This window comes from Salvelinus sp. IW2-2015, linkage group LG4q.1:29 (assembly GCF_002910315.2).
Source record: "Salvelinus sp. IW2-2015 linkage group LG4q.1:29, ASM291031v2, whole genome shotgun sequence".
Lineage (NCBI taxonomy): Eukaryota > Metazoa > Chordata > Actinopteri > Salmoniformes > Salmonidae > Salvelinus > Salvelinus sp. IW2-2015.
The window spans coordinates 14,351,747-14,495,925 of NC_036842.1; the positions used below are offsets into that span (position 1 = coordinate 14,351,747).

Sequence of the window (144,179 nt, forward strand, 5' to 3'; positions counted from 1 at the left end):
GTCTACACGGACAAGATTTCTGGCCCTCGGTTAGATTCTTTATTCCTATCCTGGTTTGGGGGGAAACGATATCCAGTTTGTCTCCTCGTGATATGGTAGTAATAGTCTCTGACAAATCAATCTGTACATTCGTGGCTCTCCCTCCAAGTTCCGTTTTGGACGATCACTCATCTGTTAGTCACTATATATTTTACCTCTTCGGAACTCATTTCGACAAACATAATGTTAACTTTCACTGCTCATGCGAATGACACACAGCTTACAAATGTCAATGAAAACACTCTCTTCAGTGGTTGCATATGATTCGAGTGTAGTCTGGCCCAGGAGTGTGAAGGTGAACGGAAAAGGCTCTGGAGCAACGAACCGCCCGTGCTGTCTCTAACCTGGGCCGGCTTCCCCTCTCTGTTCCAACTGAGGATTCCTCATGCCTCCCTTAACCCTTTACAAGAGGGGCTGAGGTCACTGCTGCGTCTTTCATGCCCGATCACCTAGGAAGGGTACGCACGGATCACTTGAGCTGGATGCAACCATTCGGTAATAAGCACCAACGTTATCACAGTGATCCTTCCCTGTCTTGGGGTTGAGTTCGGCCTCCACCCCTTGCGGTTATGTGCCGTTGGCGAGATCTTTGTAAGAGGACCTCATGATACTTCTTGCTGCTGTGAACCCATCTCTGGCGACAGAACAGATTGTAAACAAGCTATTCCGTGATGTAAAGTAATCCCTCTAGTGGCTTGTACGGGGCTGTGACTTTGGCCAAAGTGCTAATCACCACTGCAAGCTACTAATATATATCCTGTCTCTTATTGTTTTGAACTTCAGACTCAGGACAGCTGAGCTTTGGAGGAATACGCAGATTTAAAGAGGAGTCCGTAATTTGATTTCTAATGATCATGATCTTTTCCTCAAAGAAGTTCATGAATTTATTACTGCTGAAGTGAAAGCCATCGTCACTTGGGGAATGCTGCTTTTTAGTTAGCTTTGCGACAGTATCAAAAATACATTTCGGATTGTTCTTATTTTCCTCAATTAAGTTGGAAAAATAGGATGATCGAGCAGCATTGAGGGCTCTTCGATACTGCACGGTACTGTCTTTCCAAGCTAGTCGGAAGACTTCCAGTTTGGTGTGGCGCCATTTCCGTTCCAATTTTCTGGAAGCTTGCTTCAGAGCTCGGGTATTTTCTGTATACCAGGGAGCTAGTTTCTTATGACAAATGTTTTTCGTTTTTAGGGGTGCAACTGCATCTAGGGTATTGTGCAAGGTTAAATTGAGTTCCTCAGTTAGGTGGTTAACTGATTTTTGTCCTCTGACGTCCTTGGGTAGGCAGAGGGAGTCTGGAAGGGAATCAAGGAATCTTTGTGTTGTCTGAGAATTTATAGCACGACTTTTGATGCTCCTTGGGTGGGGTCTGAGCAGATTATTTGTTGCGATTGCAAACGTAATAAAATGGTGGTCCGATAGTCCAGGATTATGAGGAAAAACATTAAGATCTACAACATTTATTCCATGGGACAAAACTAGGTCCAGTGTATGACTGTGACAGTGAGTAGGTCCAGAGACATGTTGGACAAAACCCACTGAGTCGATGATGGCTCCGAAAGCCTTTTGGAGTGGGTCTGTTGACTTTTCCATGTGAATATTTCCATGTGAATATTAAAATCACAAAAAATTTGAATAGGTTAGAAAGGTCCGATGGGAACTCGGTGAGGAACGCTGTATATGGCCCAGGAGGCCTGCTATAAAAAGTGATTGAGTAGGCTGCATAGATTAAATGACTAGAAGCTCAAAAGACGAAAACGTCATATTTTTTTTGTTGTAAATTAATATTTGCTATCGTAAATGTTAGCAACACCTCGCCTTTGCGGGATGCACGGGGGATATGGTCACTAGTGTAACCAGGAGGTGAGGCCTCATTTAACACAGTAAATTCATCAGGCTTAAGCCATGTTTCAGTCAGGCCAATCACATCAAGATTATGATCAGTGATTAGTTCATTGACTATAACTGCCTTTGAAGTGAGGGATCTAACATTAAGTAGCCCTATTTTGAGATGTGAGGTATCACGATCTCTTTCATTAATGGCAGGAATGGAGGAGGTCTTTATCCTAGTGAGATTGCTAAGGCGAACACCATGTTTAGTTTTGCCCAACCTAGGTCGAGGCACAGACACGGTCTCAATGGGGATAGCTAAGCTGACTACACTGACTGTGCTAGTGGCAGACTCCGCTAAGCTGGCAGGCTGGCTAACAGCCTGCTGCCTGGCCTGCACCCTATTTCATTGTGGAGCTAGATGAGTTAGAGCCCTGTCTATGTTGGTAGATAAGATGAGAGCACCCCTCCAGCTAGGATGGAGTCCGTCACTCCTCAGCAGGACAGGCTTGGTCCTGTTTGTGGGTGAGTCCCAGAAAGAGGGCCAATTATCTACAAATTCTATCTTTTGGGAGTGGCAGAAAACAGTTTTCAACCAGCGATTGAGTTGTGATACTCTGCTGTAGAGCTCATCACTCCCCCTAACTGGGAGGGGGCCAGAGACAATTACTCGATGCCGACACATCTTTCTAGCTGATTTACACGCTGAAGCTATGTTGCGCTTGGTGACCTCTGACTGTTTCATCCTAACATCGTTGGTGCCGATGTGGATAACAATATCTCTATACTCTCTACACTCGCCAGTTTTAGCTTTAGCCAGCACCATCTTCAGATTAGCCTTGACGTTGGTAGCCCTGCCCCCTGGTAAACAGTGTATGATCGCTGGATGATTCATTTTAAGTCTAATACTGCGGGTAATGGAGTCGCCAATGACTAGGGTTTTCAATTTGTCAGAGCTAATGGTCGGAAGCTTCGGCGTCTCAGACCCCGTAACGGGAGGAGTAGAGACAAGAGAAGGCTCGGTCTCAGACTCCGACTCGCTGCTTAATGGGGAAAACCGGTTGAAAGTTTCTGACGGCTGAATGAGCGACACCGGTTGAGCATTCCTACAGCATTTCCCTCCAGAAGCCATGAGGAAGTTGTCCGGCTACGGAGACTGTGCAAGGGGATTTATACTACTATCTGTACTTACTGGTGGCACAGACGCTGTTTCATCCTTTCCTACACTGAAATTACCCTTGCCTAACGATTGCGTCTGAAGCTGGGCTTGCAGCACAGCTATCCTCGCCATAAGGCGATCGTTCTCCTGTATATTATGAGTACAGCGACTGCAATTAGAAGGCATCATGTTAATGTTACTACTTAGCTTCGGATGGTGGAGGTCCTCACGAACCATGTCCAGATAAAGCGTCCGGAGTGAAAAAGTTGAATGAAAAAAAAAAGGTTGTGAGGGAAAAACTAAAAATATAAACGGTAATTAAAAAGTAAAAACCGTAAAGTTGTCAGGTAGCAAAGTAAGGTTGGCAACAAAACGCACAGCAACAGGTAAACAAGTCTGCAAGTTGTGACCGGAAATGAGTTGTTGTGCACAGAGTCCTCCCACTCCTCTTTCTATTCTGGTTAGAGCCAGTTTGCGCTGTTCTGTGAAGGGAGTAGTACACAGCGTTGCACGAGATTTTCAGTTACTTGGCGATTTCTCGCATGGAATAGCCTTCACTTCTCAGAACAAGAATAGACAGACGAGTTTCAGAAGAAAATAATTTGTTTCTGGCCATTTTGAGCCTGTAATCAAACCCACAAATGCTGACGCTCCAGATACTCAACTGGTCTAAAGAAAGTCAGTTTTATTGCTTCATTAATCAGGACAACAGCTTTCAGCTGTGCTAACATAATTGCCATTGGGTTTTCTAATGATCAATTACCCTTTTAAAATTATCAACTTGGATTAGCTAACACAACATGCCAWTGGAACACAGGAGTGATGGTTGCTGATAATGGGCCTCTGTACGCCTATGTAGATATTCCATATAAAATCTGCCGTTTCCAGCTACAATAGTCATTTACAACATTAACAATGTCTACACTGTATTTCTGATCAATTTGATGTTATTTTAATGAGCAAAAAATTAGCTTTTCTTTCAAAAACAAGGACATTTCTAAGTGACCCCAAACCTTTGAACGGTAGTGTGCATACCTAGATACATACATACAGACAGACAGACTCCGACATTGCTCGTCCTAATATTTCTTAATTCCATTCTTTTACTTTTTCAATTTGTGTGTATTGTTAGATTTTACTGCACTGTTGGAGCTAGGAACACTAGCATTTCGCTACACCTGCAATAACATCTGCTAAATATGTGTGTGCGACCAATAAGGTTTTACTTTGATTTGACTTGTCTCTCCCTCTGCCAGGTGATTTTTCTGTGCCCTGGACCCCGGTAGTGCTGTGGTCCCTGGCTGCCACTCAGTTCTTCCATGCCACAGGCCATCTGCCTACGTTCCCATCCATCCAGTGGGCTGCTGCTTTTGTGGGCTTCCCTGGTGGGCACACGGGCACCATACTCCCCGCTTCACTGGTCACCCTCAACACCTTCTCCTCACACATCCTCTTTGCAGGTACTCACTTGTTTACTGTGTTGTACAGTAAGAATTCTAATGTGTTTAGATTGATTGACATCGTGGTTAATGTGGCTATAATCATATCCCTCCTGACATTATTTCAGTCTATGCGTAATACTGTACCACATTTCAATACTGACAACCACTTAAGTTAATTGATGGCTATACAGTGTACCTGAATATTGATCATGAATATGATGCTCAGTTTATGCTGATGTGTCTGTATGTTTGTGAATACAGTGGCTTGTCCGCTGCTTCTCTTCTGGCCGCTGGTGTGTGAGGTGCGAGGGGGACGAGGAGGAAGAGGAGGGGGTGGGGAGGAAGGAGAGGACAATGCTATCATGGAGATGAGACTAAGGGAGAGTCCCCAGCAGTTCAGCTCTGCCCTTCTACAGCTCGCAACACGCTACCTCTTCATTAACGGGGCACAGGTAAGCACTATTAGAATAATATCATGCATATTTGAATTTTATTTAAATAACAAAAATATTGCTCTTGATTAATCAGAATGACGCAAAATGCCACAACCGTATGCAGTTGTTTTCTGGGTGCTATTCTCCGGGAGTTTCTGGCTATCAGTAGCCTAGGCTAACAGCAACAGTGAAAGAGAAGTCTGACATTTGCCATTGTAGAACTGATTCTGTTCTGGTGAGATTTTTTGCATTGATCTGTGTCAGGTCTCTGTTGGTGCGTGCCTGTAGGCTAATCATTGTTTGAAATGGGGAAAATAGCATATCGTTGTCAGGGCTGACCGGAGGGATACATGCTGTAATAGTATAAAATGTATTTTCATGTAAAACATAACCCATAGTCCATGAGAGAGACAATGATATTAAAATAATCACTTTGTGTGTCCTCAGTAATGTAGGCTACATTTACAGCTGTAAACAGTGTACTGTCAGCCATGTGACGTCTGAAGCAGCAGTAGCCCAATGGACCGTACATAAACACTACATTTTTAAAGTTTGTTTTTTATTAAATTAAGAATTTCAAACGTCATGAAAATATGCTTGTGTGTAACAAGGTAACTTGGACCATTTCAGTTAGACAACATTTGAAAATAGACCTACATTTATCAAAATGAATACTCTCACAAGTGTTTGAATAATAACGTAGAATTACCATGCCCATCCCTAACACATTTTTCTGCCATTGACTCAGGACCTCCTCTCCCCTCTTTCAGGTCTTTGCATCAGTCTGTGCAGCTGCTATCCTCAGGAGACATTTAATGGTGTGGAAGGTTTTTGCACCCAAGTAAGTATCTTTCCCAACTCACAGTAACCACAGTATTGGCTTTGTGTCATTCCTTCCTACTCTGTGTTACTGGGTTTGTCTAAGTCCCTGATCATGCTCTCAAAATGTGTCATCTGTCTTCTCTAGCATGCTGTTAAGCATTATGTCTTCTCTAGCATGCTATTAAGCATTATGTCTTCTCTAACATGTTTCCTATATATTTGCAGGTTGATGTTTGAGGCCTCAGGGTTCCTGGTGAGCAGTGTGTTTGTGCTGGTGGGGGTGACCCTGGTGATGAGGGTGGACGTGGCAGTGGGGCGCTGGTTTAAGAGACTACTCCCTGACACGTCCGAGTAGAGCTGCTATTGCACTGTTGCAATTGACCAGGGCCCACTGTAAGGCACCCTACACTGTACATCCCTCTCTGGTTCTGGGGGGGTGCAAGGATGGACAGAGGGGGGGTTTTGGGGTGACCCAGGGGAATTCGCCATAAGGGCAGCCGTAAGTATCTAGAGGGACTGAGGTGTTTGGGTGACTTGTCCTCTCAAACTCAACTTCAGTGTAGGCTGTATGATGTCAACAAAGGTGCTCTCTCCTCTTGCTCTGTCAATGCAGGCGGACCACAATGGAACTGAATGGTTGGAACTTTTCACGTCCATCCTCAATACGACAAACTCTAAACCCATTGAAGAACATCTGTAATACTCCACTTTATTCTCCTTGGTCATGTATGGGACAGATCCAAGCCTTCACAGCATTACTCTCCATTGTATTGCCTATCGGGTGGCCAGTTAATGAGGCTGTTTACAGAGTGGATGGGAAAGGGGCCTATGGGACCCACAATGCTCTCTGGCTCATGCTCAGTTATGTATGACAGGTCAACAGGAAATGGGTGGATAGTGTGCAAAAAGCAATGAAATTAATCCATCCCAGCAAAGTGCATTATGTCTGTCATCTCAAGTGTCTGCTGAAGGAAATGATCAATTCTTCTCTTGTTTTTATCGTTTTTATATTTAAAAATGGTGGTTTCTTACTGCCAACACTGACGATTATATTACAATATTTTACAGCATCAGCAATAACTGTCTTAATTCATCTCGAATAACAGTATGATTTATAACAATGTTTTCTAATCCCAAATATACAGGTCAGTAGTCTTATGTGAGCCAATAAAGCACATTTTCCCTTGGACAGGATAGCTTTAATGAATGCCTTGTGTGATGTGACTTGTTGGATGGAAAAAAAGAAAAAGTAGAAATTGAGGACATAAGCATTGACTGTTTTTATTTATTTCTCTGTGGTAGGTACAGTGTGCTGTAGGTCACTGGACAAGGACATGTTACATTTCTCAGCTCTAGTCTGCAATGCATGAAACTGAAGGGATGTCATTTGAGCTCAGGTTGAATTTGCCCCAATGCAATAGAGCTCCCTTGCTCAAGTGAATGATTGATGTCTACTTCTCTTGGCAGAAGGTAGTGGGTACTATATTTATGCCAATCTGAGTCATGCCTTGTTATAAGTGTTGGTGAGTTGATAGGTTCAGTTGCCATAGATTTCTTTCGTTACAAATACTTTTGTTAATATTACTTTTGTTTAATATAACCAATGAACTAAATTGATCTTATTGTGAAACTCAAATTAAATAGTTTGTACATTTATGAAAGTGTTTGTCCCGCTTTAAATTGTTTAGCTTATACTGTGTTCATAAATCCTTCATAAGCACTGCATGTGTTACAAAGCATCCATAACAGTATGTCATGCTTTATAAAGGGTTCATAAATGTGACATGTTTTGCTGAAGGATTGCATACGCTCTAAAATAAGGTCACATTAAACCTAATCTCATTCCCAGACACTATCGGCCAAATGTGTGGAAGGTCTGGTGTACCAACGCATCACACTTGGCCTTCGTTAGTTAGGTTTCAAATCAAATAAATAGTGGAAATGGCCAGGGTTTAGCCATAATTATGATGACTTACTTTACTCAGTAAGGTCACTCCTGTAGAATTCTAAGGTCACTCCCACTAAGGCCAACTCTGAATGGTTGATATCCCAGGCTTATATTTCTTGTGCAATAACCTGGGGACGACGTTACACCAAGAAACACCTTGATGAAAGCCCTCAACCTAAAGAAACACTTACCTTGATGAAAGCCCTCAACCTAAAGAAACACTGACCTTGATGAAAGCCCCCAACCTAAAGAAACACTGACCTTGATGAAAACCCCCAACCTAAAGAAACACTTACCTTGATGAACCCCCAAACTAAAGAAACACTGACCTTGATGAAAAGCCCCCCAACCTAAAGAAACACTGACCTTGATGAAAGCCCCAACCTAAAGAAACACTTACCTTGATGAAAGCCCCAACCTAAAGAAACACTGACCTTGATGAAAAACCCCCAACCTAAAGAAACACTTACCTTAGAACCCCCAACTAAGAAACACTGACCTTGATGAAAGCCCCCAACCTAAAGAACACTACCTTGATGAAAGCCCCCAACCTAAAGAACACTTACCTTGATGAAAGCCCCCAACCTAAAGAAACACTGACCTTGATGAAAGCCCCCAACCTAAAGAAACACTTACCTTGATGAAAGCCCCCAACCTAAAAAAACACTTACCTTGATGAAAGCCCCCAACCTAAAGAAACACTACCTTGATGAAAGCCCCCAACCTGAAGAAACACTTACCTTGATGAAAGCCCCCAACCTAAAGAAACACTTACCTTGATGAAAGCCCCCAACCTAAAGAAACACTTACCTTGATGAAAGCCCCCAACCTAAAGAAACACTGACCTTGATGAAAGCCCCAAACTAAAGAAACACTGACCTTGATGAAAGCCCCCAACCTAAAGAAACCCTTACCTTGATGAAAGCCCCCAACCTAAAGAAACACTTACCTTGATGAAAGCCCTCAACCTAAAGAAACCCTACCTTGATGAAAGCCCCAACCTAAAGAAACACTTACCTTGATGAAAGCCCCCAACCTAAAGAAACACTTACCTTGATGAAAGCCCTCAACCTAAAGAAACACTTACCTTGATGAACCCCCAACCTAAAGAAACACTAACTTGATGAAAGCCCTCAACCTAAAGAAACACTTACCTTGATGAAAGCCCCAACCTAAAGAAACACTTACCTTGATGAAAGCCCCAACCTAAAGAAACACTTACCTTGATGAAAGCCCCCAACCTAAAGAAACACTGACCTTGATGAAAGCCCCCAACCTAAAGAAACACTTACCTTGGATGAAAGCCCCCAACCTAAAGAAACACTTACCTTGATGAAAGCCCCCAACCTAAAGAAACACTTACCTTGATGAAAGCCCCCAACCTAAAGAAATTGAAAGTGGCTTTCTTCTGGAACCAAGTTACATGTTTCTCAGTACACAAACACGCACACAAAAACAAGCCATATCGTGGGGTGCTGGGCCCAATCAGGTCTTTGACACATTCATCCACTTCCCCACTGAAAGATCAGCTACAGAATGTTGTCACCATTGTAACAGGCTGTAATCAAGCCCTGGTCTCCAGCATGGGAACAGAAGAGGAATACCTGGTGCAGTAGTCTCAGGTTGGACTACTCCAAGTCATCTTGGTTCTGACACACACAAACCCATTTAAATACCTCTCACACCCTACAATAACCTGTGGATCACGAGAGAACCTTCATAAATCAGCAGAACGTTAATAACCTATTTATTGACTCTTTGTGTAGTGTCCTGTACTACTTAGTCATGACGCAGTACTTAATTTAAAGACATACCCTTTTGGCCATTTATAACACATACATTAATGCCTTGTATCATATGATGCTGTTCTGACTATAAAGTCAGACACCTTTGGTCATAACACATACAAAAAGGTTTAATGATGTACACACATGTATTTACATTTAGGAAATCATAGATAAAAGCTAAAACAAATAAAGACATGTTTAAACCATACATTTCCTTTAATTTGTATTTTTTCGTAAACAATACAAATAAATAAATACATTAAGTTTCAAAAAGTCAAGCAATGCAATAACATTGAATATTACACAGAGCTGTGAATAGTGTAGCTTTACCCTGAGCTGGCGGACAAATGGATCTTGCTTCTCTGCCTGCTGGAGGTACTGCATGTTGGTTCCAACCTTAAAAGTAACAACAAAGAAAGCTAGCAGGTCTGTTAGGAAATGCCTTTTGTCACACCCTCTGGATAAGTGCATTTCTGTGGTGTGCCAGAAACTCTAAATGGGGAGATGAGAAACTCCATTCGATTCATATTATTATATTCCTCTTTCCTTTACAAATCTCATGACATGTCTATGAGACGTGGCCTTATCTAAGGGGAATTTTATTTAGCTGAGCCTGCAAGCTAGCTTAATTTCGGCTAGCTTGCAATTGCTGTCAAGTCACCGAAATTATTAGAAATAACAATTGAGGTAAGTACAGTATGTAATCTAACTCAAACTAATTTAAATTACAATAAATAAATAAATTTCGCTGTCCTGTGGCACCACAAGTGGGCATTTAATTTTTGAACTCACATGATCAGCAACACTAAAAAAGTACTTCTGGGTCACGGAATTTCAGAAATGTTCTAAATAAAAGTCCCCAACAAATAGTAGAAAACTGTCAATAACCTGTATTTATGATATATGAAAATAATTGTCTAAACATGAACAATAATTCACGTGTTCATATTTAAGGGACATTTGCATTAAATGTGGGTTTAAAAAACATTTTCCAAGATCACATTAATGCCCCCAATTCGAATCACTGTGTATGGAATACATATTGGCTTATAGCCGGTAGCTGTGCATGGGTAAAATCACTGGAGAAGACAAGCCAGTAAAAAAGCCATGTAACAACCTATGCTGTGATATTTGCGTTGTTTGCTCTATAACCCATTCGTTCATACGCCACGTTATATACAATAAGGCTGTGACAGCATAAAGACAACAGTCACACCGTGGTGGAATAAATTAAACTACATCACAAAACCGGAGAGAAGCATCTGTCTGGTGAAGAGCAAGAACTATACTGGGTGCTTTAGTAAAAGTATTGTAGGGAATACTCAGTAAGGTGTGTAGAATGTATATATGGTGTAATGTCATGGGGCTCTGAATAATACGGAGTGTTGCTGAATATGGAATACATAATCATCACGTGGCTTACTGAGCTACAGAAAACCGCTAACCAAACAACAGCATGTTCACTGAATTAAAGGGATAGTACACTCGAAAATGTAAGTTTCCTTAGATTTTTCCCAGACTTCAAAAGTCATCCAATTCTGTGGTCTAGGCATTGTTAGCAAGCAGCATACCACCCTGCATCCCACTGCTAGCTTGCCTCCCAATCTGGCCCTCATACTGTACCATCACGGCCATCTAATCATCCCCGGCTTCCAATTGGCTCATTCCTCTCCCCTGTAACTATTCTCCAGGTCATTGCTTTGTAAATGAGAATGTGTTCTCAGTCAACTTCCCTGGCAAAATAAGGGTTAAAATCCAATGTTGTTTTTCTACAAAAAAAGTCTGAAAAAAGGTGAAAAATGGAAACAGATTTCAAAAGGCCCTACCGATGTTTTTTGCTGTGCATGACTGCACTTTAGAGTGTGCATTTTTGGGGAGGTTGAGGTCAGGTCCAATATTGTCTGTGCACCCAAAAGGGAAAGAGGTCAGGCCATCCTAGAAATGTTTGAGTAATATAATATAAACAATTTAGAAGCTTTAATCGAAAGGGACTTACAGTCATGTGTGAATATATTTTTAAGTATGGGTGTTCCTGGGACTCAAACCCACTATCCTAGCGTTGCAATGCTCTACCAAGATGCTTGACAGGGTTATAAATGCTTTGTGAAGCCTCAATTTAATATGATTTATAAGGCCTTTAAAGCACAGGTTTATGTCACATTTGACATGGGTGGTTATGCCACATTTATGAACCCTTTACAAAGCATGACATATGGTTAAAGATGATTTGTAACACATGTATGTAGTGTTTATGAAGGCTTTATGATGCCTTTATGAGCTGCACTTCATTTAAAGCAGCACCGAAGTTGGTCTGTCAGTCACACTAGTCATTGCTAGTCACAGTCATTACAGCAGAACAGCTCTGCTCAAGGAAGTTAGGCTTGAAATGTGTTGCTAATTGAGACATGAAACAATGTCCAATTTTTAAAAAACAGAACAAAGGGATGCTGAAAAAACAGTTTTTCCAAATTTTTGGCACTCCCACCTGAAGAGAGGAGTCCATGTGCAGCCCATTTCCATTGCTTGGTTCAGGCTGTGAGGTAGGAGTTGATACATTCTGTCGATTCAAGGTTACATCAGCAGTTTCCATGGCTCTGTGAGAGGTTGGGAATCCCCTGCTGACTGCCTGACGAATTTCTGGGAATTGTAGCTATTGACCCCTAGTCAGAGTGACACTTGCCATAGGGCCAAGCAGCCTTATCTCTGATTTTTGCAGAGTGAACTTGGGGCTTCCACAACTCCCTGGCTCTCCTTTACCACCCAGTAGAAGATTAACATCATAATCATGTACAAATATGCAGTGCCACTACCATAGCCTTTCCTTGAACACAAGGTTAATTATTAAAGATTACATGACTAACACTGTCAGAGTATAAAGGAATAGCTGTGCGAAATAAGTGTGCAATATAGTCTCGTACTGCTTATTTTAGAAGCTAGGATTGTTTTCGTACGACATTGCTTTCTTGTGAAAAGAGGTGTACATAGCGTGTCATTGTTGGTCTGTTATCTGTCAGGGATCCCTGTGGAATGACTTCCCAAAAACCAAGTATTCTTGGAACTGTTACAGTGAATTTCTGCTTGGCTTCTGGCCAAAAACAAGAGATACCATTACACATACAACCCTCTTAGTACTGGCTAGTTGTTTGTTGACTGGACAACTACATAACTCTGTAGTGACAGTGGCATCGGCAGGCCAGCTCCAACTTTACGGTTGACATGAGGCGAGCATGGGGTAAATTACTCACCTACGGATGACCGCCACAGTCTATTAGGATTTGACTGCTGCGAGGGGTTGTTAGTTGTTAAGGTACTAAACATTCATGGCCTATGAAACAGGAGAACATGAGAACAGTCATTGGCACCGTCATCCTCCATTTGGCATCGTCATCAGGTCTCTGTAGCTCCAGCCGTTGGTAATTACATGTCTCTGTCACAGCAGAACAAAGTACTGATTGACAATCCCCTTGCCGCCACTGGAGGACTGCCATCTATTGTGCCATGCCTTACTTACCTGCAGATTCTATATCTTTCATGCCAGTACATTATCAAGGGCTCTCTTTCCCGGAATAGGCTTACCCAACAAAGATCCCAGCATAGATCTGGCAGGCGTTGAATAGAGTTATGTGAAACTGGTAAGAATTGACATAATGTGGTGTTTATGTGACATGACACTTTAAAGAGACTTCACAGTGATTAGATAATCATTCCTAATAACCGATCTGAACAAGTTTTACGAGATACAAGTTTGAACAAGCAAGTTTATAACTAAACTGATGGGTTTAGTTATGTGTCAGATAACAAAATGGGAAAACGGCAGTGCCAGTCCTATGTTCTGCAGCTTATTTCGTTACGAGCTACTGGTCCATTTTGTGTGCAGAGATATTCTAAACAACGTAAGAGATTTAATGATAAGTACTTTGTATTGAGAAGCCATATTGTGTACCCTTTTGATAAAACACAGTGTAAAAAGAGTTGTTCTAATCACTGGGTTTGGAAGGAGAAGGCTGCCTCTGGCTTGATCCATCATAGAGACTGGGTGGCATATAATAGCAAAACGAGCTGGAAGGGAGACACATTTAGCTCAACGCAGGATCAAAGTAAACACTAAGCCTTCGTCTCTCTTCATGCCTCATCAGTCTTCAAAAGCGTTTCAGCCTAGACCTGACACGGGGTTAGTAAGACAACCACTGGAATGTACATTTTATGCTACAGTGTATTTGAGAAGGTTCCACACAATTCATATCTGGGAGACAGACAGGTAAGGGCAGACAAACACATCATAGAGGTAGCCTGCCTCAGACGTGTCTGTCCCCTCTGTCACACAGTAAAACACATACATAAAAGAAAGAGTACTGACTTACAGTAACAGCCCCCCTCCTACATACACACAAACAGCCACAAACCAACACACGTTGACACAAGCCACACACCCACGCACAGGACTGAGGCCATCCTATATTATCAGTTCTCATATGTTCCTTATCTCCCCATCAATGGTGAAAATGATTTACAGACATTATTGCCTGGAGGCGTAACTGCAGTGAAAGTATTCTTAAACTCAGAAGAAAGCGCTGGCAGAGCCTCTATTTAGTTTTCTTTAAAAAGGTGAGAGGTCAAGGGGCGTACTGAGCTGAAGCATGGTTTACGGGAAATGGGTGCGTGACTTGAGGACAGTGAAAGTGAAAGGAGTTCTACGGTGAGGATATAAAGCTGTGCCTGAACCACAGTAGTCCATTGATCTGCAGATCCTTGTCTAACGCATTAAGACAGAGCACAACTGAGACAGGATGTCTTTACGGGTGGCTGCACTTCTTCTGTTGGCATCAGTCCTCTGGAGCCATGTAGCAGGTGAGATCCTCTTATTTTCTACTGCAGAGTTGCTGTTATTACTACTTTTGCTGCAAGTTGGCGTCATAGTAACTACTCTAATAACGTCTTAGTAACATGATGCTGTGCCTTGATCACTAGTCGTTATCATCATCTGTGGAACTGTAAACACGCTCTTCATCTTCTCAAGAGAATATTGACATTTAATTTGAGTAGAACGGTATATGCACACAGAAGGGATACACAGAGGGTATAATCTAACCTGCTGTGTGTTTGTGTGTGTGTCCCTTCAGCAAGCACAGATCAGGCTTTGGACTGCTGCTTGACAACGACCGATACCAAGCTTCCCCACAGAGTGGTGAAGTCATACAGTATCCAGACAGTCAGTGGAGGATGTCGGATAGCTGCCACTGTGTAAGCAACATTATACCTTCTACAGACTGAATTGAACCCATCACCCTAACCACAAGTGAATGTTTTCTGCCTGTGTGTGACTACATTGATGCAATGTGTCTGATCTGCCATTTACTTCTGACAACAGGTTTGTCACGAAGAAGAATCATAGACTGTGTGCTCCTCCTGCCACCAAGAACAACTGGGTGGCCAAACTCATCAAGCAACTGAAGAGGAAATCGCATAAGGGAAAGGCCAGAAAAGGCAAGAATGGTGAGCTTCTATGTAAAACTATGATGCAATTCAATAAACAATTCTATTAATGACACAAATAGTCAGTCATGGTGCTCATCTATATTCTTCCTTTAACAGTGAGGTTTCCCAACCTGTCTCTGTATTAACCTGTTACTCTATGTGCTTTATTTCTCATCAGGCAAGAGAAGACACTGAAAGGCTGTGGGTGATCCTTAAACCTCGGAGCTCCAGTATACGTCCTTTGAGAAGATTCAATATTTCAAATATTTTGTGAATGGGACTGAAAGTTAGTTCTCATTTTAAGGTGGATGGCACTGTGATACCGTTGAATTATTTTTGACCAACACTGTGTCATGTGTCGTGTATTGCAGAACATTATTGTCAAAATGTTGCTCACAGTTACTATAAGCTTGATTTTATATTGTATAACTCATTTTATGTAAATAAATAACTGTTTATTTTTTTAAGAAACATTGCATTTTTCATCTTGGTATCAATGATTTAATGATTTCATTCAGTCAAATCCTCTGTCTTATATTATTGGGAGAAGGTTACATTTCCAAGTTATCAGATCAAATCAAATGTTATTGGTCACATACACATGGTTAGCAGATGTTATTGCGAGTGTAGAGAAATGCTTGTGCTTCTAGTTCCAACAGTGCAGCAATATATAACATGTAATCTAACAATTCCACAACAACTACCTCATACACACAAAAGTAAAGGAATGGAATAAGAATATGTACATATAAATATATGGATGAGCATTGACAGAGGGGCATAGGCAAGATGCAATAGATGGTATAAAATACAGTATGTACATATGAGATGAGTAATGCAGATATGTAAACATTATTAAAGTAGCATTATTAAAGTGACTAGTGATACATTTATTAAAATGGCCAATGATTTCAAGTCTGTATTTAGGCAGCAGACTCTCTGTGTTTATGATGGCTGTATAAGTCTGATGGCCTTGAGATAGAAGCTGTTTTTCAGTCTCTCGGTCCCAGCTTTGATACACCTGTACTGACCTCGCCTTCTGGATGATAGTGGGGTGAACAGGCAGTGGCTCGGGTGGTTGTTGTCCTTGATTATCTTTTTGGCCTTCCTGTGACATTGGTTGCTGTAGGTGTCCTGGAGGGCAGGTAGTTTGCCCCCGGTGATGCGTTGTGCAGACCGCACCACCCTCTGGAAAACCTGTGGGCGGTGCAGTTGCCATACCAGGCGGTGATGCAGCCCGACAGGATGCTCTCAATTGTGCATCTGTAAAAGTTTGTGAGGGTTTTAGGTGACAAAACTAATTTCTTCAGCCTCCTGAGGTTGAAGAGGCGTTGTTGCGCCTTCTTCACCACACTGTCTGTGTGGACCATTTCAGTTTGTCTGTGATGTGTACGCTGAGGAACCTAAAACTTTCCACCTTCTCCACTGCTGTCCCGTCAATGTGGATAGGGGGGTGGTCCCTCTGTTGTTTCCTGAAGTCCACGATCATCTCCTTTGTTTTGTTGACGTTGAGTGAGAGGTTGTTTTGCTGACACCACACTCCGGGTGCCCTCATCTCCTCCCTGTAGGCTGTCTCGTCGTTGTTGGTAATCAAGCCTACTACTGTTGTGTTGTCTGCAAACTTGATAATTGAGTTGGAGGCACATGAAGCGGGCGGATCCGCGAGCGGAGCGGGGTCTACGTCCTGCACCGGAGCCGCCACCGAGGCTAGATGCCCACCCGGACCCTCCCCTATAGAGTCAGGTTTTGTGGCCGGAGTCCGCACCTTTGGGGCGGGGTACTGTCACGCCCTGACCTTAGAGATCCTTTATTCTCTATTTTGGTTAGGTCGGGGTGTGACAGGGTGGGCATTCTAGTTTCTTTATTTCTAGGTTGGCTTGGTATGGTTCCCAATCAGAGACTATCGTTGGCTATCGTCTATCGTTGTCTCTGATTGGGGATCATATTTAGGCAGCCTTTTCCCACCTGTTTGTTGTGGGATCTTGTTTGTGTATAGTTGCCTTGAGCTGCATAGCTTCACGTTCGTTTTGTTCTTTATTGTTTTTTTGCCGGTTCGCGTAATAAAGATGATGAACCCAAACCATGCTGCATTTTGGTCTGATTCTTACAACAACGTTCGTGACAATTGGGACATCAGCTTCATGTCTCCCTGTAACTCACCATCTAATGGCTCATGAGAATGTGACATCTGTATATTCATGGAAGCCCCATGTAGGTGAAGTTTCGTCAGGCTACTCCTCTAAATCCCAGTTTCACACCCAGACCTGTCAGACTAATGTGGGAACATACTAACTCCCTCAGATTGACAGTTGAAGTTGAAACAACCAGTCTGTTCTGTCAGGGATGTGACAGAGCCTGGGCTGTATTCATATTACTATCAAGTTTCAATCCACTATCCATATATAATGTGTTTCTAGTATTTCTAACCAATGCTGTATGAAAAATACCTCAAATGGGATGTGCCACTGAAAGTCATTTATACAGACATTAGATGAGGGCAGTTCATTACAGCGGCAGATTGTCTCCATTTTTTGATACAGGGTCAATTTGGCTGATTTGAGCAGAATCAACAGTCATGAAGAGGTGATGGTCAAAGTGCGTCATCTTCTGGTGATTTATGAAGATGAGGTGAGGCAGAGCATGTTTTGTAAATTAGATTCATTTCCCCTTTTGCTCCACAGGAAATATGTACCTGCTGTGTGGATGGCTACAGGGTAATGGAATAGAATTACAAAGTCATTTTGCTGCATACAAACAATATTTAGTGCTGGGGATACTTTGAATATGACCTTAGAGATTCACATGAATCATTTTCGGTGGATTTGATTGATATCAAAAGCTATCTAATGCTAATGTTATATTACAGAAAGAGTAGCACACATACATAGGATCCCACACACCAGACAGATCCTGATTTCTTTTGGATATGATATTTTCCCAGCTGGCGGGTAATCCTCTGAGTCGGTCTCTTCTGTCCCTGGACTGAGACTGATTTCTCTCTCCACTGGGGCTACTGCTAAGATAAGGAACTTGGACAACACACACACACACACACACACACACACACACACACACACACACACACACACACACAACACACAGCTATTTGCAACAACACACACACACACAACAAACAACACAACACACACACACACATACACACACACTAACACACACACACACACACACACACACACACACGTCCCAGATGTCCCAGATGTCCCAGATGTCCCAGAATCCTCCATTGCCTGCAGCCCTGAACGCACCGATTACAGTCATACACTCTATGATATGAGAGAACATTCAGCTTTCTCAACACGGTAAATTGGTTTCTCAGCAAGGGTGAGGATGTTACTGTAGCTTTCTTCACCAACATTGAGGATATCTGGGGAATGCTTTTCATTCATTATAAAATCTAAACAAAGTTTTTACATCTAAGCACTTTTTGGTTTAGCCTTCATCAATTTGGCAGCAGTGGAACAGGAAAGGGCTTGTGTACGAAAATAAAGTTCCCATCTGTCTCTTGCTGCTCTATTTTCTTTCCCTTCAATTTATTCCCTTTCATAGTCACTTTGTGTCAGTCTCATGCACTGCACCCTGTTTCTGGTCCTCCCAGTGTTCAATCCCACTAGTAACTGTTACACTCTGCAATCACACACCCATTCAGCAGCCTCTTACTCTGCCTCTCTGCCTCTCACACAGGAATGATGTTCTTCTCTCTCTCCCCATCTCTCTCTCTGTCTGTCTCTGTCTCTGTCTCTCTATCGCTCTCTCTGCCTCTTTCTGTCTACCTCTCACTTTCTGTGCTCCCCTCAGCAGTACACTCACGTGGGCACTTCACAGAGCTGCTCCCGCCCTTCTCAACCCCTTGCCACTTTGAGGATGAGAGAGAGAGCGAGAGACGAGGGGCTGTGATAATATCTCTTTTCTTTCTTTCAGTTCCCCCGGAGCAGAGCTCTCACAGTGCACTGAAAGAGGATGGGAGGGTGTGTGTGTGTGTCTGTGTGTTTGGGATGGGGCAGTGGTACTGATTTGGCTGAAGGAACACAGGCTAATGGATGGAGCCAGTGGGCTACTCCTTACACTCCTCTAACCTCCAACCTCTGTTCACTAATGCACCATCTACCCAAATCGTGCAGGGTAATCACTGGGTCTGCCTGGGAGAAACTATGGGAGGCTTTTTATCAGTGTGTTGCAAGAGCAGACTTTGTTGGAGAAGCTACGGTATACTATTTTCTTGCATGAATATTGAGCCTGTTTTTGTATTTATACTTGAGATATAATGTATCAAGGATTATCTATTATATTGACAAGATACTGGACTGTCTGCTCTAACAATGGTAGTACATTTCCTCAAAGGCTGAAGGCAGGCTGGAGGAGGGGGGAACAGGCGGGAATATTCTAGCCAATGAGAGGGAAGATACACGTGAACAACAGGCACTACGATATAAAATATTTTTTCTCAAAGTTGCCAGGAAGCCACGTGCGTCCACTTATATCAGTACATTCATAGCAACCAAAACATTACTAAACGTCTATTTCACTTAGCAAATTACCAGTTAAATTTTATGTTGACCAAATTCGACACTCTCATTGACCTCCATACAAAACATGTCCACTTGGTCTCCTTCAGTCTTTATTCTCACACGGACAGATTTTGGGGGGCAGAGTCAGCCCTCTCGCTTTGCCTCTTCCTCTCTAGCTGTATTGGAAGAATATCATAAGAGAGTTCTGAACTCTGACCTAATGGCTGTTTAAAGTATGAAACTAGGTACCACAGTTGTTGTGGGCAACTATAGACCTTCTCATCCTTTCAGGACTTGCCTGTCATGACTAGAGGTATTAGCTAACCTGGAGTCGATGTTTTCACTGGTCCATCACATCCTGGTCCGGCTGTGGACTTCCCAAGGTGTTCTCAAAACCATTCAGTTTAGTTCTGTATGGGATGTGTTAGAGCAGTGGTTCCCAAACTTGTTATAGTCCCGTACCCCTTCAAATATTCAACCTCCAGCCGTGTACCCCCTCTAGCACCAGGGTCAGCGCACTCTCATTATTATCTGACCGTGCTGGTCATCTATGAACGTTTGAACATCTTGGCCATGTTCTGTTATAATCTCCACCTGGCACAGCCAGAAGAGGACTGGCCAACCATCAGAGCCTGGTTCCTCTCTAGGTTTCTTCCTAGGTTCTGGCCTTTCTAGGGAGTTTTTTCTAGCCACCGTGCTTCTACATCTGCATTGCTTGCTGTTTGGGGTTTTACACATACAGACCGTTAATGGAATTCCCACTAGAGAGTAACGGTTAATGTGATTGGATGTTCATTATTTGACTAGGCTACCTGTATTTGACATTGTGTTGTTATTTCGCTGAACACTAGATGGTTTAATTTTATTTATGGCAGTGAAACGAGGCTACTCAGGCGAGAAAAAAACCTCACCCAAATGTACAGCCACGTTGGAAAATATAAAATGGACTGTTTGAAAATGTGTTAGAGGACATGGAAGCAAGCCTTCAAACCAATTCTGTATCTTGTTCCATCTTACATTTTTATCTGCAGTTGTTAACATCATTGGACACTGGGAGGGGAGTGGATAACTTCTGCATTGATAAAGTGAAACAGGATGAGGATGCTGAGTAAATAATCTCCATAACTAACCATCATTATTGATGAGAGCAAAGGACAGGCATTTTCTACGTTTGTCTGTGCAAGGCAGGAGGAAAGCAAAGGAAGAACCAAACTAAATCAGCAAATAGGCCTCTTTTCCAGATGTGGATCTTTGTGGAGGGCTCCTTTGCTTACCTTCCAATTGCACCTGTCACGCCCTGACCTTAGATATCTCTGTTTTCTTTATATTTTGGTTAGGTCAGGCGTGACTAGGGTGGGTACGCTAGTTTTTGTATTGTCTAGGGTTTTTGTAGGTCTAGGTGATTTGTATGTCTATGGTGGCCTGATATGGTTCCAATCAGAGGCAGCTGTTTATCGTTGTCTCTGATTGGGGATCATATTTAGGTAGCCATTTCCCTTTGGTGTTTGTGGGATCTTGTCTATGTGTAGTTGCCTGTCAGCACTCGTTTGTATAGCTTCACGTTTCGTTTTGTTATTTTGTTAGTTAGTTCAGTGTTCATTCTTTTAATAAATAAGAATGTACGCATACCACGCTGCGCCTTGGTCCGATCCTTATAATGAACGTGACAGAAGATCCCACCATAAAAAGACCAAGCAGCGTGTTCAAGAGGAGTGGACATCCTGAGCCCGGGAGAAAGATGACTGGAGGACATCCTAGACCTGGGAGGAAGGAATGGCAGGGGACAAGACCCTGCCATGGAAGCAGGTGGAGATAGCGCAGGAGGAACAGCGACCATACGAGGGGACACCGCTAGCACGGAAACCCGAGAGGCAGCTCACCCCCCCAAATAATTTGGGGGGCACACGGGGAGATTGACAGAGTCAGGGGTTAGACCTGAGCCAACTCCCCGTGCTTACCGTGGGGAGCGTGTGACTGGTCAGACACCGTGTTACGCAGTGATGCGCACGGTGTCTCCAGTTCGCATTCATAGCCCGGTGCGCTCTATTCCAGCTCCTCGCATTTGCCGGGCTAGAATGGGCATCCAGCCAGGAAGGATGGTGCCGGCTCAGCCCTCCTGGTCTCTAGTACACCTCCTTGGACCAGGGTATCCTGCGCCGGCTCTGCGTAATGTGTCTCCGGTGCGTCTGCACAGCCCAGTGCGTCCTATGCTAGCGCCCCGCACTTGCCGGGCTCAAGTGAGCATCCAGCCAGGACGCATTGTGCCAGCTCTATGCTCCAGATCTCCTGTGCGCCTCCTCAGTCCAGTACGTCCTATGCCTCCTCTCCGCACTCGCCCTGAGGTGCGTGTCCCCAGCCCAGTACCACCAGTGCCGGCACCACGCATCAGACCTCCAGTGCGCCTCCACAGTCCAGTACGTCCTGTTCCTGCTCCTCGCACTCGCCCTGAGGTGCGTGTCCCCAGCCCGGTACCACCAGTACCGGTCCAACGCATCAGGCCTCCAGTGCACCTCCACAGTCCAGAGCTTCCGGCGACAGTTCCCAGTCCAGAGCTTCCGGCGATGTTTCACAGTCCGGAAACGCCAACGACGGGTCCGGAATGATGACATAAAGAGCCGTTGTTTTGAAACACCGTGCCATGTTTAACGGTGAGAATCGCAGAATGGTGAACTTACTAAATGACTTAAGAGTTTGACTGTGTGATATTAGGTGGCTTCTTGTGTAAATATTTTCCGTCTGGATTTTAATGATTTGTATGTCATCATTAAATGACAACAACGGGCCACAGTCCGGAACCTCCAACAACGGGCCACAGTCCGGAACCTCCAATGACGGGCCACAGTCCGGAACCTCCAACAACGGTCCACAGTCCGGAACCTCCACCGACGGTCCACGGTCCGGAACCTCCACCGACGGTCCCCGGTCCGGGGTCTCCGGCGACAGTCCCCGGTCCGGGGGCCTCCGGCGATGATCCACGGTCCGTTTCTACAAAGGCGGAGGGATCAGCGTAAAGAGGGGGGACTGCGTCCAGAACCGGAGCCGCCACTGAGGGTAGATGCCCACCCGGACCTTCCCCTATAGGTTCAGGTTTGCGGCCGGGAGTCCGCACCTTTGGGGGTGCTGTGACACCCTGACCGTAGATATCTCTGTTTTCTTTATATTTTGGTTAGGTCGGGGCGTGACAGGGTGGGTACGCTAGTTTTTGTATTGTCTAGGGTTTTTTGTATGTCTAGGGTTTTTGTAGGTCTAGGTGATTTGTATGTCTATGGTGGCCTGATATGGTTCCAATCAGAGGCAGCTGTTTATCGTTGTCTCTGATTGGGGATCATATTTAGGTAGCCATTTCCCTTTGCTGTTTGTGGGATCTTGTCTATGTGTAGTTGCCTGTCAGCACTCGTTTGTATAGCTTCACGTTTCGTTTTGTTAGTTTGTTCAGTGTTCATTCTTTTAATAAATAAGAATGTACGCATACCACGCTGCATCTTGGTCCGATCCTTATAACGAACGTGACAGCACCTCTCTTCACCAACTGGCATTCTAACAGTTATCTGCTTTTAAGCAGATGAGATTAAAGTCTCTATTGTAAATATACAGAAGTCCTATCCCTTCTATAATAAGCTTAAAGTGCATCACACTACAGTCAAGGGTTGCGCGGCTGTCGATTGCAGAAAGCTCCGTGTCTTATTGTTGCATACTAAATGTCCAAGTCCGGGAGTGGATACTCAGGGAGTCCCTTATTCTCCAGTAATCCCCTTAAGTGCTCCTAAGAAGCCATGTAAGAGGAATGTGCATGGCTGATCATAGCCCTGGAGGTCTTCAGGGGACCATAATGATAATGAAGCCTGTTCAGGATCACCACTCTTGACGGATTGGATCATGAAATCCTGCCTGATTCCCAGAGGCTGTCTATCACGGCTCTGTTATGTTACTGCAGCTACTGGCAACACAGAGGAAGGATGTTTTCAGGACTACAGGGTGAAAGCCTCTTCACCGGCTACCACTCACTTCCTGGAGCGAGCAGAATCGATAGTGTTGGAAAATTTATAATGGAGAGAAAAAAAGAGGGACAGTGTTTTTGCTGAGTGTGTTTTGTGTTTTTGCAGTGTGTTTTGGTCCACCTATCTTCTTTTGAAGTGTGTGCACAGTCTACAGTCTGAATTGTTGTTTAGTCCAGTGAGATAGCATATTGGAATTTTACAGCGTTAACTGACCTTACTTGGGGGGTCTAGGAATAAAACGCTGAAGCAGAAACTACCTACTTTGCTGGAAAAAATTTAGCCTTTAAAAGCTGTTGAGCAACTGATGAGCTTAATATCATCAGATTATCAAGAGTTTGAGGAAAGAGCTAAATGTTTTTCAGGAAAAACTGAAGATAGTTTGCATATGATCTTTTGGTGTAAACCAGTGAAACCAAAGCAAATCAAAGACATACAGTAAAAATCTTATTAAAATCAAATCAAATGTTATTTGTCACATGCGCCGAATACAACAGGTGTAGACCTGACAGTGAAATGCTTACTTACAAGCCCTTACCCAACAATACTGTTTTAATCAAAATAAAAAAATAGCATCAAAATAAAATATATATAAAAAACAAAACAAAAAATAGGAAAAAAAAAAAATATATCAAATAACAATAGCGAGGCTATATATTGTACAGGGGGTACCGGTACAGAGTCAATGTGCGGGGGCACCGGTTAGTCGAGGTAATTGAGGTAATATGTACATGTAGGTAGAGTTATTAAAGTGACTATGCATAGGTAATAACAGAGAGTAGCAGCAGCATAGAAGAGGGGGGGGGGGCAATGCAAATAGTCTGGGTAGTCATTTGATTAGCTGTTTAGAAGCCTCTTGGACCTAGACTTGGCGTTCCGGTACCATTTGCTATGCGGTAGCAGAGAGAACAGTCTAATACTACGGTGGCTGGAGTCTTTGAACATTTTTAGGGCCTACCTCTAACACCACCTGGTATAGAGGTCCTGGATGGCAGGAAGCTTGGCCCCAGTGATGTACTGGGCCGTACGTACTACCCTCTGTAGTGCCTTGCGGTCGGAGGCCGAGCAGTTGCCATACCAGGCAGTGATGCAACCCGTCAGGATGCTCTTGATGGTGCAGCTGTAGAACCTTTTGAGGATTTGAGAACCCATGCCAAATATTTTCAGTCTCCTGAGGGGGAATAGGTTTTGCCGTACCCTCTTCACGACTGTCTTGGTGTGCTTGGACCATGTTAGTTTGTTGGTGATGTGGACGCCAAGGAACTTGAAGCTCTCAACCTGCTCCACTACAGCCCCGTCGATGAGAATGGGGGTGTTCTCTGTCCTCCTTTTCTTGTAGTCCACAATCATCTCCTTTGTCTTGATCACGTTGAGGGAGAGGTTGTTGTCTTTGCACCATACGGACAGGTCTCTGACCTCCTCCCCGTAGGCAGTCTCGTTGTTGTCGGTGATCAGGCCTACCACTGTTGTGTCATCTGCAAACTTAATGATGGTGTTGGAGTCGTGCCTGGCCGTGCAGTCATGAGTGAACAGGGAGTACAGGAGGAGACTGAGCACGCACCCCTGAGGGGCCCCCGTGTTGATGATCAGCGCGGCGTATGTGTTGTTACCTACCCTTACCATCTGGGGGTGGCCCATCAGGAAGTCCAGGATCCAGTTGCAGAGGGAGGTGTTTAGTCCCAAGATCCTTAGCGAAGTGATGAGCTTTGAATGAACTATGGTGTTGAACGCTGAGCTGTAGTCAATTAATAGCATTCTCACATACTGAAGGTGTTCCTTTTGTCCAGCTGTGAAAGGGAAGTGTGGAGTGCAATAGAGATTACATAATCTGTGGATCTGTTGGGGCGGTATGCAAATTGGAGTGGGTCTAGGGTTTCTTGGAAAATGGTGTTGTGAGCCATGACCAACCTTTCAAAGCACTTCATGGCTACAGACGTGAGTGCTACTGGTCGGCAGTAATTTAGGCAGGTTACCTTAGGGTTCTTGGGCACAGGGACTATGGTGGTCTGCTTGAAACATGTTGGTATTACAGGGAGAGGTTGAGAATGTCAGTGAAGACACTTGCCAGTTGGTCAGCGCATGCCCGGAGTACACGTCCTGGTAATTCGTCTGGCCCTGCGGCCTTGTGAATGTTGACCTGTTTGAAGGTCTTACTCACATCGGCTGCAGAGAACGTGATGACACAGTCGTCCAGAACAGCTGATGCTCTCATGCATGTTTCAGTGTTACTTGCCTCAAAGCGAGCATAGAAGTAGTTTAGTTTGTCTGGTATGCTCGTGTCACTGGGAAGCTCTCGGCTGTGCTTCCCTTTGTAGTCTGTAATAGTTTGCAAGCCCTGCCACATCCAACGAGCGTCAGAGTCGGTGTAGTACGATTCGATCTTAGTCCTGTATTGACGCTTTGCCTGTTTGATGGTTCGTCTGAGGGCATAGCAGGATATCTTATAAGCTTCCGGGTTAGAGTCCTGCTCTACCCTTTAGCTCAGTGCGGATGTTGCCTGTAATCCATGGCTTCTGGTTGGGGTATGTACGTACAGTCACTGTGGGGACGACGTCATCGATGCACTTATTGATGAAGCCAGTGACTGATGTGATGTACTCCTCAATGCCATCGGAAGAATCCCCGAACATATTCCAGTCTGTCCTAGGAAAACAGTCCTGTAGCTTAGCATCTGCTTCATCTAACCACTTTTTTATTGACTGAGTCACTGGTGCTTCCTGCTTTAATTTTTGCTTGTAAGCAGGAGGATAGAATTATGGTCAGATTTGCCAAATGGAGGGTGAGGGAGAGCTTTGTACGCGTCTCTGTGTGTGGAGTAACGGTAGTCTAGAGTTTTTTCCCCTCTGGTTGCACATTTAACATGCTGGTAGAAATGAGGTAAAAATGGATTTACATTTCCCTGCATTAAAGTCCCTGGCCACTAGGAGCGTTGCCTCTGAAAGAGCGTTTTCCTGTTTGCTTATGGCGGAATACAGCTTATTGAGTGCGGTCTTAGTGCCAGCATCGGTCTGTGGTGGTATGTAGACAGCTGCAAAAAATACAGATGAAAACTCTCTAGGTGGATAGTATGGTCTACAGCTTATCATGAGATACTCTACCTCAGGTGAGCAAAACCTCGAGACTTCCTTAGATATGGTGCACCAGCTGTTGTTTACAAATATACATAGACCGCCACCCCTTGTCTTACCAGAGTCTGCTGTTCTATCCTGGCGATACAGTGTATAACCCGTCAGCTGTATGTTATTCATGTCGTAATTCAGCCATACTCGGTGAAACATAAGATACTACAGTTTTTAATGTCCTGTTGGTAGGTTATACGTGCTTTTAGTTCGTCCAATTTATTATCCAGTGATTGTACGTTGGCCAATAGAACCGATGGCAAAGGCAGATTAACCACTGGTCGGCGGATCCTCACAAGGCGCCCTGATTTCCTTCCACGATAACTCTTCCGTGTCTTTCTCCTGCAAATGACAGGGATGAGGGCCTGTTCGGGTGTCTGGAGTAAATCCCTCTCGTCCGACTCATTAAAGAAAAATTCTTAGTCCAATTCAAGGTGAGTCATCGCTGTTCTGATGTCCAGAAGCTCTTTTCGGTCATATGAGATGGTAGCAGCAATATTATGTACAATATAAGTTACAAACAATGCGAAAGAACTAACAAAATAACCCGGTTGAGCCAATAAAACAGCAGCCATCCTCTCCAGCGTCATTACATCACAGTGCACCATCAAAACTGCAACAGATGTTCACTTATCAAGTAAATAGAAATGTGCTTGTGGACACAAACAAGCCAGCATATGTTGGTCTCAGAATTGGAGCGATAACCATTTAAAACTAAATGGAAGGAGTTTGGTACTGTAAACTCCATGTTAAACTGTGGTGAAGGGGCAATCTATCTTTATCAGCTTTTCTCTGCAGCCACACTCAGCACGACACCAGCTGGGGCAAAAAATAACATAGAGAGAAAAAAGGACCAAATAAGTCTGAGACCAGTCAGTATTGCCTGTACCTGTAATTTGTCCAAATGTTTCTCTCACAGCCAATTACTACTTTGTAATTCACAATGTGAACGAGAACGACTCAATGTGTTTATGTACTTCCTAATTATAGATTTGTCCTCAGAATGGGATATGTCATAATAAAGAATCTATGGCAATCCCACTGGGCACACACTGGTTGAATCGACGTTGTTTCAACGTAATTTGTCAACGTATTATGACGTGGAATCAATGGATTTGAAAAAAGTAATTAACCAGTACATCATCTAATTTCAACCAGCTTTGTAAACATTGAAATTATGGGTGAAACGTTGACTTAAATACATTGACTAACCTCACTAGCAGGTTGTTACATAAATCTGATTTAAACATAATCTTCAGAACTACACTGAACTAAAATATAAACACAACATGTAAAGTCTTGGTCCCATGTTTCATGAGCTGAAATAAAAGATTCCAGAAAATGTCCATATGCACAAAAAGCTTATTTCTAGATATTTTTGTGCACACATTTGTTTACATCCCTGTTAGTGAGCATTTCTCCTTTGCCAAGATAATCCATCCACTTGACAGGTGTGGCATATCAAGAAGCTGATTAAACAGCATGATCATTACACTGGTGCAGCTTGTGCTGGGGACAATTAAAAAGCCACTGTAAAATGTGCAGTCACACCAGATACTGACTGGTTTTCTGATCCATTTTTTGTTTAAGGTATCTGTGACCAACAGATGCATATCTGTATTCTCAGTCATGTGAAATCAATAGATTAGGGCCTAATTAATTCATTTAAATTGACTGATTTCCTTATATGAACTGTGACTCAGTAAAATCTTTGAAATTGTTGCATTTATATTTTTGTTCAGTGTACATTTAAACTACGCAAGTCACTTAAGAATAAATTCTTATTTATAATAACAGCCTAGGGACATCCTTGTTCAGGGGCAGAATGACACATTTTTACCTTAGCAGCTCAGGGATTCAATCTAGCAACCTTTCGGTTACTGGCCCAACGCTCTAACCACGAGGCTACCTGCTCCATATGTTGAAATTGCGTTGAAAATTCCATGTAGACACATTACAAATATTTTTTTAATCTCATCCAATATTCCATATATATTTTATATCCAATATTCAAAGGTAAATGTTTTCTATTAATATCATGAATTTGGCTTCCTAATTTTAGGGCTAATGGTAACTACTTCTAAACTTCCAAAGATCCAATCAACCATGGATGAATTATAGTATACCTAGCTTCATATTGAAATGATGATGTTCTTTGTTTGGCAAATCAGATGTCAATGTAACCGACATAAACCCAACCTCACTCTGAATTTACTTTCACATACAGCTTGTATAAGAAAAGTTAGAGTTACTTTTAACTATTCAATGTTATTTAGATAGTCTACGCAAATGAGTATGAAAGCTGATCAATACCTAAATGTGTTGAAACGAAAACAGCTTATTTCTAATGATAAGCAGGTTACATAAAGGTACTGTAGGCATTTGGATGGTAGCCTTGTTCTCACTGAAGTGTATTACTCACCCATGTACCAGTAGGAGTCACTGTTCAGGCAGAAATAGCTGAACTGTAGCTTCACATTGTATTTCAATACATCTCTTCATTTAGGTTGATAGCATGATGTTGAAACAAGCCTCTTGTTCAAATCCAGGCGGTATCACATCCGGCTGTGATTGGGAGTCCCATAGGGCAGTGCACAATTGGCCCAGCGTTGTCCGGGGTAGGCAGTCATTGTAAATAATAATTTGTTCTTAACTGACTTGCCTAGTTAAATAAGTTAAATAAGGTTAAATAAATAAACATTTTATGTTTCCATGTGGAATTTCTTACGCAATTTCAATGTACACATAGTTCTGATGATTATGTCGAAATGAGATTGATGTAACAACCTGTTAGTCAGGTTAAGTCAATATATATATATATTTACCTTGATTTAACTATGCAAGTCAGTTAAAAACAAATTCTTATTTACAATGACAGCCTACCCTGGCCAAACCCAGACGACGCTTGGCCGATTGTGCGCTGCCCAATCACGGCCGGATGTGATACAGCCTGGATTCGAACCAGGGACTGTGGTGACACCTCTTGCACTGAGATGCAGTGCCTTAGACCATGTTTACAACACTGGTTGAAATGAGATGAAAACAGTACTGGTTGATAACTTTTTTCAAATCCAATGTATTTCCCACGTTGATTCCATGTCACAATACGTTGACAAATTACGTTAAAAACAACATTGATTCAACCAGTGTATGCCCAATGGGATGTGTCAATGCCCATAAAAATCCTCCAGGCATATTTGTTCTCAGTTTTAAGGAATGTGCCCCAGAAATGGATTATTCAATATAAAAGCCGGGTATGAAGGAAGAGCAGATGTAGCAGATGACTCAGCCATATTATTCTTGACAAGTGTAAAATACTTAAAACATCAAAAAACATAAACATTTAACAAAATACAAAATCCATGGGCTCCGGAGTCTGTTGTATCCAATGACATCTTATACCGTAGGTATGGTTTTTACACTGCTCTCCTTGTCCAATTACTGTAGGTGCACATCCTCACCACAAGGCCGTACAGCCATCCAGGCAGCCTGAGACAGTACCAGTCAAAAGTTTGGACACTACTCATTCCAGGGTGTTTCTTGATTATTACTATTTTCTACAATGTAAAATAATAGTGAATAAATCAAAACTATGAAATAACACATATGGAATCATGTAGTAACCAAAACATAAGTGTTAAACAAATCAAAATATATTTTATATTTGAGATTCTTCAAAGTAGCCACCCTTTGGCTTGATGACAGCTTTGCACACTCTTGGCATTCTCTCAACCAGCATCATGAGGTAGTTACCTGGAATGCATTTCAATTAACAGCTGTGCCTTGTTAAAAGTTAATTTGTGGAATTTCTTTCCTTCTTAATGAGTTTGAGCCAATCAGTTGTGTTGTGACAAGGTAGGGGTGGTACAGTATACAGAAGATAGCTCTATTTGGTTAAAGACCAAGTCCATATTATGGCAAGAACAGCTCAAATTAGCAAAGAGAAACGACAGTCCATTGTTACTTTAAGATATGAAGGTCAGTCAATCCGGAAAATTTCAAGAACTTTGAAAGTTTTTTCAAGTTCAGTCACAAAAACCATCAAATGCTGTGATGAAACTGGCTCTCATGAAGACTGCCACAGGAAAGGAAGAAGCAGAGTTACCTCTGCTGAAGAGGATACGTTTATTAGAGTTAACTGCACCTCAGATTGCAACCCAAATAAATGCTTCACAGAGTTCAAGTAACAGACACATCTCAACATAAACTATTCCGAGGAGACTGCGTGAATCAGGCCTTCATGGTCGAATTGCTGCAAAGAAACCACTAGTAAAGGACAGCAATATGAAGAAAAGACTTGCTTGGGCCAAGAAACATGAGCAATGGAGATTAGACCGGTGGAAATCTGTCCTTCGGTCTGATGAGTCAAAATGTGTGATTTTTGGTTCTAACCGCCATGTCTTTGTGAGACACAGAGTAGGTGAATGGATGATCTCCGCATGTGTGGTTCCCACCGTGAAGCATAGAGGAGGAGGTGTGATGGTGTGGGGGTGCTTTGCTGGTGACACAGTCTGTCATTTATTTAGAATTCAAGGCTCTCTTAACCAGCATGTGATACGCCATCCCATCTGGTTTGTGCTTAGTGGGACTATCATTTGTTTTTCAACAGGACAATGAACCAACACACCTTCAGGTTGTGTAAGGGCTATTTGACCAAGAAGGAAAGTGATGGAGTGCTGCATCAGATGACCTGGCCTTTACAATATCCCGGCCTTAACACAATTGAGATGGTTTGGGATGAGTTGGACCGCAGAGTGAAGGAAAATCAGCCAACAAGTGCTCAGCATATGTGGGAACTCCTTCAAGACTGTATGAATCGTGAATCATGAATGAATTGTGAATAATGAGTGAGAAAAACTCTCAAAAGACGCCCAAATATCGTACCCCCACTCATCATTATTCACTACAAAAGTGCAGTAATGTCTAAACGGTTCACCCGATATGGAAGAAAATACCCTCAAATTAAAGCTGACAGTCTGCACTTTAACCTCATAGTCATTGTATCATTTCACATCCACAGTGCTGGAGCACAGAGCAAAATCAACAAAACATGTGTCACTGTCACAATACTTTGGGAGCTCACTGTAGATTCAGACTTTTGACCTCTCCCCTATCTTTGTCTCACCCTCTCTTTTCACACTGTATCCATGCCGACAACAGGATGAGTTGAACCAACAAACAAGGCATTCATAACAGTGCATCTCTGATAAGTGGCAGTCCATTTCCTTTCACATTAGGGCCAAAGGGAAAACATTTTCCGCCTCTCATCGCACACAAAAGCATGCCCATCTTTAATCTGGCCTAGCGACGAAATCAATTATGCATGCAAGCTGAGCCTGTCTTTCTGACTCAAGTACATTAGAGCATCATCGCTGGAGCGGTGACGCCTGCAGTTTGGATGTGATGGATGTATATCTTTATCTTGCATCTCCCTTGCGCCCATCAGTCCGCAATCTCAGGAACCACAGCTGGGTTCATTGGTGCTGAATCTGAACAAAAACAAACTTGAGCGCAGTGAGCTGATGAGATCATGTTGCCTTTGCATGTCTCTCCATCTCTCTGTTTGCAAGGTGTCATGTTGCCATGGAGAGAGGCACTTTTTACTTATCCAACTGGTGATTTGGGTAGACAGCCGTACAGTAATTTGTGAGGATGTGCGGAAGAGGGTAATTAGATCAGTGAGATAGTAGATGTTCCCCTGCAGCTCTCAGTTTTCAAGCATTACCTCCAAATTATGTCACATATTCCCTTACGCAACAGTAATTTGTTGACCACTTATTAAAGTAGGTCTATTTTATGTGTTGTTGATATATTCAACATTATAGTGATTACTTTTTTATGTTCATTTGGAAGGACATACAAAGTTCAAGTGTATTCTGGTAAATAGGGCACTGTAACAGGGTACAGTTGCTGCCTTGTGGTTGTGAGGCCAATGTAACAATGCCAAGACTATGCTACGATGTTCATTAGCGGGGAAGTCCTCTAAGGTTCTAAGAAATCTGCTTGAGCTGGCAAATATGAAAATGAACAGACCAAGACCAAGTAAAGAGTAATTTATTTTCTCTTTACATACAAGGAAGTGTTTACTGTAGGTGCGCTCAGTTAGCTTGAACGTTTGCTATGTTGTGGTACGGTTTACTGAACGACACGTTTCCCCCAAAATGTTCTTAAACGGACTTTGAGGTACGTTTGGTCCCCTTTGGTGGGTGTGGCTTGAAGTAATAAGTGACGTATTTAAAGGGAAGTGGCTGACAGCATGCTGACAGCATTCCACAACCCAACCCCTCCCCGTTTTCAACTGGTCGTTCAGTACAGCACTATTTCTGTTCAATTTAACTTTCCAGAATGTAAAAATGTAATGAACGCAGCCCTGGTGTCCACTCCATGGAGCTCCTTCCTCTGGGCGACCACACCCAAATCCTTATCAGCAAATGAGAGGACCCCAGTAATTAGACAGCCTTCAATTGGTTGCAAATAGCATGCAATGGAAAGCAGTGCAGACAGGCTTTGTCACATGTGTGGTCTTAACACTCTGGCAGGAGATGTTCCCTCTGATGCTTTGAAAGTTTGAATGCTCAGTGCACCACAACATCAGGTTCTGGTTATACCTATTTCCTTTACAGGAAGAAGTGCTGTAAAGCGGTTTGTTGGATGACTGCCACGGTAAGATGGAATTCCTTTTGTGCCGTCAACACTATTTATATTTGACATCTGAGTGATTGTCTGGCAGACAGAAGGGGTCTTCTTTCTCCTTACTCTAAAGCTAATGCACTTTCAATTCATTACTGTCCAACTTTTATGAAGTTACTCTTCAGTGAAGTGCCCTCACAGTAAATCAAAGATATATATTGCTAAAAGACAAATGAACAATGAACTACCCTATTGGAAAAGAACAGAGATTTGTTCAAGAGGAATGAAGTCAGAGGTAGCCATTCTCTGCTCATCTCTTTCTCCTCTTTAATCAGCAGAGATCCTCTCATGTTGAGGTTGTCAGGCTGCTGTCAGCCACAGTTTTCAGCTGGCTGTATAAATAGTATTTAAACATATACATTTTTGTTAGTAATCCTGTTTGACTTACTACTGCTTGAGGCAGAAGATCTATTAAATTAACGGAATAGTTAAAGCTGAAATCGGCATAAGGGAAACGGTGCCACTGTTCGCCCGAGCACTTTTTGTTTTTGTTTTGTTAATGGAACTGAGGAGCATCCAGCATCGTGGTAAATGTGTGCAATGATGTCAGAAGGGAAAAAAACATTGTTCGTTGTTTGAAATAACTTCTCTGTCGTTGCAATATTGCAAACGGACATGGCAGTTTCACCATTAGTGATTCCTGCTTTAAAATAACCTAATTAAATCATTTTAATTAGAATCCATTCTAATTAAATTCACACTTTCATAGGATGAAATGCGACGCAATCATGCTAATTGTCAAGACTAGATATGTGTTCCTCTGCAGCTATGCATTTAATCTCAGCAGTTTTTTTTAATATACTTATGAAAGTAGCACGTTTTCAGTCAACTTTTTGTCTTAAGTCTGTAAACTTCAACAAAACATTTTTTTTTTCTGCTTTCAAAAACAATATGTACCAAATGCCTATGGATTTATTGTATCATGCAACAGTCTGCAACTGTAATGACGAAGAGTTTCTTTCACTCTCATCATCCAGGCACAAAAATAAATATGAAAAATGCTTCAACACTATGGATGGTTTGTAGAATAATCATGACAAATTTCCAGATGAAGCATTACTGTACACAGTTTGATAATCTGTTATTGTAAGCTGCTAATTGCATTTCTTCAGATGGTTCATTGCTAGTCAAGTTAATGCTTCCTCTCTGACAGTGTACATTTTAGAGAGGAAGCATTAACTTGATTTACATTGTACAAACACAACCCCCCCATCATCTCTCTCTCTCTCTCTCTCTCTCTCTCTCTCTCTCTTCTCTCTTCTTCTCTTCTCTCTCTCATAGAGATGTGGCAGATACTCTCCCCGATGCCCCATTTCAGAAAACCGTAGGTTTCATTGGTTCAAATGTCCTCATTCCGGCATAATCAATATCCATCAACTTAATGTAGGGCTATGCGATGTACACACAGCTGGTCATTTATATTTTTGTCATTTAGCAGACACTCCTGTCCAGAGTGACTTACAGTAGTGGGTGCATACTTTTTTTTGCACTAGTCCCCTGTGGGAATTGTATCAAACCCACAACCCTGGCGTTGCATGCACCATGCTCTACCAACTGAGCCACACGGGACCCAAGAGTCATGACCCAAAAGACTGTGTAAATAGAATAATAAGTCATTGATTGCCTCAACAAAACATAAAACATGAATCCCCTTTGCACAGCATTCTCCAGGGGGGAATTAGACCCTCCAACTGATCTGTTCAATTGCATTTAGATTTCTTCTCTTTTTCCGCCCATATTTTCGACAGGTCGGTGTACATATCACATTTATCTGCATTTAAGATACTTTTTTTTATTTTTCAACTTGGCAAGCTACACATCATAGTGTCCAGGTTTTGAAATGGTGTTTGGTCAAATTTTTTTTTTATCAGGGGAGATTAAATGATATAAATCTCCTGCTGTGCTCACCAGCGTTACAGCCTGTCCTCTGTACTCCAGCTGTGCCATAAATAGGCAGAAACCTGTGACACATTTAATTAAATTCATTGCTCAAGGCTGTCAGCGGTTCTGCCTGGCCGTCTCACTGGTCCTAATGGATGTTTTGTGGTCCATAATGACTGTTTGGCAGGTCCACACTGTTGGCCCAGCTTACTAGACTACTGATGCGCCGTCACCTAGCCTTAAAGGCCAACTCCGACACTTTTCAACCTCATATTCATTATCTCCAGCACCAAACCAGTGTCTGTGAAAATAACGCTATCTGTGAAAAATGCTTCTGTGACATCACACGATAGGATTAAAAGTAAGAAAAACAGTGATTTTCAAAACCTGCAATGAGTTTATAGCCAGAGGGATGGTATTTTCTTGCTCTGTGATTTTCAGTGTTTGAAAACCACTGTTTTTAAAATGTAACTTTTGATGTCATTGGGTAGAACTTTTTTTAATGTTTTCTACCAAACTTAAAAATGTGCAGTTTTCACATGTAGACACTGGTTTTCATGAATATGAGGTTGAAAAGTGGCGGAGTTGCCCTTTAAGGTATAAGCTGTAAAATGCAAGGGTCCAAACCTCAAGATTGAACTGTTCCTACCCAAGAGGAGACAAGCACCACTCCGCAGGGTTTCTTCCGTCGTATGTGAATTATTGACTTGGTTCCTTCAGAGGCCAAAAAGCATTACAATCGACTGCTCAGCAGGAGGCACCATCGATAGATTTCATCTAGCAAACTCAACCAGTCAATTATTTGTTTAATACATTAGTGTTGGTATCTATGCATTGTGTAAGATAACTGGTCCTAACCCTGACCCTATAGACTCTACAAGAAGCAAAATCTCTTATCATCCCTAATATCAGTCAAGTTATGTTGCTTGATTGTGAATGCTAAGCCACAGACTAATTTACCAGTCCTAGGATCCTAGGCTCTGACCAGTGCTTGTGTGCTTAAAGCAATGTAGTGATGTCTCTGTCACTCAGCATAGGGGCGCAACAGGGTTACTTGCCCCCCCACTCACTCTACGCGTCTGTCAAGCTACTCAAATTTGCAGATGACACCACCTTAATTTGCCTTATCTCCAACGGTGATGAGTCTATGTACTGGAGAGAGGTTGGCCAGATTGTTTCCTGGTGCAGTTACAGTAGTATAATATATGCTTTCATCCAAGGCAACTTAGTCAGGCATGCATACATTTTATGTATGGGTGGTCCCAGGAATTAAAGCCACTATCCTGGCATTGCAAGTGCCATGCTCTACCAACTGAGCTACAGAGGACCAGCTCAATAACCTGGAGCTGAACATGATCAAAACCGTGGAAATGGTGATTGTCTTCAGGAAGCATATTGATACATGTTTGATTGTGTATGTAATATTTGCTATTTAATTTTGTGTTTTTAAATTGTGTATAATTTTATTTTCTGCATTGTTGCAAATGAGACCTAGATCTCAATGCCTTTTCCCTGGTTAAATAATACATTAAAATAATCTATGGCTCAGCTGTAAGTATGGTTGAATCATTCAGATTCCTGGGGACCATCATCTCCCTCAAGTAGGAGGACAACATTACAGCTGTCACAAAGGCACACCAGATTATGTACTTCTTGCACCAGCTAAAGAAATTCAGACTCTCCCAGACGATACTGATCTGGTTCTACAAAGCCATCCTTGAGTCCATTCTCACCTCTTCGATCAATGTCTGGTTTGGGAATGCGTGTGCCTGGTCCAAGGGCAAACTGCAACGTATTGTCCGGTCTGCTGAGAGGGTTATCGGTTGCACCTGCACTCCATCGAGGTCCTGCCCTTCAGGAAAAGGAAGCTTGCAGGAAAGATCCTCGCCGACCTCTTTCACTCCAAGCCCTCCCTCTTCAGAAGACTCCCCTCTGGCAAACGGTTCAGGTCAATCACGACGAAAACCTCCCGCCACCTTAACAGCTTTCCCCCCGCGCCGTGAACCTTACTAACCGGCCATCTGGTCCACTTTGATCTTCCCACTTATAGGCTTTTCACTATTCATGCACAAACAATGCACCATGCACTTTCATCCTGGACTGCACATTGCTCTCTGCACTGCCTTTTGCGCTATGCCACGGACTGACTCCAACATATACACTACACCTGTGTTTCCCAACCCTGGTCCTCCAGTACCCTCAATAGTACACATTTTATTGTAACCTTGGACAAGCACACCTGATTCAACTTGTCAACTAATCATCATGCCCTCAATGAGTTGAATGAGGCGTGTTTTGTACAGGGCTACAATGAACATGTGCACTGTTGGTACTGGAGGACCAGGGTTGGGAAACACTGCAGTACGTGGCCAACAATATGTGGACACCTGCTTGTCAAACATCTCATTCCAAAATCATGGACATTAAAATGGAGTTGCTACCCTCTTTGCTGCTATAACATCCTCCATTCTTCTGGGATGGCTTTCCACTAGATGTTGGAACATTGATGCAGGGACTTGCTTCCATTCAGCCACAAGAGCATTAGTGAGGTTGGGCACTGATGTTGGCCAATTAGGCCTGGCTCGCAGTCAGCATTCGATGGGGTTGAGGTCAGGGCTCTGTGCAGGCCAGTAATGTTCTTCCACACCGATCTCGACAAACCATTTCTGTATGGACCTTGCTTTGTGCATGGGGGCAAAGTCATGCTGAAACAGGAAAGGGCCTTGCCACAATGTTGGAAGAGCAGAATAGTCTAGAATGTCATTTTATGCTGTAGCGTTAAGATTTCCCTTCACTGGAACTAAGAGGCCTAGCCCGAACCATGAAAAACAGCCCAAGACCATTATTTCTCCTCCACCAAATTTTACAGTTGGCACTATGCATTCGGGCAGGTAGCGTTCTCCTTGTATCCGCGAAACCCAGATTAGTCTGTCAGACTGCCAAATGGTGAAACGTGATTCCTCACTCCATGGAACACTATTCCACTGCACCCGCGTCCAATGGCGACGAGCTTTACATCACTCCAGCCGACGCTTGGCATTGCGCAAGGTGTTCTTAGGCTTGTGTGCGGCTGCTCGGCCATGAAAACCCATTCCATTAAGCTCCTGATGAACAGCTCTTGTGCTGACGTTGCTTCGAGGCAGTTTGGAACTTGGCATTGAATGTTGCAACCGAGAACAGATGATTTTATGCGCTACACGCTTCAGTCCTCGGCGGTCCCGTTCTGTGAGCTTGTGTGACCTACCACTTTGCGACTGAGCCGTTGTTGCTCCTAGATGTTTCCTCTTCATAATAACAGCACTTACAGTTGACCGGGGCAGCTCTAGCAGGGCAAGAATGTGAAGAACTGACTTGTTGGAAAGGTGGCATCCTATGACGGTGCTAAGTTGAAAGCCACTGAGCTCTTCAGAAATGCCATTCTACTGCCAATGTTTGTCTTTGGAGTTTGCATAGGCTCTGTGTTTGATTTTATACACCTGTCAGCAACGGGTGTGGCTGAAATGGCTTAATCTACTAATTTGAAGGGGGGTCCACATACGTGTGTGTGTATATATATATACCCCATTGCACATCATCCTGTTAAATTGTTTCTCTTAGATTTTATATACAGTCGGAAGTTTACGTACACCTTAGCCAAATACATTTAAACTCTTCAAACTCTACACTCTACACTCTACACTCTACATTTAAACTCTTCACAATTCCTGACATTTAATCCTAGTAAAAATTCCATGTCTTAAGTTAGTTAGGATCACCACTTCATTTTAAGAATGTGAAATGTCAGAATAGTAGTAGATAGAAGGATTTATTTCAGCTTTTATTTATTTCATCACATTCCCAGTGGGTCAGAAGTTTACATACACTCAATTAGTACTTGGTAGCATTGCCTTTAAATTGTTTGACCCAAGTTAAACATTTCGGGTAGCCTTCCACAAGCTTCCCACAATAAGTTGGGTGAATTTTGGCCCATTCCTCCTGACAGAGCTGGTGTAACTGAGTCAGGTTGAAGGCCTCCTTGCTCGCACATGCTTTCTCAGTTCTGCCCACAAATCTTCTATAGGATTGAGGTCAGGGCTTTGTGATGGCCACTCCAATACCTTGACTTTGTTGTCCTTAAGGCATTTTGCCACAACTTTGGAAGTATGCTTGGGGTTATTGTCCATTTGGAAGACTCATTTGCGACCCAGCTTTAACTTCCTGACTGATGTCTTGAGATGTTGTTTCAATATATCCACATAATTTTCCTCCCTCATGATGCCATCTATTTTGTGAAGTGCACCAGTCCCTCCTGCAGCAAAGCACCCCCACAACATGATGCTGCCACCCCCGTGCTTCACGGTTGGGATGGTGTTCTTTGGCTTGCAAGCATCCACCTTTTAACTCCAAACATAACGATGGTCATTATGGCCAAACAGTTCTATTTTTGTTTCATCAGACCAGAGGACATTTCTCCAAAAGGTACGATCTTTGTCCCCATGTGCAGTTGCAAACCTTAGTCTGGCTTTTTTATGGCGGTTTTGGAGCAGTGGCTTCTTCCTTGCTGAGCGGCCTTTCAGGTTATGTCGATTTATAGGACTTGTTTTACTGTGGATATAGATACTTTTGTACCTGTTACCTCCAGCATCTTCACAAGGTCCTTTGCTGTTGTTCTGGGATTGATTTGCACTTTTCGCACCAAGGTACGTTCATCTCTAGGAGACAGAACGCGTCTCCTTCTTGAGTGGTATGACGGCTGTGTGGTCCCATGGTGTTAGATGTGTATAAGAGACAGCTTGTGGAGGTCTACAATTTTTCTTCTGAAGTCTTGGCTGATTTCTTTTGATTTTTTCCCCCATGATGTCAAGCAAAGAGAAACTGAGTTTGAAGGTAGGCCTTGAAATACTTCCACAGGTACACCTCCAATTACCTCAAATGATGTCAATTGGCCTATCAGAAACTTCTAAAGCCATGACATAATTTTCTGGAATTTCCCAAGCTGTTTAAAGGCACAGTCAACTTAGTGTATGTAAACTTCTGACCCACTGGAATTGTGATACAGTGAAATAATCTGTCTGTAAACAATTGTTGGAAAAATGACTTGTGTCATGCACACAGTAGATGTCCTAACCGACTTGCCAAAACTATAGTTTGTTAACAAGAAATGTGTGGAGTGGTTGTAAAACGAGTTTTAATGACTCCAACCTAAGTGTATGTAAACTTCCAACTTCAACTGTATATTAGTTACAATGTAGCTTAAAGTATAGTCTGTAGTTTTTAGCTTCAGTGCCTTTAGTGTGAAAAAATGGGATTCTGACACCTGAATGAAGGAGACTATTGCCTGTAGTAGTCTCGATCGCGTTTCAGCATTAGGACCCTAATCCAATTACCATTACATTCTATTATGTCTGGTAAGGTGGTGTAACCAGCTGTTTCTATCTCCCAGGTTTATGAAGGAAGGGCCTATAAGGACAGTTGCACAGTGCCAATCGAGACATGACAATTTGCAAGAGCAACAATTCACAAATTGGAGTAATTCTAAATCAGTTGTTTTAGTTGCTCGGCTACAGTCCTGGCATCAACATACACCACTATACTTTTACAACCGCCTCCTATTCATGTTTAAATCAAATTTGTATATGTCACATGCGCCGACTATAACAGGTGTAGGTAGACCTTACAGTGAAATGCTTACTTACAAGCCCTTAACCAACAATGCAGTTAAGAAATGTTCCTTTTTTAAAACACTTTAGTTTATTTAGTAAATATTAACACAATACAGTAACATAGGGATGCACGGATATGTTTTCTTAAGTTTCTATTTTAAATCCTATCAAACCATGAAGGACCGTTTTAACCCAGTTTAGAAAGGAGGCTAAATGGTATCTCAGAGAATGACACACTCCAGGGTCAGTCATATGTAGGTCGTTGATTATTTTTGGAGGGGTGTAAACCCATAGGGTTCTATCTCTTTGTGTAAACCCCTGCACTACTAGAATATTCTATCGTAGCTATTTGAAAAGAGAAAGACCAACCGCCAAGGTTGGGAGTTTCCCTATAGTGAAGCATTGCACTTAAAGTATTGTACTGTACAGCCTCCGGTTACATGATTGAATCATGTTAGACTAAATAGGTTTGACAGCACCACGTCAGTTCTAAACTCACTTTTCCTCCTATACTGTCTGCTCACTCTGTTATTGAGTTTTGATGTTCCTCTGATGGGGACTGCGTTGAACTGAAGAGAAAAAAGAAAATCCCCATATTCTCTGAAAAACTAAGTTTTGGTTAATATTTAAATCATGACTCTGATCAATGATCTGGAACAATCTCCTTGCGGCAGCACATTTGGCCTCTAAACATTCCTTTTTTAAGTCTCTGACAGGCACTGTTTGGCAGTGTGAGCTGATTTGATGAAGAGTACACTGTGAAAGAACCCTGATAGGTAACATTGTCTCAGCTGTCTTGGACAAAATACAGACACAGTATAACTGCACTTGGAAGGAGAGGCTGTGGGCATATCAGTAATTGTAATGCAACAGTCCAGCTTGAACAAAAAGGGAATTAAAGATGATCAATCTGGAGACACTGAAATATTTTTATGACCTTTGTAAATCTCCAATTTAAAACATTTGACATGGATTAGAAATGAGAGAATGTATACAACTTGGATAATAGTCAGCTCTCTTTTGTGCTCTCTAAATCTTTTTTTTTTTTTGTGTGCATGGTATACAACAGATGAAAGCTTTGATTTGCCCTTTGATTAATGTTTTGGGGTTGTTTGATAAAACAGATCATTGAATTAAAATTTTATTTTATTAATCATCTTTTGAACAGAGCGAGAGCGTGGATGTGCTTTTCATTATGTTGGTTTGAATCCTGAGCAGTCAATCATTCAGGAAATTCCATCTACAGTGACAAGGTCACAAGGATCGCAGATGGCAAGGACACTGAAGAATGAAAGGCCTTGTAAAGGTTCATACTTGAGTTGAGGGTCTGTATAAGAAAAGGACAAAGGAAGCAAGCATATCACTCACTCACATCAATCTTGGCTCAACCATAAGGCAATGCAACAATTACCATATCTTCGGAGGGTACGGGTGTGAACGAAAGGGGATAGGAGACTGTGACACCCTGTCTCTGGTATGGTGCTGGGGCATTTGTTCATTAGGGTGCATGAAAAGCAGCCAAGGCTATTCTCCTAAATCCAGCCAAATGAATGCTAATGGAAATGCTATTGCATTGTGGATGAACTGCTAATGATCTGTTCCATTGCACCATCCCAGCCGGTCAGTGTAAAGGAAACTAGTCATTTAAAGGGTATTAATGTCAAAAGCTGTTAGTATTTGGTCCCATATTCCTTGCCCGCAATGACTACATCAAGCTTGTGACTCTACAAACTCATTGGATGCATTTGCAGTTTGTTTTGTGTTATGTTTTGCCCAATAGTAACTGAATAATGACCTTAAGTAATTTAATTTTAAGTGAGTAGATAAGATGTTTATGAACAATTTATAAATTAATCCTGATAATGCCATGATTTAAAATGAATCATGAATAATGATGATAAAGGTTAGAGGCTTCACCAAAACATGCTAACGAACCTCTTTCCAATAACAGGGGAGCTTAGTATTTTCTTTTGGGGGGGGGGGGGTGTATGATCTTTGTGCCTCTGTAAATTCACTCATCATTATTCATGATTATGCATAATCATGGTAGCATCCACATAAATGTAGGAGTGTTCAGAATCATCTTCTATTCTTACTTATGACAAAAGCGACTCCAAAATGGTACAATATTTTTTCAACATTCAGTTCCTTTTGGGCTAAAGATAATCCAAAACAAACTGCAAATGCATCCAACAAAATGCATCTCAAATCTAAAATGTTGGAATATAGAGCCAGATTAAAAAAGGTTGCTTCCCTGTCCAAATACATATGGAGGGGAGTGTATGTAGAAAGGGCAATCTTAGTGAAGTGATGTGCTCAGAAACTGAGGGCTTTTAAAGTCATGTGGTCAGAAGTTGTGTTCAGGCACAAGGACTACAATTTATGATATTCATTTGAATTTATTCTTTGTTCAAATGTGCAATTGAATATGTCAAAATATAATTTCCAATGAATTTGGAAGATGCCTGAACTTCAATTTGGTATTTATTAGGATCCCCCATTAGCAGCTTCATAAGCACCAGCTACTCTTCCTGAGGTCCACATGAAACATGACATAATACATAGTACAGAACATATTAGTCAAGGACTGAAATACATACATTTTAAAACATCACACAGCCTACATGTCAGCATATACACACAATATCTAGGTCTAATACATTGTAAATATATTTATATATATATATATATATATGGCTGTGTCTCTCCAGGCCCCTTTGTGCAGTAAAGTGTTATTTTATCTGTGTTTTTTAAACTGGTTTTATTGCTAGCTTGAGTTACCAGGGGTGGCAGAGTTCCATGTAGAGTTTCCCAGCCTCTGTTCTGGACCTGGGGACTGTGAAGAGTCCTTTGGTTGCATGTCTTGTGCTGTACCGATGAGTATCCGAACTGTGTGTCAACAGATAGTTCTATAGGCTTCCATTAGATCTCCAGATTGCATCATGTTGTTTTGAGTTGATGATATTGATCCGTGAGTGAGGGCTGTGAAAGCCTCCACATTCCATTTACATGACGTTCTCAACCTTTCTGGGAGGTTATTGGCTATAAGTGTATCCTGGCACAAACTTCATTTTTTTTTTTTTAACTGGTCCCGGCCAATCAAGAAGGTAGATTTAGTAGCCTACAAGTTATCTAGCTCCTCGATGCTTTCGATTGAATTGCAAGGCGTGTTGTTAGTGTGGGTGTGATTAGTGCATAGCGCTCCATGGTTCTTCATTCTGGCTGTAACTGTGCTGTGCGTACGGCTGCATTTTCAAGGGCGCGTTCCTCTTGGCGGAGCTGCACTGTCGCTCTCCACACGTGCAAGTGGCAAGAAAAACATTTCAGCACTGGAGCTGTCCACGTCAGCGTTTTGACGGACTCTTGTCACTCTTATCGCGGATAGGTAATTCGTGTCACATTTGCAGTATATATTTGTGAAATCCAGGCTATTTTGAGTAGGCTAAACGCGTACTTTTCATTCAATCGAAGCCTTGCAATGCTGGGTAGCTGTTCGTGAGACACAAGGAAAAAAAGTCCCAAATCGCGGTGGAGAGTTGTCCGATTTTATCTCAGGTAAATTCCATTTATTTTCAATATGACATACAGACCAACAGCAAAATTGTTGCATAACACATTTCAGAGTTGCATTTAATTAATGCATGACGAAAAGGCATCTCGGGTGATTTGCAGGAGCTAGGCTATAGCATTTTTCTTCATCTGCCAATGATTGATGGCTGTGTTTTTAAACTAAACATTCATAGGCTGGATATAGTGACCTGGTGTCAGCAAGGCCTTCGCAACGCTATGTGTGTGCTTTAGGGGTGAACCCACAGATATCCTATTCAATTACTAGAGTGGCTATGGCCCCAATTTCCAAAATGATATGAAAATGGCAGCCATTGTGGTCAGGGAGAAATCCAAACCAGTCTAATTTGAATGAATGGTAGTTGTGTCATAGGTGATGCAATTCTTGCTTTTTCTTATGCAGGAAATTGAAAGTAAGGCATCTGATGTATATCAGAGATTGTGTAATATAATTACTGTCAACCTAAAATATTGTAATGTATTTATAATCATTTACACTAGTTTTATACCAATATAAATAGCCTCTAAAATATATGTAAACAGACCATAAATGTCTCAATGTTTGTTTTCTAGGAAAACTGAGTGTTATGATAAAATATCAGTACTTGTTGCGTTAAGTCCTGTCATCAACTAATTTCAGCTACTGTATGGCTGTTGATTGACTGCATTGTTTGTATGGAATGTCGGCATACTGACAGTTAATTTGAAAAATGATTGGAATCGTTCCACTTATACTGGCTGGAATACAGCACGTTTCGCAGCCGATTTAGGTCAGCACTCAGCCGGGGGGTAGATCCTAGCCACGTTTGATCATTTTGTGCATCATAACCTCTCTTTGGGCAGTGTAGGATGGCTCACTTCAATTAATGCTGAATCATGTCCCACTAAGTAGGCTACCTGCAACAGAGCAGAACAGAGCAACAGAGTTCAATACTACCCCAGGTAGTATGTCCCATCCTGTGGTAATCCTGGGGTCAACACAGGTCCTGTACCTAGGGAGTTCTGGAGCCCTGGACTGAATCCTGCTCAACAGCCTGCGACAGATCCCTGCAGCTTGTGCATGTTCCTCTGCCGTTCTCACGGTGGCCATTGTCCGCTTCTCTCAGCCTCAGTGTATTGACTGGCACAGCCTTTCTGCTTGCCTGGCAGCCTGTCAATGCCAACATAGGAGCTGCTCTCTAAGGATGCATTTAGATTTAAATTCCTCTACTTCCAGGCGCCTCTGTCTGTGCACCATGGACAGCACACAAACAGAATTTTAACTCACCATATGTTGTTTTTGGGACCAACCAGACAGTTGTCAGCCCCCTGGGTGTCTTTGTTGGGTTCTGGGACAGAGAAGAGAAGAGGTGTTCTCGGGGGTACCAGAGATGAGGAGTCCCAGCAGGGCAAGGATATTTTGTCTCAGTCATTCTCTACATGCACAGAGAACTATGGCAGTATGCCTCAAACAGATGTGATTATACAGCTTCTGCCTGATGGTCTGTGTTTCCAAAAATAAACCGTTGTCTCTGACATTTTTGTGTATTCTTACCAGTGTGTGTGTTTGTGTACGTTTTGTAAACTACTCTGCTCATTGGCGAACTTGTTAGTGTAATTATTTCCAGGTCTTTGCTCTGTGGGTCTGTGGATGAGATCTTTGGCTAAATGGGAACACTTTGTGCCCCCCCCCCCCCCCTTCCCCCCCCACTGTGATCCCAGCATGAAAAGGAGGACTGGTTGGGATTCTAATCAGCACATATCCAGAATGGACCTGTGAAGAAAAACATGTCACATGTACAGTCAACTCTGTAGTCAGACCTAGAACCTCAAGCCTTACTGTGAAACTGGATTCATTGAACTAATCTTTTAAATCCACCAGTTTGTATAATGCAGGAAGAAAAAAAATAATGTAGGCGCTAAACTTGGATGACATTCCACAGTAGCTAGGTTTCCATCCAATTTGACAGATTTTCATGTGAATATTATATAAAATCTGCATGGGGGGGGGAAATCTAATTTTTCCCAGCAGAGATTTGTTTCGATCAACCTGACTTGTTGCGAATAAAAGGCTGTGTGACAACAGTGCACATAAAAACCACTCTTGATAAGTTCTCATGTACCAAATAAAAACACAAATTCAATGTTTCCATTGGAAAATGCAATCTATTGATGGTTTTGTCACAAACTATTGCAATAAATGGCAAACTTACCCAATCAGGGTTTTGCGCATGCTCTCAAGGCAAAAGTTCACTCCAATCTCCAATTACTCAAGCTAACAGCAAAATGACCTTTATTAAATAACGGATTAAACAACATCTCATGGAATGGCAGGGACTGTGAGGACACACACACACAGAGAGACAGATGATGTCATTGCATACAAATTATGACCCTAGATATTTATTGGTAAGGAGCATCAAGCTCATCACCATACACTTTCACCACCCTGTGAAGTTCATTCTAACTTCATCTGTAGCCTAATAAACTGTGCATGCTATTTCAAATTGTACTGGGCACACACTGGTTGAATCAACATTGTTTCCACGTCATTTCAATGAAATTATGTTGAATTGATGTCTGTGCCTAGTGGGATGACTGCAAATTTGCCTTTACATTATGGTTATTCTATCAACAATTGAGCAAGAAATCGTTTCCACTTGAATTTTTTTGCATAAATAATTTTACAGGCACAAAAAGATCCCACTGTGTCAAACGAACAAATTGTCTATCGACATTTATAAAACTGTACCGACCCTTCCTGTTTCCATCACATGTCATGATTTATTTTTGTTATACGGTATGACTTTACTCACATAAAACGTGTTTAGAGACCTGCGCAGAGGAGGTTTCTGACTGAATACTAATGGAGAACCAAGGTGTCCTGATCTGCCCCTGATACACGGCTCACAGGATTCAACCCATTCTAATTCCAGTCCACGATTCATTTCCTGTTTGGGATATGCTCTACCTTTGCCAAAATGTCATCTCTGCGGGACAACTAGATTCTATATAACACCCAAGAACTTCCATCAGAGCTGCCAGACATGGTCTCGTTCTGATAGATCATGTCTGACCAGTGGAGTGTAGACAGCCTACAAACAGGATTACTGGGAGTGAGCGCTAGATCAGAGGGATTTTAAAGAGCACCATGGTGCTCTTATCTTCCTCCAAAATTATCAATATTTAACTACACCAAGACGGTGCAGTGAGCGTCATCCATCTTGTTCACCACCATTTAGGTGCCTTGCTTCTACAGAGCGCAAACCCAGTTTGAGGTCTTAGTTAAAATTAGCAAGCTAATCAAACTGATTCAGAAGTTTCTGTAGGCAACAATCCACACTTGGATCCACACATTGAGTAAGTAGTAGTGTAAGACAGTGTGTGTTGACCACTCATTAAAAAAATTACATTCAGAGATGGTCACTGCATGTGAAAGTGCTCCTCTTTTAGCTTGAGCAAATTCACTATGCTGTTGCTCTGCCAAAAACACTGCACACTCGTTATTCTTGCTTTATTACAGTAATACCCAGTTCTCCATAGGTGTTACGGGTCTTGTTAAACGGAAAAATATGAAAGATACAAGTGCCAATAAAAGGGCCTAGAATGAAACCCATATCTCAAGACCTAGTGGAAGAATATTCAGGCTGTCGCAGTGCAGCTCATTCAGACTGGGATTCTCTCTCTGCCATGCATGTATGTCAGGTCCGGCCCCAAGGAGTGCCCATGTTTTCCGCTTCATCCACCCCCCCCCAAATTATCCAGGGGCATTTAAATCATTCAGAGTGGTCTGACCCAGCTGCTCCTGTAGGAAACGAGTGAAAAGCCAGCCTGATGGAACCACAGCACTCCTCCCCTACATATTTCTCTGGATTTAGCCTGAGTTGTAGTATGTGGGCCAAAAGATAAAGGTTGTTGCCATCTTAGACATATTGAGTCTTTATCCCCTTTTGTGAATAAATGCAGTTTTCACTGGAGTAAATTCTGGATCATAGGCTACACATTCTGAGTGTCTCATGAGGTAAGATTCGTGTAAAACATTCTTACTAAAACACCAGCCAAGTGTGAGGGGAAGTATATTATTTTGTGACAGTTACTTGGCAAAAGCTAGACAACCAGTGGCATATTTCTCAATTCCATTTATGGTACAAAGCACTGACCAACTTGTCAGCTTCAATTTGCCTCCACAAGAAAAATAAGTCAAAACCCCCATGCAGTCTTTGTTATTAATTTAAGTAATCACTGTCTAAACCACTGTTTAATAATTTATTTCCCTGAGCCTCTTTTGGCCCTTGAAATGCTCAGTGATCGTGCAGGCATTAGGAAACAAATGGGATGATATTTACATACATTGTCACGTCTACCCCTGCTCGCCCTCTCTGGCGCTCATTGTTGCCAGTTTACTTATATTACGCACACCTGCCACCATCGTTATGCACACCTGCGCCTCATCAGACTCACCTGGACTCAATCACCTGCCTGATTACCTTCCCTATGTCACTCCCTTTGGTTCTTTCCTTAGGCATTATTGTTTCATGTCTGTATGCTACCCGTGTTCCTTGGTTTGTTCCATGTTCATTTATTTATTAAATTATTCACTCACTGTACTTGCTTCCCGACTCCCAGTGTACATGCTACAGAATAACGCCTCACCAAAGGGGAGCATCGGAGTGTTTTGTGTTTTTTTTGTTTGTTAGTGTAGGTGATGTCGGGTCCAGGTACCGGAGAAACCGGGGATGCCTCAGCTGGCTCATCAGGTTTACAAGACCCGGTTGCCCCGTCAAGCGTCCGTTGCCGTGTCTACCGAGGATGCCTCAGCTAGCTCGTCAGGCTCCCATACCTCCGCTTGCGCGACAAGCTTCCCATGCCTCAGCTGGGCTCTCCATGCCTCAGCCAGCTTGTCAGGCCCCTGCGCCTCAGCAGAAGCTATCAACTCGCTCCTGGTCTCCGGGATCGGACCTCTGGTCGGCGGCTGGAGCTGCGTGTCAGGGAGGGGGTACTGTCACGTATACTCCTTCTCTGGCGCTCAAGGTCGTCAGGCTGCTCATTATTATGCACACCTGTCACCATCGTTACGCGACTCATCACTCACCTGGACTCAATCACCTGCCTGATTACCTTCCCTATAACTGTCACTCCCTTTGGTTCATTCCCTAGGCGTTATTGACTCTGTGTTCATGTCTGTACGCTGCTCATGTTTCTTGTTTTGTCCATGTCCGTCTATTTATTATTAAATTCACTCCCTGTACTTCCTTCCCGACTCCCAGCGTACACGTTACACACAGTCTTGATTGGCTGATAGGATGGTCTAGAGCCCACTCCCTTACCCAGATGAACAGTCATTGGTCTATTATAATCAGATCACATTGACATCATGATGTGGGCCAAAAATTCCATCCCACCTGAAAAGGCGAAATTGTTTTCTTTTTCTTCTCCAAACGGCTTACACAAAGGGCATTTTATGTAATCTTCACAATTTCAGAGTGTTATTTCGACCACATAGTGTGGAAAAAACAACAACATTTAAACGGAAAATCATGTTTATAATTGCACTGCCCCTTTAACCTCAAAACGGTGAGGACTGCTACACTGCTCAGTCTCTCTACGAGCAGCTCCAGTGGAAGATGTTTAGTAATGAGGCGGATTATTTATTATATCTATCAGGGGGTGCCAGGCCCTGTAGTCAGAATGGTAGTGTGTGTGTGTGCCAGGTCTGGTCAGCCAGTGATGGCCTCCAGTGGAGCCTGACTGTAGCCTCCCTGTGGTTTTCCTCAGATGCCCTGTGAGCTCTATAGACTCTTCCCACAACCGGGTGCCATGAGTATTGCAGCAATATGTGAGCTCCAACTCCCAGATACAGTCAGACTTCCGATCATAGAAGATATGACATGATCAAAGGAGATTATTATTTTTAACCTGCTCATGTTTTTATATGATCCTCTGCATGGTCTTTCCTCTCCTTATTCACAGTGCAAGCTCTCCACTTTCATTTCACTTAGTTCTAGTGTCTAGAAACACCTTTTACACTAGCTAACATTTTATATTATTTCCTCTTTCCATTGATATGTAATACTGCATTGTTGGGAAAGAGCTTGCAAGTAAGCGTTTTCGCTGTACTGTTTTACACCTGTTATGTCCTGTGCACGTGACAAATCGTATGTTTCCTCAGTACATTTAGAGTAGATTCAACAAAGATGACCACCCTGGACCATGCCATTACTCCTGATTTCAATACTATCTAATATGAGACAGTACCCAGACAGACCACTCCGCAGACACATCCTGGCTCCTAAGCCTCATCACTGCGTCTCTGTATCACCCGTCCCCCATCACCTCAACACTCTGAGCTAAGGGAGGAAGGACACATCACTGGGTGAGGTTAATTACACCAGCATAATTATCACCTCCTGTCACTCAGGCCTTTGAGCTTGTGTTCACATTCTGTCTCTGTCTGCTAGTTAGTGGAGGTCCACAGAAGGAGGCTGTATCAGTAAAGGGCTATGGGTGTGTGGAGAGACTGTCCTCCAAATCCTGTCATTGAGCAGGAGGGAATAGTACACCAAAATCCCTAAGAACTGAAGCCTAAAGCCCTTCAACTGGAGAATGACAGGAGAGGACAGAGTCACGTAAGAACAACGGAAGGACTCCTGTTGTACTCTGGATGAATGGGATTGGATTTCAGATCACAACATGTGTCCTCTAAGTACCGTGTAATCAACTTGAATCCAACTGCCCCATTTTCAATAATGGAATTCATGGTCACTTATGAGCCGAGTGGAATGAGCACAAGTAGTTAGTTACATATGTTGTGTTTGTTGTCTGGAGATTACTGGGTTTTGTTCTACGATTCCCATCCATTTCATTTGTTGATTTATGTTTACTGCTCCATTTCATCCCCCTGTGCACATACTGGTTGAATCAACGTTGTTTCTACGTGTTTCTATTTCAATGAAATGATGTTGAACCAAGTGGAATAGATGTTGAATTGACATCTGTGCCCAGTGGGATGTGATTGAGCTCAGCCGCTTCTGCTCATCAATCTGATGATAGATCATGTCACTAGGCCTGAGAATGGAACCATTAAGAGCAAGGCATGTGATGCAAGCACACAAACATCACACAAAGTTGTTTAGTATATCAGTTTGATAGTAACTCTTGATAAAATGGCAAGTCTAATTAACCATATCGCTCAACTGATACTTATGCCATGCACGCAGTAATGAACACCTCTCTCGCCCCCCCCATCTCTTTCTCTCTCACTCTCTATCTATAGTAATGGGAGTGCTCATGTCTAAGAAGCAGCAGGTGCAGAAATGCACCTCGGTCGTCTCTGCCTTTCAGCAGGGCATGAAGGAACGCGCTCCCTCCACAACAAACCAGGGGGAAAGATCTGGAGAGGGGCCGGCTGAATCCTTGCCACCACCAAATCCAAAGGAGGGGGAGCACGGGGAGGCAGACAGCAAAGTGGGACCCTCGGGGACCTCCCAGCAAGCTGCTGCTCCAGGTCCGGCTCCCACCAGGGACGAGTGTAAGGTCAACCAGGAGGCCTGGAATAGGTTACGGGATGGGAAGGGGGTGGAGCCTGAGGATCTGGACAAGACCGGCCATCAGCTCACCCCACCTGCATTTGTACGTCCCAAGAGAGATGCCAATGATGACCAGCCTGTAGAAATAGCACTGGGACAGAGAGAGCAGGTAGGGTATTGTACAATAAAGGGTTTACTTTGACTAAATCCACACTTTGTTCTTTAAATCCCCGGATCTTGGGATTTTAAAGATGCGTGTGAGATTTTAAAGGAATTACCATGGCAACAGTATTATCTCCCATGCACTCCAGTTGAGTTGATGTTCTGACTGAAAAGAGACCTAAACAACTTAAGTATGGAGAGTCTATCATTTTCTCCCATAGGTGAAATAAGCATTTATAGATGAGCAAGGAAGCATTTCGTTGGACGGTGTATACCATGTCTATCCCGTACATATGACTAATTAAACACACCAGCTATTTCCACTCCACTATATCATTTTTGTCTAAGTGCTCTTCATAGAGCGCGTGCTGTGGGCGGGTACTCGGGCTGTCTGAGAGGAGGCCTTGGCCCTGCCTCACTACCCAGGGCCACCATAACTAATTGGGATCCTGAGGTGGTCAGGGATGGGGGCTGGGTTCAGGAGTGTACCAGATCACCAATCAGCTGGTTGGGTCTATTAGGAAGAGCACATTGTTATAATAGGACTCTTAAAGAGGATTGTTATGCTTTCTATCACTAATGGTGCTCATCAGATATAACAAATTGAATAGAGAGTGGACTACTTGCAGTAATTAACAATGATATGTTACAATAATACGAGCTCCAGGGTCAGACTGGAGAGGAAAAGATAAAACATTAACATCTGACTGAAACGGATGGCCATAGCAGCAACAAAATGCTGAATGGCATATATTATTATAGCACTTACAGATCAGACCTAAATTACACTGTTTTTATTTGGAGCTGTAGGATACTTGGCATAAGAGTAAAAAAAAAAAATCCTAATTAGTCATCAAGGAGTTACAAAAAATCTGCTATAATTGTGATATTGGAAAGCAGTTTCAGCCTCCTTCATGGTTGGGTAGAACCAATAGTCATTTCACCTTTCACCTTTCCTATCAGCCTCTTCAGAATAATAAGAATCCTCCCACATAATGAGAAGACAAGCTAGTTGGAAACTACTGTTGAGTTACATCCGTTTCATAATGTGATGAGAGTGTAGTCCACACTGTCTGTGGGATATAATTCATAGGTTTGAGTACTGAGCATGGAGGAGGTATGGTTCCTTCTGGCTATGGTCATCTGTCAGGGACCAGGTTTGACAAGGTCAGTCCAGATGACCATGATAGGATAAAAACTACGGTTAAAAAGGTAAATACACAGACAGTGAATTGAATCTAACTTATTATTCTAATAATAATAACTGCCTGTGCTATAGTCAAACGTCCCACTATAATCATTTTCACTGTGTTGACAGTCAAGTGTGTACCTCCTGTAAATACAGTCCTGAGGGACAGACCTGAAATCAGAGGAGACCAAGACTAAACTGATACTTCTAAAATGTCACTCCATACTTATTAAATTACTACGAAAGAAAACATTGCTGTCTAAGCTGTGAATCCAAACTTATATTTGAGTATGTGGCATAATCAGCAGACAATGGCATAATTATTTGTATTCGCTATTTAATCAAGCCAATACCCAGTCAAGACTGTAACTTCAAGGAGAGGACCGCTAGCCTTCATGGTGCCATCTGATTCAAAGCTGCTCTGTCTGAGAGTCTGTGTGTGAGTGACTTAAACACTGTCTGTGTGTGAGTGACACCTAGTTGATTTGAAATACAACTCACAGTCCTCCTACGTAGGCATCAAACCCCAATGAGTTTTATGAATTGAGTATAACCCTTTAACCTAGTGACCTTAATTGCCTTTTCCTCCAGCCGGTCAATGATGAGATGTGCGAGGTGTGTGAGGTGTGGACGGCCAACGACCTCTTCCCCTGCAGGACCTGCACACGAGTCTTCCATGACGGCTGTCTGAGGGAGTTGGGCTACCTGCGCACCGAACTCCTGCAGGAGATGAGGGAGACAGCCCACACTTCAACAGGCTGGAGCTGCTACTACTGCGTGAGTCACTCAATCTGAACCTCCCATTGGCTATTCACATGGACCAACCACGCTCCACAAAGTTGTTTTACATTTTTTGTATTTTTTCCCCTTGAGTCATACTGTTAAAAAAGAAGAAAAAAACTTTTATTGTCACATACACCGGATTGGTGCTGTGACATGTTATTTTACAGGGCAGCCATAGCAGTACAAATTAAGGTTAAGTGCCTTGCTCAAGGGCACAAACATATTTTTCACCTTGTCGGCTCGGGTATTTGTACCAGCAACCTTTCGGTTACTGGTGTAACCGATGTGAAATGGCTAGCTAGTTAGCGGTGGTGCGCGCTAATAGCGTTTCAATCGGTGACGTCACTCGCGTTGAGACCTTGAAGTAGTGGTTCCCCTTGCTCTGCAAGGGCTGCGGCTTTTGTGGAGCGATGGGTAACGATGCTTCGTGGGTGACTGTTGTTGATGTGTGCAGAGGGTCCCTGGTTCGCGCCCGGATCGGGGCGAGGGGACGGACTAAAGTTTAACTGTTACACTGGCCCAACGCTCTGACCACTAACTGTTAACAGCACACACTTTATGAACCTGAACACACCATGTCCCCAAATACTATGCAGCACAATTCTGCCAATTGACTTCTTCCTATCTGGCCCAAGATCAGTGGTTTTTATTTGTATTTTATTTCACCTTTATTTAACCAGGTAGGCTAGTTGAGAACAAGTTCTCATATGCAACTGCGACCTGGCCAAGATAAAGCATAGCAGTTTGACATATACAACAACACAGTTACACATGGAATAAACAAAACATACAGTCAATAATACAGTAGAAAAAAAGTCTATATACAGTGAGTGCAAATGGTAAGATAAGGGAGTTAAGGCAATAAATAGGCCATGGTGGCGAAGTAATTAAAATATAGCAATTAAACACTGTAATGGTAGATGTGCAGAAGATGAATGTGCAAGTAGAGATACTGGGGTGCAAAGGAGCAAGATAAATAAATACAGTATGGGGATGAGGTAGTTGGATGGGCTGTTTACAGATTGGCTATGTGCAGTGATCTGTGAGCTGCTCTGACAGCTGGTGCTTAAAGCTAGTGAGGGAGATATGAGTCTCCAGCTTCAGTGATTTTTGCAGTTCGTTCCAGTCATTGGCAGCAGAGAACTGTAAGGAAAGGCGGCCAAAGGATGAATTGGCTTTGGGGGTGACCAGTGAGATATACCTGCTGGTGCGCGTGCTATGAGTGGGTGCTGCTATGGTGACCAGTGAGCTGAGATAAGGCGGGGCTTTACCTAGCAGAGGCTTGTAGATGACCTGGAGCCAGTGGGTTTGGTGACGAGAGTGAAGCGAGGGCCAGCTAACGAGAGCGTACAGGTCGCAGTGGTGGGTAGTATATGRGGCTTTGGTGACAAAACGGATGGCACTGTGATAGACTGCATCCAATTTGTTGAGTGTTGGAGGCTATTTTGTAAATTACATCACCAAAGTCGAGGATCGGTAGAATGGTCAGTTTTACAAGGGTATGTTTGGCAGCATGAGTGAAGGATGCTTTATTGCGAAACAGGAAGCCGATTCTAGATTTAATTTTGGATTGGAGATGCTTAATGTGAGTCGAAGGAGAGTTTACAGTCTAACCAGACACCTAGGTATTTATAGTTATCCACATATTCTAAGTCAGAGCCGTCCAGAGTAGTGATGCTGGACGGGCGGGCAGGTGCGGGCACTGATCGGTTGAAGAGCATGTATGGGTGAGAGGGAGAAAGTGAAGAGATGAAGAGTGATAGTAGAAGAGGGTGACAGTGAGAAAAAGACACCTTTTCATCTCAGAAGAGTTCAGCTCTACACTCAATGTGCTATCTAGAAGCTAAAAGTGGTTTTCGGCTGTCCTCATCGGAGAACCCTTTGAAGAACCCTTTTTGGTTCCAGTTAGAACCCTTTCCACAGAGGGTTCTACATGGAACCCCAAAGAGTTCTACCTGGAACCAAAAAAGGTTATCCAATGGGGACAGCCAAAGAACCTTCATCGACGCTGCAGAAACAAATACTATTTATTTTATCGCCTAGTACAGTCATCCAAAATGTCTAGCTGTGTCCCCATTTGACATTTTAATTTCACAGCTTTGGTGTTGTGCCATTATCACCTCTCTTCTCATCCACAGGCTTGGGGCTTTGACTGAAGTGGTTAGAGCTGGTGCTGCTGTCACTTCTGACTAGACTTTTCCACTGGGACCAGAAAGTCACAGCAACATTGTCCCTAAATTTTATTGTTATTGCTTAAGGGTCTTTGTAACATAAAAGGAATTACTTTTAATATGTTATAATTTGATTCGGTGCACAAATCCCCAAAGTGCTCACGATAGAGTAACCTATTTAAACTTGTTTGGATTGTGGATTAACACATACATAAAAAAAGAACTCCAGGTGTTACTCGGGAGATGACAATATCATCAGAAATATCTAGGGCAGGTCATCCAATTTATTACTGTTGTTGTACTATATATACAAAAGTATGTGGACACCCTTTCAAATTAGTGGATTTGGCTATATCAGCCACACTCGTTCATGACGTGTATACAATCGAGCACACAGCCATGCAATCTCCATAGACAAACATTGGCAGTAGAATGGCCGTACTGAAGAGCTCTGTGAATTTCAATGTGGCACAGTCATAGGATGTCACCTTTCGAAAGAGTAAGTTTGTCAAATTTCTTCCTGCTAGAGCTGCTCCGGTCAACAGTAAGTGCTGTTCTTGTGATGTGGAAACATCTAGGAGCAACAACAGCTCAGCCGCAAAGTGGTAGGCCACACAATCTCACAGAATGGGACCGCTGAGTGCTGAAGTGTTTAAAAATCATCTGTCCTCGGTTGCAACACTTACTACAGAGTTCCAAACTGCCTCTGGATCAACATCAGCACAATAACTGTTTGTTGGGAGCTTCATAACATGGGTTTCCATGGCCGAGCAGCCGCACACAAGCCTAAGATCACCATGCGCAATACCAAGCGTCGGCTGGAGTGGTCATTGGACTCTGGAGCAGTGGAAACCACGTTCTGGAGTGATGAATCACGCTTCACCATCTGGCAGTCCGACGGACGAATCTGGGTTTGGTGGATGCCAATAGAGCGCTACCTGCCCGAATGCATAGTGCCAACTGTTAAATTTGGTGGAGGAGGAATAATGGTCTGGGACTGTTTTTCATGGTTCGGGCTAGGCCTCTTAGTTCCAGTGAAGGGAAATCTTAACGCTACAGCATACAATGATCTTCTGTTCTTCCAACTTTGTGGCAACAGTTTGGGGAAGGCCATTCCTGTTTCAGCATGATAATGCCCCCATACGCAAAGCAAGGTCCATACAGAAATGGTTTGTCGAGATCGGTGTGGAAGAACATTACTGGCCTGCACAGAGCCCTGACCTCAACCCCATCGAACACCTTTGGGATGAATTGTAATGCTGACTGCGAGCCAGGCCTAATCGTCCAACATCAGTGCCCGACTTCACTAATGCTCTTGTGGCTGAATGGAAGCAAGTCCCTGCAGCAATGTTCAAACATCTAATGGAAAGTCTTCCCAGAATAATGGAGGCTGTTACAGCAGCAAAGGGGAAACCAACTCCATATTAATGCCCATGATTTTGGAATGAGATGTTCGATAAGCAGGTGTCCACATACTTTTTCTCATGTAGTGTATGTTTACTATAGCTCCCTGAGGATTTCAAATGGGATTATTTTCACCATGAACTGATCTTGAGAAAACCTGCCAGAGACTACACATACATACAGTAGCCAAGAAAGTGGGTTGTGGTGTTTTAATTATACACCAAGTTCAACACATCCCACTATGTACAGATACAGAACAGATTTCGCTCTTTCAAACATGAAGTCAGCAGTCTCCCGGTGCTGAGGTGATTTGAGCATGATGGATATTGAGTGAGAGTGAGTATGTTACACTGCCAGGCCCAGGAAACTGCCTCCCCATGCAGGCTAATCAATGCACTCACAATTATGGGATTATTTGTTGACTCGTATTGAATGCAGTGTGTTTACGCAATCCTCAGAAATACAAAAGTACTAATGTTACCCAGCAGGCTCTCTAGCAGTCCTCAGATTTGATTCATCCCCTCCTCTTCTGACGTTCTCTTGTTCGGACACCCCCTGTTATGATATCTGGCAAGCAGAGTTTGGACTACTTAGCATACGTGTGATAAATGAGCTCTCTAAAGCAGGTCTTCCCAAACTGGGGTACGCGCAATGCCGTCGGGGTATTTCCAAATAAAAAATATTGGCCTTTCACATTTTCAAACAGTACATTTTTATATTTTCCAACGTGGCTGTACATTTGAGTGAGTTTTTTTTTTCTTCTCTCGCCTGAGTAGCCTCGTTTCACTGCCATAAATAAAATTGAACCATCTAGTGTTCAGCGAAATAACAAACAAATGTCAAATACAGGTAGCCTAGTCAAATAATTAACATCCAATCACATTAACCGTTACACTCTTGTGGGAATTCCACTAACAGTCCGTATGTAGCCAAACGTAGCTGCTGCTCATTCCGTTTGCTCAAATTGATAAATGGTTAAAATAAAATAAGGCCCACGTATGTGTCTATATGGACCAGCTCTACTGGTAGTACTGCTACTACCAGCAGTACTACATCTGCACCTGTCGACGACACAAGTTGTTCTGTTTCCACGAGCACATCCAATGCTAGCATCAGTAATTCTACATTTGTTGTTAGCCCAGCTAGCATGGACACTGACAGTTGTGAATCTGATGCAGCCGAAGAACTACTGCCCCCTTACCCGGGAAAGCACCAAATAACAGACAGGGACGTTGGACCATCAAAGGCGCAAATATGATGAGAACTACATTGATTTGGGGTTCACTTATATTGGGAGTAGTACCTTTCCTCAGCCATAGTGTGTTATATGTACAAAAGTACTATCTCACAACTCAATGAAACTCTCTTGCGCAGACATTTAGAAACAAAACATGCCAATTCGAAAAATAAGCCACATTCGTTTTTTGAGTGAGAATTAAGACGACTTTTGAGTAGTAAGACGTATTAAAGCAACAGATACCATTAATAAGAAGGGGCTAGAAGCATCTTATATGGTGAGCTACTGAGTGGCTAGGACAGGCAAGCCCCATACTATTGTGGAGGACTTAATTATTCCTGTTGCTGCAGATATGGCTGGGGGGAAAAGGCCCATGCCTTCATCAAACACTGGTTCATGACGCATCAGTGACATGGCAGGAGATGTTTTGAAACAATTACTGCTTTGCATACAAGCCAGTGAATTCTATGTGTTACAGCTGGATGAGTCAACAGACGTGGCGGGCCTGACACAGCTCCTGGTATATGTCCTTTATGTTTATGGGGGGTCAATTAAGGAAGATATCCTCTTCTGCAAACCACTGGAAACCAGGAAAACGGGAGAGGATATTTTTAAAGTACTGGACAGCTTTGTGACATCAAATTAACTTTGGTGGTCAAGATGTGTTGGCTTTTGCGCCATCAGTACAGATACCATGACAGGGAGACACAGTGGAGTGGTAACGCGCATGCAAGCAGTTGCTCCCGACACCACTTGGGTTCACTGCAGCATCCACAGAGAGGCTCTTGCTGCCAAAGGAATGCCTGACAGTTTGAAAGACATTTTGGACAGTACAGTGAAAATGGTTAACTTTGTTCAAGCAAGGCCCCTGAATTATTGTGTATTTTCTGCACTATGCAATGAAATGTGCAGCAACCATGTAACGCTTTTACAACATAGAGAAGTGTGCTGTTTATCAAGGGGCAAAGTATTGACACTTAAAAAAACAAACATTTTTACTGACCATAATCTTCACTTGTCTGACCACTTCCATGATGATGAGTTTCTCACACGACTGGGTGATAAAAAAAAATAATAATAATCTGAATCTAGGATTACAGGGACTCTCCGCAACTATATTCAATGTGCGGGACAGAATTGAGGCTATGATTAAGAAGTTGGAGCTCTTCTCTGTCTGCATTAACAAGGACAACACACAGGTCTTTCCATCATTGTATGATTTTTTGTGTGCATATGAACTCAAGCTTACGGACAATATAAAATGTGATATAGCGGAGCACCTGAGTGAGTTGGGTACGCAATTACGCAGGTACTTTCCCGAAACGGATGACACAAACTGGATTCGTTATCCCTTTCATGCCATGTCTCCAGTCCACTTACCGATATCTGAACAAGAGAGCCTCATCAAATTGCAACAAGCGGTTCTGTGAAAATTGAATTTCTGGATTGGGCTGCGTTCAGAGTTTTCTGCATTGGCAAATCACGCTGTTAAGACACTGATGTCCTTTGCAACCACGTACCTATGTAAGAGTGGATTCTCGGCCCTCACTAGCATGAAAACTAAATACAGGCACAGACTGTGTGGAAAATTATTTAAGACTGAGACTCTCTCTAATACAACCCAACATTGCAGTTATGTCCATCCTTTCAAGCACACCCTTCTCATTAACCTGTTCTTCTGAATTTTTGATGAACAAATAAGGTTTTATATGTAAGATGGTTAAATAAAGAGCAAAATTATTATTATTTGTGCCCTGGTCCTATAAGAGCTCTTTGTCACAAACTGCCTCGTGAGAAGTGACACTCATTCTTATGTTTAATACATGTATTGTGTGTGTGTGCGTGGCAGGCTTACAATGATGGCAAAAAACATACTCCGCTGACACTGGTGCTAGAGGGGGTACGCAGCTGGAGGTTGAATGTTTGAAGGGGTACGGGACTATAAAACGTTTGGGAACCACTGCTCTAAAGAATACTCCTATCTTTCCTGAAGCTACTGTTTATTTGATTCCTTAAAGGGTCTAGTGAAAGCCCAAAGAGCACTGGACTCCATATCCTGTTTTCAAGCTCCATATTAGTGCGTAAAGCTTTAATCTAAATATATTTCGGTGGGCGACGCTACTGGAAATCAAATGGTTTGATATTCATGTGATCTCATAACCCTGGGCTACCCAGAGATTTCACCCATCATGGCCAATTATCCAACCCAATTATTACCTTCTGTCCTCCAACTCCCTCCTCTCAACCTGCTCATCAGGGTTGAGGGCCTTCGCATCCACCACACACCTGCAGATAATTAACTTAATTGAAGTTTTAATGTGTTCGACCTGAACTGCTCCCTCGCCAAGTTTTCAGCGTGAACAGCATGGTAGACAGAATCAGGTAGACATATAGTGCACATTCAGACTCATCACCTTTCTGGAGTGTAGTAAAATGGCTGCTAGGCTTATATTTTCCTATTACCGTGGTTGTTTATTTCAGGACAGTTTCTAAGAAGCGATACTATAAAACCATCTAGCAGCCATTTTACGACAGCGCATGCACTTGACATACTTGATAATAGTAGCTTCAGAGAAACTGCATAATAAGCACACCAAGACTTTCTGGAACATGTATGACGCATGTTGAACTTAATGTGTTCAGACACACTACACATGAATCCGTTAGGGCACACACCATATATAATCTACTACAGAACACTTCAAATAATTATGGTACACGCCATTATAGCGCATGCAGTGGGTCACACTTTGTGCTAGGGCTGGGCAGTATCCAGATTTTCATATCGTCCTACCGTCCTTCTCTCATCCTGGGATTTATGTTATTACTGGCTTAGTACACAATGGGGCACCAAAAACAACCCACAAAATCCCATTGGGTGTCTATTACCAAATTTGCAGAAGTAATAGTGAATTTCCATGGAGACTGCTAGCTAAATATTCTAACGAGCGCAAACGAAAATAAGTGAATTGCAAAGGTCAAAGTTTTATACATATAGGTAGGAGCTACCGAATTTAGAGTTTGGACATTTACAAGCTAATGTGAATGAGATTTATTGTGCAAATGAACAAAGTTGACGCATGCTTGTCTTTTTAGGAAGAACAGTACTGGCCCCGGAGCAGTGTACATGCTCTGCTTGGAGAAGAGGGACAAGAACAGAGAGGAGAAAAAATGCAAGGAAATCATAGCAGTGGCAGCTGTACAGACTTCTCAAACACAGCAGAAAGCGAACACTATATGATGCCCCATCTCCTCATTAATTCAGCCACTTACTTAGTTAACTAGCAAGTTAAACTTAGGGGAAGCGTTAATGCAAAATTATGATATTTGTTTTTCACAATGAAAAAAAGATAAAGGAATGGATCGAAATTTACAGAATTAGTACCTGGAGTAAAATTGGAGGGTGAAGGGTCATGCTTTTTCAATTTCAGTCAAGAAGAGGGTTTAGTTTTTTTTTTTGTTAAAAAAAAAATCTAGTCCATGGGAGGGTCATGTAATCAAGCAATTACATTTTTAGAATGAGCTTTGTTTTAATTACTATCTTGGGTATAGCGGAGGGTCTCTTGTTTTTTTCTCTCTAACTTTTAGGGAGGGTTTAGGTCATATATATTTTGGTCAAGGGAGGGCCGTTTTCATTTCAGAGATGTCCAATTTTCTCCATGTAACCCTTATTATAGCGTTCAATCCTTAAGATATCTTGCTGCATTTTGTAAACACAGATCTAAAATGCTTCTTATTGAAATTTTTGCTAGGCATCAGACACATTTTGTGCTTCAGTTGCCTACTTTCTGTTGTGTAGCCTACTTTTCTCTGGTGAAATGCAAGATTAACTTTAAGCAGAACATTAGGAAATGTAGCTGGCTACATTATTTCTATGATAAACATTAGAAATATGATGGCCATGTGTCGTTTTTGCAAAAAATACCTTGCTTTTTCATTGTAAGCTAATTTACTTGTGTGGGCTGCCAACCAAATAGCGTTGCACTTCTGTTGTCATTTGATGAAAATTAAGCTATTTTCTGCCGAATGTGTTGCACTAATGTATTTTCTGTGAAGGAAAACTGTAGCTGCATGCCACTAATCACTCTATTGAAGCAAAAACAACAGCCTTTCAATATAAAACGCAACCCATGTCAATACACTGCTGGACTCACCTGCTCCCGCTTTCTCCTGTTGTGCTATTTTCAAACAAACACATGACTGGCTCAGCTGTTATGGGGAACTTTGGTAAGTTTCATGTGAAATGAAGACCGTGATCTGCTTTACTTCCTATCGTATTGCACAAGTTGACTGCAGGTATTTACTTAAAGAAGCTACAAATATAAAAATGTATTGAACAAAAAAAAAGTCTCAAATTTCTGATGGTATTGAAAAAAAACATCCTGAGGCTATTTCCAAATACCTCAGTATACGGTATCCCGCCCAAGCTAACTTTGTACTGCTTTCCAGTACCTTCTACTTGACTTTACTACAGATGCCAGTTTGTATCAGATCTCTCCCCATTTAACCGTGACCTTTCCCTCCCACAGGACAATGTGAACCTGCTTCTGACTGAAGAGGAGATGTACAGCCTAATGGAAACATTCAAGCAGTGCAAGATCATCCCTGGTCAGTCATACTGCTGCAGCTCTAGAGAACAATACATTTCATAGCTGACAGATCTCCATAAGCCGGGACAAGTATGCTTTATTTGGTACAGCACAGTTGACAGATTAATAGATCAGTACATGCATACAGGGCTGTTCTCATACAGCTCTTCAAGTATCTCTGAACCAACCCTCTGAGCGCATTTAGTTACTGAGTACAGAAAGGTGCCAAAAGCTCTGTTTTTGTAATGGCACATGCTCATAATAACTAAAAAATGTCTATATAGGAATTATTGGTAACTACCTGTTAATGTATATATTTGGTAGCAATTGTCTGTTTACAGGTAGCTATAAAACTGCACATGATTACAGCCTTGTTTCCTACTGTGAAGGGAAATCAACAAGAGGCATTTCACCTTTGTAAAATTAATAATAATCATAAACTATTTGTATTTTGGATCACTGCTTGTGGAGATTAATTTTGGTTCAATTGCTCTTGCTGTGTAGAGTCGTGCCTGGTGTCAGATGAGCTGCTGCAGTACCGCCACTTTGTGTCCAAGCAACTGTTTGAGAAGGACCTGTCTGATGAGCAGGAAGAGGAGGTACTGGCTCAGTTCGCTGCCCTGGACCCAGAGAAGAGGGGCCAGATTGAGTGGTCTGACTTCCTATACCATGAGTCCCTGGGAGTGCTCAGGAAGTTCCGCACCGAGGTACCAAAACCCATCAAACACACACTCACATACTCCGGATTCCCTTGTTCCAGTGTTAATTTCGTCAACAAAAATAGTGACTCAAATATAAGTCAAACACCTATTTTTCAGTGGCAATTGACAAGACCATAACTGTCTAAATAGACCCAGAAACTATAACTAAACAAACATTATTTTAATTTCAGATGTCTAAAACGAGACGAGACAAAATTATATCTAACTTCTAAGTGGACTGGATGAGTTTTTGGAGAGTGAGAGCTTTTCAGTGATAAGCACAATTAATATTAGAAGCGCAGTGCAGTTCTGTTCAGCAATGGGATGTACATGCCACACCTGGCACACAGCCTGCATCAGCCGGTGAGCTGCAGGGGAGAAAGCGATGTGTGGGCATACAGGCTCTGGCTCCGCTCCAGGGAGTGTGGGCATACAGGCTCTGGCTCCGCTCCAGGGAGTGTGGGCAGACAGGTTCCGCTCCAGGGAGTGTGGGCAGACAGGCTCCGCTCCAGGGAGTGTGGGCAGACAGGCTCCGCTCCGGCTCCGCTCCAGGGAGTGTGGGCAGACAGGCTCCGCTCCAGGGAGTGTGGGCAGACAGGCTCTGCTCCAGGGAGTGTGGGCATACAGGCCCTGCTCCGGCTCCGCTCCAGGGAGTGTGGGCAGACAGGCTCCGCTCCAGGGAGTGTGGGGAGACAGGCTCTGCTCCAGGGAGTGTGGGCATACAGGCTCCGCTCCGGCTCCGCTCCAGGGAGTGTGGGCAGACAGGCTCCGCTCTGGCTCCGCTCCAGAGAGTGTGGGCAGACAGGCTCCGCTCCGGCTCCGCTCCAGAGAGTGTGGGCAGACAGGCTCCGCTCCAGCTCCGCCGCACTCTCTTGCTTCCTTGTAGCTAACCAGTCACCACCAGCCTTCTAATTAGCTACCCTTTGTCTGGTTAAGAAACACAAGCTGCTTTACGAAATTAAAAACAATAACCGCATTGTTTAATAGCAAAACAACAGTCTAGCTATGCCTTTATCTCCCTTGAGTGTAGAAAAGTAGAATGTCTTTGAAGTTGTAGTCTCACTCAACCTTCCCACATTCCCCACTGCATTTCATTTACATTCATAGAGCATATAGTAGACCATTCTAAACCGGACCGCTAACTGAACAAGGTGTAGCCTAAAATGGTTATGTTACCTCATTAGCTAGCTATAGCTAACATGGGGCGTGTTCAGCACGATGGAACATTTTGGAACATTCAGATATAGAAATATGATCTGTAAAACAAACATGCCTCGCTGACGTGTTGCATAGGAACAACGTCGTCTCTATTCATGGAATTTCTACCAGCAACATTCAACAACATTTTGCAACTGGTAACATTACCAGAAATATTTGGTGGCACAGAAGAAAAGGGATTGCAAACAATTTATTGACCAATTTCCTTTTTCCACTACACTGACTTGGTAAATATTGTTATTTTGAGTTAATGTGGACCCAGTGACTCAGACTTGAGCAATTGGACCAGGACTTGAGCACTGGGACTCAGACTTCAGCCATAGGGACTTGTGACTCGACCATTGGTGAATCGGACTTTGTCTGGGACTCGAGTACAGGGGACTTGGGACTCCCGATTTGGACATGCGGTTTAGTGACTCAACTACATCACTGGGCGAAACCCCAATTGTGGCCGATTCATCTGTGGAACATTGACAACAATGGCAATGATGCAAGGTGCAACCCATACTACTTTGCCAATACTTTGCTGCACCATCTGGTGATTGTGCTTCTCTCTGTCTCTCTCTGTTTTTTTTAATGTAATGAGTAATATCTATGTAGGCTGAATTAGGAATTTACATGGCCAGCTAATTCTTATAAACTCAGCAAAATAAGAAACTTCCTCTCATTGCCAACTGCTTTCATTTTCAGCAAACTTAACATTGTGTTATTGACTGTACGCTTGTTTATTCCATGTGTAACTCTGTGTTGTTGTTTCTGTCGCACTGCTTTGCTTTATCTCGGCCAGGTTCTCAACTAATTTACCTGGTTAAATAAAGGTGGAAAAAATAACATGAACATAACAAGATTCAACAACTGAGACATAAACTGAACAGGTTCCACAGACATGTGACTAACAGAAGTGGAATAATGTGTCCCTGAACAAAGGTGGGGTCAAAAGTAACAGTCAGTATCTGGTGTGGCCACCAGCTGCATTAAGAACTGCAGTGCATCTCCTCCTCATGGACTGCACAATGATTTGCCAGTTCTTGCTGTGAGATGTTACCCCACTCTTCCACCAAGGCACCTGCAAGTTCCCGGACATTTCTGGGGGGAATGGCCCTAGCCCTCACCCTCCGATCCAACAGGTCCCAGACGTGCTTAATGGCCATGGCAGAACACTGACATTCCTTCCATTGCAAGAAATCACGCACAGAACGAGCAGTATGGCTGGTGGCATTGTCATGCTGGACGGTCATGTCAGGATGAGCCTGCAGGAAGGGTACCACATGAGGGAGGAGGATGTCTTCCCTGTAACGCACAGCGTTGAAATTGCGTGCAATGACAACAAGCTCAGTCCGATGATGCTGTGACACACTGCCCCAGACCATGACGATCCCGCTCCGGAGTACAGGTCTCAGTGTAACGCTCATTCCTTCGACGATAAACGCAAATTCAACCATCACCCCTGGTGAGACAAAACTGTGACTCGTCAGTGAAGAGCACTTTTTGCCAGTCCTGTCTGGTCCAGCGACGGTGGATTTTTGCCCATAGGTGACGTTGTTGCGGGTGATGTTTGGTGAGGCCTACAAGCCCTCAGCACTGATGGAGGGATTGTGCGTTCCTGGTGTAACTCGGGCAGTTGTTGCCATCTTGTACCTGTCTCACAAGTGTGATTTAAGGATGTACCGATCCTGTGCAGGTGTTGTTACACGTAGTCTGCCACTGCGAAGATGATCAGCTGTCCGTCCTGTCTCCCTGTAGCGCTGTCTTAGGCATCTCACAGTACGAACATTGCAATTTTTTCCCCTGGCCACATCTGCAGTCCTCATGCCTCCTTGCAGCATGCCTAAGTCACCTCCACGCAGATGAGCAGGGACCCTGGTCATCTTTCTTTTGGTGTTTTTCAGTTGGTAGAAAGGCCTCTTCAGTGTCCGAAGTTTTCATAACTGTAACCTTAATTGCCTACCGTCTGTAAGCTGTTAGTGTCTTAATGACCATTCCACAGGTGCATGTTCATTAATTGTTTATGATTCATTGAACAAGCATGGGAAACAGTGTTTAAACCCTTTACAAAGAAGATCTGTGAAGTTATTTGGATTTTTACGAATTATCTTTTGAAAGAGAGGGTCCTGAAAAAAGGACGTTTCTTTTTTTGCTGAGTTTATATTTGTCATATTTCTGCTGTTGGGAAGAATAGGATGTTATGCATTAAAATATGTTGGTAGGACAAGGCTATGTATGTTTGTGCACATGGTCACTGATTATGTTAACTATAGGTTAATGAGGCAATAAAAATGTGATTTAAAATGAAAGGGCATTTATTTGACTAAAATGGCCCACTGTTTTCATCATTTTGACAATTAAACAAAATCATTAATCAAATGACAAATGTGACTAAGACTTAATGATATGTTAGTCAAAATGAGACTGGACTAAATCTAAAAAAAGAGAGCCAAAATTAACACTGCCTTGTTCCCAGAACTCGTTGGTGCGTCTGTTGAGCGCTAAGGAGAGAGACCACGTGCGGTCAGTGTTCGTGGGTTTGGACCTGGATAAAGATGGTGTGGTCACGGGAGCAGAGACCCGCTGGGCCCAGCAGTCCTGGTTTCAGAAGTTCAGCAAGGAGTCCCAGTCCTGCAACGTGAGGTGAGCGTAACGCTGGTGAGACTGAGCTCAGGACCATCCATCTACAGGAGATGAGGTTGAAAAGTTAATTCAATGTCTGTCACAGACTCGCAGTCAGGCGCTCCAACTCAATGTGACCCATTTCTCCTCTTCTATCCGCCTCATACTCTACAACAGGGAACATCAACTAAATTCAGCTGCGGGATGATATTTTCATAATTACAAATATTTTGTAGACTGCAAATTGATTGCAAGAAGCCCAAACGGATATCATTTTGTACTAAAACATAGTACTTTTAAACCTTGCTTAAATTTGTATACAATCACATACAGTATATCTCTATTATGTGTGGGAATACTTGGGAACAGATTTCCAAAGATCCCTTGGAGCTGATTTTACTGGTGTTCAGTCTTTTATGTCCAACAATAAAAATAAAAAAATCTATGAAATCGCAGGCCGCCAGTTGGGGAACCCTGCTCTACAAACGAAGAACTAATATTAGTTTTTTTTTATGGTGTGAGATGCAGCAAATTGACTGTGCCTGTGAGAGCTGTGAACTAAAGCTGACTGCTGGGGTTTCATCTGAATTTTCTCACATTGCTGTAGATGCCTCAACTTTTAATCATATTTCAGTGCCAACAGCACAGTCTGCATTGCTGACAAATGTCCATCCTGTCTTTGAAGAACACTCAGTGGGGTCCATTTTTGTTGCTGGCTGTGGTTGCCATTTCACTTTGCAAGAATGTTCAAGCCACAATAAACTCCACTGGTTCAGTTTTGGTTAGATGCAACAGGTTGTCAGTTGCTATTGACTGGGGTAACAGAGGTACAGGTGCTTGTTGTGATGTTACCCTTGTACTGCTGGTGATAGGCCCTGGCTCTTCTCCATCTCAGTGGTCGGGCCTGCTGCAGGCTCATCAGTGAGCTTGGGATCGCTCTCGACATGGTCCTCTTTTTATTTTTTTGTGCTCTTGGCAGTGCCCAGCCATTTTTGGATGTCCATGCTGATAAACGCTTAGCCAACCACCTATAATTATTCAGCTTGTCGCTACCAAAACATAACAAAGCTAGTATCTACTAGCTAGGTTATTATTAGCTGTCTGCAAAAGTGAACAACCCCCCCCCCCCCCCCCCCTGTGAGGAAAGAAACCCCACCCTGGGATCCGATGAGCTTCCTTAACAAGGTAAAGATGGTCCCTTATGACATAACCATGCCCGGCTTTGCTACTTCGTAGAGTTGGCCCTGTTCAGGGCTGCTCTGAGCTGTATGAAATAATTTACATAAGATAGCTTTATTTCTATAACTCACCTCTCTTCATCTCAGTGTTGGTCTCACTGTGATCTAGACCTTCTCTCTGATACCAATTAATTCACAATAAGTGTGTGCATGCACTAACTTGTTACCCTCCTTCATTGTTATATGTCATGTAATGCCATTCCATCCTTCACAGACTCTTTGGATTGTGTTCTCCTGTGAATTGTGGGTAAGTGACACAGCACGGCATGGGTTATACATATTTTTCTTCAATTCGGCACATCCAAGCCCTCAATCCACAAGTAATCTCACACAACCTATTCCCTGTTGACATTCCACCCATCATTTCACTCCCCCACCCACCAAGGTAGGATAAAGTCCACCTGAGGAATAAGGAAATCACAGATATAAAGTTGAAAGAACAAATTGAGATGTCTAGCCTGTACTCCAAGAGTCCTTCCTATGATGATTCCCTGTTGGTTTGATAAGATCGATCCAGTCCTCTCATTAGAAAGATCAAAAGATAGGCTTTCGTTTTTCTGTGAGAAGCTCTAGGAGGCTTCACTCATCAGCTTTGAGGACACAGGGAGCTAAGTTGACGTGAGAGGGTCTACGCCCAGAACTGAGAATGCATTCTAATTCACCTCTTAGGTCAGAAGCTGCTGTTTTTTTTATTTCTTTTTTACAGCTTTTGCATAGAGCTTACTTATAGTATATGATATACATCATTTTAAGCCGGAGAATGTATAATGTAAACATAATATTAAGCCAGAGAGTGTGAGAAGATTGAGGATGTAACAGATAGTGTTCACAAAGCAGACCTTGAACCTTTCTCTGTCTTTAATAAATCATGAGTTTGGCTGTGGCCTGGAAGAGCGCCGTTTGGTCTCAATAACCCACTGAGACATTTTCAGTGGGAATGTGGTTTTGCACTATATTTGCACCTGACCTCTTCACAGCTGAAACAAAACACTTTTTGAAAGAAAAAGGTGTCTTGTCCTTGGCAGACATGTTGGAAACTCAATGCCACCAATTGTAGTGTATAGTGATACAATATTTCTGTCGTGTGTTTCCTGAGGCAGTATTAGCCACGTTGGCCCCATATCTGAGAGCAGTCCAGCCAGCTCCAGCAGTGAGAGAAGCAGTCAGAAAGATGACAACAGGTATGTACTAAATATAATATTTAGTGTGTTTGCAGTAAGCAAGCCTCAGTTTAGAGGAGTTGGCTCCCTAACCTCTCTGTTCCCCTCACCAGACCAGTGAGCTGGGAAGACTTCCTGAGGGAGAGTGCCATCTACATCCTGGCTGCACGGCCCAACAGCTTGGCCATGCACATCCGCCTACCACTATAGCCCAAGAGACCTCACCCTGCCTGGGAGAGCATATACCATGGCAGTATAGGGGACAAACCTGAGCCCAATAGAGGAATACTGCACCACTAAGAGACTGGACAGAACAAGCCATCAACAGATCTCCTGCTTCACACCACCGATCAACGACCCACTGACACCACCGATCAACGACCCACTGACACCACCGATCAACGACCCACTGACACCACCGATCAACGACCCACTGACACCACCGATCAACGACCCACTGAAAACAACCGATCAACGACCCACTGAAAACAACATTCAATGACCTACAAGTACTTACTGACAGTAAAATGACAACACAAGCAGACAGCCCACTTGTTATAGACAATCATGAAAACACTAAGGATAAAAAGGCAACAGCCCATTTTCACACACAAGCCAACAATTCAGTGGTGCTTTGAAAGCTCGGGGTATCCTGAGAGGCTCACTTTCCCCTAAATCAGTGCTTCCCAACTCCGGTTCTTGATTACCCCCAACGGCACACATTTATGTTGTTGCCCCGGACAAATTAAATGAGATGTTTTTGTCAAAGGCTTCATGATTAGTTGACAAGTAAAATCAGGTGTGTTTGTCTGGGGCCACAACACACATATGTACCTTTTGGTGTCCTTGAGGACCGGAGTTGGGGAAACGCTGCCCTAAATGATTACTTTATACATTCCATTTGTCATGTTACAGTCTAAGACACCTTTTGTGTGATCGATTTTGAATTGGATAAGAATTACATTGATAGGCTGTCTTATGCTATCACATAACCTGCTATTGGTTCAAGCATCTTATTTGGATCATCTTCTGTATTGTATCATAATTGTTGAAAGTAAAATAGTATCTGTCATTGAGGGAGATTTTGAAGCCCCTTCAAATCTTGGTTGATGAACGGATAGACTTCTGTGTTAAGACTGACAGTGCAACTGCTCCTGATCAGCACATGTACCAAACAGGAATGAAAGCTATGTGCATACATAATATTATATATCAAGACATATGCCATATAAGTATAATGACATATATTATTATGCATTTAAAAAGCTGTATTTATTCTACCCTCCATTTTTCCACTCACTTGTTTAAGATCCATTTATGTTATCTTTAAGCGAAGACTATGATGAAGGTTGTGAATTTGTTGTTGTATTGGACACTAATCCAGTAGCTGGCCTGTTCATTCATCCATAAGTATATTTGCTCCTGTAGTAGCCTTCTACAACCACTGCACATGACAAAGTGGAATAATCTGCTGCTGCCATTCTAATATTTTATTTGAACACAGAAATGTAGAATTGTACAGCTTTTGAGGGTTATTTCTTGGAATTGAAATCATGCATTTAAAAGGATCTCCGTAGGATGAGTAAGATTGGAGCCTACACATTCGGCCTTCATGATACTTGCAGTAGCATTGCGTCAGACTCGACTTGTACATTAACTGTGAAATGTATTGGCTTTATGGAGTGGCATTACAGTTTGGGTTAGTTAGGGGAACATGTTGATACATTTTCCCAGGTGCTACAGTATATCATGTTTATGCTCATGTAATGAAGGTCTAATGTCTGGTACTTGAATGCTAAGATGGTAAAGGCTGGGGAATATGTGACAGTGATGAAATAAATGCATGGCATTAACCCTCCTAATGTACTACGTGTTTCTTTGCTAAGTGTCCAATGCTCAGGGAACAAACGTTAGTGTCTTTACTAGATTACATTTGCTCTATCAAGATAAATGTAAACGTGTAAAACTGTAAATAAATGCCAAGAGTACTATATAGATAGTGACTAACCATTGTATCCTAAGCAGCTCACTGGAGTGTTGTTGAGTGGAGTGGCTCATTGAAACCCCTCAGATGTTCATGTGGCGCCAGTAAGCGTGAAAGGCACAGAGTGATCCACATTCTCCCTGGCTGGGTGGTTTTCTAAGAAGCCCTACCTTGCGGTGGTGGGCGTAAAATGGTTACTACGAGTGGCTACTGCCACCAACACCACTGAACACTATCCCCGGGAGTTTGTCAAGTTCTTCTGAAAAAGAAAAGATTGGATCCATCTCTAAATGGAGTTTTAAGCTTGGGGATATTTTCTTAGATGAGCGTTTATAACACGTTCATAACAGATTAAGTGATGATATTCTGTTTATTGGCAGCTCTGAAGAAACTCAACTAATCGATGTGAGAATGTTGTTCATTGACTACAGCTCACCATAGTGCCCTCCAAGCTCATCACTAAATTAAGGACCCTGAGATTAAATGGCTCCCTCTGCAACTGGATCCTGGACTTCCAGGCGGGCCGCCCCCCAAGTGGTAAGGGTAGGCAACAACACAACCACCATGCTGAACCTCAACACTGGGGCCCCTCAGGGGTGCATGCTTAGTCCCCTCTTGTACCCCCTGCTCACCAACGACTGCGTGGCCGCGCATGACTCCAACAACACCGTTAAGTTTGGCGACAACACAATGGTAGTAGGCCTGACCACCGACGACAATGAGACCTACAGGGAGAAGGTCAGAGACCCATCGACAGGGCTGTAGTGGAGCAGGTTGAGAGATTCAAGTTCATCTGTGTCCATATCACTAAGGGATTATCATGCTCCATACAGACCAACACAGTCGTGAAGAGGGCATTCTCCCCTCAGGAGAATGAAAAGATTCAGCATGGACCCTCAGATCCTCAAAAAGTTGTAAAGCTGCACCATTGAGAGCATCTTGACTGGCTACATTACCGCTTGGTATGGCAACTTGCATCACTGGGGGCGAGCTCGCTGCCATCCAGGACAGGACCTCTATACCAAGCGGTGTCAGAGCAAGGCCATAGTAATTGTCAGACTCCAGCCACCCAATTCATACTGTTCTCTCTGCTACCGCATGGCAAGTCTGGAACCAACAGGACCCTGAACAGCTTCTACCCCCCCCCAAGCCACAAGACTGCAAAATAGTTCACCCGGGTAACTATTTTGCACTAACTCTTTTTACTCATCACGCTGCTGTTATTGTTTATCTATCCTGATGGTTAGTCACTTTATCCCTACCTATATGTACATACAGTTGAAGTCGGAAGTTTACATACACTTAGGTTGAAGTCATTAAAACTAATTTTTCAACCACTCCACAAATGTATTGTTAACAAACTATAGTTTTGGCAAGTCGGTTTGGACATCTACTTTGTGCATAACACAAGTAATTTTTCCAAACAATTGTTTACAGACAGATTATTTTACTTATAATTCACTGTATCACAATTTCAGTGGGTCAGAAGTTTACATACACTAAGATGACTGTGCCGTTAAACAGCTTGGAAAATTCCAGAAAATGATGTCATGGCTTTAGAAGCTTCTGATAGGCTAATTGACATAATTTGAGTCAATTGGAGGTGTACCTGTGGATGTATTTCAAGGCCTACCTTCGAACTCAGTGCCTCTTTGCTTGACATCATGGGAAAATCAAAAGAAATCAGCCAAGACCTCAGAAAAAAATGTGTAGACCTCCACAAGTCTGGTTCATCCTTGGGAGCAATTTCCAAACGCCTGAAAGTACCACGTTAATCTGTACAAACAATAGTATGCAAGTATAAACACCATGGGACCACGCAGCCGTCATACTGCTCAGGAAGGAGACGCTTTCTGTCTCCTAGAGATGAACGTACTTTGGTGCGAAAAGTGCAAATCAATCCCAGAACAACAGCAAAGGACCTTGTGAAGATGCTGGWGGAAACAGGTACAAAMGTATCTATATCCACAGTAAAACGAGTCCTATATCGACATAACCTGAAAGGCCGCTCAGCAAGGAAGAAGCCACTGCTCCAAAACCGCCATAAAAAAGCCAGACTACAGTTTGCAACTGCACATGGGGACAAAGATCGTACTTTTTGGAGAAATGTTCTCTGGTCTGATGAAACAAAAATCGAACTGTTTGGTCATAATGACCATTGTTATGTTTGGAGGAAAAAGGGGGATGCTTCCCAACCGTGAAGTATGGGGGGGGCAGCATCATGTTGTGGGGGTGCTTTGCTACAGGAGGGATTGGTGCACTTCACAAAATAGATGGCATCATGAGGGAGGAAAATTATGTGGATATATTGTAGCAACATCTCAAGACATCAGTCAGGAAGTTAAAGCTTGGTCGCAAATGGGTCTTCCAAATGGACAATGACCCCAAGCATACTTCCAAAGTTGTGGCAAAATGGCTTAAGGACAACAAAGTCAAGGTATTGGAGTGGCCATCACAAAGCCCTGACCTCAATCCTATAGAAAATTTGTGGGCAGAACTGAAAAAGCATGTGCGAGCAAGGAGGCCTTCAACCTGACTCAGTTACACCAGCTCTGTCAGGAGGAATGGGCCAAAATTCACCCAACTTATTGTGGGAAGCTTGTGGAAGGCTACCCGAAATGTTTAACTTGGGTCAAACAATTTAAAGGCAATGCTACCAAGTACTAATTGAGTGTATGTAAACTTCTGACCCACTTGGGAATGTGATGAAAGAAATAAAAGCTGAAATAAATCACTCTGTCTACTATTATTCTGACATTTCACATTCTTAAAATAAGGTGGTGATCCTAACTGACCTCAGACGGAATTTTTACTAGGATTAAATGTCAGGAATTGTGAAAAACTGAGTTTAAATGTATTTGGCTAAGGTGTATGTAACGGCGTTCTAAATCTGCCTCCTCGGACGAGGAGGAGCATGGGTCGGACCAACACGCAGCGAGGTATGTAGACATAAATGAATTTATTTGAAATACAAAGACGAATACGAAAACACTTGGAAAATTACAAAATAAGAAAACGACGTAGACGAAACCTGAACATGAACTTACATAACTACACGCAGAACTCACGGACAGGAACAGACTACATATACTAACGACAACGAAACAGTCCCGTGTGGTGCGAACATACACTGACACGGAAGACAACCACCCACAACAAACAGTGTGAAAACACCTACCTTAATATGACTCTCAATCAGAGGAAATGACAACCACCTGCCTCTAATTGAGAGCCATATCAGGTCACCCTTTAAACCAACATAGAAACAGAAAACATAGACTGCCCACCCAAACTCACGTCCTGACCAGCTAACACATACAAAACTAACAGAAAACAGGTCAGGAACGTGACAGTGTACGTAAACTTCAGACTTCAACTGTGTCTACCTTAATTACCTCATACCTCTGCACATCGACTTGGTACTGGTACCCTGTGTATATAGCCACGTTATCGTTACTCATTATGCATTCCTCATGTTATTATTTTTCTATTATTTCTAAAAACAATATCTTGGCATTGTTGGGAAAGGCTGGTAAATAAGCATTTAAACTGTTTTTTACAAAGTGTGACAAATACAATTTCATTTGAAGTTGAATTTGATTTAGCCTTTGTCTCAAAAATAGCTCACAGCACTGCTATTCTTTACCACAGCAATGATCAACTCAGTGACAGCAGGGTCAGGGCCCATTCAAGCCAGAGTGTGTCTATGCAGAGTCTCTTGTGTGACTGAATGAAGGTCAGTGTAAATCAATGTAAAGGGTAACAAACGTCCCACTGAGCTCAGAGGAAGGACTGCTGACTGGCCTGGCCTCTAGGGGCATGCTGTGCCGTGTGATTGACAGACAGGGCACCACAGGGATGCTGGACCATCAGCACCATCCTGCTCCCAGCTAGAAAGTAATGCTCATTATTTGAATAAAAGGCATTCGGGTGAAGGAAGATTGGATTTTAAACATGGGGCCATGTTACTATAATATAATGATTATGTTTTTAGATAGCTTGGTAACAATTAGCCTCCTACTGTCTGTGAGCATCACAACCCAGCATCCCTTTGAACAGCACTTTGATCCGAGACCTCATTATGAGCCACAGCAAAGGGCACAGGCTCCCTGTGCGGTAGCAAGCAAAACTGGAGGGTATCCGTATGTTTGTGAGGATGCCTCATGTATATGTGTACCTGACCTATGCATGAGAGAGAGAGAGAGAGAGAGAGAGAGAGTGTACGTGTCTATGTCTTGAAAAGTGCGTTTATTTTTTTTATTTCACCTTTATTTAACCAGGTAGGCCAGTTGAGAACAAGTTCTCATTTACAACTGCGACCTGGCCAAGATAAAGCAAAGCAGTGGGACAAAAACAACAACACAGAGTTACCCATAAACAAAGGTACAGTCAATAACACAAAAGAAAAGAAAAATCTATGTACAGTGTGTGCAAATGTAGAAGAGTGGGGAGGTAGGCAATAAATAGGCCCTAGAGGTGAAAATAAATACAATTTAGCATTAATACTGGATGTGCAGATGATGATGTGCAAGTAGAGACACTGGGGTGCAAAAGAGCAAGAGGGTAAGTAATAATATGGGGATGAGGTAGTTGGGTGTGCTATTTACAGATTGGCTGCAAATAGCAAATAGCTGCTCAGACAGCTGATGCTTAAAGTTAGAGAGGGAGATATAAGACTCCAGCTTCAGAAATATGTGCAACTGTGTATAATGAGTGTGTCTGTTTATGAGTGGATGAGTGTGTGTATCACAGGTGGCTGATGGCACCTTAATTGGGAATGATGGACTCATAGTAATGACTGGAACGGAATACTATGGCGTGGCATCAAACATGGTTTCCATGCATTTGATACCATTCCATTCTCTCCATTTCAGGTATCATTATGAGACATTCTCTTCTCACTAGCCTTCTGTTTGTGTATTATGGAGGGAGGCTGGTAAGGGAGTAATTGGTACTGGCATATAGGACATTCCGACGGTGAGGATGAAACAGGGACAGAATCATCTGCAGTCTCCTCTGTAGCTCTCCTCACACCCAGACCGACTGAATATAGGGAGCCACCAGACAGTGCAGCCAGAGCCAGCCACTCAGGGCTATTTCACAAGCTGCTGAGAGCTGTAGCGTGTTGGAAAAACCATATCAGAAGTTTATAAGCAAGTGACCATTCTTGTTTGTTTGACTGCCCGTCATCATGATTGTAAAGTTGACTTGAAAAACACAAGGACTACTAGTTTGACTTTCAGCACAGGGATTATACATTGTTATGTGACTGTAGATATACACAAGGAAAATGTTTGAAATAATGTCTAAATAATGCTTAAATAATGAGTGTTTAGCTGGGATGGTCTATAACTTTTATGTCCTAGAAATCTAGCTTTCCCTGCTGGACTGAGCCTTGATAGCCCATTAAAGGTCGACACTTCCACCTGGTGGTAAGAAAGTGAAACTGCATGCGCTATCTGACAGTTAAGAAAGAAAGGAGGCGGAGCCCTCTGGAATGATGAAAGAAGGTTGTGTTGTCAACAACAGAACGTGGGAAAATTGTAAAATAAAAGACGAGCATTTTAGTGGTGTAAACTGACATCAATTCTAAGGTATGGTTTTCAATATTCATATTTCCTACTCAGTTTGTGGTTCTTGTCAACGTTAAATCAGATATAGCCACAGAGGGAGCTAGCTGTTTACTTTAGCTAGCTAGCTAGTAACTATAGCATCCAATAATCCATCGGTTGCAGCAGCTCGAAAAGAGCTTGCCCGATTGCCTACACAGCACGCATCTATGATCTGTTCCCGGTAAAACATTTAATATCCGACCATGTGGAAAAGTTTGACCCCAGGGAAGCACACACAAATTATTTGACATAGCTACTAAACATTGCTTGGTAACGTAAAGCGAACGTTAGCTAATGTTTTTAGCTAGCTACGTTAACACAGCACCCTAACCAGGGATACTAAACTGTCCGGTGTTTCTAGATGTCTAGTATGAAATATAACCTATAATTAATTACAATATGAGTTAAATCGTTTTCCTTCCAAAAAACAAATTGCAATTATGTAGCGTATCCGGGCCCTGTTGCGGATGTATTTTCGTTGTTTAAAATAGTAGAATATAAAGAGTGTTTAAATTATCCCAAAACAATTTATCCATTCACCTGCAAGTAATGGTTATAAAAAGCGCCATTCCCGTATTGTTTACTGCGTTTCCCGGAATTGGAAGTTGATCCATTTATCAAAAAAATGTCAGCCTGTTTTAAAGGTGAACTATGCAGAAACAAACAGGACTCGGCAAAGCGAGGCTCCACTTGATGGAAAATCTGTCTCCCTCAAGCAGTTGGTGTTTTGTCGCCCACCAAGCAAGGAGTTTTTGTATAGAGATCAATGAGATTGTTGAATTTGATCAACAACAAAAAACAAATGGCTTATTTACTATTTATATCGGAGTGTTCTCACAAGGCTATGCATATTCATGGGATGAGGCTGTTTGGGGGGGAGAGAAGTATCTTGTCAGTATATCCATCATTTTTTGGCAGAAATCGCTCTGCCATTTCCTGGTTGCTAAATTTCTAATAGTTTGCCTGATTTCGGTATATGTGACAAAACAAGCATAGAGAATGTAGAGAATCATTGTACCATCTAAACCATTGTGAAATATATTTTCAATAACTGAAAATATAGTATTTAGAACGGGAAGCATAGACATAGTTCACATAGGACATATCCACCACTTCTTAGACTGTCTTTCAAGGGAATGAGAGGCCTATAAACTCATATTTTCTATTTGAATTTGGTAGGGTTGCCTAAAAAGTTAGATATTGCAGCTTAAAGTAACTGTCCAGTGAAAACATTGTAACACTACAAAATGTGGAAAAAGTCAAGGGGTGTGAATATTTTTTGAAGGCTCTGTAGCTAGCTAACATGGAGTAAATCCATTTTAATTCAAAGCTGCCCAGTTGACCTATTTTGCATACCCCACCATACCATTATACATCCATGTCTTAATCACTGCAAAAATCACATTTGAGATTTATATAATTTAAAAGCTTACAAACGGGGTTGTCAAACTATTTATTTGTCTGTGTGTGTATATTATATATATATATATACACACACACAGTACCAGTCAAAAGTTTGGACACACCTACTCATTCCAGGGTTTTCTTTATATTTACTATTTTCTACATTGTATAATAGTAGTGAAGACATCAAAACTATGAAATAACACATATGGAATCATGTGGTAACCAAAAAAATAAGTGTTAAACACATCAAAATACAGCTTTGCACACTCTTGGCATTCTCTCAACCAGCTTCATGAGGTAGTCGCCTGAATGCATTTCAATTAACAGGTGTGCCTTGTTAAAACTTAATTTGTGGAGTTTCTTTCCTTCTTAAAGTGTTTGAGCCAATCAGTTGTGTTGTGACAAGGTAGGGGTGGTATACAGAAGATAGCCCTAGTTCGTGAAAGACCAAGTCCATATTGGGCTCCCGAGTGGCGCAGCGGTCTAAGGCACTGCATCTCAGTGCTAGAGGCGTCACTACAGACACCCCGGTTCAAATCCAGGCTGTATCATAACCGTCCATTATTGGGAGTCCCATAGGGCGGCACACAATTGGCCCAGCGTCGTCTGGGTTTGGCTGGTGTAGGCCGTCATTGTAAATAAGAATTTGTTCTTAACTGAATAAAATGTATTTATTACCTCAAATAAGCAAAGAGAAACTTCAGTCCATCATTACTTTAAGACATGAAGGTTGCTGCAAAGAAACCACTACTTAAGGACACAAATAATAATAAGAGACTTGCTTGGGCCAAGAAACAGGAGCAATGGACATTAGACCTGTATAAATCTGTCCTTTACACGGAACCCAAACCTGCTGCGCGAGTGCGCTATCGTGCATACATTTATTTTGTCCACCCACACCAAACGCGATCACGACACGCAGGTTAAAATATCAAAACAAACTCTGAACTAATGACATTAATTTGGGGACAGGTCGAAAAGCATTAAACATGTATGGCAATTTAGCTAGTTAGCTTGCACTTGCTAGCTAAYGTTAATTTGTCCTATTTAGCTAGCTTGCTGTTGCTAGCTAATTTGTCCTGGGATATAAACATTGAGTTGTTATTTTACCTGAAATACACAAGGACCTCTACTCCGACAATTAATCCACACATAAAACGGCCAACCGAATCGTTTCTAGTCATCTCTCCTCCTTCCAGGCTTTTTCATCTTTGAACTTATATGGTGATCTCATCTAAACTTTCATAGTATTACCACGACAACCTGCAACAAAGTTCGTCTTTCAATCACCCACGTGGGTATAACCAATGAGGAGATGGCATGTGGGTACCTGTTTCTATAAACCAATGAGGAGATGGGAGAGGCAGGACTTTCAGCGCGATCTGTGTCAGAAATAGGAATGACTTCTATTAGACGCTCGTTGGCACAATAATTGAATAACATGGATTTCTAAATTTGGTCAGCATGTTAGTCTGATGAGTCCAAATTTGAGAGTTTTGGTTTCAACAGGTGAACGGATGATCTTCGCATGGGTAGTTCCCACCTTGGAGGAGGAGGTGTGATTGTCAGGGTGTCCTTTGCTGGTGACACTGTCAGTGATTTATTTAGAATTCAAGGCACACTTAACCAGCATGGCTACCACAGCATTCTGCAGCGATATGCCATCCATCTGGTTTGCGCTTAGTGGGACTATAATTTTTTTTTCAACAGGACAATGACCCAACACACCTCCAGACTATTTGATCAAGAAGGAGAATGATGGAGTGCTGCATCAGATGACCTGGCCTCCACAATCCCCTGACCTCAACCCAATTGAGATGGTTTGGGATGATTTGGACCGCAGAGTGAAGGAAAAGCAGCGAACAAGTTCTCAGCATACGTCGGAACTCCTTCAAGACTGTTGGAAAAGCATTCCAGGTGAAGAGGTTTGAGAGAATGCCAAGAGTGTGCAAAGCTGTCATCAAGGCAAAGGGTGGCTACTTTGAAGAATCTAAAATCTATTTGGATTTTTTAAAACACTTATTTGGCTACTACATGATTCCATATGTGTTATTTCATAGTTTTGATGTCTTCACTATTATTCTGCAATGTAGAAAATAGTAAAACAACTGTTGGAGAAGAAAGTAAAAGTGCAATATGTGCCATGTAAAAAAGCTAACGTTTAAGTTCCTTGCTCAGAAAATGAGAACATATGAAAGCTGGTGGTTCCTTTTAACACGAGTCTTCAATATTCCCAGGTAAGAAGTTTTAGGTTGTAGTTAGTTATTATAGGAATTATAGGACTATTTCTCTCTATACGATTTGTATTTCATATACCTTTGACTATTGGATGTTCTTATAGGCACTTTACTATTGCCAGTGTAACAGTATAGCTTCCGTCCCTCTCCTCGCTCCTACCTGGGCTCGAACCAGGAACACATCGACAACAGCCACCTTCGAAGCAGCGTTACCCATGCAGAGCAAGGGGAACATCTACTCCAAGTCTCAGAGCGAGTGACGTTTGAAACGCTATTAGCGCGCACCCCGCTAACTAGCTAGCCATTTCACATCGGTTATACCAGCCTAATCTCGGGAGTTGATAGGCTTGAAGTCATAAACAGCCGAAGAGCTGCTGGCAAACGCACGAAAGTGCTGTTTGAATGAATGCTTACGAGCCTGCTGGTGCCTACCATCGCTCAGTCAGACTGCTCTATCAAATCATAGACTTAATTATAACATAATAACACACAGAAATACGAGCCTTTGGTCATTAAAATGGTTGAATCCGGAAACTATCATTTCGAAAACAAAACGTTTATTCTTTCAGTGAAATACGGAACCGTTCCGTATTTTATCTAACGGATGGCATCCCTAAGTCGAAATATTGCTGTTACGTTGTACAACCTTCAATGTTATGTCAAGTATTATGTACAATTCTGGCAAATTAATTACGGCCTTTGTTAGGAATAAATGGACTTCACACAGTTCGCAATTAGCCAGGCGGCCCAAACTGCTGCATATACCCTGACTGCTTGCACGGAACGCAAGAGAAGTGACACAATTTGCCTAGTTATAAGAAATTCATGTTAGCAGGCAATATTAACTAAATATGCAGGTTTAAAAATATATACTTCTGTATAGATTTTAAAGAAAGGCATTGATGTTTATGGTTAGGTACATTGGTGCAACGACAGTGCTTTTTTCGCAAATGCGCTTGTTAAATCATCACCCGTTTGTCGAAGTAGGCTGTGATTCAATGAGAAATTAACAGGCGAGGCATCGATTATATGCACCGCAGGACACGCTAGATAAACTAGTAATATCATCAACCATGTGCAGTTAACTAGTGATTATGTTAAGATTGATAATTTTTTTATAAGATAAGTTTAATGCTAGCTAGCAACTTACCTTGGCTTCTTGCTGCCCTCGTGTAACAGGTAGTCAGCCTGCCACGCAGGCTCCTCATGGAGTGCAATGTAAGGCCGGTGGTTAGAGCGTTGGACTAGTAACCGGAAGGTTGCAAAAACGAATCCCCGAGCTGACAAGGTAAAAATCTGTCGTGCTGCCCCTGAACAAGGCAGTTAACCCACCGTTCCTAGGCCGTCATTGAAAATAAGAATGTGTTCTTAACTGACTTGTCTAGTTAAATAAAGGTGTAAAAAAAAAATCTGGCAAATTGGTGTCCAAAAATACCGATTGTTATGAAAACTTGAAATCGGCCCTAATTAATTGGCCATTCCGATTAATCGGTCGACCTCTAATATATATATATATATATTAGAAAATATAAAATATATATAAAAATAAATAACAGAATAGTTTGACAACACTGTAAGATTTTCAATTATATAAAACTCAACCGTTTATCTTTTCCAGTGCTGAAGACATGAATGTCTCATGGTATGGTGGGGTATGCAAAATGGGTCAATTTGAGCACCTTTATCTCCTGAATGTTTTGGCATTCATGTCCAAAAACAATCTTTCTGACCACTTCTTCCATGGGAAAACATGTATGCAAAGTTTTGTTTAAATTAAAAGGGATGCTGTGAAAAAGTGATTAAATTCAAATGCATTTACCCTACGCATAGTCTTTGGATGTGCCCACATTCTCTGTCCATGATGTCCCGTATTGATTTGAGTTTTTTTACTGTTCCATTAGTTTAAGCAATTTTCCAACCTTTGTCCACAGTGATTTTGGCTTATTGACACAGAGGGGACCATGGGGAACACTAACACCGGTATGGGTACTGGACACAGGCGGGACAGCCGCGCCAAGGAGGGCGACAGGCCTAAAATCCTTATGGACAGTCCAGAGGATGCTGATATGTTCCATGGAGAGGACATCAAGGTCAGTTTTACAGGAGTGAACCTCTGTAATTATGTAGGGTGTCCAACCACTCTGCCCCAGAGAAAACGTGCTTTGGTGATAAAATGTAACTTCCTTATGTTTATAAAATACATTTTACCAAGACAAATATGATTATTCATGTTCTGAATCGTTCAAGTGGGGTCGTTCTCTATCATATCATTAACATTCTATCCAAAAAGACAGATTTCGTAACCTAATACATCCGATAATAAGCACCGAGCTCTGTTGACAGTGGTGCAGGTTTCTCGTAACAACTGTTGAGGATTTTACATTTTGTGGTCGTCGTCTTCAAAGTTATTTCAGTGGGTCTTAAAAAGCTAATTTAGCATGACATGAGCTGAATGAAATGTAAAAGGCTTTGAAAATAAAAAGCTGGGTATAAGCTCAGTGCTCTGTTGACATTTCACAGAGAGACGCTTGTTTTTGTGAGAAATATTCGAAAAAGAACGTGAATCTTAAATAAAATACTACATATCATGTGTCCTATCCATCTTACCTCTATTGTTTTATGTTTTGTGGATTGTCAGGTAGACAGTAGCCTTAATTCTTGCACAGAATCCCGCCTAGCTGACTTGATGCCATTTTTCCAGATTTATTACCACTTTTTTTCTCTGTCCTCCATTTAGTCACCCTGTAGGATGCCAAACTAATTCTGTCTGTCCTTCAAGGGTAAAAACTTCAATAACTTTTGAATGGATTATGATGGAGACATTAGGTTTGGACCATTGGTTTTCTTAGAGGATTATCTACAGTATTAACATAGTATTTTACCCATTGGTCAAAACACACACAGAGAGACTTGTCTCTCCCTCTTCCCTTGTCTCCTAGGCTCCACTAGAGAAAGAGGAGTACCTTGCATGGCGGCAGGACCTGGAGGCTGATAAAGGGCCCACACTGGACCGCCCCACTGTGTTCCGCTGGACTGGAAGCGGAAAGGAAGTCTTTCTGTCCGGATCCTTCAACAACTGGGCCAACAAGATCCCCCTAACCAGGAGGTGGGTTAGCAGCCATGAGAAGGGCATCATACTTATAACACTATTGTTGACCTGCCTTTGGTGCAATTCACACAGTTTTGTGAGTGAGTATATACTGAATGTACAAAACATTAGGAACACCTGCTCTTTCCATGACATCGATTGACCAGGTGAAAGCTATGATCCCTTATTGATGTCATCTGTCAAATCCACTTCAATCAGTGTAGATGAAGACCGGTTATCTTCTTGACGCACGGATCCCTTTAGCGGGATCATTTTCATCAACAACCGCTTAATTGCAGAGCGCCAAATTCAAAACAATTGCAAAAAATATTTATATTCATGAAATCACAAGTGCAATATAGCAAAACACAGCTTAGCTTGTTGTTAATCCACCTGTCGTGTCAGATTTTGAAAATATGCTTTACAGCGAAAGCAATCCGAGTTTATCGATCACTAGAATAAACATTAAGAACACCTAGCAGCCATGTAGATTGGTCACGAAAGCCAGAAAAGCAATAAAATTAATCGCTTACCTTTGATGATCTTCGGATGTTTGCACTCACGAGACTTCCAGTTACACAATAAATGTTCCTTTTGTTTGATAAAGATTTTTTTTATATAAAAAAAACTAAATTTGTTTGGCGCGTTATGTTCAGTATTCCACAGCCTTAGGCAAGTCATCAAGGCTTGACGAAAATTCCATATAGTATGCGTAAAGGTCGTAGAAACATGTCAAACGTTTTTAATAATCAATCCTCAGGTTGTTTTTAACATCAATAATTGATAATATTTCAACCGGACTGTAAACTATTCAATACTGGAGAGAAAGAAAATGTTGAGCAACCATTGTCGCGCGCAAGAACTAAGGGAGGGACATCCGTCTATCCACTGACGCGTTTTGATAAATCTCGCTTATTTTTCAAAATAAAAGCTTGAAACTATGTCTAAAGACTTTTCACACCCTGAGGAAGCCACAGGAAAAGGAATCTGGTTGATATCCCTTTAAATGAACGAAAGGCAGGCAATGGAACAGTGATTTTTCAAAATAGAAGTCACTTCCGGGTTGGATTTCCTCAGGTTTTCGCCTGCGAAATCAGTTCTGTTATACTCACAGACAATATTTTGACAGTTTTGGAAACTTTAGAGTGTTTTCTATCCTACTCTGTCAATTATATGCATATTCTAGTATCTGGACCTGAGAAATAGGCAGCTTACAATGGGAATGTTATTTTTCCAAACATAAAAATTCTGCCCCCTAGCTTCAAGAGGTTATAGAAGGATTTTTAAGGTTTGAGACAATTGAGACATGGATTGTGTATGTGTGCCATTCAGAGGGTGAATGGGCAAGACAAAAGATTTAAGTGCCTTTTGAACGCGGTATGTTAGTAGGTGCAAGGCGCACTGGTTTTAGTCTGTCAAGAACTGAAACACTGCTGGGTTTTTCACGCTCAACAGTTTCCTGTGTTAATCAAGAATTGTCCACCACCCAAAGGACATCCAGCCAACTTGACAGAACTGTGGGATGCATTGGAGTCAACATTGGCCAGTACCCCTGTGGAACACTTTCGACACCTTGTAAAAGGGGGTGTAACTCAATATTAGGAAGGTGTTCCTAATGTTTTATACACTCAGTGTATACTGTATGTATGCCCTTACTGTTTATTTTATTTTAAGGGGGTAGATCAGCTTTAAAATTACAGATAGATTGTGGTCAGGTGATTGTGGAGGCCAGTTCATCGTATGCAGCACTGCATCACTCTCCTTCTTGGTCAAATAGCCCTTACACAGCCTGGAGGTGTGTTGGAATATTGTCCTGTTAAAAAACAAATGATAGTCCCACTAAGCGCAAACCAGATGGGATGGTGTATCGCTGCAGAATTCTGTGGTAGCCATGCTGGTTAAGTGTGCCTTGAATTCTAAATAAATCATGACAGTGTCACCAGCAAAGCACCCCCACACCATCACACCTCCTCCATGCTTCACGGTGGGAACCACACATGCAGAGATCATCCATTCACCTACTCTGCAACTCACAAAGACACAGCGGTTGGAACCAGAAATCTCAAATTTGGACTCATCAGACCAAAGGACAGATTTCCACCGGTCTAATGTCCATTGCTCGTGTTTCTTGGCCCAAGAAATTATCTTCTTATTGGTGTCCTTTAATAGTGGTTTCTTAGCAGCAATTAGACCATGAAGGCCTGATTCACGCTGTCTCCTCTGAACAGTTGATGTTGAGATGTGTCTGTTACTTGAACTCTGTGAAGCATTTATTACCTCTGCAGCAGAGGTAACTCTGGGTCTTCCTTTCCTGTGGCAGTCCTCATGAGAGCCAGTATCATCATAGCGCTTGATGGTTTTTGCGACTGAACTTGCAGGATCTTTAAAAGTTCTTTGAATTTTCCAGATTGACTGACCATCATGTCTTAAAGTAATGATGGACTGTCGTTTCTCTTTGCTTATTTGAGCTGTTCTTTCCATAATATGGACTTTTACCAAATAGGGTTATCTTCTGTATACCACCCCTAACTTGTCACAACACAACTTATTGGCTCAAACGCATTAAGAAGGAAAAATATTTCACAAATAAACTTTAACAAGGCACACCTGTTAATTGAAATGCATTTCAGGTGACTACCTCATGAAGCTGGTTGAGAGACAATTTGATTTGAATTCTTCAGCCATACCTGAGACCAAAAACAAGCTACATATGGACAGTACCAAAACATATGATCTGATGATTCTGTCTATTCCCAGAGCTGGGATGGTTGTATCCCCCATACATATAACATTATATATGTTGCAAGAGTTTTGTAAAATCATTTAAATTGAATAACTCTTAGGTTTTGAATCCAGCATCCTTTTGTGTATCAGTTCATAAACCATGTGCCATGGAATCGGTACGTCGAAAATCTCTTCCCAACTATTTTGCAATCTATACAACACAGCTGTCAATTCTTTGGTCCTTAAATGAAACTAGTATACATTTTATTTATAGCAGTTTTCTTTAACCAATTATGGTCTTCAGGGCCGACAGACAAGTCCCTTAATTTCTCCCCCTTTCACTTTCCTCCTCCATTTTTGTGGTAATGCTGCAATCAGTTGGTTGTAATTTTGGACAGAGCAGACATTTCCATATTTAAAAAAATTAAATTAAAATAAATTAGTATATTTGAGTTTAACTATATCTGTTGTAATATTTGTTCTGTCTTTTCTGGTGGATTAAAGTGAAATTGCAACCAACTTTCTATGGCTTGTTCTAAAAATAGTGATATTTTGGAAATTATTTCATTTTTAAACAAGTGAGAGGTTGTAATCTGAATCAAGGGAAAAGGGCCATTCTTGAACACTGGGTGAGCCATTCTTACCTATCTGCTAGAGAACCAGTTTGGATTTATGTATAGTTTTTGTATGAATGAAGACCTTTAGTGAGAGGTCTAATGCTTTAATATTTAATCATTTCTGCCCCCGAATTCATAACGCTTAATGTTAGTTTGTTCTCTATTTCAGTCAGAACAACTTTGTGGCAATTGTGGATCTGCCTGAAGGGGAGCATCAGTATAAGTTCTATGTGGACGGAACGTGGACCCATGACCCAGCTGAGGTGAGCAGCGTGTTTTTGGGACCAGAACGACCTCTGTTTTACATGTTGTAATGGCTTTATAGGAACAACTGTCTACTCAGCTATTTACACAGGCATACGGGAGTGAATGATGTTTATGAGTTCTCTGTTTGATTGCTGGTTTTGTGGTCCGCCAGCCTGTTGTAACCAACCAGCTAGGCACAGTCAACAATGTCATCCAAGTGAAGAAGACTGACTTTGAGGTGTTTGATGCACTTATGGTGGACTCACAGAAATGCTCTGATATGTCAGGTCAGTGTCAAGGTCAGTATCCATAACGTGTTCATCCATTCAAGTTATGCTACTGTATTGGAAAATGTCTCCATGGTGTTAGAAAGTTAGATTTCAACTTGCAATAGCAAAATATTAACTAGACAAATCTTGGTGTTCGCTCTCCCATTGTATTTATTAACTTGGCCCTCCTCCCATCTGTTTGTGAGTTAGACCTGTCCAGCTCCCCTCCCGGACCGTACCATCAGGACCCTTACATACCCAAGCAGGAAGAAAAGTTCAAGTCTCCGCCCATTCTCCCACCTCACTTGCTACAGGTCATCCTAAACAAGGACACAGGAATCTCTGTGAGTACAAGACGCTAACAACTGAATCCAAACCCTCATGGGAATATCAATGATGAAGACATGAGAGCTATTCATGTCATTGACAGTAATGTGCATGCACTGGAGTAAGATGTATTCTCTCTCCCTCTTCAGTGTGACCCTGCATTGCTCCCAGAACCCAACCATGTCATGCTCAATCACCTCTACGCCTTGTCCATCAAGGTAAGACCACAGGGAGATCAGAAAGATTAAATCAAAGCCATGGAGCCTTAGTAGATTGATTCAACGTCTGCAAGAGGTAACAGAAGGACTCCCAGAAGAGTTGCTTTTGGAGAGGTGAAGGGAAATGTCAAGTATGTGCTAATGGAGTTGTATATTTCTCTCTCTCTCTCCTCTCAGGATGGTGTGATGGTGCTTAGTGCGACTCATCGCTACAAGAAGAAGTATGTCACCACCCTGCTGTATAAGCCGATCTGACCAGAGGTCTATGGCGTCTCTGCCTTTGCACCGCAGACACCACAGCTTCTCACAGCACAGCCTCCAGCATTACACCTGTACATATCTCAGTTTTGAATTATTTCTATCACCCCAATCCTCCTCAGTCTGCCTTTCCTCTTGTTCAATGACTGCCATCCCATTTGCTGATCGCCAACCTTGCTTTGTTATAGACATAGAGGAGTACTAGGTAGCAGAATAGTTACGCATAGGAAGGATAGAGACGTTTTGGGGGTGGTGGTGAATTCTGACTGATAATACGTAAGGGTTGTGTTGTGGCCTGTGCTTGATGGCAGGAGGTCCCTTCATCAGACAAGAACAGGAAATAGTAGAACAGGAAGTAGTAGGTAAGATGCAGTATCATGGAAAACCATATAGTGTTTGATTTTGGATGGATGCCCCAGTGTTGCTGTACAGTAGTAATAATCATTGATTTTGCCAGTGGAGATTTTTTCCTGCCTTTTTATTGTGATTTTCTCTCCAGCCTCTGTTACTTGCCATTTGGCCAGTGTGCCTGGCCTTTGGATCATTATGCTTCACCAGCTATATCAGTTTGCGTATCAGTGCACATGTTTTATTTAAATAGTAGTAAGTTAAGTAATCATTAGATAGTGCTGTGTATATTTTCTAAATGACTATATATGGTCAAAACACCTCCCCTACATGTGAATCCAAGGGACCAACTCAGTGGGGTGACAGACAAGCAGAGTTGGAGATGGATTAATGAGGCTGAAGCTCCTTTGACATCCTTGTTAATGTAACCCTCTTGGACCATGATGTGTACATTTTTCTCCTTTGTTTCCAGATTTCTATCCCAATAAAGATAATTGATTTTATAGCATTCTTATTGTGTGGTATCTCTGAAATAAAGGGTTTACCAGCATGGATAGGAATACAACTCTTGTAGATGGGCATAGCCCCTTGACTATCAATTTGAGTGTCACATATGGAAGATCTAATCAAAATGTATTCCTCCCCTTTGTTTGATTTGATTTTCACAGTATTCGTTGAACCAAAATATTGTGAATCTATTGAAGTGTTATATTAGTATTCTTTCATGTTCAAGTAATAGGTAACATGTTGTTGGGGCATGGCCCTATTAATCCTAGGAGAAGGAGCCAGATGGCATTCTAAAAGTGTGAAGACGGCAATATGTCTGAAAAAAAAGAAGAAATTCCCCAATGCAATATGAACATTTCTTTCCTGGACATGTTTTGGGGTGAAAAGGATAGAGACCTTGAAGAGAGTGATGGCAGGAGTACACACAGCACCACTTTCCAGACACATATTTCTCACCATGTCTTTCCCCATACAACCACAACATATATGTTTAATCTACATGAGTATAAATGTGTGATTTTGATGTATTGTTGCATCAATAAAAAAAAAAAACACAAAGCATTTGGTCAACTAGTAATGTAATTCTTTGGTTTGCCCTGAGCTCAATTGCAGTGAAAGTTGTCATATGTTTGGTGGAAATTCAACAACGTTACCTCGTCTTCTTATCTAGTAGTGTGTCCGTTCGTTGTGTCATGCCATGTTATCTCAAAGCTATTCTGGGAACACATCTGCCTGAGTCAGAGTGTCTGGGATACTTTAAATTCACTAAAACTACTGTACTTTATCTCGTACAGTACCTTTCGAATAAATGTATATCAATCCAATCAAACTTGATTGGTCACATACACATATTTAGCAGATGTTATTGCGCGTGTAGCGGTAGCGAAATACTTGTGTTCCTAGCTCCAACAGTGCAGTAATATCTAACAATACACACAAATCTAAAAAGTAAAATAATGGAATTAAGAAATACTAGGATGAGCAATGTCGCAGTCCAGAGTGTGTGTGTGTATATATATATATATACACATACAGTTGAAGTCAGAAGTTTACATACACTTAGGTTGGAGTCATTAAAACTCGTTTTTCAACCACTCCACAAATTTCTTGTTAACAAACTATAGTTTTGGCAAGTCGGTTTGGACATCTACTTTGTGCATGACACAAGTAATTTTTCCAACAATTGTTTACAGACAGATTATTTCACTTATAATTCACTGTATCACAATTCCAGTGGGTCAGAAGTTTACATACACTAAGTTGACTATGCCTTTAAAACAGCTTGGAAAATTCCCGAAAATGATGTAATGGCTTTAGAAGCTTCTGATAGGCTAATTGACATAATTTGAGTCAATTGGAGGTGTACCTGTGGATGTATTTCAAGGCCTACCTTCGAACTCAGTGCCTCTTTGCTTGACATCATGGGAAAATCAAAAGTAACCAGCCAAGACCCCAGAAAGAAAATTGTAGACCTCCACAAGTCTGGTTCATCCTTGGGAGCAATTTCCAAACGCCTGAAGGTACCACATTCATCTGTACAAACAATATTAACACCATAGAGCCACGCAGCCATCATACCGCTCAGGAAGGAGACGCGTTCTGTCTCCTAGAGATGAACATACTTTGGTGCGAAAAGTGCAAATCAATCCCAGAGCAACAGCAAAGGACCTTGTGAAAATGCAGGTACAAAAGTATCTATATCCACAGTAAAACGAGTCCTATATCGACATAACCTGAAAGGCCGCTCAGCAAGGAAGAAGCCACTACTCCAAAACCGCCATAAAAAAGCCAGACTACGGTTTGCAACTGCACATGGGGACAAAGATCGTAGTTTTGGAAGAATGTTCTCTGGTCTGATGAAACAAAAATCGAACTGTTTGGCCATAATGACCATCGTTATGTTTGGAGGAAAAAGGGGGAAGCTTGCAAGCCAAAGAACACCACCCTAACCGTGAGCACGGGGGTGGCAGCATCATGTTGTGGGGGTGCTTTTTGCTGCAGGAGGGATTGGTGCACTTCACAAAATAGATGGCATCATGAGGGAGGACAATTATGTGGATATATTGAACAAACATCTCAAGACATCAGTCAGGAAGTTAAAGCTTGGTTGCAAATGGGTCTTCCAAATGGACAATGACCCTTAGCATACTTCCAAAGTTGTGGCAAAATGGCTTAAGAACAACAAAGTCAAGGTATTGGAGTGGCCATCACAAAGCCCTGACCTCAATCCTGTAGAAAATTTGTGAGCAGAACTGAAAAAGCGTGTGCGAGCAAGGAGGCCTACAACCTGACTCGGTTACAACAGCTCTGTCTGGAGGTATGGGCCAAAATTCACCCAACTTATTGTGGGAAGCTTGTGGACGGCTACCCGAAACGTTTGACCCAAGTTAAACAATTTAAAGGCAATGCTACCAAATACTAATTGAGTGTATGTAATAAAAAATAAATAAATAAAAGCTGAAATAAATAATTCTCTCTACTATTATTCTGACATTTCACATTCTTAAAATAAAGTGGTGATCCTAACTGACCTAAGACTGAGTTTAAATGTATTTGGCTAAGGTTATGTAAACTTCCGACTTCAACATTATATACACACTACCATTCAAAAGTTTGGGGTCACTTAGAAATGTCCTTGTTTTTGAAACAGATTTTCTGTCCATTAAAATAACATCAAATTGATCAGAAATACAGTGTAGACATTGTTAATGTTGTAAATGACTATTGTAGCTCCTATCTACATAGGAGTACAGAGGCCCATTATGAACAACCATCACTCCAGTGTTCCAATGGCACGTTGTGTTAGCTAATCCAAGTTTATCATTTTAAAAGGGTAACTGATCATTAGAAAACCCTTTTGCAATTATGTTAGCACAGCTGAAAACTGTTGTACTGATTAAAACTTCTTAATGCTAGGGGGCGGTATTTTCACGTCCAGATGAAAAGCGTGCCCAAAGTAAACTGCCTGCTACTCAGGCCCAGAAGCTAGGATATGCATAGTATTAGTGGATTTGGATAGAAAACACTTTGAAGTTTCTAGAACTGTTTGAATGATGTCTATGAGTACAACATAACTTATTTGGCAGGCGAAACCCTGAGGACAAACCATCCAGGGAAAAAAAGGATTTGATGTCACTCTCTTTACAATGGGTTTTCAATGGAAATCTAGAATTCAGTTGCTTGCAGTTTCTATCACTTCCACTGGATGTCAACAGTCTTTAGAAATTGGTTGATGTTTTTCCTTTGTGTAATGAAGAAGTAGCCCTGTTCAGAATGAGGGTCGAGTGAAGTGTACTGTTTGATAGAGGCGCGTGACCTGAAAAGCCCCCTCCACTTTGTTTTCCTCCGGTATTGAACGCATTTTATCCCGTCTTAAATTTAATTGATTATTCACGTAAAAAAATACCTGAAGTTGTATTAGGAAAGTTGTTTGAAATGTTTGGACAAAGATTACAGGTAACTTATGAGATATTTTGTATTCATGTTGTGCTTGTTGGAACCGGTGTTTTTCTGGATCAAACGCACTAAATAAATTGACATTTTTGATATATAATGACGGAATTAATCAAACAAGGACCATTTGTGATGTTTATGGCACATATTGGAGTGCCAACAGAAGAAGCACGTCAAAGGTAAGGCATGAATTATATCTTTATTTCTGAGTTTCGTGTCACGCCTGGCGGGTTGAATTATGATTGTCTGTCTTTGATGGGGTGCTGTCCTCAGATAATAGCATGGTTTGCTTTCGCCGTAAAGCCTTTTTGAAATCTGACACGTTGGCTGGATTAACAACAAGTGTAGATTTAATTTGGTGTATTGCATGTGTGATTTCATGAAAGTTTAATATTTATAGTAATTTAATTTGGATTTGGCGCTCTGACATTTCACCGGATGTTGTCAAATCGATCCCGCTAAAGGGATTTGATCCATAAGAAGTTTTAAAGAAGCAAAAAACTGGCCTTCTTTAGACTTGTTGAGTATCTGGAGCATCAGCATTTATGGGTTTGATTACAGGCTCAAAATGGCCAGAAACAAAGAACTTTCTTCTGAAACTCATCAGTCTATTCTTGTTCTGTGAAATGAAGGCTATTCCATGCGAGAAATTGCCAAAAAACTGAAGATCTCGTACAACGCTGTGTACTACTCCCTTCACAGAACAGCGCAAACCGGCTCTAACCAGAATAGAAAGAGGAGTGGGAGGCCCCGGTGCACAGCTGAGCAGGAGGACAAGTACATTGGAGTGTCTAGTTTGAGAAACAGACGCCTCACAAGTCCTCAACTGGCAGCTTCATTAAATAGTACCCACAAAACATCCGTCTCAACATCAACAGTGAAAAGGCAACTCCGGGATGCTGGCCTTCTAGGCAGAATTGCAAAGAAAAAGCCACATCTCAGACTGGCCAACAAAAAGAAAAGATTAAGATGGGCAAAAGAACACAGACACTGGACAGAGGAACTCTTCACTGTTGACATTAAAACTGGTGTTTTGTAGATTTCCATCAGTCTAATGTCCATTGCTTGTGTTTCTTGGCCCAAGAAAGTCTCTTCTTCTTATTTGTGTTCTTTAGTAGTGGTTTCTTTGCAGCAATTTGACCATGGAGGCCTGATTCACACAGTCTCCTCTAAACCGTTGATGTTGAGATGTGTCTGTTACTTGAACTCTGTGAATAATTTATTTGGGCTGCAATCTGAGGTGCAGTTAACTCTAATTAACTTATCCTCTGCAGCAGAGGTAACTCTGCGTCTTCCTTTCCTGTTGCGGTCCTCATGAGAGCCAATTTCATCATAGCGCTTGATGGTTTTTGCGACTGCACTTGAAGAAACTTTCAAAGTTCTTTACATTTTCCGGATTGACTGACCTTCATATCTTAAAGTAATGATGGACTGTCATTTCTCTTAGCTTATTTGAGACAAGACAAGCTCAGTTATGTCTGTCTGGACTGGACTGTATGTTCTCCTGCGATCTCAGGTGCGGCTGGAAGCAAGGCACCTAACCCCAATCGCTCTGCATAAGACCTTCTGCTAAATGACTAAAATCTCAATCTCAGACATGACCATATGTGTCTGGAAAGAGGGGCTGCATGTTCTCCTGTAAACAGTATCTGCCAAAATGTCTACTACTGATTTGTCTTGGAGTTACAAGTAATATAAGTAGACCCTATTTCAGAGATTTACTGTAGGTCCAGAACTTCACTTCTTCTTATTGGCTGACATCATGAACACCCTCCAAGCAGTTTTCCTTGTGGCTTTGGGCCTCTCTGTTGGTGACTAGCAGCTTCATACGATCTAATTATAATCGGGCATGTTTACCTGCAACAGTTTCAATTCCATGTTGTCATGCATAAGTCTCGATCATTATCATCATCCTTGTTAGCATCATCCAATATTTGTGAATATGTTAAATGTATTCAATGGATGAAGAAAACAAGTAAAGGGGTCAAATCTTAATATTTATATTCATCTGATCTGAACCATCCCTTATCATCTTTCTTATAGCCCAAGCAACCAACCTTAACGACAGGACCCTGTGGCAGCTCAGAAACATGATCCCCTGCACCATGCCTGATAGTTGGCCTATCTTGGACTACACTGACTACGGATGCTACTGTGGCAAGTGAGGCTCTGGTCCCCTGTGGACGATCTGGACAGGTCAGGGGTTAAGGGTCAAGGGACAAGGGTTGGGAATATGGCAATAGTGTTAAAACCATTCCAGTCCACGCACATTCTATCCCAACCACTAATGAATCTATGTTGAATTGACATCAATGAAGGTTTTGCTTTAAATTGTTGTTTCTTTGTTACTTATTGTTGCCACCAAAGTACTGACCAAAGTATTGCCAGTGTGTGTTATTCTGATATTGTCTCAGAGTTAGTGTGTTCTATGGTATCATCCAACGGGTGCTGTGAGGTCCATGGCAAGTGCTACAGTACAATGATGCCATGCAGCACAATGAATGTTGGGCCATCGTTGACAATCCTTACACCGAGTCCTATGCCCATGACTGTGACCAGAGCCTCAGAAAGGTCACTTGTTGCTCCAAAGAGTCCCCTCCCCTCTCACCTCATACACGGCAATGATTAGCGATGTACTGCATTATTTATAGTACTGCTCATGGTATTCATCACACTCTTTACCTTGCTCTTTCCATGTCACTCTCTTTCTCTACCCTCCTTATTGTTCTTTCTCTCACATCCTCAGGCAACAATGACGGTTGTGAGAAGTTCTTCTGCGAATGTGACAGGAAATAAGGCCCACAGAGGACCCTGCTCCTGCTGGATAGACCTGCAGCCATCACACAACATAGTTCAGATAGCTCCTTCACAGTGGTGTAAATTACTTAAGTGAAAATACTTTAAAGTCATACTAAAGTCGTTTTTTGGGGTATCTATACCTTACTATTTATATTTTTGCCAACTTTTACTTCACTACATTCCTAAATGTACTCCATACATTTTCCCTGACACCCAAAAGTACTCGTTACATTTTGACATGAAAATGGTCCAATTCAAACACTTATCAAGAGAACATCCCTGGTCATCCCCTACTGCCTCTGATCTGGCGGACTCACTAAACACAAATGCTTCATTTGTAAATTATGTCTGAGTGTTGGAATGTTGGCTATCCGTGTAAAAAAAGTTGGCTATCCGTGTAAAAAAAGTTTGCTATAAGAAATTTGAAATGGTTTAGAATTTTACTTTTGATACCTACAGTAAGTACATTTGAGCAATTCCATTTACTTTTGATACTTAAGTATATTTAAAACCAAATACTTTTAGACTTTTACTCAAGTAGTATTTTACTGGGTGACTTTCACTAGAGTCATTTTCTGGTATCTTTACTTTTACTCAAGTATGACAATTTAATACTTTTCCACCACTGCTCCTTCAGTGCTCCAGGTAGCTCCTTGTTCAATTGCTTTCCCCCGCTAAAACCACCTTATCTTTTCAAGTCAGCTATTGATGTTACCTGTTGTGACCTACCAGCCAGTAACTCGCTCCTACCAGCCAGTAACTCGCAACCTACCAGCCAGTAACACACTTCGTTCTACTGTACTCTTGGATTTATTTATATTTGAGATTGTGTGGATGATAAACTAAGTAACAGATGAAACTTAATAAAGATTGAGAAACTCGCACTAGTGTCACTGTCTCTCTATTTGGATAACTGTCCACTATGGAAGTAAAGAAAGAGGGAGGCAAAGAGATTATAATTCAAACAGGGCCCAATGTTTTCATATGTCCTACTAGTGATAAAACCTGCACTTTGAGAGGAATATGCACAACATATTTGAACACCTGCCAAACTGTGGAACGCAATGTGACCAGTTCTCTGTTTGTCTGCTCAGGCCCTTCTCAGGTGTGCTGCTGACAAAAGACCTCACAGACAAAAGAGCGTTCCCCCTCTTCCTCTTGTCATGGTGAAGAGCAGCAGCAATAAGCGACAGAAAAACTTCACACAGCAACATAAACCCTCTGTTTAGCGAGTGGTTCATAAATGTTAGTAGCATTCAGGTGGGACAACACTAGACTCAACAGGGGAGCCTTCAGAATGGCACCGAGAAGCAGACTGGTTGGCGGCAAATTACTGGCCTGCATTTTAGAAAAAGACCACCGACTGACATTTCATTGGGAGAGCTTTACACATGTCCAGACATTTTAACTTGGCATACTTATTGGGTAATATGTAGTGTTTCTGTTCTTCGGAACAGCATGTGCCGCTTCATTGTGGGGTTGGAACTTGGAACATTCCACAACATGTAGGTCTACCTGTACCAGCCTGCCAGAACAGCCTGGTCTCAGACGTCAGACGTCAGACGGAACACAGTAAATGTCCAGGACTCTCAAATTAGTATGATACCTGTATGTTATGTTTGGTTACATAAGACAGATGGTTACCTTAAGGCAAAATCTAAAGTGGGGTGATTGGTCGAGGTGGATGGGTGGGCAAATATAACACAAGTTCGAATCTCATCACGGACAACTGGGCCAATTGTGTTCCCCCTCATGGTTCTCTCTGACACAGCCCGGGATCAAACCCGGGTCTGTAGTGATGCCGCAAGCACTGCGATGCAGTGCCTTAGACCGCTGTGTCACCCGGGTTACCCACGGACAACTTTACCATTTGAGCAACTTTTCAACTACTTACTACTTTTAGTTACTTTGCATTTAGTTAACCCTTCCCCTTCCCCTAACCATTTAACCTAACTCCTAAACTTAACCCCTAGCCAAGCTAACATTAGCCAGCTAGCTAGAATTTGTAACATATCATACATTTTTCAAATTCATAACATATAGTACGTTTCGCCAAGTCATAAAATATTGTACATTTTGCAAATTTGTAACATATCATACGAAATGGCTGATGGATATCCACAAATGAATAGATACCGTACGAAGCATATATCCTACTAAATGGAGTGTCTCGGATTTACATACAGAATAATATGAAATGCTCCAAGTCCATGCTGGTCAGAACATACAATAGTGGACACATGCCATGCTGGCTTTTGAGTTATATTTGGAAATAGAGAACTATCATGTTTATGTTTTGTGGGGAGGGGTCATGACACATGGCATCACCTTTCATGATGACCATACAATGTGAGATCCGTGTTCACACGCACACACTAGTTTCAGGCTGACCTAACTACCTGGAACTATTCACAACATCTGTAGTCCAAGGACATTGGACTAGGGGGGGGTAAGAGAGAACAAGTGAAAGCAGACTCACATCACTCTCTATTCCGAACACATGGTGACTCCACCTAGCATGTAAACACAGGCTCCAATGCTGTCATGGTAACAAACCACTTACTGTTTCTACCGCCCAAGTGAGCTGATGTTCACGTTGCCGGAGGCTCTACAGCATTACCCAACAGTACTGCAGATAGTTGGGCGTGCCAGTCAGGGTGGCTCATGTGGAGGCATGCCATTGTATCACTCCTCCACCCAGAACATCCATTGACATAGGCTGTTTGGAATGCATGATGTGGCAGATAGGAAGACACCCAGGGAAATCTGAGCCTTATTGATGTAGAGCACAATAACAAGCCTTTAGATAGTGTTCGGTAGTGGAAGCATGAGCAAACTGCACACCTGACTTATATACTAATATTTACATTTTTACATTTTAGTCATTTAGCAGACGCTCTTATCCAGAGCGACTTACAGTAGAGTGCATACATTTTATTACATTTTTACATACTGAGACATACTGAGATACCGGCCAAACCCTCCCTAACCCGGACGACGCTATGCCAATTGTGCGTCGCCCCACAGATCTCCCGGTTGCGGCCGGCTGCGACAGAGCCTGGGCGCGAACCCAGCCCAGCCTGGGCGCGAACCCAGAGACTCTGGTGGCGCAGCTAGCACTGCGATGCAGTGCCCTAGACCACTGTGCCACCCGGGAGACTAGTATGAACAACTCAAAAGCTTGATTAGTTAGGATGTTGACAACTGTGCCATACAGATTGCAAAATAGTTGGTAAGAGATTTTTTGATGTACCGATTCCATGGTACGGGTGTTTGAGTTGATATATAAAAACAACGCAAATTCAAGACTTCGTGCTTTTCAGCTAAATTATTATATAGAATTCTTGCCACCAACAAAATGTTGAATATTTGGGGCATAAAATCATTGATGCTCTGCAGATTTGTTGTGAGATACAGAATCAATAGACCATTACTTTTGGTATTGCCCTCAGGTAGCCTGTTTCTGGTCTCAGGTTCAGGAATGGCTGAAAATGCATAGCATTGATCTAAAATTGACCTAGAAATAAGTACTGTTAGGAAATCTGGAGAGACCGGGTCAGTCAATTACTAATATACTAATACTCTTACTAAAAGTATTTATCTTCAACACGCAATCTGTAGATTCTATTCGATTAATAGATTGAAATTGTACGTTAATCATAGCATAGTTGAAAGATATGTGTTGCGTAGAAACACGAAGTGGGTGGCCAGAAGAGATAGATGGGATGGGCTGAGGTTGGTATGTGGAATTGGAGACAAGTGGGAGTGGAGTTGCTGTGTGAGAGAGAGAATGATGGTCAAAAGACACAGGAAAGAAAAAAAATGTCAAAATAAAAACATAAAAGTACATTTGAATGACACTAAGTGGCAGTGTTTTTACAACTAATGCTGGTTTGCCTGAGACTGATGCCGTGCAGGTGTTTGTACACGTGCATATGCACACACTCTCATTCAAATAAACACATACAAGAACACATACGTACATGTAAGTGCCAGACAGGCACACAACATATACAGTTGGCATTGCTGTTATGATTTCAGTTTCCCTGATGTCCTTTGTTTTAATATATATATATATTTTTTGCATTGTTAGCGGTTTTCTGTCTCTTCCTTTTTTCTCTTGGTGTGTTGGTGCATTTGGGGTTCTTGGGGGTGGGGAATGGAATTAATTGTATTTTCTTCGGGGGGGGGGGGACTGTGGGAGGGGTCTCGAATGGTTGAGGGACAGCTATTCACAAGATTGTGATCATGAAAAAGGAAGCTATGACATATATTTTATATCACTATCATGCACACTCACACAAGGATGGCTCTGTTGCAGAAAGACTGATACATGTTTGTAGTGCTCTTGATGCTGTATTGTTTGTCCTTCATGTTCTAATACTTTAATGTTACCCCTTCCTTGTGTTTTTTTGTAATAAATTAAAAAGCTTGATTAGTTATAATTGCTGCTGTTCACCGGCTTTGGACAAAAACCTGTTCCTACTGCGTTCCATTCATGGGACAACAGAAAGAATGTGCAAGATTCCGTCCACATTTGTCAAAGTAGGCTCATTTGAGTAGCTCATTTTGGTATGCGTGCTTATAGTAGGGGTTAGCTTAGATGTCTTCTGATAACTAGTATAGGAAACTAGTATAGGAAACTGGAGGGTGGTATGTTGTGTCTGTTTAGCTATCCATGAAGTTTCAGAATTTATTTACTTCACCTTTATTTAACCAGGTAGGCCAGTTGAAAACAAGTTCTCATTTACAACTGCAACCTGGCCAAGATAAAGCAAAGTGACAAAAACAATTACACAAACAAACGTACAGTCAATAACACTAGAAAATCTGTATACAGTGTGTGCAAATGAAGTAAGGAGGTAGGCAATAAATCGGCCAAAGTGGCAAAGTAATTACAATTTAGCAATTGACACTGGAGTGATGTGCAAGTACTAGAATGAGAACTTAATATTATATTCAAATGTTTAATAAAAACTCAAAGCATATATTACATTTGTTCAAAGGCCAGTTAAGGTGGGTGAAGTTGGAGTCTGCATGGCAGTTATAAAGAACACCCAGCCTCAGTGGGAGGGCATTGGGTTTATACAATTAGTGCCCCATATACACCTAAAAACATCTGGATGTTTCCCAGAAGCCTAGGTACACTAAAATAAGATATTATGATCTTGGTGCTGGGAAACTCACCCACTGAAATGGGTAAAAAAAAAAAACAGTAACACACATATTCTGTAAGAAATACAAAGGTGCAAATCAATTTCACATTAGTTGGGGCCCAGATGAGCCGTGGACGTAAGGGCCACTACAAAGGAACACATTGTAGTCCTCCTAACCTCTACCATCAGATGGGGTCAATTCAATTTTAACAGTCAATTCAATGAGTCACTTCCTCGATCAAGATTAAATCAGGTTTAACATTGCACATTTCCTTAGCAACAGATTGTCCAGCTGGCAAGTTGAGACAGCTACTTAGATCCACACCTGAATCAGAAATGGCAAAGCTGGCTCGCTTCCTGACCAAACGAGAGAGAGTTCACTCTACCAGAAAGTGACAGTTATCCAGTCACCCCGAACTCTGGCTGATGAATACTTCTGAGGGGTGGGAGAGTCCAGGGTAAAGGGGGCTCTTCAGGCTGGTTCCCCCACTCCTTGGCCATGAGGGGGGACGTTGGAGGGAGCGGGGAGTGGTGATGCGGCGCTGTACCTGGGCTTTACTATACCCAGCCCCCTCGGGCTCCACACACACACAGTAGTTCTGTCCCCCGTTGTTGTCCCAACGCAGTGCGGCCCCGCTGCCTGGCCGGAACAACACACAGAACTCCAGACGCTCGCTGGGATCCAGGTTTTGGGGGAGGGGGACATCAAAGGCAAACACCTCAGTCTCAGCGCCCCCATATCGCTGCTGCAGGTAGGAACAGGGGATGTCCTGGTGGCTTCGCCACGAGTCAAAGGTTACTCGCACGTACACAGCTTTCTCAAAGCTGACATTGCAGACACGCACTGTGCCACTCAGTGATCGCTCAGTCACACTGCAGCTCTCCAGCTGCACCAGGACCTCCTGCAGGCGGGCTTGGAAGGTCTTGAAGTCTGCCGTGGGTTGGGGGAAGGACAGACTTAATCTGCAGAGCTGCTGCTTCCCACCGGCAGGACCCGGCCACAGGCCCTGCGGTCTGACAGGGGAAGAGGAGGTAGAGGGGGAAGAGGAGTCAGCCCTCTTGGCCGTGGAAAAGGAGTTGTCTGGGATATACAGTCGCACTGCAGTGAGAGACAGCCCCTTAGTATCAGCAAACACTACATGCTTCTTCTTAGGGCTGGCACTGCTCCTGCGCACACAGCTCTTGGTCTCTGATCGCTCTGGGGAGGAGGAGGAGGATGAAGATGAGGAATGCGGGGCAGCAGTGTGAAGGCTGGCCCTGGGAGACCGGTAGTCTCTGGTGTGAAGGTGAGGTCTCAGGACCTTCATAGGGGACACACCCTGTAGGTGACAGAGAGGCAGGCTCTGGCTCAGGCACAGTCGCATGGCGAGGTCCACTGGCATGGCAGACTGCTGGGGTATGGAGTGGCCTCCAAACACATGAAGCACTCTGAGGATGGAAGGAGAAAATGATGGTGAGAAATGGGGATGCATTTCCCCCCCCAAAAAATATCTAACATCTACAAATGTGTTTGGTGAGATCCAAAGGATTAGTGAACACTTACTGTGTACAGTTCATTCTCAGACTGGACGTTGTATGGAGCGGAGCTAAAAGTTGTTCTAGCAAAGACCAGAATGATATCTGTGAACAAGAAAAACACCAAATGTAATACTCAATCTATAATGACACTGTTAAAACCCTAATGTCACGGACAGACGGAAATAACTGGAATGAGCATCTGACACAATTATACAAGATAAAAAAATTGAGTTCCTGAGATGATTAAAACCCAAACTACACTATGGAAGTTTAGGATGTAGCATACATATGCATATATAAACCAAAGACAAAATTTATATTTTCTAAGATTTTTTTTTTATTAGTAATAATTTACTTTAAAAACAGGCATGTTTAAGGTTAGTGTAGGTAACACTATAAACAACACCAGTGACTAAGTGACAAATCTGCAGACAAGATGCATAGCTAAAATGGCACCCATAATAGCTTGAACCACAATTCTTAAAATGTAAATACATTTTTTTTAAATCACTTAAACATGTGATTTGATCAATTATTTGAATTAAAATGTCCTTTCCCCTTACTATAAAACCACTAACACATCTTAAGCCTTGCATGAAATGACCAAATTGCTAGAATGCACACCCACCATGTGCTTTAAAAAAAAAAAGATTTGACCCAGGAAAAAGTTGTCAGGGATGTTGAATTTGTTCAAAGTGGTATTTTATTTTTTTTATATATAAAAGGATATGCTAACACCAGTGATATGGAATTATAGCAGCTATTCCCTGAAATGATTTTTTATATTAGTAATGGTTTTAAGTAGTCAACTAAATAAAGCTAATTATTACTTCTGTATTACGACATGTAAAGTGAGACAACTTATTTTTTTTAAACAAAATATGTCTCTAGACCTCAACTCATGACCCCAGAGATTATCCAATTTAATGCTACTGATCTACAACATTTTATTTTTTTTGCAATTTAACTAAAAACACTTAAAACACTTATTGTGGGACAGGAAAGCCATCGTTTTCGTAGAACGACCCAGTTAACGAGCTATTAAAAACTAAACACATGGACACACACATTGCATACGAAGTAGCCCTAATTTGTGAAAAGATGGCCAAAAAAGAAACGTAAAAAATAAGAATAAACCTAGGCTACTTACGGAATATTCACTCCAAAATCACTCTAATAAAGTCCATCTGCAATTAGCTTGAAGAATAGAGAATAAACACGCTGAACAGCTTCGGGAAATCACCTCCCAGTTGTTTCCATTCTAAACGTTGTTACAGTATCACACCTTTCGATGGCTCATGTGAATGTTCTCTCAAGACATCCAAGCGCTATTTAATGAGATACTACTCGTGAGTCGTGCCCCCAGCATTTGAGTCTTCACGTGTGGTTTAACCAATCAAATGTCTCCTGTCTCCACCTTCGTCAAACGGAGCTTCCTGTATGAATGAAGTGTGGCATGATCAAATTAATCTAATGTAGCAGACTGGTCTAATAGACTAGACGTAACATAATAGACTAAATGTAAATCCGAGACAATCAAATTAAATTTGATATGTTATGTTTGGTATGGTTACATAACGTGAACTTACATTACGTGTAACACGCATATTGAATCTAATGAAGGACAACTGCAGCATTTGAGCTAATTAGACATTTTGCAACTACTTACTACATTGTACTACTTAGTGTGTTAGCTAACCCTTCCCCTAACTCTAACATTAACCCTAACGTTAGACACCTAACTTTAGTCACAACAAATTGTAATTTGTAACATATTATATGAAATGGATGATGAACATCAACAAATATATATATACCAAATGGATTATGACAGATTTACATTTACTATGTTATGTCTATCCATGAGTCCAGGTTGCAGCTAGCAGGCAAAAATAAATGCCTGAAACTAGATCCCCTACATACTGGGGCATTCTTCTTCTTTGGGGTTTAACGGCAGTTGGCATCCAACATGTTGCATTACCACCCCCAACTGGACTATAATATAAATCCATTATACTTTGTGATACAAAATGGAAAAAAGTCACACACAATTTTTATTTATTTATTAATAATACAAATAAAATACTCATATACTATACTCATTAAAAATCCACTACCTCATTCCACTACTTTGAACCTATCTGCTCCTGCACCATGCCAACGGCTTGAGGACCGGGACCCAACACTCAACACACCCTGTAACTCTTTTGAAGTCATATCTCGTATATCCAAATACTTCTCTGCAGCTGCCTACATCTATTTTCTATGATTAAGTTCCATTTCTGCGGCACAGTTGATAACCATTGCTATGAATGCTAAGAAGCCAACCTTACTGAAGCATATATCACTCGTTGGCCTATACTTCTGTGCTGGCACAGATCTGCTAGTTACAGGGATCCTCCGTGGATCCCTCACCCTTGACCCATCCTCCTCCACTTTCATCACTGCCTCAGCATACTACACCTTCTGCACTACTCTGACTCTGGCCACCTCAACCTGCCTCTCTTACACTGGACACTTCCAATCCCCAGCAACAAGGGCACCCCAACATTTCACCCACCAGGCAAGGATTTTTGGGGGGAGGTCAATGAGAAAGTGTCAAATTTGGTTAGCAAAAATATGAATGGCTTATTTGCTATGTGAGGTTACTTGATCTATTAGACGTTTCATAATGCTTAAATCGTTACGTGTGTACTGATAAAAGTAGGACACGTGATATCCCGGCAACTTTGAGAAAAAACACCTTTGTCTCGAGAAGGCTATGCATATTCATGGCATGAGGCTAGTAGCATAGCATCTCCCTCCATTGAATACAGGTGGTTGATGTCAACAATCCTCATCGAATATTCAAAAAAGGATTACAATGATTAGATGTATCCACCAATCCAAATAAAGGATAGTCGGGAGCTAGAGAGCCTGCCGTGCTGCTTTGTGAACAATTGCTCCCATTGTTAGGGCGTAGAGACATGTACACAATATATACAAAAGTATATGGAAACCCCTTCAAATGAGTGGATTCGGCTTTTTCAGCCACACCCTTTACTGACAGGTGTATAAAATCGATCACGAAGCCATGCAATCTCCATTGACAAACATTGGCAGTAGAATGGCCTCACTGGAGAGCTCAGAGACTTTCAACGTGGCACCATCATAGGATGCCTCCTTTCCAACAAGTAAGTTAGTCAAATTTCTGCCTTGCTAGAACTGTTCCGGTGAACTGTAAGTGCTGTTCTTGTGAAGTGGAAACATCTAGCATCAACAACGGCTCAGCCGCAAAGTGGTAGGCCACACAAGCTCCTAGAACGGGACTGCCGAGTACTGAAGCGCGTAGCGTGTAAAATAGCCTGTCCTTGGTTGCAACACTCACTATCGAGTTCCAAACTGCTTCTGGAAGCAACATCAGCACAATAACTGTTTGTCGGGAACTTCATGAAAGGGCTTTCCATAGCCGAGCAGCCGCACACAAGCCTAGGATTATCATGCGCAATGCCAATCTTCTGCTGGAGGGGTGTAAAGCTCGCTGCCATGGAACTCTGGAGCAGTGGAACTGGAGTGATGATTAACGCTTCACCAGATGCCAGAAGAACGCTACCTGTCCAAAAACATAGTGCCAACTGTAAAGTTTGGTGGGGGAGGAACAATGGTCTGGGGCTGTTTTTCATGGTTCGGACTAGGCCTCTTAGTTCCAGTGAAGAGAAATCTTAACGCTACTGTATACAATGACATTCAAGACAATTCTGTGCTTCCAACCTCGTGGCAAAAGTTTGGGGAAGGCCCTTCCCTGCTTCAGCATGACAATGCCCCCATGCACAAAGCAAGGTCCAGACAGAAATGGTTTGTCGAGATCGGGGTGGAAGAACATTACTGGCCTGCACAGCACCCTGACCTCAACCCTATCGAACACCTTTGGGATGAATTGGAACGCGACAGCGAGCCAGGGCTAATCGCCCAACATCAGTGCCCGACTTCACTAATGCTCTTGTAGCTGAATGGAAGCAAGTGCACTATTTGTTTTTTTTCCCCTTTCTCCCTACATAATTCTGATTGATGAGAGGGTGTTTCAGACATAACTATTCCACTATAGCTAATATTTTAATAATTTATTATAAACGTTAGTAGTTTCTTTTTCTTTTACTGTATATATGTCATACATTACTGTTCCTGATTGATGTTCGACGAGCAGGTGTCCACATACATTTGGTCATGTAGTGTATCTTGTCAGTATATCCATCTTTGTCTAGTATGTTCCAAATACCCAACAACCGGATATTCCAGTTTTCAGGGAACATGGGAGCAGCTATAAGGACACGCCTGGTTCCCAAATTGATGACGTATGTTGCGCAGCTGAGACTCGAGTGGATATGAATGGATTCGGTTCAGTCAGTTGTCCTGATAAGCCATGCTCTTCCCAGCTAGCTAGTTTATGCTGGCAACAACAGCAGCATGGCTCTGGTTAATTAAAGGGATACTTCACCGCTAGACATTATTTGGGGTGTTTTTCCTATCTCCCTACATAATTCTGATTGATGAGAGGGTGTTTCAGACATAACTATTCCACTATAGCTAATATTTTAATAATTTATTATAAACGTTAGTAGTATATTTTTCTTCTACTGTATATATGTCAATCATTACTGTTCCTGCATACTGCGGTGTAAACTCGCCTCGGTTTCCGGAGCAAATAAACTGTCTTGAATACAAGCCATATCTACTTTTTGCTATATTGACAGACTAATCTGTTTTATTGAAACATGTTTACTTGCCAACAAATTAAAGTTTAAATAATACACCAGCTCCCTGCATGATTTGTTTAGGAAGTAAGATTGAAGTTAGTTAATCCAAATACATTTCATGAATATCACAATGACATGATCCAGAAGTTGAAGTCAACACTTTATTGGTTTCTGATGCAGCTGGAATCAGTCACTTCTCAGTACACTTGTAAAATAGATGATATAAAACACCATAATATACATATGTACAACAGCTGGCAATATCTAATCGCCCAACATCAGTGCCCGACTCCACTAATGCTCTTGTAGCTGAATGGAAGCAAGTACCTGCAGCAATGTTCTAACATCTAGTGGAAAGCCGTCCCAGAAGAGTGGAGGCTGTTATAACAAAGGGGGGGACCAACTCCATATTAATCCCATGATTTTAGATTGAGGTGTTTCTGTACAGCACTTTGTGACATTGGTTAATGTAAAATGGTGATGTTAAAAGGGCTTTATAAATAAATTTGATTGAAATTCCAATTACTGTAGCTAACATGTGTGAATGACCAGTGCAACGGTGTTGTATCAAGGTGCTTTCCACTATTGCTTCCCAATGGGCAGCAGTGGCACTTCCTTCACTGGGCAGCTGTATCACATGTTCCTGGCAGCCCTAGTTACAGCCTTATTTTAAAATTGATTTAATAGGTTTTTTCCCCCATCATCAATCTACACACAATACCCCATCATGACAATACAAAAAAAGGTTTGTAGAAATGTTTGCTAATTATAAAAAATAAGTACAATAATCACATTTACATAAGTATTCAGACCCTTTACTCTATACTTTTTTGAAGCACCTTTGGCAGCGATTACAGCCTTGAGTCTTCTTGGGTATGACACTACAAGCTAATGGCAGGTTAGATGGAGAGCGTTGCTGCACAGCTATTTTCAGGTCTCTCCAGAGATGTTCGATCAGGTTCAAGTCTGGGCTCTGGCTGGGCCACTCAAGAACATTCAAAGACTTGTCCAGAAGCCACTCCTGCATTGTCTTGGCTGTGTGCTTAGGATCGTTGTCCTGTTGGAAGGTGAACCTTCTCCCCAGTCTAAGGTTCTGAGCAGGGTTTCATCAGATCTCTCTGTACTTTGCTCCGTTCATCTTTCCCTCAATCCTGACTAGTCTCTCAGTCCCTTCCACTGAAAAACATCCCCACAACAGGATGCTGCCACCACCATGCTTCACCATAGGGATGGTGCCAGGTTTCCTCCAGAAGTAATGCTCGGCATTCAGGCCAAAGAGTTGAATCTTAGTTTCATCAGACCAGAGAATCTTGTTTCTCATGGTCTGAGAGTCTTTAGGTGCCTTTTGGCAAACTCCAAGTAGGCTGTCATGTGCCTTTTACTGAGGAGTGGCTTCTGTCTGGCCACTCTACCATAAAGGCCTGATTGGTGGAGTGCTGCAGAGATGGTTGTCCTTCTGGAAGGTTCTCCCATCTCCACAGAAGAACTCCAGAGCTCTGTCCGAGTGACCTCAGGTTCTTGGTCATCTCCCTTCTCCCAAGGCCCTTCTCCCCCAATTGCTCAGTTTGGCCGGGAGGTATCGGTGGTTCCTAACTTCTTCTGTTTAAGAATGATTGAGGCCATTGTGTCCTTGGGGACCTTCAATGCTGCAGACATTTTTTGGTACTCTTCGCCAGATCTGTGCCTCGACACAATCCTTTGAGCTCTACAGACAATTCCTTCGACCTCATGGCTTGGTATTTACTCTGACATGCACTGTCAACTGTGAAACCTTATATAGACAGGTGTGTGCCTTCCAAATCATGTATAATACATTTAATTTACCACAGGTGGACTTCAATCAAGTTGTAGAAGCATCTCAAGGATAATAAATGGAAACAGGATGCACCTGAACTTAATTTCAAGTCTCATAGCAGAGTCTCAATATTTATGAGGTATTTTTTATATGTAATACATCGGCAAACATATCTAAAAACCTGTTTTCCCTTCATCATTATGGAGTATTGTGTGTAGATTGCTGAGGATAAAAAAAAAAAAAATTCTAATCCATTTTAGAATAAGGCTGTAATGTAACAAAATGTGGAAAAAGTGAATGGGTCTGAATACTTTCCAAAGGCACTGTTCATCCAGGGTGACTTCTAGGATAGATATGTAGTTATATATGACAGTTAAAAACTAGTCATGTAAAACCTGATGCTTATTAAGAGCTTAATGTTTCTAACAGGGCTTTTGGGTGTGTCTGGGCAAGATCTTTGAGGCAGTTGATTGGTTGCATTCAGATTAAACTGGACCTTTTATTTCAACCTTACCTCAGCTGACCTCTCACCCCCAGACATAAAAGCACAGCTGCACTGAAGGTCTCGATGAAGTGACTGGCTGATGCTGTCACAAACATTGTTGTAAGAATCGGACCAAATTGCAGCGTGGTTTGGGTTCATCATCTTTATTACGTGAACCGGCAAAAAAAAACAATAAAGAACAAAACGAACATGACGCTATGCAGTGCTCAAGGCAACTATACACAAACAAGATCCCACAACCAACAGGTGGGAAAAGGCTGCCTAAGTATGATCCCAAATCAGAGACAAAGATACAGCTGCCTCTGATTGGGAACCATACCAGGCCAACCTAGAAATAAAGAAACTAGAATGCCCACCCTAGTCACACCCCGACCTAACCCAAAATAGAGAATAAAGGATCTCTAAGGTCAGGGTGTGACAGATGCATGCTTGTCTATTGCATGGACACTTTCACTGGTGAGCTCACACCTAGTCTATGAGTAAGGTTAGTCTGTTAATCTGCCTATATTATTTATGTTTATCCATCTGTCTGCTGATCCTCCTACTTGTCTGCCTATGTGCCAGCCTCTGAGCCTAATATGCCCTGGGAAAAATTGGTTCTTGTTCTAGGCTAAAACAATTTTTTTCTCTCCCAATACAGTATGTTTCAATGATGACGAATAGCTGGGAAGAATAGGAGAAAAATTATCTTATCCCACCTATATCCCTAGATAGTTCACTCCGTCTCTGAATATCAGAACTGGTCATTGATTTTTGTTTTTTACATGTTTAAATGAACTGTAAATTGCACTGGGATCAAAGAGACTCTTCCCAGAACAAAGCATTGCTGGGTCATTATTTTGAATAGACACAGACATTAGAGACAGCTGAAACGTCCACCTTCAACCTGCACCAAACAAGCTATACAAAATTAAACTGGGGGCATAAATAATCTCACTAAAGGCTGATAAAGTATCTGCTCTCTGATATCTCAACCTTCCATAGAGAAGTGGAATAGTGCATCAAGATGGACAGTGGCAGGTGATACCAGAGGTGATACCAGATGTGATACTAGAAGTGCCAGATTTATAAAGACAAAGAAAATACATGTTCTTAAGCGACCATATCTGAAAGTCTGGAACGGATGTTCCGGGTCAATTAGATGGGCACTGGGGATTTACTGCAAATCATGGATAAGGGGAAGATTATTGAGCAATACAAACAAGTTCACTATTTACAGGATTTAGATGCTTGCTAACAGAGATGGCACCACAGGTCCCAGAGTGGTGTGGCAAAGAAAACATTCTGGGGCTGTTGTTTTTCCTGATCTGGTAACCTAACCAGGTAAACCCTTGGACCTTATACTGTATGATACTGTATGACGTGATAAATCTGTTGTAAAAAGTTTGAATATGGGCTATGATTGAACCAGAGTTTTTCTAATCAGGTCACATTGTTAAAAAAACTCCTGGCCTTGAGGAGGATGAATTAGATTTTAAAGAAGGGGACTAGGTGAGTTTCCTATACACAGAGAAAGCAACATGATTGGACAATACAACTCAGAAGGCTGAGCTTGCTTTATGCAGTTTTACATCATGTAGTCCTGCCCTATGCAACTGTAGGCCTAGTTAAACATGAGTCTATTGACACACAGATGCATCAATCTAAGTAACATTATAAAAAAATCCCCATCAAATGAAGCAAGAGCTTTCGTTTTCATGGGCTGCGTCTCAATCTATCACATCTGCCTATGGCGGACTTCCGCATCTGCGGTGGAAGGTGGCCGAGCTACAGCGGGGTTTTTCAGACCCTGAGACATCCCGAAAATTGGTCTTCTCACCAAAACGTCTGAAGTCGGTACAGTCGATGTGCCAATTTTTGTTTAGCTTCCGAATCTCCCCACTGTGGAAAGGGGAGATAATCACGAGCACAATAGTGTTATCCATTTTGCATTTCTACAACCCCCACAAGTGTCAAGTGACTCGTCTGAAGGTAACTGGTACCGGTTGAAAAAATGAATGGAAGAATGGAGGCCTGCCCCAAAACAGGGTTAAATATGAATAAAAAAAGACACTACCAGTCAAAAGTTTGGACACGCCTACTCATTCCAGGGCCAATTAAACAAATATTTTTTAAAAAGCAGCATTAGGGAAGGCATGATAAACACACCTTTTTTGTTTCTATAAAAATAATTGGAAGTGCTATAGACACATGGGTATTAGGGAATGCAGTTTTTGCCAGCAAAAACTGCATTCCCTAATCATGATGTAGCCATGAATCACTTTGTTCCCGCCTACGCCCGTGAAACGGACTGCAGTGCTTACAGTCAGACATAATGTACCAGTCAAAAGTTGGGACACACTTACTCATTCAAGGATTTCTCTTTATATTTACTATTTTCTACATTGTATAGTGAAGTATAGTGTATAGTGAAGACACATGGAATCATGTTTTAACCAGAAAAGTGTTAAACAAATCAAAATATGTTTTAGATTCTTCAAAGTAGCCACCCTTTGCTTTGATGACAGCTTTGCACACTCTTGGCATTCTCTCAACTAGCTTCATGAGGTAGTCACTTGGAATGCATTTAAATTAACAGGTGTGCCTTGTTAAAAGTTAGTTTGTGGAATTTCTTTCCTTCTTAATGTGTTTGAGCCAATCAGTTGTGTTGTGACAAAGTAGGGGTGATATACAGAAGATAGCCCTATTTGGTAAGAGACCAAGTCCATATTATGGCAAGAACAGCTCAAATAACCAGAGAAACGACAGTCCATCATTACTTTAAGACATGGAGGTCAGTCAAAGTGCAGTCACAAAAACCATCAAGCACAATGATGAAACTGGCTCTCATGGGGACCGCCACAGGAAGGGAAGATCCAGAGTTACCTCTGCTGCAGAGGGTCAAGAAACACCAGCAATGGACATTAGACTGGTGGAAATCTGTCCTTTGGTCTGATGAGTCCAAATTTTAGATTTTTGGTTCAAACCGCTGTGTCTTTGAGACACAGAGTATTTTCTTACATTTTAAGTCATTTAGCAGACGCTCTTATCCAGAGCGACTTACAAATTGGAAAGTTCATACATATTCATCCTGGTCCCCCCGTGGGGAATGAACCCACAACCCTGGCGTTGCAAGCACCATGCTCTACCAACTGAGCCACACGGGACCACAGGTGAATGGATGATCTCTGCATGTGTGGTTCCCACCGTGAAGCATGGAGGAGGAGGTGTGATGGCGTGTGGGGTGCTAAATGGGTCCTAAAATTCTAAATCCAATAGCTAAATGATCCATGATCTGACCATTTTAAAACAATTCCATATGTCAGCTTAGAAACCAATACAGCATGTCAGATCGCTAATGTTTAGGTGTAAGGGCTGCTACATGTATGTAATAGTTTTTGCTTGTGTCTGTCAGGAGTAATGTGCTATCATGTTTGCTAAATAAATACAGAGGGAAAGTGTAAAGTGCACCTTGAGATTTGTGCAGGCCCGCATGACCTGCTATTTCAGTGAATCATATTGGTCAAGACCAATGATGTATATAAACCCTGGATTGATGATGCTGTGTATTGGCCAGTGAAATGCTTTAACGCTACTGGTTGGCCATGTTGGCAGTCCCCAGAAGAAGCAATCCTTCATAGCAGAGTTTCCCAAACTTGGTCCTGGGGCCCCACCTGGGTGCACATTTTGGTTTTGCCCTAGCACTACACAGCTAATTCAAATAACCAACTCATCGTCAAAATTTGATTATTTGAATCAGCTGTGTAGTGCAAGAGCAACAACCAAAACGTGCACCCAGGGGGGGCCCCCTGGACCGAGTTTGGGAAACCGTGTTTCATAGGAATGAATGGAATTCTACAGTATTTAAATTAAATGTTTTAAAGATAAAATTACATTAATTTAAGTATTTTTGTTGTTGTGGTGGGGACAGTAAAATTAGAACTTCCAAAATACATTTTTTAAATGGTCTATTTTTATGTTTAGCTCACACAATATCATTTAAAAGTATGCATCAAGGTGTCTGTAATAGAATAAACGTGGCAAAAACAAATGTATACTTTAATAAATGCATTTCTACAGCTTCCAAACTATGTTTTACAATGGTGGAGGAGTGCCAAGATGGAAACATGGTGCCTTCAAAACAGAGCCCCCTGCAAGTCATCTATTGCATATATAAATCATTGGTTAAGACAGCAAAGAGCCTGCAGCAGCACTCCGATGTGAAGGACAGAGAAATTGTGTGCAATTAGACAAATCATGATAAAATTGGTACAATAAAAAACATAACTCTGTCCCTCTTTGTAACGCATTGCGTCTATATGTTTTATTAAACTAAACCAAAAGTGGTGTGGTGCCTGATTGAAAAGTGCTGTGGCAAATGTTGCTTCGGCACACGTTTTCCGGCGCCCCTGTTTGCTAATGTGATTGATTACATTGTTAGGGAGGTGCTTCTAAACACCCCAGCAATAAAACACCCTGGGTTTGTTATTAAAGAGAAGTGAAAAAAGAAAACGTACCAATATTAACCACAGAACAGTGAATATGACTCATGATCATAATGGGAGTGCAGGTAGGCCTACTGGCAAAATCAGTGATCAATAGAGCAATTCGGAGGACCTGAATAAAGGGAATGTGACATTGGCCCTGATGAGCCCACATGGTTCTTTCAGTAAATTAGAATTCTCAGATAACAGAATGGACTGTGTCTCTTGAGCCAAATCGATGTTCCACATTTGGTCAAGTAATCCCCATTGATTCAATTTAACCGGCAAATGCAATTGATTACAAGGCAGTTTTACACTTGAAAATCATTGATTTCTGGGAGCCTATACAACCCTCCACCTCCTCACCACCACCAGCTATAATAACCTCATTGGAACTCCTTTCTCCCAGCAGGGTGTCGGTGCCAGCAAACCCGCATAGGGCTACCTGCCATCATATCATCTGGCTCCGAGGATCTTCCCTCGGAGACGAGGACATTGCCTAAACTATTTAATAAAATGTCATATTGCATTCTGTTTCTGCTGTCCATTCAGTTAAGCCTGTACTAGATTGGACTAAATTACCACTTATCGACAGATTGTAAATGTCTGTGTGTGTGTGTGTTCGTGTGCATGTGTGAGTCATGAGTGTGTGTCTGCATGTGAAAATCACCTCCCAGTTCTTTCCATTCGAAATATTGTTACGGTATCGATCACACCTTTCGACGCTCAATGTGAATGATCTCTCTCACAAGACATTTAAGAGCTATTTTAATGAGATGCTACTCGTACCCCTAGCTTTTGATTCGTCATGTGATCCTTGTTGCATATAACCAATCAAATGTTTCCAGTCTCCACCCTGGCCAATCAGAGCAGCTAGGTGCGACATTTCATGTAATTAATCAATACTATTACCACACACCCTCTGTTGTGAGCCAATTAAAAACATATTTAAAAAAAGCAGCATTAGGGAAGACATTATAAACACAACTTCTTTGTTTCTATAAAAAATAATTGGAAGTGCTACAGACACAAATGAGATTTATGTTGTCTAGCCAGCAAAAACTGCATTCCCTTATCATGATGTAGCCATGAATCACTTTGTTCCCGCCTACGCCCGTGAAACAGATTGCAGTGCTTACAGTCAGACGTAATGTACCAGTCAAAAGTTGGGACACACCTACTCATTCAAGGATTTCTCTTTATTTGTACTATTTTCTACATTGTAGAATAATAGTGAAGACATCAAAACTATGAAATAACACATATGGAATCACGTAGTCACCAAAAAAGTGTTAAATAAAAATATATGTTTCATTTGAGATTCTTCAAAGTAGCCACCCTTTTCCTTGATGACAGCTTTGCACACTCTTGGCATTCTCTCATCAGCTTCATGAGGTAGTCACCTGGAATGCATTTCAATTAACAGGTGTGCCTTGTTAAAAGTTCATTAATGCATTTGAGTCAATCGGTTGTGTTGTGACAATGTACGGGTGGTATACAGAAGATAGACCTATTTGGTAAAAGACCAAGTCCATATTATGGCAAGAACAGCTAAAATAACCAAAGAGAAACGACAGTCCATCCTTACTTTAAAACATGAAGGTCAGTCAATGCAGAACATTTCAAGAACTTTTAATGTTTCTTCAAGTGCAGTCGCAAAAACCATCAAGCACGATGATGAAACTGTCTCTCATGATGACCGCCACAGGAAAGGAAGACCCAGAGTTACCTTTGCTGCATAGGAGAAGTTCATTAGAGTTACCAGCCTCAGAAATTGCAGCCCAAATAAATGCTTCACAGAGTTCAAGTAACAGACACATCTCAACATCAACTGTTCAGAGGAGACTGCGTGAATCAGGACTTCATGGTCCAATTTCTGCAAAGAAACCACTACTAAAGGACACCAATAACAAGAAGAGACTTGCTTGGGTCAAGAAACACGAGCAATAGACATTCTGTCCGTTGTTCTGATGAGTCCAAATTCGAGATTTTTGGTTCAAACCGCTGTGTCTTTGTGAGACGTAGTGTAGTTGAACGGATGATCTCCCCATGTGTGGTTCCCACCGTGAAGCATGGAGGAGGAGGTGTGATGGGGTGGGGGTGCTTTTCTGGTGACACTGTCTGTGATTTATTTTGAGTTCAAGGTACACTTAACCAACATGGCTACCACAGCATTCTGCTGTGATACGCCATCCCACCTGGTTTGCGCTTAGTTGAACTATCATTTGTTTTTCAACAGGACAATGACCCAACACTCCTCCAAGCTGTCTAAGGGCTATTTGACCAAGAAGGAGAGTGATGGGGTGCTGCATCAGATGACCTGGCCTCCACAATCACCCGACCTCAACCCATTTGAGATGGTTTGGGATGAGTTGGACCGCAGAGTGAAGGAAAAGCAGCCAACAGTGCTCAGCATATGTGGGAACTCCTTCAAGACTGTTGGAAAAGCATTCCAGGTGAAGCTGGTTGAGAGAATGCCAAAAGTGTTCAAAGCTGTCATCAAGTCAAAGGGTGGCTTCTTTGAAGAATATCAAAAATAAAATACATTTTGATTTGTTTCACACTTTTTTGCTTAATACATGATTCCATATGTGTTATTTCCTAGTTTTGAAGTCTTAACTATTATTCTACAATGTCGAAAATAGTACAAAAATAAAGAAAAACCTTTGAATGAGTAGGTGTGTCCAAACTTTTGACTGGTACTGTGCATTACAGATACATTATAAAGTAATCCTGTACACAGCGTACACATAAATACAAAGGATTAGTCTAATCCTCTCACTTGGAATGGCTGGAATTCAATTGAATCAGCCATAGCAATGTTTACAGTGTGTTTGTTTACAAACTACTACATTGTTTCTGTTGCCCACACCCATGTTGCCACTTGCAAGCACATCCTCAAGACAGAGGTAGAGGGACAGACCCATCTATTGACCCAGTCTACCAGGAGATCAGTCTGGGTCATGTGACTGCATGGCTCTGGTTATAGGGTTGCCTACATGGGTAAGCCCTACTGTCTGTTTTGTGTTGTCTTTAAAAAAAACTAATCAAACAGTTTAGGGCAGGTGTTATTAAAAATGGCATTGCCATTTAAACATGATACAATAAAAACAAATGTTTGTGTGAATGATGCCAATTAAGACAATTATACTTTCAGGGTGTCTCCTATGATACAGATGGAGTTATTTATGACAGTTAAAAACTAGTTATGTTGCTAATTAAAAGCGTAAAGGTTTTTCACAGGGCTGTCGGGTGTGTCTACGAAAGGTCTGTTGCATAGATTTTTTGCATTCAGATTAAATGGGATCTTTTATTTCAACCTTTATTTTCTCCCCACAGCCATAGGAGTCTTTCAACAGGGCCTTACCTCAGCTCACCTCTCATCCCCAGACATACAAGCACAGCTGTACTAAAGGTCTTGGTGAAGTGACATCATTGGCTGATGCAATGCATGTCTACTGCATGGCCACTTTCACTGATAAACTCACACAGTAGTCAATGAGTAAGGTTAGTCTGTCAATCTGTCTATAATTTGCATGTATATTCATCTGTCTGCCGATCCTCCTACTTGTCTGCCTGCATGCCAGCCTCTGAGCCTCATTTGTCCAGGGGAAAACTGGTTATTGTTCCAGGCTAAAACTTTTTTAATTTATTTTTTCTCTCCCAATACAGTATGTGGTTCAAAGATGACGGATAGCTGTCAAGAATAGGAGGAAAGTAGGCGTATCCCTAGTATCTCACTCCGTCTCTGAATATCAGAACTGGTCATTGATTTTTGTTTTTTACATGTTTAAATGAACTGTAAATTGCATTGGGATCAAAGAGACTCTTCCCAGAACAAAGCATTGCTGGGTCATTATTTTGAATAGACACAGACATTAGAGACAGCTGAAACATCCACCTTCAACCTGCACCAAACAAGCTATACAAAATTAAACTGGGGGCATAAATAATCTCACTAAAGGCTGATAAAGTATCTGCTCTCTATATTCTCAACCTTCCATAGAGAATGGAATATGTATCAATATGACAGTGGCAGGTGATACCAGAGGTGATACCAGGTGTGACACTAGAGGGCCAGATTCAACACACAGTTCATAATAACAAAGAAAATACATGTCCTTAAACAACCATCCCTGAAAGTCTGGAACTGATGTTCAGGTTTCAATGAGCTGTAAATCAGAGATAAGGGAAAGATTATTGAGCAATACAAACAAATTCACAATAAAAAGGATGTACAGTGGGCGAGAACAAATATTTGATACACTGCCGATTTTGCAGGTTTTCCTACTTACAAAGCATTTAGAGTCTGTAATTTTATCATAGGTACACTTCAAACTGTGAGAGACGGAATCTAAAACAAAAATCCAAGAAAATCACATTGTATGATTTTTAAGTAATTAATTTGCATTTATTGCATGACATAAGTATTTGATACATCAGAAAAGCAGAACTTAATATTTGGTACAGAAACCTTTGTTTGCAATTACAGAGATCATATGTTTCCTGTAGTTCTTGACCAGGTTTGCACACACTGGCAGCAGGATTTTGCCCACTCCTCATACAGACCTCTCCAGATCCTTCAGGTTCGGGGCTGTCGCTGGGCAAGACGGACTTTCAGCTCCCTCCAAAGATTTTCTATTGGGTTCAGGTCTGGAGACTGCTAGGCCACTCCAGGACCTTGAGATGCTTCTTACGGAGCCACTCCTTAGTTGCCCTGGCTGTGTGTTTCGGGTCGTTGTCATGCTGGAAGACCCAGCCACGACCCATCTTCAATGCTCTTAACTGAGGGGAAGGAGGTTGTTGGCCAAGATATCACGATACATGGCCCCATCCATCCTCCCCTCAATACGGTGCAGTCGTCCTGTCCCCTTTGCAGAAAAGCATCCCCAAAGAATGATGTTTCCACCTCCATGCTCACGGTTGGGATGGTGTTCCTGGGGTTTCTGTACTCATCCTTCTTCCTCCTCCAAACACGGCAAGTGGGAGTTTAGACCAAAAAAAGCCTATTTTTGTCTCATCAGACCAACATGACCTTCTCCCATTCCTCCTCTGGATCATCCAGATGGTCATTGGGCAACTTCAGACGGGCATGGACATGCGCTGCTTGAGCAGGGGACCTTGCGTGCGCTGCAGGATTTTAAATCCAACGGCGTAGGTGTTACAATGGTTTTCTTTGAGACTGTGGTCCCAGCACTCTTCAGGTCATTGACCAGGTCCTGCCGTGTAGTTCTGCGGCTGATCCCTCACCTTTCTATGATCATTGATGCCCCACGAGGTGAGATCTTGCATGGAGCCTCAGACCGAGGGTGATTGACCGTCATCTTGAACTTCTCCATTTCTAATATTGCGCCACAGTTGTTGCCTTCTCACCAAGCCTGCTTGCCTATTGTCCTGTAGCCCCATCCCCAGGCCTTGTGCAGGTCTACAATTTTATACCTGATGTCCTTACACAGCTCTCTGGTCTTGGCCATTGTGGAGAGGTTGGAGTCTGTTTGATTAAGTGTGTGGACAGGTGTCTTTTATACAGGTAACGAGTTCAAACAGGTGCAGTTAATACAGGTAATGAGTGGAGGGCAGGAGGGCTTCTTAAAGAAAAACTAACAGGTCTGTGAGAGCCGGAATTCTTACTGGTTGGTAGGTGATCAAATACTTATGTTAAATATGGTGACATTATTCAAGATATGCTCTCTTATCTCTCAAATCCTAATTGCATTGTTGGCCAAAACCATATTTATAATTGCAGTCTCTTGTACATCTGTAAACAAGCGTCCTCGTCCTCTATGATGTCTTTGCCTTTCCACTCTGTACAGAATTTAAACACAGTATGTGTTCAGCATAGGAACTGTAAACAATGTACAAAAACATGTAGTACAGCATGATAACTAACCTCATTCATTCAATGCAGTGCAGTAAATGGATGGCTTAGAGCTACAAATGTTTATGCACTACTATACAGTCATACGTATTTTACAGTACATTACTGTAATGCTAGTTGCATACCTGTTCTCATTTCTGAAGGTTCGAATTATGGACACCACTGTAAATCGACTCAAGTTGGGCTGGACTCTCAGTTCAGCCTCTCTCATGGTCAAACCGTGGTTGATCACATGATCAACAAGTGTTGCCCTAATCTCATCAGAGATGGCTCTCCTTCCTTCTCTTCTTTGCCCTCGTCCTCTTCTTCCTCTTCCTCTCCCTCCTACTCCTATTGCTCTCTGTCCATTGTTGGCATCCATTGTTCAAACAGCTAATCTGACCTTTGACCTATTTATAGGCCTATACTACAGTAAAGCAGTGATTGGTTAGTGATCAGTTAAGCTATTAGTGTTTGCACATGTGAGGATTGTGTGTGTGACCTGGTGAATAAGTGTAGCATTTTGATTGGTTGTGTTTGGAAAAGGAAAGCAAGTCACTTCCTGTTCGATTTTTGTGTTTTAGTAGAGAATTGTGTGTAGTGTTTTGAAAAAAGTGTTTTATGCAATTGACAACTGAGTCAAAGGCTGAGAAATAGCTTATGGTTTTGGATATTTGGTGTGTAGTTTTGCACTTTGAGTGAGAGGTTTCAAAAATCATGTGACATGAAAAGATTTTGTGTGTAAGCAGTTGGAAAAAACTGTAAAGAGAAGTGAAAAAAGAAAAGTACCAGTATTAACCACAGCAAAATGAATATGACATGATCAAAACAGAAGAGTAGGTAATTGCAGTCAGTGATCAAAAGAGAAATTAGGAGGACCTGAATAAAGGGAATGTGACATTGGCCCTGATGAGTTCACATGGTTCTTTCAGTAAATTAGAATTCTCAGATAACAGAATGTATCTCTTGAGCCAAAGTGATGTTCCAAATTTGGTCAAGTAATCCCCATTGATATACTTTAACGGCAAATGCAATTGATTACAAGGCGGTTTTATATTTGAAAATCATTGATTTCTGTGAGCCCATATACTAAATGACCACTTATCGATAGAGTGTAAATGTGCGTGTGTGTGTTTGTGTGTTTGTGTGTGTGTGTGTGTGTGTGTGTGTGTGTGTGTGTGTGTGTGTGTGTNGTGTGTGGATACTATCTGCAGTTTTAAATAGAACATTCATCATCTCAATCAAGGTCCATGGATGGTGTTTCTTTGTTGTTATGGGGGACATTATGTTCAGAATGGGGTCTACACTTAAGAGGATTTCCCGAAATCTCAATGAATTTTTTTGTTGTTTAGGTGTAATTTAATGTAGCTCCACTTGATGGCGCTGAAGCATTAGCTTTGAATATCCTGATAGCAAATGGGATATCTTGTAAACTGCCATGCAGTGGAGTTGGTTCCGTGATGCAGTGTGCACACAAGAAAAAGCATATAACAAATGTTACCTTTCAAAAAAGGAGAGCTTAATTCACTGGACCACTGCCCATGTCTGTATCATGTTCCATCTGGTATCAGACCAGACAGAAAGATAGAAGCCTTAAAATATTTGCAGTAAAAATTCGCCCTTTTACCCTGCCCTGAAAGAAAACCAGCATAGGACCATGTTGCCAAGCACTGGACCTAAACCTCTCCATCCTGGCTAGAGAAAGAGTCACTGCTCAGTGTGTGGATTGACACAGCAACCAAGTGCATCTGTCTGTCAGTGTCACTCACTCTCCTCACTCACTGACCATAACCTTCACATTTCCTGTAGCTATATGCACACATTAATTCTCTCAGAAATCATCTAGGCAATATGTTGTTTACTTACTTGCACCCTCTTCCAAAACTCAGTGCCAAGATCCACTGGTTGCCTCCCATCTCATAAATGAATGATACAGATTCTGGAATGACTCACAGTTAGCAGCACCTTCATCCTGTTTAAACCAAGCCTAATAAACACCATGAAAAGATGCTGGAGCAGAGACAGTAGACTGGGCTCCATGTCAAATGACCTTGCCTGGGAATCGTTGACTTCAGGATCAGCTTGGCTACTACACAATGAGGAAATAAAATACAGTCCTCCCCAATTAAGTTGCCACCAACCTCCTGTGACTGGTTTCATCCCACAATATAACCATTGAGGGGATTCGATTAAGCTGGCTTGGGCGCCTGGGTGGGAGGTCTTTACACCGGGTGAAAAGTGATGGCGTTTGTTCTGGAACCAGGCTACGAACCGGGCGGCCTCCCCCATGTAATGAGTATGATTCTGTGTTTCACATACAAAAGTAATTGCTTTTGATAAAAATGCTTTATCTACATTCCCAATAAACCTTATTTGAAAATTAGTACATATTCTATGGAAAAGAGATGTATGTTCCTGAACGATGCATCACGCTGACTGAAAACCCCAAATATTTATAGTAAGTTGAATTCAAAGTCAATGAAAAGTAATTATTACTTCAAATGTTTAAGCTTTGCCACTCTAGTTGTAATGCACTTTACTTTTATTATTGTCATATTTATTTTTGCTATTTTATTGGGTATCTTGAAAGGCATGAATAAAATGTATTATTATTATTTTTGTCATTATTATTATGAAATGCGACTTCCGGCGAAATCCAATATGTCCACCAGCTGATATTTCAGAAATCCCCATAGAAATAATTAGAGGATGCCCCATTATGTCATCTGTATTGGCAGCGCCATTGAGGCCATCCCCATTTTGAAGTAGTACATTTTCATCTTCTTCTACTTCTATGAGTTGGTAAACAAACTAAAAGGGTGCATACTCCCACCTGGAGTGTGTTGTTTGTACAGGTATAAAGCCAAGGTTGACTGATCCCTCCTTATGACCTGGATGGAATTATGACATCCTTCCTCGACCCATAGGAAGTCCCACCCAAAATGGTCTAAGTCCTTAATGGCGCTGCCCATACTAAAATGGTATTTTGGGCACAAGAGTCCTCTATCTATCTCTATGGAAATCCCAGCCCTAGGGCAACAGTGTATACTGGAACATAGAGGACTTGATTAAGTTGGCCCGTGTTGAACAGAACTATTGTCTGTCACATGATCAGGCGAAGCCGGTGAGGGAGGTGCGCCCTGCTCAAATCGAACAGTAATTTGAGGTTTGAACTGTGTAATGCTGTCATGTTGTAGGCCTACATAGGCTGCAGGTAGGGTACTACTGTACTTGACTGAAATTAGACATTGGATTCAAATAATGTGAGTATTATACCGTAGCAATCATTGCTGTATGCTATAATTCCCACCACGTGGGTTAACCCTATTGGCGCAATGCGTAGCGTGTTTGCTATTAATGCCAGGAAGGCCCGGCTCCAGAAGACATGCCAGAGGCTGCATTTTAAATCCATGGGGAGGCACAACTAGTATTGCTTTAGAGCCTTAATAAAATAAGGTTGATTGGTCCTACTGCTGTTCAAATGTAAAGAAAATGGATCTGAAATGTATGCTGTAAGAGTGGTTTAACTTATGTTTTTTATATATATATATACTGAACAAAAATATAAACGCAAAATGTAAAGTGTTGGTCCTATGTTTCATGAGCTTAAATAAACGATCCAAGAAAGTTTCCATACACACAAAAAGCTTATTTCTCTCAAATTATGTGAACAGATTTGTTTACATCCCTGTTAGTGAGCATTTCTCCTTTGCCAAGATAATCCATCCACCTTACAGGTGTGGCATATCAAGAAGCTGATTAAACAGCAGGATCATTACACAGGTGCACCTTGTGCTGGGGACAATAAAAGGCCACTCTAAAATGTGCAATGCCACAATGCCATAGATGTTTTTATTTTGTTTATTTTATCTTTATTTAACCAGGTAGGCCAGTTGAGAACAAGTTCTCATTTACAACTGCGACCGGGCCAAGATAAAGCAAAGCAGTGCGACAAAAACAACAACACAGAGTTACACATAAACAAACAGAGAATTGAATGTTAATTTCTCTACCGTAAGTCACATTCAACGTCATTTTAAAGAATTAGGCAGTACGTCTAACCGGCCTCACAACCGCAGGCCAAGTGTAACCATGCCAGCACAGGACCTCCACATCGGGCTTTTTCACCTGCGGGATCGTCTGTGACCATCCACCCGGACAGCTGATGAAACTGATCAGTATTTCTGTCTGTAATAAAGCCCTTTTGTGGGGGAAAAACGAATTCTGATTGGCTGGGACTGGCTCCCCAGTGTGTGGGTCTGGCTCCCCAGTGGGTGGGCCTATACTCTCTCAGGCCTATCCATGGCTGCGCCCCTGCCCAGTCATGTGAGATCCATAGATTCGGGCCTAATGAATTTATTTCAATTTACTGATTTTCTTATATGAACTGTAACTTAGTAAAATCGTTGAAATTGTTGCATGTTGTGTTTATGTTTTTGTTCAGCATAATAACACAAAGATTTGTGTCTCACTATGACATGCAAGTGTATCCGAAATGCAGCGGTAGCTGTGTAGGTCTACACATAATTTGTGCCTACCAACTTGCACAGATCAGCTGGACAGGATGAGCACCACTGGGCTATCAACGTTTCTTACAAGCTTCATAGCTTGAACTTCAATAATTAGAGCTATAGTCAACATTTCTGTTGAATTTGTTACACTACGCAATGAGCCAAGCTGCCACTTCTCCAGGTGCACAATATTTTCTGTAAGAGAATTTCAGAAAAGCAAACTAAATCAAACTAAGTGCATATTCTATATTCATAGCTAATGTGAAATGTCTTATATGACAGTAGCCAATTTGAATCTGTAAGTTTAAATGCCCATAGCAAGAGAGCAGGGTGGGGGTGAAAAGTAAGCTGTGTCGTTTTTATAGTATTGACGTCACTTTTACAGTAGCCTATCGCACAACGACTGTGTAATGCAAATGATAATAAAACGTTCTAATAAAATAAAATAATATTGGTCACATGCTCCGAATGCCTCAGGTGTAGACTTTACAGTGAAATGCTTACTTACGAGCCCATTCCCAACAGTGCAGAGTTAAAAAGTAAGACAAATATTTGCTAAATAAAAAAGGAGATAGTGTCACGTCCTGATCTGTTTCACCTGTCCTTGTGCTTGTCTACACCCTCCTCCAGGCGTCGCCCATCTTCCCCATTATCCCCTGGGTACTAATACTGTACCCGTGTCCTCTGTTTGTCTGGTGTCAGTACATCTTGTTTGTAAAGTCAACCAGCGTTTGGTCTCAGCTCCTGTTTTTCCTCAGTCTCTCTGTTTCTTGCCCTCCTGGTTTTGACCCTTGCCTGTCCTGACTGAGCCCGCCTGCCTGACCTCTCTGCCTGCCTCTGAGCCTGCCTGCCGTTTGCCTGACCTGTTGCTGTAATAAACATTGTTACTTCAACACAGTCTGTATTTGGGTCTTACCTGAAACCTGATAGATAGTAACACAACAAAAACAATAACAAAGCAGTAGTTGAGGTAATAGGTAGGGGTAAAAGTCACTAGGCAATCAGTATATATAATAAACAGAGTAGCAGCAGTGTGTGTTTTGTGTGTGAGTTAGTGTGTGTGTATGTCGGACTGTCAGTGTAGTGAGTGTGTGGGTAGAGTCAAGTGAGTGTGCATTGAGCCAGTGCAAGGGAGTCAATGAAGATAAATACATTCATAATAAAGGGGGTCATATGTAAATTGTCCGGGTAGCCATTTGATTAACTGTTCAGCAGTCTTATGGCTTGGGGGTAGAAGCTGTTTCAGGTGCCTTTTGGTCACAGACATGCCGCTCTCGTACCGCGGTAGCAGAGAGAAGAGTGTATGAGTTGGGTGGCTGGAGTCATTGACAATTTTTAGGGCCTTCCTCTGACACTGCCTGGTATAGAGGTCCTGGATGGCAGGGAGCTTGGCCCGAGTGATGTACTGGGCTGTACGCACTACCCTCTGTAGCATCTTGTGGTCAGATGCCGCGCAGTTGCCATACCAAGCGGTGATGCAGCCAGTCAAGATGCTCTCAATGTTGCAGCCGTATAACTTTTTGAGGATCTGAGGGCCCATGCCAAATCTTCTTAGCCTCCTGAAGGGGAAGAGGCATTGTCATGCCCTCTTCACAACAGCCCTGTTGATGTGAATGGGGGCGTGCTCGGCCCTCCATTTCTTGTTGTCCAAGATAAGCTCCTTTGTCTTGCCCACGTTGAGGGAGAGGTTGTTGTCCTGGCACCACACTGCCAGGTCTGACCTCCTCCCTATAGGCTGTCTCATTGTCTGGGGTGATCAGGCCTACCACCGTTATGTTCGGCAAACTTAATGTTGAGCCTGTTGGAGTCGTGTGTGGCCATGCAGTCATGGGTGAACAGGGAGTACAGGATGGGACAGATCATGCAAGCCTGAGGGGCCCCTGTGTTGAGGGTCAGCGTGGAAGATGTGTTGTTGCCTACCCTCATCACTTGGGGGCGGCCCGTCAGGATGTAAAGGATCCAGTTGCAGAGGGAGCTGTTCAGTCCCAGGGTCCTTAGCTTAGTGATGAACTTGGAAGGTGCTATGGTGTTGAACGCTGACCTGTAGTCAATGAAAACTGCCTGTTACTCAGGCCCAGAAGCTATGATATGCATATAATTGGTAGCATTGGATAGAAAACACTCAGATTTTTCTAAAATTGTTAAAATAATGTCTGTGAGTTTAACAGAACTGATATGGCAGGCAAAAACCCGAGGATTTTCCATCCGGAAAATGTCTTATTGAGGTCACAGGCCATTTCAATGCTAGCCTATGGGATATACAAATAAATAGGACCAAGATTGCAGTTCCTATGGCTTCCAATAGATGTCAACAGTCTTTTAGACAGGGTTTCAGGCTTGTTTCTTGAAAAACGAACAAGTAGTTGTAGTTTATCCAAGGTGTCCCTCATTAGAAAAGTAGTCTTGTTGCGTGCGTGAATGAGGTGCGCGCTCTTCGTTATTTACCTTCCCTATTTAACATACTATTCTCCATCTTAAATATGATCATTTATTTAGATATTAGAGTACCTGAGGATTAATTAGAAACATCATTTGACTTGTTTGGACGAAATTTACCGGCAACTTTTTGGATTAGTTTGTATGCAAGTTGAACGAGTGGATTACTGAAATCAATAGCGCCAACTAAACTGACTTTTTTGGATATAAAGAAGGACTTTATCAAACAAAACGACCATTCATTGTGTAGCTGGGACCCTTGGGATTGCAAACAGAGTATGATCTTCAAAGGTAAGTGATTTATTTTATCGCTATTTGTGATTTTGTGACGCCTGTGCTGGTTTGAAAAAGTATTTTGATGTGGGGCGATGTCCTCAGATATCGCCCCATGGCTTTCGCCATAAAGCCTTTTTGAAATCTGACAACGCGGTTGGATTAACAAGAAGTTAAGCTTTTAAATGATGTAAGACACTTGTATTTTCATGAATGTTTAATATTACAATTTTTGTATTTTAAATTTCACGCTCTGCAATTTCACTGGATGTTGTCGTAGTGGAATGCTAGCGGGACACCGAGCTGCAAGAGGTTTTAAATCAAGGGAGACCAAATGCTTGTGGGCATCAATCAATCAAATGCTACGGCGGCAACATGTCATACTCGTTTGTTCCAGACAGCATCAGATACATGCGCTACACATACTGAGACAGTGGCACTGTTTCCCTCGCTCGGATGATTTCTCTGGTGAGATTTAGCCACTTGCGAATTGACGGAAAAACTGTAAAAACACAGAGACAAAAGATGAATTATTTTATAATTACAAAATAATATTGGTCAAATATTTGTGGAAGCCTGGCTTCCCTTGGCATTCATGAATATACACAACTGATGGCTACAGATGTGAGTGCTACGGGGCGGTAGTAATTTAGACAGGTTATGTTTGCTTGAAACATGTAGGCATTAGGGACTGGGTCAAAGAGAGGTTGAAAATGTCAGTGAAAGCTTTGAGTACGCGTCCTGGTAATAAATCTGAATGTTAACCCGTTTAAAAGTCTTACTCACATCGGCTATGGAGAGTGTGATCATACAGTCGTTCGGAACAGCTAGTGCTCTCACCCAAGGTTCAGCGTTGCTTGCCTAGAAGTGAGCATAGAAGGCATTTAGCTCTTCTGGTAGGCTCGCAACACTGGGCAGCTCTCAGCTGGGTTTTCCTTTGTAATCTCTGATAGTTTGCAAGCCCTGCCACACGAACGTCAGAGCTGGTGTAGTACAATTCGATTTTAGTCATGTATTGAAGCTTTGCCTGTTTGATGGTTCGTCGGAGGCTGTAGCAAGATTTCTTGTAAGTGTCCGGAATAATGTCCTGCTCCTTGAAAGCTCTCACGTCTGTCATTTTGCACACAAGAAAGCAAGCAATGTTAAAGAGAAGCCCCACGAAGACTGATAGCCTATGATGCGCTCATTAAAACAGCACACAATGTAACCATTGATTCAGTAAGGCCTTTAAACAGGTCAACATTCACAAGGCCGCAGGGCCAGATGGGTTACCAGGACGTGTACTCCGAGCATGCGCTGACCAACTGGCAAGTGTCTTCACTGACATTTTCAATCTCTCCCTACACTTCAACTGTGAGAGACGGAATCTAAAAAAAAATCCAGAAAATCACATTGTATAATTTTTAAGTAATTCATTTGCATGATCACAGCCTGATCACAGCCTGATCACCGACAACAACGAGACAGCCTATAGGGAGGAGGTCAGAGACCTGGCCGTATGGTGCCAGGACAACAACCTCTCCCACAACATGATCAAGACAAAGGAGATGATTGTGGACTACAGGAAAAAGAGGACCGAGCATTCTCATCAACATTCTCATGTAGTGGAGCAGGTTGAGAGCTTCAAGTTCCTTGGTGTCCACATCACCAACAAACTAAGCACACCAAGACAGTCCTGAAGAGGCAACGACAAAACCTATTCCCCTTCAGGAGATTGAAAAGATTTGGCATGGGTCCTCAGATCCTCAAAAGGTTCTACAGCTGCACCATCGAGAGCATCCTGACTGGTTGCATCACCGCCTGGTATGGCAACTGCTCGGCCTCAGAGGGTACAGAGGGCAGTGTGTACGGCCCAGTACATCACTGGGGCCAAGCTTCCTGCCATCCAGGACCTCTATACCAGGCGGTGTCAGAGGAAGGCCCTAAAAATTGTCAAAGACTCCAGCCACCCTAGTCATAGACTGTTCTCTCTGCTACCGCACCGCAAGCGGTACCAGAGCGCCAAGTCTAGGTCCAAGAGGCTTCTAAACAGCTTCTACCCCCAAGCCATAAGACTCCTGAACATCTATTCAAAAGGCTACCCAGACTATTTGCATTGCCCCCCCACCACCACTTTTTACACCACTGCTACACACTGTTGTTATCATCTATGCATAGTCACTTTAATAACTCTACCTACATGTACATATTACCTCAATACCTTGACTACCCTATATATAGCCTCACTATTGCTATTTTACTGCTGCTCTTGAATTATTTCTTACTTTATTTAGGTATTTTTCTTAAAACTGCACTGTTGGTTAAGGGCTTGTAAGTAAGCATTTCACTGTAAGGTCTACACCTGTTGTATTCGGTGCATGTGACAAATACAATTTGATTTGATTTGATTTTGATTCAGGACCATGGACAGAAGGCACTGCCAGTCAGCGTGATGAAAGGATGCGCTGCCAATTTCAGTACCACCAAAATGGACAGCCAGGACAATAAGAGCACCATGCCAGGCCTCACCTCAGAGCACAAACAGTATGCTACATTGGTCATTATCCCTATATCCATAAAATAGCACAAGCAGTATATCTATAAATAGAAATTAGACCTGCAAAAACAAGCAATGACATTAAGAATCACAGATACAGTGGGGCAAAAAAGTATTTAGTCAGCCACCAATTGTGCAAGTTCTCCCACTTAAAGAGATGAGAGAGGCCTGTAATTTTCATCATAGGTACACTTCAACTATGACAGACAAAATGAGAAAAGAAAATCCAGAAAATCACATTGTAGGATTTTTTATGAATTTATTTGCAAATTATGGTGGAAAATAAGTATTTGGTCACCTACAAACAAGCAAGATTTCTGGCTCTACTTTTTTAATACTTTTTTTGCCCCACTGTAAATGTAACATGCATTGAAGTTAAAAGGAAAGGCCTTTAGTAACATTACATAAAAAAATCTGCCAAACAACCAGTCTTACATGAGGGAAAAACAATAAATGAAAGCTGCAATTTGTAACTTTTTAGCGACCCGACTAAATTCACTTAGAAATGTATGTTATAGATGTCATTCTCATTGAAAGTAAGTCTAAGAAGCAGTAGATCTGTTCTATGTGCTCTTTCTAAATTTCTAGGCTTCCCGTTAAGTTTTGTTTTTGAGTCTTTTACTTTCGGTTTTGTATTCCAGCTTCAAACAGCTGAAAATACAATATTTTTGGTTAAAGAAAGTATATTTCACAGCGGTTTAGATGGTACAATGATTCTCTGTGTTCACTGAGTATGTTCTTCAGGGTGGAGAACGAATTTTTGCACATTGCTGTAAATGCCCCAAATGTTAATTCATGCTTCAGTGCCAACAGCAGTTGGCATTGCTGACAAAGGCCCGCCATATCTTTGAAGAACACTGACTGGGCTCCATTTGTAGTTGCTAGCTGTGGTTGCGATTTCACTTTGCAAGAATGTGAAAGCCACTAAAAAAAACTCCGCTTCCGATCCATGGCAGTAAGAGCTAACACCAGTTTAATATTTCCTTTGCTAAATAGTGATGACATTTCCCCAAGCACGGCATCCAGAGTGCTGAAAAATTGTTGTTTACACTCCCTCTCATCTCCAACATCATGCTGACCCACAGTGCTTTCAACTACATACTCTTGCAGCGTTTTACTCATGAGTCTCCGTCGTTTGCTTGGAGATGGTGACTCGTGCCCTCCTGGCATGCCTCCCAAAACTTTTCGAATTCAGGTTCATATCACAGTTTTCAAGCACCTATACATACAGCGGACAAGTTTGACACCAGTGTGCAAATCAGTAGCTTCTGACTGACGTAACTTGTTAGGAGGGTTGAGGAGCCCCAGGATCTTGATTCATGTCAGCAATAAACTTAAAGCTCGGCTCTGGCGTAGCTTTCAATAAGCCTGTGGTCTTACAGTGCATTCGGAAAGTACTCAGACCCCTTCACTTTTCCCACATTTTGTTACATTACAGCCTTATTCTAAAAGTGATTAAATAGATTTCACCCCTCATCAATCTACACACAATACCCCATAATGACAAAGCCAAAACTGTTTTTTATAATTTTTTGCAAACATATTAAAAATAAAAACGTAAATATAACATTTACATAAGTATTCAGACCCCACCAGTCTCGAGTCTTCTTGGGTATGACGCTACAAGCTTCGCACACCTGTATTTGGGGACTTTCTCCCATTCTTCTCTGTATATCCTCTCAAGCTCTGTCAGGTTGGATGGGGAGCGTCACTGAACAGCTATTTTCAGGTCTCTCCAGAGATGTTAGATCAGGTTGAAGTCCGGGCTCTGGCTGGGCCACTCAAGGACATTCAGATACTTTCCCGAAGCCACTCCTGTGTTGTCTTGGCTGTGTGCTTAGGGTCGGTGTTCTGTTGGAAGGTGAACCTTCGCCCCAGTTTGAGGTCCGGAGCACTCTGGAGCAGGTTTTCATCAAGGATCTCTCTGTATTTTTCTCTGTTCATCTTTCCCTAGATCCTGACTAGTCTCCCAGTCCCTGCCGCTGAAAAACATCCCCACAGCATGATTCTGCCACCACCATGTTTCACCGTAGGGGTGGTGCCAGGTTTCCTCCAGATGTGATGCTTGGCATTCAGGCCAAAGCGTTCAATCTTGGTTTCATCAGACCAGAGAATTCTGTTGTTTCTCATGGTCTGAGAGTCCTTTGGGTGCCTTTTGGAAAACTCCAAGCAGGATGTCATGTGCCTTTTACTGAGGAGTGGCTTCTGTCTGGCCACTTTACCATAAAGGCCTGATTGGTGGAGTGCTGCAGAGATGGTTGTCCATCTGGAAGGTTCTCCCATCTCCACAGAGGAACTCTGTAGCTCTGTCAGAGTGACCATCAGGTTCTTGGTCACCTCGCTGACCAACGCCCTTCTCCCCCGATTACTCAGTTTGGCCGGACGGCCAGCTCTAGGAAGAGTCTTGGTGGTTCCTAACTTCTTCCATTTAAGAATGATGGAGGCCACTGTGTTCTTGGAGACCTTCAATGCTGCAGAAATTTTAGTACCCTTACCCATATCTGTGCCTTGACACAATCCTGTCTCGGAGCTCTATGGACAAATCCTTCCACCACATGGCTTGGTTTTTGCGTGTAGATTGATGAGGAATTTGTTTTATTGATTCCATTTTAGAATAAGGCTGTAACATAACAAAATGTGGAAAAAGTGAAGGGGTCTGAATAATTACCGAATGCACTGTAAGTCTCACTTCTGTGCCATATGCGCGAGTATACTCGATTTCACAGATCGTCTCTGTGATGTGGTCACTTGATTTCAAAATAACTGACACCATGGCGAGGTGGCCAGTCCATCTCTGATCAATAAGTCTTTTAAGTCTTTCCCCAGTTTACTGTGCAGCCACCGTGGGTTTCCTAAAAAATTGTACAGGGAGTTACACATATTGTAAAAGTCCTATGTCGCCTCCTCATACAACATAGCGTGCACCACAGCCAAATGCAGTCGGTAATGGCACTTTATATTTTCTGCACACCCCTGTGTTTCCTGATCACAGGGAAACACTAGCCCACTCGTAGCATTGATTTGGAACATTTTCAGTGCTGAGGCCAACATTTGTTAGCGCTGAGATAACAAGGTTAGTTAGCGATAGTGGTTAGTTAGTTAGTTAGCGATAACAAGGTTAGTTAGTGATGAAGAATGACAATATAAATGTTCTCTCATCCAGTTGGGTCTTTGGTTCCATCTACTTTCAGTGTATACCACGAATCACCAATTTCCATCACAATTTCCTCTATGAAAATCTTACCCATAAGAGCTATGATTTCGTTGTGAATGTCATGGGATGTATGTGTGGCATTACGTGGAATTGTGCTAAATGCTTTTGCAAGTTCCTTTTCTTTTCTCAGTGTGTATTCCAACATTGACAGAAAAAGTCCACTGCTTCCTTCTCCCATCGAGTCAATCGCATCCAAACTCCCTCGCAAAGTAAGCTCATTTACTGCAATAAATGTCCACAGATAAAGATGATATCTTCCTAGCTGCTCAGTATTCACAAGAGTGAGACATTTATTTTCCCATTGTGCTTCGTGTTTGTCTTGTCTTCCATAAAATCATGCATTTCAAATGCTCTATACAAGAGGCTTGCTTCCCCAGCCCTTTAGTGTTGTCAATGACATGTTTCCAATTTCAGTAGCCAGTTTGAGTGAAAGCTCTGTCTGAATTAGCATTGGAGCCGATGCTAAAAGGATGGCAGAAGGCTGCATCTGACTTGCAGGAGTATTCAAGCCACTCTCTGCTACAAAAGATCCACTTTCTTCCACTGAAAATGCAGCTTGGGTAAGTGTCAAGACAAACCTGCGTTGGCTCATTATCATTGAGGTCATCAGGTGATAGTGGCAACAGATGTGCAGGTTTATTTAACTAGGCAAGTCAGTTAAGAACAAATTCTTTTTTACAATGACAGCCTACACCGGCCAAACCCTAACAACGCTGGGCCAATTGTGCACCGCCCTATGGGACTCCCAATCACAGCCAGTTGTGATACAGCCTGGAATTGAACTAGGGTCTGTAGTGACATTTCTAGCACTGAGATGCAGTGCCTTAGACCACTGCGCCACTCGGGAGCCCAGGAGTTGTGATGTTACCCTCATGCTCTTGTATGTCAGCAGGCGGTGTGGGGGATTGGCTGGCATTGCATTTGCTGCTAGGCATCTGAACCTTGGTTATCAGGCTAGCAGGCTGCTCGGTGAGCTAGGCATCGGTTTCGACATGGTGGTCCTCAGTTGTTTTGCTTTTGGCAGTGCCCAGCCATTTTCGGATATCCATGCTGATCAAAGCTTAGCCAACTAGCTATAATTACTCAGTGCGCCACTACCAAAACTTAACGAAGCTAGCTGTAGCCGTCTGCAAAAATGAACAACCTTTTCCCTCTCTGTGAGAAAAAAACAGTACATTTGACCTCGCCCTGGGACACAATGAGCTTCCTTAACAAGGTAATGAAGATGGTACCTTATGACATTACATGGCTAGGTGCCCAATCAGAATGCATTTTTGGATTTTAACTACTAAATATTACATTATTTCACCCTCCCCCGCTTCTTCAGATCATGAGTGCACACCAGCATATAGCCTTGGTCCTGGTCTGACACCTCTGGCAGGCCTGGAGGCGCTACATTGGCAAAACCGGACATGGTCATTAAATAATAATAATAATAATAATAATTCATATTATTATTATTTGGGGGGGTGCTTATATTTGTCCTGGAAAAGTTTTGTTGTTGTTACAAATCCCAACTCACCCTGAGACACCTGCAAGGAGTGGGGTCACGGCTAGGGTCACCATTGTAAAGCGCCCCTGTAGCAATTAGGGTTACGTGGCTTGCTCAAGTGCACAGTGACAGATCCTTTTTTATTTGTAATATTATGATTGGGGTGGCACAAATTCTATCTGGGGTGGCCATGCCCGGCTTTGCCACCCTATAGCGCCGGCCTTGGACTCGGGTTCGCTTCCCTGCTCCCCGTTTGCTACAATATCATGCCAACCAAACAATTGTGAGACAGTAATAACAGTTTCTATTGATAGCATGCTCATTGCTCTTGTGTTGTATAGTGAAACAGTTATCTGTACTGTGGTATGAAGCAGTTCTATACTGGGATTGATGCAGCTTTTTTCATAAAGGTGGGTACAAAGCACAGCAATGAGACACTAAATGCAATCTGCAACCTACAGTACGTATTGTGCATTCCTATCATATAAAGCCCATATTCTGTTTTTACAGTGCATTAATAGAACAGTATATGGTGTGGTAAAATGTTTTCATATTATGAAACACAGTCCCCCAAGCTATATGGTATGAAACAGTTGCTGCAGTATGATGAATCCTCTTCGTTATCATGTGAAATCACAGTCCCACTATAACATTTTTCCTCTAATGCATCTTATGATCCCATAGCTATTGCATACTCTAGTCTCACAACTCTGAGCACAGCCTACAGGAGTGTCCCATCTCATGGATTTTGCATTATTAAAGGCCTTATGTCATGGATTCAGTTCCCAGGAGAGAAGACTCTGATAACTAAATGCCATCCAGTTAGGTCCAGTGGTGGAAAAAGTACCATACTTGAGTAAAAGTAAAGATACCTTAATAGAAAGTGACTCAAGTAAAAGTGAAAGTCACCCGGTAGAATACTACTTGAGTAAAAGTAAAAAAGCATTTAGTTTTAAATATACTGAAGTAGTACAAGTAAAAGTGTAAATCATTTCAAATTTCTTATATTAAGCAAACCAAACGGCACAATTTTATCAAAAGTAAAAGTATAAATACTTTCAAATTGCTTATATTAAGCAAGCTAAATGGCAAATAATTTTTTTTTTTTAATAATTGCGGAAAGCCTGAGGCACTCTCCAACACTCAGACATAATTGACAAACAATGCATGTGTCTTTAATGAGTCCACTAGATCAGAGGCAGTAGGGATGACCAGAGATGTTCTCTTGATAAGTGCGTGAATTGCACCATTTTCCTGTCCTGCTAAGCATTCACAATGTAACGAGTACTTTTGGGTGCCACAATAAATGTATGGAGTAAAAAGTACATTATTTTCATTAGGAATGTAGTGAAGTAAAAGTAAAAGTAGTCAAAAATATCATTAGTAAAGTACAAATACCCCAAAAAACTCCTTAAGTAGTACTACTTAAGTACTTTACACCACTGGTTTACAGTAGGTCTTTGAATTGAGCATGACTGGAATACTGCTCTAATTTCAGACACAATGTTTCAACGTCATGCACAGCGAGGAGGGAAAGATGTGAAACGCAAACAGCAATTTCATATAATTGCACAAAGGTTCTCTTGATTTGAGTACTGATGTTATCAGCATGATTAATATCTCTGGTGTTTTTCCCTCTATATCCTGGGTGAATCAATCAGCGTTGGCCTCTCATTGAAGACCGGGAGAGTTCATTAGTACATTAGCAGTGCACTCTGGGAAATCAAAACCACAGTCTCTTGACTAATTCTTACTCCTTCATTCCCTGTGATGGGGTTGGCTGCCGTTTGATCTCACGCTCCGTTCCTCTTTCTTTCTCTCCCTCCTGCTCGTGCTCATTTTCTCTTATTAACCATGTCTTGAGGTTACACAGTGTTTGTTTACATTTACTTTGTTTACAAACATTGGAGTAAAACAAGTTTACATTTTGGACTCCTACATATCATACACTTAGAAGTCCAAAAATAGATGTAGCAACTGCAGATTACCCCTTTAAAGCATAATGTCTGGTGTTTTTGTGATTCATAAAACTGAAGATAAAAGGGATCATGAATAGAATGAAATGTAAAATAACTTTTCAGTTTTTCATTACTCTGGACCTGCATATTGTCATAGTTAATTGTGTGTTTCCTGATTCTCCTCATTTGAAATTCCAATGTGTCTACTTTATCTCTCCAGAAGCCAAATGATCTCCTAACGTTTATTCCTCTATGAATATTTGATTGTCAAAAATTGCCTAACGAATGGACGGGCCTGAGATTTGGTTTTGATTTGAGACTATCAACTATCAAGAAATCAATTTATTCTGCTTTGAATAATTCAGGCATTAATGGGATGAGAACTGGGGAGAGGGGCAAAGGGTTGAAAAGATGGGGAGGGGGTGGGACAGACGGAGAGATAGGACTGCAGACATGCCAATCAAGCACCAGAGCCCCAATCTCTCTGTGGTCACTGATAGGAGAGCCCAGTGCTATTCTGCTGCTGTAATATTGGCTGGCCTGCTGTCTCTTCAGGGTTAGTTAGGTGAGTGGTTGGGTGCTGACATCCACCTGCTGCAAAGTATCTGCCATTTATGTTTTGACTTGCTGAAGGTGGCTAATATGACAGTCTGAGCATATAGCTTTTTGGTTGTCCCCTTTGGAGGGAAATGTAATTATGTCATGTTTTGTCTTTGATCATCATGTCTTGTCCCTGTGCTTCCCTCTGCTGGTCTTATTAGGTTCTTTCCCTCTTTCTATCCCTCTCTCTGCCCCTCCCTCTCTCCCTCTCTCGCTCTCTCTCTCTATCGTTCCGTTCCTGCTCCCAGCTGTTTCTCATTCTCCTAAACTACCTCATTTACTCTTTCACACCTGTCCCCTATTTTGCCCTCTGATTAGAGTCCCTATTTCTCCCTCTGTTTTCCGCTTCTGTCCTTGTCGGATTCTTGTTTGATGTTTGCTGTTCTGTGTCCTTGTTCCGCCCTGTCGTGTTTTTGCCTTCTTCAGATGCTGCGTGTGAGCAGGTGTCTAKGTCAGCTACGGCCTGTGCCTTCCTGAAGCGACCTGCAGTCTGTGGTCGCGTCTCCAGTCGTTCCTCTCTACTGACGAGAGGATTTCAGTTTCCTGTTTTGGATTTGCCTATGATAATTTCCAGGAGAATCATTGTTTGTTTAAGCCTGGAATAAAGACTCTGTTTCTTTAAGTCGCTTTTGGGTCCTCATTCACCAGCCTAACAGAAGAATCCGACCAAGAATGGACCCAGCGACTACGGATTCTCGCTACACTGCCGTCGAGATCCAGGGAGCAATGCTCGGCAGACACGAGCAGGAATTGTCTGCTGCTCGTCATGCCGTTGAGACCCTGTCCGCTCAGGTCTCCGATCTCTCAGGACAGTTTCAGAGTCTTCGTCTCGTGCCACCAGCTACTTCCTGGTCTTCCGAGTCTCCGGAACCTAGGGTTAATAACCCACCATGTTACTCTGGGCAGCCCACTGAGTGTCGCTCCTTTCTCACCCAGTTGATATTGTGTTCTCTCTCCAGCCCAACACATACTCAAGAGAGAAGCGCTCGGATCGCTTACGTCATATCACTCCTTACTGGTCGGGCTCGGGAGTGGGGCACAGCTATCTGGGAGGCAAGGGCTGAGTGTTCTAACGTTTTATCAGAACTTTAAAGAGGAGATGATACGGGTTTTTGATCGTTCAGTTTTTGGGAAGGAGGCTTCCAGGGCCTGGCTTCCCTATGTCAAGGTGATCGATCCATAACGGATTACTCTATAGAGTTTCGCACTCTTGCTGCATCCAGTGACTGGAACGAGCCGGCGTTGCTCGCTCGTTTTCTGGAGGGACTCCACGCTGAGGTTAAGGATGAGATTCTCTCCCGGGAGGTTCCTTCCAGCGTGGACTCTTTGATTGCACTCGCCATCCCGCATAGAACGACGGGTAGATCTTCGTCACCGAGCTCGTGAGAAGAGAGCTCGCGTTAACGGTGTTTCCCCTCTCCGCATCTCAACCATCTCCTCCCACCGGCTCAGAGACTGAGCCCATGCACTGGGAGGTATTCGCATCTCGACTAAGGAGAGGGAACGGGAATCACCAACCGCCTTTGCCTTTATTGCGGTTCTGCTGGACATTTTGTCATGTCATGTCCAGTAAAAGCCAGAGCTCATCAGTAAGCGGAGGGCTACTGGTGAGCGCTACTACTCAGGTCTCTCCATCAAGATCCTGTACTACCTTGTCGGTCCATCTACGCTGGACCGGTTCGGCTGCTTCCTGCAGTGCCTTGATAGACTCTGGGGCTGAGGGTTGTTTTATGGACGAAGCATGGGCTCGGAAACATGACATTCCTCTCAGACAGTTAGGGAAGCCCACGCCCATGTTCGCCTTAGATGGTAGTCTTCTCCCCAGTATCAGATGTGAGACACTACCTTTAACCCTCACAGTATCTGGTAACCACAGTGAGACCATTTCCTTTTTGATTTTTCGTTCACCTTTTACACCTGTTGTTTTGGGTCATCCCTGGCTAGTATGTCATAATCCTTCTATTAATTGGTCTAGTAATTCTATCCTATCCTGGAACGTTTCTTGTCATGTGAAGTGTTTAATGTCTGCTATCCCTCCTGTTTCTTCTGTCCCTCTACTCAGGAGGAACCTGGTGATTTGACAGGAGTGCCGGAGGAATATCATGATCTGCGCACGGTCTTCAGTCGGTCCAGAGCCAGCTCTCTTCCTCCTCATCCGGTCGTATGATTGTTGTATTTGATCTCCTTCCGGGGACCACTCCCCCTCGGGGTAGACTATACTCTCTGTCGGCTCCCGAACGTAAGGCTCTCGAGATTATCTGTCTGTTCTCTCGACGCGCCGGTACCGTGGTGCCTTCTTCCTCTTCCCGCCGGAGCGGGGTTTTCTTTGTTAAGAAGAGGACGGTACTCTGCGCCCCTGCGTGGATTATCGAGGGCTGAATGACATAACGGTTAAGAATTGTTATCCGCTTCCCCTTATGTCGTCAGCCTTCGAGATTTTGCAGGGAGCCAGGTTCTTTACTAAGTTGGACCTTCGTAACCGCTTACCATCTCGTACGCATCAGAGAGGGGACGAGTGGAAAACGGCGTTTTAACACTCCGTTAGGGCATTTTGAATACCGGGTTCTGCCGTTCGGTCTCGCTAATGCTCCAGCTGTCTTTCAGGCATTAGTTAATGATGTACTGAGAGACATGCTGAACATCTTTGTTTTCGTTTACCTTGACGATATCCTGATTTTTTTCACCGTCACTCGAGATTCATGTTCAGCACGTTCGACGTGTACTCCAGCGCTTTTTAGAGAATTTGTTCCTTACGTGAAGGCTTGAGAAGTGCGCCTTTCATGTCTCCTCTGTCACATTTCTCGTTCTGTTATTTCCGCTGAAGGCATTTCAGATGGATCCGCTAAGGTCCAGGCTGTCAGCGATTGGCCCGTTCCTAAGTCACGTGTCGAGTTGCAGCGCTTTCTCGTTTTCGCTAATTTCTATTCGGCGTTTCATTCGTAATTTCGGTCAGTGGCTGCCCCTCTCACAGCTCTGACTTCGTCAAGACTTGCTTTAAGTGGTCCGGTTCCGCCCAGGGAGCTTTTGATCTCCTCAAGAAGCGTTTTACATCACCGCCCCTATCCTTGTTACTCCTGACGTCACTAAAACAATTCATTGTCGAGGTTGACGCTTCAGAGGTGGGCGTGGGAGCCATTCTGTCTCAGCGCTTCCATTCTGACGATTAAGGTCCATCCTTGCGCTTACTTTTTCCTCATCGCCTGTCGCCATCGGAACGCAACTATGATGTGGGTAACCGCGAACTGCTCGCCATCGCTTAGCCATAGGCGAATGGCGGACAGTTGTTGGAGGGGGCGACCGTCCCTTTTGTCGTTTGGACTGACCATAAGAACCTTGAGTACATTCCGTTCTGCCAAACGACTTAATGCACGTTCAAGCTCGTTGGGCGTTGTTTTTCGCTCGTTTCGAGTTCGTGATTTCCTATCGCCCGGGAAACTAAGAACACCAAGCCTGATGCCTTATCCCGTCTCTTTAGTTCTTCTGTGGCTTCTACCGACCCGAGGGGATTCTCCCTGAAGGGCGTGTTGTCGGGTTACTGTCTGGGGGAATTTGGAGGACAGGACGGTAAAGCAAGCACTCACTCACACTGCGTCGCCGCGCGCTTGTCCTAGTAACCTTCTGTTCGTTTCCTGTCTCTACTCGTCTGGCTTGTTCTTCAGTGGGCTCACTCTGCCAAGTTAGCTGGCACCCCGGCGTTCGGGGTACGCTTGCTTCTATTCGCCAGCGTTTTGGTGGCCTACTCAGGAGCGGGACACGCGCCGTTTCGTGGCTGCTTGTTCGGACTGCGCGCAGACTAAGTCAGGTAACTCTCCTCCTGCCGGTCGTCTCAGACCGCTTTCCATTCCTTCTCGACCATGGTCTCACATCGCCTTAGACTTTATTACCGGTCTGCCTTCGTCTGCGGGGAAGACTGTGATTCTTACGGTTATCGATAGGTTCTCTAAGGCGGCAACATTTCATTCCCCTCGCTAAGCTTTCCTTCCGCTAAGGAGACGGCACAAATCATAATTGAGAATGTGTTCAGAATTCATGGCCTCCGTTAGACGCCGTTTCAGACAGAGGCCCGCAATTCACGTCACAGTTTTGGAGGGAGTTCTGTCGTTTGATTGGTGCTTCCGTCAGTCTCTCTTTCCGGGTTTTCATCCCAGTCTAACGGTCAAGCAGAAAGGGCCAATCAGTCGATTGGTCGCATATTACGCAGCCTTTCGTTTCGAAACCCTGCGTCTTGGGCAGAACAGCTCCCTGGGCTGAGTACGCTCACAACTCGCTTCCTTCGTCTGCTACCGGGCTATCTCCGTTTCGAGTAGTCTTGGGTACCAGCCTCTCTCTGTTCTCGTCCCAGCTCGCCGAGTCCAGCGTTCCCTCCTCTCAGGCTTTGGTCCACAGTTGTGAGCGCACCTGGAGGAGGGTCAGGTCTGCACTTTGCCGTTACAGGGCGCAGACTGTGAGAGCCGCCAATAAACGTAGGATTAAGAGTCCTAGGTATTGTCGGCGGTCAGAGAGTGTGGCTTTCCACTCGTAACCTTCCCCTTACGACAGCTTCTCGCAAGTTGACTCCGCGGTTCATTGGTCCGTTCCGTGTCTCTCAGGTCGTCAATCCTGTCGCTGTGCGACTGCTTCTTCCGCGACATCTTCGTCGCGTCCACCTGTCTTCCATGTCTCCTGTGTCAAGCCTTTTCTTCGCGCCCCCGTTCGTCTTCCCCCCCCCCCGTCCTTGTCGAGGGCGCACCTATTTACAAGGTACGGAAGATCATGGACATGCGTTCTCGGGGACGTGGTCACCAGTACTTAGTGGATTGGGAGGGGTTACGGTCCTGAGGAGAGGAGTTGGGTTCCATCTCGGGACGTGCTGGACCGTTCGTTGATTGATGATTTCCTTCGTTGCCGCCAGGGTTCTCCTCGAGTGCGCCAGGAGGCGCTCGGTGAGTGGGGGGGTACGTCATGTTTTGTCTTTGATCATCATGTCTTGTCCCTGTGCTTCCCTCTGCTGGTCTTATTAGGTTCTTTCCTCTTTCTATCCCTCTCTCTCCCCTCCCTCTCTCCCTCTCTCGCTCTCTCTCTCTCTCATCGTTCCGTTCCTGCTCCCAGCTGTTTCTCATTCTCTAAACTACCTCATTTACTCTTTCACACCTGTCCCCTTTTTGCCCTCTGATTAGAGTCCCTATTTCTCCCTCTGTTTTCCGCTTCTGTCCTTGTCGGATTCTTGTTTGATGTTTGCTGTTCTGTGTCCTTGTTCCGCCCTGTCGTGTTTTGTGCCTTCTTCAGATGCTGCGTGTGAGCAGGTGTCTATGTCAGCTACGGCCTGTGCCTTCCTGAAGCGACCTGCAGTCTGTGGTCGCGTCTCCAGTCGTTCCTCTCTACTGACGAGAGGATTTCAGTTTCCTGTTTTGGATTTACCTATGATAATTTCCAGGAGAATCATTGTTTGTTTAAGCCTGGGAATAAAGACTCTGTTTCTTTAAGTCGCTTTTGGGTCCTCATTCACCAGCATAACAAATTAACCATGAATAATACATTGAGGCTACTTTCCATGTTTAATTTTCTCTGTAATTTCACTTTCAAGCCACTAACCTCTTTCAGAATGTTTTATCCTACTAATGAGTATACATGTTGATGTGCACCTCAAGTGTCAAGACAATGCTTATTTAAAATGTTCAGAGAAGGTAGTAAAACTTTCAGACTGATGAATGAATGAATGAAAGAAAGAAAAAGTGCAGTGGGTAGTGACTGTCTAAGAAGAAGGGAAAAGTTATTTTTAATGGCAGTTCCTTATCTCCTGGGTGACCAGAAATCGACTGGTCATTGAGGGCTGTACTCAGGGGGAGCTGGATAAAATCATGAAAGACTTTCCATCCAAAAGCGCACTTTCCTGCAATAAAGACTTGGCAATGGTCATGTAGTCAGGGGAATGGTCTCTGAAATTTGGATAACCTGCTCTCCCTGGGGCAGGACTGAGATGCTCCACAGTCAAGAGAAATGCCATGTGTGGGAGGTTTAAACTCTAGTCATGTACTGAAGTCTACCATTCAACCTGCTTCCTCAGTCTCTCGCTGTCTCTTTGTCGGACCCCAGTAGGACTAGCTGTCGCAATTGGCGTTGGCTAATGGGGATCCTAATAAATCAAATTAAATCTCTATTCAGTCTTCCCCCCATTTTATATCTCTGTCTCCCTATTCAGATAATATCCTCCTTATCTATATTTTCCCACCCACGTTCCTCCGTCTTTCTATTTCTGTTTCCAAAATAGCTGTCCTGGTTTCAAACCCCACTATCTACACCAGGCCTGGGCAAAGGCTGGCCCGGGGACGGTATGCGGCCCGCGACCTGATTCATTATGAACCTCGGTATCATGCTCAGATCAAAGAATTTGCGTAAGTAAAGTTTTGAAAAACGTATGTGTTATTCAAATTAAAAGCCAATGAATACTCGCCTTTGTGTATTGATTTCACTCCCACTGCTTGTGGGACATTTATGTTGAAGGCACATATACAGTTGAAGTCGGAAGTTTACATACACCTTAGCCAAATACATTTAAACTCATTTTTTCACAATTCCTGACATTTAATCCGAGTAAAAATTCCCTGTCTTAAGTCAGTTAGGATCACCACTTTATTTTAAGAATGTGAAATGTCAGAATAATAGTAGAGAGAATGATTTATTTCAGCTTTTATTTCTTTAATCACATTCCCAGTGGTTCAGAAGTTTACATACACTCAA

General features: G+C 42.4%; 5 protein-coding genes across 12 annotated transcripts in view; 4 read left to right on the forward strand and 1 right to left on the reverse strand.

Annotated features, from left to right (window-relative positions):
• The window catches only part of pigo (phosphatidylinositol glycan anchor biosynthesis, class O), a 16,711-nt gene extending 9,329 nt beyond the window's left edge, over positions 1–7,382 (forward strand). For all 4 annotated transcript variants that reach the window (XM_023983885.2, XM_023983884.2, XM_023983883.2 and 1 more), the window contains exons 8-11: positions 4,286–4,489; positions 4,733–4,923; positions 5,676–5,746; positions 5,953–7,382. In XM_023983885.2, coding sequence (XP_023839653.1) covers positions 4,286–4,489; positions 4,733–4,923; positions 5,676–5,746; positions 5,953–6,082 — 596 coding nt within the window. In that variant the 3' untranslated portion in view covers positions 6,083–7,382. The remainder of the gene's footprint in view (positions 1–4,285; positions 4,490–4,732; positions 4,924–5,675; positions 5,747–5,952) is intronic.
• A 6,766-nt stretch (positions 7,383–14,148) lies between these two features.
• ccl19b (chemokine (C-C motif) ligand 19b) lies at positions 14,149–15,408 on the forward strand. Of its 2 annotated transcripts, none has more exons than XM_023983207.2 (4): positions 14,149–14,310; positions 14,583–14,703; positions 14,831–14,946; positions 15,116–15,408. In XM_023983207.2, exons 1-4 carry the CDS (start codon positions 14,250–14,252, stop codon positions 15,130–15,132), a joined length of 315 nt encoding a protein of 104 aa, XP_023838975.1. In that variant the 5' UTR covers positions 14,149–14,249; the 3' UTR covers positions 15,133–15,408. The 2 variants fall into 2 exon arrangements, with proteins under 2 accessions (XP_023838975.1, XP_023838974.1); XM_023983206.2 differs by having other exon boundaries at positions 14,153–14,310; positions 14,831–14,955.
• A 28,427-nt stretch (positions 15,409–43,835) lies between these two features.
• Positions 43,836–72,185, forward strand: phf24 (PHD finger protein 24). 2 transcript variants are annotated; one of them, XM_023983886.2, is made up of 9 exons: positions 43,836–44,345; positions 51,610–52,031; positions 53,805–53,990; positions 63,338–63,416; positions 63,902–64,104; positions 67,778–67,944; positions 69,376–69,408; positions 70,262–70,342; positions 70,435–72,185. In XM_023983886.2, exons 2-9 carry the CDS (start codon positions 51,612–51,614, stop codon positions 70,529–70,531), a joined length of 1,266 nt encoding a protein of 421 aa, XP_023839654.1. In that variant the 5' UTR covers positions 43,836–44,345; positions 51,610–51,611; the 3' UTR covers positions 70,532–72,185. The 2 variants fall into 2 exon arrangements, with proteins under 2 accessions (XP_023839654.1, XP_023839655.1); XM_023983887.1 differs by lacking the exon at positions 69,376–69,408 and having other exon boundaries at positions 43,838–44,345.
• Positions 72,186–77,772: 5,587 nt separating this feature from the next.
• Positions 77,773–90,159, forward strand: prkab1a (protein kinase, AMP-activated, beta 1 non-catalytic subunit, a). Of its 3 annotated transcripts, XM_070441881.1 has the most exons (9): positions 77,774–77,899; positions 81,035–81,241; positions 83,493–83,651; positions 84,501–84,667; positions 88,160–88,253; positions 88,409–88,535; positions 88,716–88,849; positions 88,982–89,050; positions 89,228–90,159. In XM_070441881.1, the coding sequence occupies exons 3-9, from the start codon at positions 83,523–83,525 to the stop codon at positions 89,303–89,305; spliced, it is 798 nt and encodes a 265-aa protein (XP_070297982.1). In that variant the 5' UTR covers positions 77,774–77,899; positions 81,035–81,241; positions 83,493–83,522; the 3' UTR covers positions 89,306–90,159. The 3 variants fall into 3 exon arrangements, with proteins under 3 accessions (XP_023839659.1, XP_070297982.1, XP_023839656.1); XM_023983891.2 differs by lacking the exon at positions 81,035–81,241 and having other exon boundaries at positions 77,773–77,899; positions 88,409–88,523; XM_023983888.2 differs by lacking the exon at positions 81,035–81,241.
• An 11,290-nt stretch (positions 90,160–101,449) lies between these two features.
• LOC111961539 (protein phosphatase 1 regulatory subunit 3C-B) lies at positions 101,450–104,395 on the reverse strand. Its single transcript, XM_023983892.2, has 3 exons — positions 104,240–104,395; positions 103,115–103,191; positions 101,450–102,999 (listed from the first exon to the last, which is right to left on the reverse strand). Exons 2-3 carry the CDS (start codon positions 103,126–103,128, stop codon positions 101,979–101,981), a joined length of 1,035 nt encoding a protein of 344 aa, XP_023839660.1. The 5' UTR covers positions 103,129–103,191; positions 104,240–104,395; the 3' UTR covers positions 101,450–101,978.
• Between the last annotated feature and the right edge of the window lie 39,784 nt (positions 104,396–144,179).

Bases quoted from the DNA above. Each gene is read 5' to 3' on its own strand.
- phf24 (XM_023983886.2), top strand. From the start codon at position 51,612: ATGGGAGTGCTCATGTCTAAGAAGCAGCAGGTGCAGAAATGCACCTCG. The intron at 53,991-63,337 runs GTGAGTCACTCA...TCCCTCCCACAG, and splicing joins GCTGGAGCTGCTACTACTGC to GACAATGTGAACCTGCTTCT. The intron at 64,105-67,777 runs GTACCAAAACCC...CCTTGTTCCCAG, and splicing joins TCAGGAAGTTCCGCACCGAG to AACTCGTTGGTGCGTCTGTT.
- ccl19b (XM_023983206.2), top strand. From the start codon at position 14,250: ATGTCTTTACGGGTGGCTGCACTTCTTCTGTTGGCATCAGTCCTCTGG. The intron at 14,311-14,582 runs GTGAGATCCTCT...GTGTCCCTTCAG, and splicing joins CCTCTGGAGCCATGTAGCAG to CAAGCACAGATCAGGCTTTG. The intron at 14,704-14,830 runs GTAAGCAACATT...TTCTGACAACAG, and splicing joins TGTCGGATAGCTGCCACTGT to GTTTGTCACGAAGAAGAATC.
- prkab1a (XM_070441881.1), top strand. From the start codon at position 83,523: ATGGGGAACACTAACACCGGTATGGGTACTGGACACAGGCGGGACAGC. The intron at 88,536-88,715 runs GTCAGTATCCAT...TTTGTGAGTTAG, and splicing joins TATGTCAGGTCAGTGTCAAG to ACCTGTCCAGCTCCCCTCCC. The intron at 88,850-88,981 runs GTGAGTACAAGA...CTCCCTCTTCAG, and splicing joins ACAAGGACACAGGAATCTCT to TGTGACCCTGCATTGCTCCC.